The 113703-nt window shown below is 43.7% G+C and overlaps 1 protein-coding gene across 1 annotated transcript; it reads left to right on the forward strand.

Annotated features, from left to right (window-relative positions):
* The first annotated feature begins 2138 nt into the window (after positions 1-2138).
* UBE2R2 (ubiquitin conjugating enzyme E2 R2) lies at positions 2139-112743 on the forward strand. Its single transcript, XM_060761179.2, has 5 exons — positions 2139-2438; positions 98316-98402; positions 104450-104547; positions 105755-105889; positions 108725-112743. The coding sequence occupies exons 1-5, from the start codon at positions 2262-2264 to the stop codon at positions 108945-108947; spliced, it is 720 nt and encodes a 239-aa protein (XP_060617162.1). The 5' UTR covers positions 2139-2261; the 3' UTR covers positions 108948-112743.
* The last annotated feature ends 960 nt before the right edge of the window (positions 112744-113703 follow it).

The raw sequence follows: 113703 nt of genomic DNA on the forward strand, positions 1-113703 counted from the left end.
CCGCAATGCTTTCTGACCTTTGTTCCTTTCGGACTTCAGCTCCCATAATTCCTTATAGCTGGCCGACCTAGCCGGGCCTACTGGGAATTGAAGTTCTCCTTATTGAAAGGCGGAGTTTTAGTAACTTCTGTACCTTTAAGATGGCCAGAACAAGCTGATTGGTCCTCCGTCTTGGATTGAGGCACATAACAACGAATCAGGAGAGAGCTTTTTATTGGAGTGAACCAATAGGAAAACGGCACCGCCTATTCACAAAGTGTGGTGTTTTGAAAGAACAAGTAGCGAAGTAGGACGGTGGGGGGGGTGGTAAACGCCGGAGCACGTGATCCAAACTAACCAATTAGAAGCGAAGTAAGACGCCGGTGCGAATGGAGGCGGGGTTGCTTGTCAAATAAGAGTCATGAAGGGGATCGCAACCAATGGAAAAGTGAGGAGGGGCGGGACGCTTCGTGATACGGACCAATCAGAAGGAGGGAGCTGTGGCGGTGGGCGGGGGTGAGAGAGTGACGAAAGAGTAACGCAGAAAAGGGTGGGTTTGGCGCTTGCGCATTGAGTCGATCAGCGGCCAGAGTTTGGGGGCGTGGCTGGAAGCGTCACGAAGGGTCTGCAACCAATAGGAGGAAGGGAAGAAAGGAGGGGGTGAGACGTCACCAATAGGCGAGCTGGGGCGGGGCTATCAATGTTGCGACCAATAGCGAGGCGAGAGGGGCGTGGCTTCGCCTGTGGGTCAGGAAAATGCGATGACAAGTTGTGAGACGTCACCAATAGGCGAGATTGGGCGGGGTTATCAGTAGTGTGGCCAATAGCGAGGCGAGAGGGGCGTGGCTTCGTATGTGGGTGGGGAAAAGGCGATGACAAGATGTTAGACGTCACCTATAGGCAAGATTGGGCGGGGCTATCAGTAGTATGGCCAATAGCGAGGCGGCAAAGGGGCGTGGCTTCGCGTGAGGGTTGGGCTAAGGCGATGACAAGGAATGAGACGTCAGCAATAGGCAAGATTGGGCGGGGTTATCAGTAATGTGGCCAATAGCGAGGAGGCAGAGGGGCGTGGCTTCGTGTGAGGGTGAGGAAAAGGCGATGAGAAGGGGTAAGACGTCAGCAATAGGCAAGTTGGGGCGGGGTTATGAGTAGAGTGGCCAATAGCGAAGCGAAAGGGGCGTGGTTTTCAGTAGTGTGGCCAATAGCGAGGAGGCAGAGGGGCGTGGCTTCACGTGTGGGTGGGGAAAGTGCGATGACAAGTCGTGAGACGTCACCAATAGGCGAGATGGGGCGGGGTTATCAGTAGTGTGGCCAATAGCGAGGCGCCAAAGGGGCGTGGCTTCCCGTGTTGGGTGGGAAAGGCGAGGAGACGGGATGAGACGTCACCAAGAGGCAAAAATGGGCGGGGTTATGAGTAGTGTGGCCAATAGCGAGGTGTCAGAGGGGCGTGGCTTCGCTCGAGGGTGGGGAAAAGGCGATGACAAGTTGTGAGACGTCACCAATAGGCGAGATGGGGCGGGGTTATCAGTAGTGTGGCCAATAGCGAGGCGCCAAAGGGGCGTGGCTTCGCGTGAGGGTTGGGAAAAGGCTATGAGAGGAGGTGAGACGTCACCAATTGTCAAGATGGGGCGGGGTTAAGAGTAGTGTGGCCAATAGTGAGTCGGCATGGGGGCGTGGCTTCGCGTGTGGGTGGGGAAAGGCGAGGAGAGGAGAATTGCGCGCCTGCGCGTTGACGCTGAGCCTTTCCGGGGGCGTGGCTTCACGTCACGGCGGGGATGTCCACCAATGGGCGCAAGCGGAGAGGCGGAACGTCGAGCGAGCGGACCAATAGGAAGGCGAGAGAGCGTGAGGGGGAGCAAAAGAGGCGAGTTGGCGCCTGCGCGTTGGCGGCAGTGGCCTAGCAGCGTCCCGTCACAAAAGGAAGCGGCCATCGCGGTGAGAGGAGAGAGAGAGAGAGAGAGAGCGCCTGCCGGCGAGGCTGGAGCGCGGCTGAGGGCAGGGAAGAAGGACGACGCCGCCTTCGCCGCCGAGGAGGAGGAGGAGGCGGCGGAAGAGGCGGAGGAGAAGGAGCCGGCCGGCCTCAAGGCTGGCGGGCGGTGGCGGCGGCAGCGGTGGCGGCGGTGGCGCGGGGGCGAGGCCTGTGCTGAGGGCCTGAGGCCTCCCTCGGCTCGCTCCCTTCGCGCCGCCGCCGCCGCCTCTCCCTCCTCCTCCTCCCCGCCTTCCTCATCACCGTCCCCTCATCGCCCCGCTCCTTCCTCTCTTCTCTCTCTCCTTCGCCCGCCATGGCCCAGCAGCAGGTGAGCAGCTCGCAGAAGGCGCTGATGCTGGAGCTGAAGGGGCTGCAGGAGGAGCCCGTCGAGGGGTTCCGCATCACCCTCGTCGACGAGTCCGACCTCTACAACTGGGAGGTGGCCATCTTCGGGCCCCCCAACACGCTCTACGAGGGAGGGTACTTCAAGGTGAGGCACCCCCCAACACCAGCCCCGATAGGCCTCGGGACCTTCCCACCCACCCCCCCTCATGCCTCAGGCCCAGTCCATTTCTCACATCCTCAAACACTCTCTGCTTCACTCCACAAAATGTTCCACTCGCAGAGCTCAGGCCGTGTTGTATTTCGACTCTTGAAAATGCTCCACTCGCAGAGCTCAGGTGGTATTGTATTTCAACACCACAAAATGCTCCACTTGCAGAGCTCAGGCAGTATTGTTTTTCAACTCCAGAAAATGCTCCACTCGCAGAGCTCAGGTGGTGTTGTGTTTCAACTCTAGAAAATGCTCCACGCGCAGAGGTCAGGCAGTATTGTTTTTCGACTCCAGAAAATGCTCCACTCGCATAGGTCAGGTGGTTTTGTATTTTGACTCCACATAATGCTCCATTCGCAGAGCTCAGGCGGTGTTGTGTTTCAATTCCAGAAAATGCACCACTCACAAAGCTCAGGAGGTGTTGTATTTCGATTCCACATAATGCTCCACTTGCAGAGTTAAGACAGTATTGTATTTCGACCCCACTCGCAGAGTTCAGGCAGTATTGTGTTTCGACTCCAGAAAATGCTCCACTCTCAGAGCTCAGGCAGTATTGTATTTTGACTCCAAGAAATGCACCACTCACAGAGCTCAGGCGGTGTTGTATTTCAATTCCAGAAAATGCTCCACTCGCATAGCTCAGGTGGTTTTGTATTTTGATTCCAGAAAATGCTCCTCTCGCAGAGCTCAGGCAGTATTGTATTTTGACTCCAGAAAAATCACCATTCACAGAGCTCAGGCGGTGTTGCATTTCAACTCAAGAAAATGCTCCACTCGCAGAGCTCAGGCAGTGTTGTGTTTCAACTCAAGAAAATTCTCCACTCGCAGAACTCAGGCATTGTATTTTGACACCAGAAAATGCTCCACTTGCAGAGTTAAGACAGTATTGTATTTCGACTCCACTTACACAGTTCAGGCAGTATTGTATTTCGATTCCAGAAAATTCTCCACTCGCAGAGCTCAGGTGGTATCATATTTCTACTCCAGAAAATGCACCACTCGCAGAGTTCAGGCAGTATTGTATTTCGACTCCAGAAGATGCTCCACTTGCAGAGCTCAGGCGGTGTTGTATTTCGACTTCAGAAAATGCACCACTCGCAGAGCTCAGGCAGTATTGTATTTCGATTCCAGAAAATTCTCCACTCACAGAGCTTAGGTAGTATTATATTTCGACTCCACATAATGCTCCACTCGCAGAGCTCAGGTGGTATCATATTTCTACTCCAGAAAATGCACCACTCGCAGAGTTCAGGCAGTATTGTATTTCGACTCCAGAAAATGCACCACTCGCAGAGCTCAGGCAGTATTGTATTTCGATTCCAGAAAATTCTCCACTCACAGAGCTCAGGTAGTATTATATTTCGACTCCACATAATGCTCCACTCGCAGAGCTCAGGTGGTATCATATTTCTACTCCAGGAAATGCACCACTCGCAGAGCTCAGGCGGTATTGTATTTCGACTCCAGAAAATGCTCCACTTGCAGACCTCAGGTGGTGTTGTATTTCGACTCCAGGAAATGCACCACTCGCAGAGCTCAGGCGGTGTTGTATTTCAACTTCAGTAAATGCTCCACTCGCATAGCTCAGGCTGTGTTGTATTTTGATTCCAGAAAATTCACCACTTGCAGAGCTCAGGCGGTATTGTATTTCGACTCCAGGAAATGCTCCACTCGCAGAGCTCAGGCGGTGCCGTATTTTGACTCCAGGAAATTCACCATTTGCAGACCTCAGGCGGTGTTGTATTTTGACTCCAGAAAATGCTCCACTCGCAGAGCTCAGGTGGTGTTGTATTTCGACTCAAGAAAATGCTCCACTTGCAGAGCTCAGGCAGTGTTGTATTTTGACTCCAGAAAGTGCTCCACTCGCAGAGCTCAGGCAGTATTGTATTTCAACTCCAAAAAATATACCACTCACAGAGCTTAGGCGGTGTTGTATTTCGACTCCAAACAATGCACCACTCCCAGATCTCAGGCGATATTGTATTTTGACTCCAGAAAGTGCTCCACTCGCAGAGCTCAGGCAGTATTTTTTTCGACTCCACATAATGCTCCACTCGCAGAGTTAAGGCAGTATTGTATTTCAACTCCGCTTGCAGAGTTTAGGCAGCATTGCTGAACTCGCAGAGTTCAGCAATGCTGCCTGAACTCCAGAAAATGCTCCACTCGCAGAGCTCAGGTGGTGTTGTATTTCGACTCCAGGAAATGCACCACTCGCAGAGCTCAGGCGGTGTTGTGTTTCGACTCCAGAAAATGCTCCACTCGCAGAGCTCAGGCGGTATTGTATTTCGACTCCAGAAAATGCTCCACTTGCAGAGCTCAGGTGGTCTTGCATTTTGGCTCCACAAAATGCTCCACTTGCAGAGCTCAGGCGGTGTTGTGTTTCAACTCAAGAAAATGTTCCACTCGCCGAGCTCAGGCAGTGTTGTATTTCGACACCAGAAAATGCACCACTTGTAGAGCTCAGGCGGTGTTGTATTTTGACTCTAGAAAATGCAGAGCTCAGGCGGTTTTGTATTTCAACTTCAGAAAATGCTTCACTTGCAGAGCTCAGGCGGTGTTCTATTTCAACTCCAAAAAATGATTGTTTTTCGAATCCAGAAAATTCTCCACTCACAGACCTCAGGCAGTATTGTGTTTCGACTCCAGAAAATGCACCACTCACAGAGCTCAGGCAGTATTGTATTTCGGCTCCAGAAAGTGCTCCACTCGCAGAGCTCAGGCAGTATTGTATTTTGACTCCAGAAAGTGCTCTACTCACAGCTCAGGCAGCATTGTATTTTGACTCCAGAAAGTGCTCTACTCGCAGAGCTCAGGTGGTGTTATATTTCAACTCCAGAAAATGCTCCACTTGCAGAGCTCAGGCAGTATTGTATTTCAACTCCAGAAAATGCCCCACTTGCAGAGCTCTGGCTGTGTTGTATTTCAACTCCAGAAAATACTCCACTTGCAGAGCTCAGGCGGTATTGTATTTTGACTCTAGAAAGTGCTCCACTCGCAGAGCTCAGGCAATGTTGTATTTCGACTCCAGAAAATGCACCACTCTCTGAGCTCAGGCAGTATTGTTTTTCAATTCCAGAAAATGCTCCACTCGCAGAGCTCAGGCAGTATTGTATTTTGATGACGGTGATGACTTTTGTGGAGAGGTGGCTGTCAAGGAAGCAGAAATGCTCAACATTTTCTAATGTTACTATTGGAGTCACTATTAAAAATAGGGCTTACTAATACCACATCCCATACAATGTCATGCCCATGAAATTAATAATGGAATACAGTTCATACCCATGAATTCTGTTGAATTGAAATTAATAGTGGAATACAGTTATTAATAGTGCATTAAAAGAAGCAGAGGTAAACTAAACTACATGTAAATGTAAAAATACAGGGTGAAAGGAAAGGGCCTGAGGCTGTTGGGAATGGTGGGAGTTGGAGTCCCAAACCCCTGGTGGGCCAAAATTAGATACCTAGATCTTCCCACCTATATGGAACCCTGGTTATAACGATATATGGCTTTTTATCATCATAATATGAAATTATTTTAGATCACAAGGGATCCACAGTCACCAAATGCACCTTGTTTCACTCCTATCTGTCTACTTGCCAATATGGGACCCAGTTCACCACTATTTATTGATTGATTTAAAACATTTATATTCCGCCCTTCTCACCCCAAAGTGGACTCAGGCAGATCATAGCATATATAATAATAATAATAATAATAATAATAATACTTTATACCCCGCCACCATCTCCCCAAGGGACTCAGAGCGGCTTTCATGAAGCCAAGCCCAACACATCAATAAAAGCAATAAGCAAATAAACAATATATGGCAAACATTCAATGCCAGGACAAGTGTGCTATGAATAACTGTATTCCATGATTAATTTCAAATCAATAGGATTCATGGGTATGATATTGTATGGGATATAGTATTAGCCCTGTTTTTAATAGGAACTCTAATAGTAACATTAGAAAATGTTAACAATTTCTGCCAATTTCCAACATTAGTACCAAACAGTTACGAATCAGTTTTTGGTCAACTTTAAATTTGGTTTGGTTATTTGGGGTGCTAATTCAGAAAATTGCATTGGATAGATCACATCAGCTCTAGTTTCTGATACAGAACATATGCCATGCAGTAGTCGCCATCTGCTCGCCCACAGAAAACCATCTATATAAATAAAAATGTAATGTTCATTTGTGGGATTAACATAACTCAAAAACCACTGGATGAATTGACACCAGATTTGGACACAATACACGTATCAGGCCAACAAGTGACCGTCACTCATAAAAAAACACTGAAAAACACAGCAGGAGAGACTTAAAATTCAAAAAATTAAAATCAAATTATAATTAATATGTATTAAACATAAAAAAAACATTGCATTCCATATTAAAATCACACCATCCATAATCGTAGTCCAAGCCTTTCCATAGTCATTGTACATACTCCAAATCTATTATTTCACTTCACTGTTCTCAGAAAGCACACCTATTTATAATACACACACATATAGTGTCTTCTTGCCAATATGGGATCCAGATTGTCATAATGTACAGATTTTCACATATAGAAAATAAATATAGAAAATCAGATCAATGATTCCCAAACTCTAGTACCTCGGGAGTTTTGGACTTCAGCTCCTAGAAACCTCAGACCCCTTCTACATTGCCATATAATCCAGATTATCAAATCAGATAATCCACATTATTTGCTTTGAACTGGATTATATGAGTCTACACTGCCATATAATCCAGTTCAAACCGGATCATCTGGATTTTTTATGGTCTTGTAGAAGTGCCTTCAATGGCCTTGGCCTATGCTGAGGGATCCTGGCAGTTGAAGTCCAAGACCAAAGTTTGGGAAACATTGTTTTAGATAAAGGCCCCATCCACACAACACAACAATAATTATAAACTTTATTAATGTCCCGCCCTCTCTCCACAAGTACTCAGGGAGGCCCGCAACAGAATCAAGTCACAAAACATACATATATGCATACATACATATATGTTTCCCTGCCAATATGGGACCCAGGTTGTTATGATATTTAGTTTTTCAAAATCATAATAGAAAATACTTTAAATCAGAAGGGACCCTCAGTCACCAAATGCATCTTGTTTCACATCTATCTATCTGTCATCTACTTGCCAATATGGGGCCCAGTTTACCACAATATACTGCAATATATGGCTTCTCATAATCATAATGAGAAATATTTTAGATCAAGGGGGGACCCACAGCCCCCAAAGGTACAATGTTCCCCCTACGCGATACATACATATATATAGTCTTCCCACCAATATTATGATATTTAGCTTTTCATAATCATAATATAAATATATTTTAGATCACAGGGGACCTAGATATTAGGAAAATGTTTTAGATAGTCCCCAAATGCACCTTGTTTCATATATATTGCCTTCCTGCCAATATAGATTTCCACAATATTGCTTTTCATAATCATAACAGAAACTGTTTTCGGTCAAGGGAGGGCCCAGAGTCCCTCAAAGCGCCTTGTCTCTCCCACTCACACACACACTGTCTTCCTGCCAATGTGGGACCCAGATTTCCACAATATCTAGTTTTTTGTGATCATAATGAGAAATGAGAAATATTTTAGGTCAAGTCTTCTCTGCACACAATATATACCCAGTTTACCACAATATTGATTGATTTAAAACATTTTTCATTATCATATTGGGGAAATGTTTTAGATCAAGGGGAGACTCACGGGAGACACAACGTTCCCCCCTCTCCCTCTGGCGATATATACATATGTATAGTCTTCCTACCAGTTTGTGAGAGTCCATGACATGTGAGTGTTGAGAAGAGCAAACCACAGACTACTTACTACAATGCAGTTTGAGCCCTGCCACATGCACAATGGAGGACCTCTTCACAGCAACACCAGAGCACTCCTAGTGACCAGCTTCTGGTCAAAGGAAATCGAGTATAATGCCAAGCTTTTAACTTTGTTTATGTTCTGTTGTGCTCAATAAATTTACTTCTGACACAATAAATTGTTCCAGAAATGGCACCTTATCTACTTTAGTTTTTGAGGATCCAGGGCTGCTTCAGGTGAGAGCTTAGTTCTTGAACGACAAAGGGGGGAAGAACATTTCCAGATAAAGCATCACGAATTCTAGATGCTCAAGTCCCACTATATATACAATGTTGTAGGGTGAGTCACTGTAGAACTATTATATGCAATGTCATAGAGTGCATCTACACTGTAGAACTAATGTAGTTTGACACCACTTTAACTGCCACTTGAGGTTTGTAGCCTTCTCTACAAAGACTGCTGGTGCTTCACCAAGCTACAACTCCCAGTTTTCCATGGCATTCAGCCATGGGGTCCAACTGCATTAATGCTTACTTTAGATGCACCTGTAGTTAAAATAGTATTCTTTGCATAAAACTGGAAAATTATTGGGTTTTTGTTATGATTTTCAAATCTGGCTGCAGTTTCTGTTGAGAATGGAGGGCCAACTGTTTCCCCCTTTGAGTTGTTGCATTAGACAGCTCTGCAAACTATGGGTTGTAAAAACGTGTTTAAAAATGTGTAGTCTGTACATGTGGGATCTGCATCCATAAATTCCACCATCCATGTCTTAATTTTTTTTAGAAATAATAATTTCAGAAGGCAAATTTAGATTTTGCCATTTTCAGGGATGCCATTTCATTACAATGTTGTGTATAGCAAGACTTGAGCATCCATGGATTTTGGTTCCCATGAATGGTCCTGGAACCAAACAGCTGGATGCTGTTTTTATCAGAATTTGGTTCTCTCTGTCAAAAAATAACCTCTGATTTCTTTTGTCATGTCCAGTTTTCCCCTTGCAATTTGCTTGGACCTTTGTATTTTTGTAATGTGGTTGAGTAAACAGTAAAAAAGAAGTGAAGTAAAAAAAAAAAATTCCAAAAAAGTATCCTTGTGACTGATACCCTCATCAAACAAAATATGTCCTCTCTAGGAATCTTCTAAATTCTCCTGATTTTGTGGTAAGTAGGCTTCTGCCTGGAAGTCCCCATAGAATTGCCCTAAAGGAGCGAGCAATTTCCTAGAAAGGATAGTTCTCTAGGAATTTCCTAGTTTCTCCAGCATGTAATTTTTGCTGAAAGTCATTCATTTTAATAGGGTTTCCTGTTTTCATGGTAAGTTAAATCAATATCTCCCCAGTAGATACAGGGATTGTACTATATTTTGATTCACGGACATGGAACACAAAAGCCCATCCAAAAGCACCAAAAGAAATTGCACTGATACACTCGTGTTTGCACCTAATCAAACCTGAGTAACAACTGAATTTAAGATTACAAATTTATGAAAGAACAGTATGCACTTTTATTGTTTTACATAATACATTAAAAAAAGATGCAAGGTTGGTTGAAAGTGTTTTTCATTATGGCAGAATCCTGCAATTAGTCTGAGCTAAAGTAAACCCATTGAAATGGTGGGACTTGCTTATGTGTTTAATCACCATTGCACCATTCATTCAGTTTATTTACTCCATCTGGTAGCCAACAGGATTCAGATTATTTTTACCAGTTCAGTGAGTGAAGGATGCTAATACCTGATGAGGTGTTTGACTTTTGGTTTATGTGTCCATGTACAGCAGTGATTCTATCCTCTGGTCTGTGGACCACCAGTGGTTCAAAAGAACTAAAATATGGTCCATGGCCTCACAATTCCTACACCGTTGCAACAAGAGCAATTGATCTTGTGAAACACTCTTATAGTTCCAAGGCTTGTTAAATATAATTTTCTGTGGGCGAGCAGGTGTTGACTACTGGATGACATATGTTCTGTATCAGAAACTAGAGCTGATGTGATCTGTCCAATTCAGTTTTCTGAATCAGTCCCCCAAATAACCAAACCAAAGCTAAAGTTGACCAAAAACTGATTCGTAACTCTTTTGGTCCTAATATTGGAGAGTGGTCAAAGTGATCCCTGGTCAAGTGGTCCCTTGTCAAAAAAAAGGTTGGGAACCATTGATGTGGAGTCTGGAAAATGTATCACCTGTGGAAATGGGGTTCATATTGTATATTTATTTGAAGCTGACCAGCAACACTTGTGTAAGACTTGATCAATTCCATTCCTTGTCAAGAGGATTTTGCTGTTATTTTTTAAGGCGGTATAATCGTCCTTGTGGATGATCACTTTACCACTCTGCAAGCTTATTTCCCTGCTTCTCTTCCTCCCACTTCCTCTTTGTCTTCCTTTTATGGCTCACAAAATGGCCTCTTTCCAGTTTCCTCTAGTCTTGCCATCTGTGTTTCTGCCATCAGCTGAGTTACCTTTGTAAGAATCTCTTGGCAAGGCCGAGGCATCTGCCTCTCCATCTTATGCCTCCGTGTTCCCCATTGTCTTGATCCTGCGCCTCTAGCCTTGCTCTCGTGGGACTCCTGCAGATATGCAGAACTTCTTGAGATAGGGAGAACATCTGAAATGTCTTCCCATCAGCATCCACAACTTTTGGACTAATAGAATAACTACACATTCATTATTGGTTGTTGTCTCAAGTGCACTTTATTTATCTTGTATATCTCCATCAACATGAAAGAAGAAAAGGGGAGGGAAGGAATCGATGGGCACTTTTTAGTCGGATGAATTTGACTTCTTCACTACCATGAAGTGCAGTTCAGTGCAGTTATTTATTTATTTCTCGTGTCAGGGGCAACCAGACAATTGTATTACATTTCTAACAGAACAAAACAAACAAACAAACAAACAGACAAAACACAAAATTTGCAAGCTTGGTAGTTGATTTAATGACCTTTAACCAGTATCTGGCCGCTTGGAGTGCCTCTGGTGTTGCTGCAAGAAGGTCCTCCATGGTGCATGTGGCAGGGCTCAGGTTGCATTGCAGCAGGTGGTCTGTGGTTTGCTCTTCTCAACACTCGCATGTCGTGGATTCCACTTTGTGGCCCCCTTAAGATTGCCTCTGCATCTCGTGGTGCCAGAGCGCAGTCTGTTCAGCGCCTTCCAAGTCGCCCAGTCTTCTGTGTGCCCAGGAGGGAGTCTCTCATTGGGTATCAGCCATGGGTTGAGGTTCTGGGTTTGAGCCTGCCACTTTTGGACTCTTGCTTACTGAGGTGTTCCAGTGAGTGTCTCTGTAAATCTTAGAAAACGATTTCTTGATTTAAGTCGTTGACGTGCTGGCTGATACCCAAACAAGGGATGAGCTGGAGATGTCTCTGCCTTGGTCCTTTCACTATTGGCTGCTACTTCCCGGCGGATGTCAGGTGGTGCAATACCGGCTAAACAGTGTAATTTCTCCAGTGGTGTCGGGCGCAGACATCCCGTGATAATGCGGCATGTCTCATTAAGAGCTACATCTACTGATTTAGCATGGTGAGATGTGTTCCACACTGGATATGCGTACTCAGCAGCAGAGTAGCATAGCGCAAGGGCAGATGTCTTCACTGTGTCTGTGTTCAGTGCAGTTAACATGCATTATTACACAACTCTGTGCTGATCTTACAATGTGGTTTCAAACTGCATTATATTGCAGTGTAGGTGGGGCCTTTGCTATTAGCGTGAACTTTTGTGCATTTCAGTCCACTTCTGCGGGTACTGTCCAAATGGCATCTGTTGAGAACTGAATTGAAATGCTTAAAAGCTGTGCTAAAATCAGTCAAGTCTTAAAGATACCTGTAGAATCCCTGGTTCCTCTTTTTCCATTTATATACTGAACCATACTAAAATTAATGTGTATTTAAACTTCTTCCTTCAATTAAAACAGTAGTTCTCAACCTGGGGGTCGGGACCCCTGGGGTGGTCACGGGGGGGGGTTTCAGAAGGGTCACCAAAGACCATCCAAAAACGTATTTTCTGTTGGTCATAGGGGTTCCATGTGGGAAGTTTGGCCCAGTTCTATCATTGGAAGGGATCAGAATGATCTTTTATTGTAGGTGAACTATAAATCCCAGCAACTAAAACTCTCAAATGCAAGTTCTGTTTTCCCCAAACTCCACCAGCGTTCATTCACATTGGGCATATTGAGTATTCATGGCAAGTTTGGTCCAGATCCATCATTGTTTGAGTCCACAGTGCTCTCTGGATCCAGGTGAACTACAACTCCAAAACTCAAGGTCAATGCCCACCAAACCCTTCCAGTATTTTCTGTTGATCATCAGAGTTCTGTGTGCCAAGTCTGGTTCAATTCCATTGTTGGTGGAGTTCAGAATGCTCTTTGATTGTAGGTAAACTATCAATCCCAGCAACTACAACTCCCAAATGACAACATCAATCCCCTGCCAACCCCACCAGTATTCAAATTGGGGCATATCACGTATTTGTGCCAAATTTGGTCCAGTGAATGAAAATACATCCTGCATATCAGATATTTAGATTACGATTCATAACAGTAGCAAAATAGTAGTTGTGAAGTAGCAACAAAAATATTATGGTTGGGGGTCACCACAACATGAGGGACTACATTAAGGGGTCACAGCATTAGAAAGGTTGAGAACCACTGAATTAAAAGTTACCTTTATTTTCTCATCATTCTGCCCCCTCTTCTGCTCCCTCTCCCATCTTCACCCTTTCCTTTTCCAAGACTTGGAAGGAAATATATGTCTATGTGTGGCTGTGCAAATAGTGTTCAGAAAAGAGAGAATGGATTTCTCTTCCTTTACGCGCTTTCCATGTCAAAACTTTAGCATGGCAGACCATTGGTGTGACCTCTTTTGCTGGAGAAAGAAAGGCTTGGCCTCTGACCCTTGTGTGCTCCAGTGTTTCTGATGTCCAGACCTTTACCCTCCGTTCCTTCTTTTCCTTTGTTTCTTCTAGACTGCTCTTTATAAGAGCACATTGTACTTAGGTCAACCTCCAGGCAAGAGACAAAAGAGCGTGTCCTGTCTTTGTCTTCCTTAGACTACTGTCAACTGTGAAATTGTGACTAGAGTTGAATCTTAACAGAGTCTTGGCTGGTGTTTTTCAGAACCAGGGAGCAATTTAAAAGTGTTAATAAAGTAAAATCCACTTTTGCCTATTTTGTTGGAAGTAGCTCTGTGTATATTTGGTAGAATTAACCTTGTGGGAGATCAGACAGGCAGGTATTGCCTACAGCTATTTCATGTTGCTCTTCAGCATTTTTGATCATATTATTCAGCAGACTGCTTTTCAAAGATCGCTCCATTTGGTTCCATTTGAGTTGTGCAATAATCCATGTATCAGATGTTCATGAGCATGTCGGTGACCTGAGATCACCTTTGGGGGAGCGTTTGAACATCCTGCTTCTTTAGCCAATCGAATGCATTTGTGTGTTGTGAATGCAGCTGTTTAGTTGGAAGGACTATATTTTGTACTATTCTCTTTCGAACATGAGTTTTAAAAGATATTTATTAAAATCTGTATTTTGAAATGTATGGATAACTTGCATTCGACTTAAGTCTAGAAGAATACGGAACAGATCAGATGCAGCATCTGCAGTTAAACTACTGAAAATGTGTTTTCACACTTTGGTCACAAATGCTGAAACTGAAATACCATTATTCCACTGAGCATGTACTGGTTTCTGTTTGGCATTCATACTTTGAAGTAGTACAGCTGTTAAATATTTGACAAAAGTAATTTCACTAGGGCACCAAAAATGCAAACTATTAATAGTACCACCTCTTACCAGATTGCTGCAGAGTGTGAAAACAATTCAGTTACTGCCATTGTGTGTAGTGAGCCATTATACGCAAGATATTAATATTCTGGTCAAGGACTAGTCATACTTTTCTAACTTACATTTTGAAACTCAGAATTCCCTTTTGCAACTGGGGCTGTTCTCATGTGTAGTATGAACACATGCTTGTTTACCCAGAAACAATTCTTATTGAGGTGAATAGGATTTAATCTTACTAAATATGTTTCTGACTGAGACAAAACTGTACCGTTCAATTATTTTATTTAATTAAATCCCTTTTCTCCATTTTGATGATGTCTCTTGCACTGAACTACCTGCACTATCTGTGTTACCAATGAACATTTTGTTCTTTTAGCTGAAGCAGAATATGAAAACAAGCACAAGGAATATTTTGTTCTTCAGGCATTGCGGCCTCCGGAGTTTATAATCCCTAACCTTTGTTCATGGGAGGCATAGGCCAAAATATCTAGTAGGCCAAAGGCCTCCACACACCCCATTGAAGAGGCACACTTTTCTAAATCTTAGTGGCATGTTTGTATAATGTGATTGCATAATAATGGCAATGACGAAGTGGATCATGGAAGGCTGTAGAACCTGTTGACAAATTTGTGGCTTTGTAATTGGCCCCTGTACCTTGTCAGTACTGTAGGCCCTCCTTATCCACAGTTTCATTTCCTGCAGTTCCATTTACCTATGGTTAGTCATGGAAAATACCAAAAACAAATAATTCCTTAGTTGTAGATTGATGCCATTCCAAGTAGTATGATGAAATCTTGTGCCACTTTGCCCCTCTTTATCCAGTGTTTATATGTTACCCATCTGTTAGTCGCTAAGGTCACAGGTATGCATGGAAGTATGGGATTTATTTTATTTATTTGTTGTGTCAGGGCAACCAGTCAATTTTATTACATTTCTAACAGAACAAACAGACAAAATACAAAATTTGCGAGTTTGGTAGTTGATTAAATGTCCTTTGACCAGTATCTGGCCACTTGGAGGGCTTCTGGTGTTGCTGCAAGAAAGTCCTCCATTGTGCATGTAGCAGGGCTCAGGGTGCATTGCAGCAGGTGGTCAGTGGTTTGCTCTTCTCCACACTCACATGTCGTGGATTCCACTTTGTGGCCCCATTTCTGAAGGTTGGCTCTGCATCTCGTGGTGCCAGAGCGCAGTCTGTTCAGCGCCTTCCAAGTCGCCCAGTCTTCTGTGTGCCCAGGGGGGAGTCTCTCATTGGGTATCAGCCATTGGTTGAGGTTCTGGGTTTGAGCCTGCCACTTTTGGACTCTCGCTTGCTGAGGTGTTCCAGCGAGTGTCTCTGTAGATCTTAGAAAACTATTTCTAGATTTAAGTTGTTGACGTGCTGGCTGATACCCAAACAGGGGATGAGCTGGAGATGTCTCTGCCTTGGTCTTTTCACTATTGGTTGCTACTTCCCAGCGGACGTCAGGTGGTGCAGTGTAACACACATACACACACACACACACATACATAGAGAGAGAGAGAGAGAGAGAGAGAGATCAGTATCATCCGCAGTTTCGGGCATCCATAATAGTAAAAAAAATAGTAAATGTCAATAGCTTGTTTTAAAAAACATAGTTTCTGGAAAAGTGAAGATGAGACTACGTCCTTTGCGTCTTAGATTCTGGATATGAGCAAACATTTGGAAACCAAGACCTCTCACCAAATATAATAGCTTGTGTAAGTTATTCCACCATACTTACCGTATATGCTTGAGCATAAGCTGATCTGAATATAAGCCAAGGCACCTAATTTTACCACAAACAACTGGGGAAACATATATTGACTTGAGTATAAGCTGAGGGTGGGAAATGCAGCAGCTAGTGGTAAATTTCAAAATAAAAATAGATACCAATAAAATTACATTAATTGTGGCATCAGTAGATTGAGTGTGTTTGAATACTTACATAAAACTGTAATTTAAGATAAGACTACAACTCTGATTAAACCATTATTCTAACCTTCAATATAAATGTGCTTATGTACCCTTCCAATAATAATGAGAGTAAAATAATAAATGTAATAATAATAATAGAGTAAAAGAATGGAAATATCACAATAACAGTAATAATAGAGTAAAATAGTGTAATAATAATAACAATAATAGAGTAAAATGATAAATGTAATAACATTGTCAAAGGCTTTCATGGCCGGTATCACTGGGTTCTTGTAGGTTTTTCAGGCTGTATGGCCATGTTCTAGAAGCATTCTCTCCTGACGTTTTGCCTGCATCTGTAGCAAGCATCCTCAGAGGTTATGAGGTTGCTTGCCACAGATGCAGGCAAAATGTCAGGAGAGAATGCTTCTAGAACATTGCCATACAGCCTGAAAAACCTACAACAACCCAAATGTAATATCAATAATAAAAAAAGAAAAATATTAAAAGTAATAATAGAGTAAAATAATGTAAATGTAATAATAATAAATAATAGAGTAAAATAATAAATGTCATAAATAATAACAGTAAAATAATAAATAACGTTGACTTAAGTATCAGTCTTAAAAGGGGCTGAAAACTCAGCTTATGCTCGAGTATATACGGTACTTGGTTGTATTTCTCACATGTATTAAACAAAATAAGTAAACTATGCTACTTGGCAGCACCAGTAAGAATACCAGAGAGATAAGGAGCAAGTTGTTATGCAGTAAAGAGACAAAGAGACAAGGAGAAAAGAACTCACACGTGATGCTCTGCAAAACTGAGAGCATGGAAAAGAGGAGTCGTTTTTAAAACACTATATTAAAAAAATTAAACCATTAAAACTGTTCAAAGCTACACCTTCTCTGTTGAAGAGCACTTGACCAAGCGGGCCATGTTTTGATTCACAGATGTTATGAAATTATATTGTATATTCATTTGTGGGACCTGCAAATTATTCTCACTTTACAATGTGAAATCATTCCTATTCAGCATGGTCCTTTTTCTGTTATACTCATACCAGATTTCATGTACACAAGTACACAAGATCAATATCATCACATTTGTGGTGTATTGTGTAAATGACATACACTTTGAAGTGTGTCTTCACAGAGCATCCTTTTATCTTCCCTGAATCTTTGCGCTCAGATTTCTCAGTATAACCTAGATTTGTGGGGGAAACCTCTCAAGTCTACACACCTTATATATTTTTGTTACATTATTGATTATAAAGTTGTTGTTGTACCTAATAAACAGGTCAGTGAAACAGGAATTGTGCATAATTTTTGTATCTCTTTCAGGTAAGAGACAAGGCCCATTTCAGCTTAATGGCATCTCTTTCACGAATGTCTATTTCTTTCTTCTATTCTTTAGGAATATAGGAACTCTCATCTCCTGACCTTAAAATTCTTTCAGTAGGCTTTAGTGAAGGGATTGTCCAGAAATGTTTTTTGAACTCCAGATGCATTGCAACAATTCTAGGATATTACACAGAATTGTTGGTTTGTGATAACAGCAAGCTTAACCTCACATGGCTTCTATTTTTGGATCAAGTTAAGCTTGTTTTGCCCCAGACGTGACACACTGTCTTAACTGTGGTTGATGGGAGAAAGGGGGCATAGCTAAAATTCATGATTGTATACGTTTAGGTCGCTTGGTAGACTGCTGTTGACCTAAATCAGAAGGAGAATGTAAACTATATTCCTCACAGTGCATGCTTGTCTTTCTTTTTTGGCAAATTTTGTACTTACTTACTTACTTAGGCCATCCCTCTAGCCCAAGGGCGATGGTCCTCCAAATGTAGTATCTTAGTGGTGGGTCTGTAGGTGGTTGTGGAGACCTGTTCTTGATCTGCATGTTCTTCTGCAGTGAGGACATTGGTTTCCAAATGAAAGACAATCCTGGTCAGGGTTGGCTTGATGCGCCCTTCATAGCCCAAGGGTGATGGTCCTCAAAGTGTAGTACCTTAGTGGTGGGTCTGTAGGTGGTTGTGGAGACCTGTTCTTGATCTGCATGTTCTTTCACAGTGAGGACATCAGTTTCCAGTCAAAAGGCAGTCCCGGTCAGGGTTTATTTATTTACAGTATTTGTATACCGCTTTTCTCACCCCAAGGGGGACTCATGATTGGCTTGATGCACCTCCCCCTTGACCCATTTCTCCCTTTTGCCCTCCATCCGCGCCTCTTCAAATTATTCAGCACTGCTGGTCACAGCTGACCTCCAGTTAGAGCACTGAAGGGCCAGGGCTTCCCAGTTCTCAGTGTCTATGCCATAGTTTTCAAGGTTGGCTTTAAGCCCATCTTTAAATCTCTTTTTCCTGTCCACCGACATTACGTTTTTTGTTCTTGAGTTGAGAGTATAGCAACTGCTTTGGGAGATGTTAATCAGACATTCAGACAACATGGCCAGCCCAACAGGGTTGATGGCATAGGAGTTGAGTGTGACATCTGTAGGCAGTCCATGTTTTGCAGGTGTATAGCAGGGTTGGGAGGACAATCTATACAAATAAAAATGTAATGTTCGTTTGTGGGATTAACATAACGCAAAAACCACTGGACGAATTGACACCAAATTTGGACACAATACACCTATGAGGCCAAGGAGTGACCATCACTCCTAAAAATACTAAAAAACACAATAGAAGAGACTTTAAAAGCCAAAAAAAATAAAAAAAAATATTACAACGCATGCTCAAAACCACATATACACACAAACACACATATATACACATATACACAAATATATATATGCATATATATATATATACACGCAAAACACATATACTCAGAAAGGGGGAAGGAAGGAGAGAAAGAGGGAAAGAGGGAAGAAGGAAGAAAAGAGAGAAGGAAGGAAAGAAAGGTAGAGAAGGAAGGAAGGAGAGAAGGAAATAAAAAGGTGAAATAAGGAAGGAAAGAGAGAGGGAGAGAAGGAAGGAAGGAAGGAAGGAAGGAGAGAAGAAACGAAAGAGACAAGGAAGGATGGAACCAAAGAGCAAAGAAAGGGAGGAAAGAAACAGGTAGAGAAGGAAGAAAGTAGAAGGGAAAGAAGAAGAAGGAACGAAGGAAAAAGGGAGGGAAGGAAGGAGAGAAAGAGGGAGGAAAGTTTGGCCACAGCAACGCGTGGCGGGTACAGCTAGTGGCTTTATAAACAAGCACCTTAATATTCCTATGATGTCCCAGTCCTCAAACACTCTCTGCTTCGTTTGGAAAAATGCTGCACTCGCAGAGCTCAGGCGGTGTTGTATTTCAGTGTCAATGTTAACTTTTGTGGAGAGGTGGCTGCCAAGGGAGCGGAAATAGTCAACAATTTCTAATGTTACACCATTAAGCAGTATTTTTGGCATTGCTTTTCTTTTTTGGCAAGTTTTGTATGTATTTGCAGAAATACCTTTTCCCAATTCCTGTTTGTTATTCGTTGAAGATGCCCATGATTTTGATTGGCAAGTATAAAGAAAACGGCTCCTCTTTATTCAGTCATGAAAAGCAATTTTCCTTGGTGAGTGGGTTGGTAAATTTAACATTCTAAAAGTCAGAGCATTTCTTGCAGAAATAGAAAATCCAGATTCTTATTTCCCTGGGACAATGTGGTGGTGAAGACAGAAGAGATCCATAAACCCTTGTTTGGATAATCTCATTCTTCTCTTTTTATATCTGTGTGACCTTCTCTGTCAGAAGCCATCCTCTTACTTTTGGAACTAGATCTATCCTCCAAGTCAGAAATAATAATAATAATAATAATAATAATAATTATTATTATTATTATTATTATTATGCATTTTAGAGTATTCATATCAGGCCCAACATGAAGGCTGTTCTCCAGTATGGACCCTTACAGAAATTGTTCTGAAGTCCCTGAATTAATCAATAATGGAGGTTTTTAATCAACAGTTTTGAACTGATGTACCTTTTAAACAAATGGCAGGTCTCAGCGGTGTCATGTCAGAGCCTGAATCTTCCTTAAATCCTTCCAGTTATTCGCAGAAGTACTTGGAATGGGTGTGTATGTGTTCTGAAAGGGCTTGGGAAATAATTTGGTAATGACTGAACTCTTCCAGGAGAATGTGTTGTGCAAGCTGGAGGACTTTGTTCTAGGGATCAGCTTGCCAAGAGGCCTTAATAGAGCCTCATTCTTGTTGGGCCTACCCAGGTTACAATGAGCCAGTTTTTAAAAGATATTCAGAATTTTGCCTTGCTGCTAAATGAGGCCTCTGCCAGCTGGTTTGAGAAATTGTAATCCATTTGGTGCCTTACCATCTGTGGTTGCCATTTCCATTTGGTTTTGTCATCACCCCCCCCCCCCAATTTATTGCGTCCCCATTTGTTGGTTGGCTATGACTGTAATGTCTTTGGTCCATCAAATTACCACATTCTTCCAGTAAGCAGATTTATTGCTTTTGCACATCAACATTAACTTTTAGTCCACTGTAATGCACTAAAAGACCTGTATCATCTAACCCAGCCCTTTGAAAATTTAGGGCACAGGACATGATTTGCACCTTTCTGGAAACAATTATACCGGGGGTCCTCAAACTAAGGCCGAATATGCCCCCCCCCCCCAAGGTCATTATCCAGCCCTTGCTTAGGGTCAACCTAAGTCTAAAACTACTTAAAAGCACACAACAACAACAACAACCATATCTCATCAGCCAAAAGCAGGCCCACAATTCCCATTGAAATACTGATACGTTTATATTTGTTAAAATTGTTTTTCATTTTAATTATCGTATTGTTTTTAAGTGCTTTTTGAACTACAAATAAGATGTGCAGTGCGCATAGGAATTAATTCAATTTTTTTTCAAATTATAATTTGGCCCTCCAACAGTTTGAGGGACTGTGACCTGGCTCTCTGTTTAAAAAGTTTGAGGACCCCTGAATTATACACTCTTCCTCTCCCACAACCATATACCGTATACACTCGAGTATAAGCCGACCTGAATATAAGCTGAGGCATCTAATTTTACCACAAAAAACTGGGAAAACGGATTGACTCGAGTATAAGCCGAGGGGGGGAAATGCAGCAGCTACTGGTCAATTTCAAAATATAAATAGATACCAATAAAATGACATTCATTGAGGCATCAGAAGGTTAAATGTTTTTGAATATTTATGTAAAACTGTAATTTAAGATAAGACTGTCCAACTCTGATTAAACGATTATTCTAACCTTCTTCAGTGGAAATGTGCTTATGTATTCTTCCAATAATAATAAAGAGAGAGAAATAATAAATGTAATAATAAGAATAATAAAGTCAAATAATAAATGTAATAATAATAAGAGTAAAATGATAATATAATAATATTAATAATAACAACAACAGAATTCAATAATAAATAATCTTGACTCAAGTATAAGCCGAGAGGGATTTTTTCAGCCTAAAAAAGAGGCTGAAAAACTAGGCTTATACTTGTTTTATACAGGAGTCCTTTATATCACTATACTGCATAAGGAGTGGGATTATAACCACAAATTTTCATGCTAAAATAAAAACCTGTTAGTCCTAATTTGCAGCCACATTTCCTTTGTTTACGCCTCCATTTTTTCTCTACTGTCCCTCAGTCTTTGGAACAGAGTCCTGTTCCTCTTCCTTCTGAAGAGCCTTGGAGCAAGGGATGCAAATCCAAGCTGGTATCATTAGCATGAGATACTGTAAACAAATCCCTGCCTTTGAATTGGTGAGATTTCCTAATGGTGTTGGAAACATTTACATTTCCAAAAGATCTTCATGCAAATATAGTTTTAGCCATTATCCATGGTTTCACTTTCTTAGTTCAAAATATGATTTTTACCACCCATGTATTTGTGTGCCTCTATGTCTTCCATTGTGATTCTATGGTATTCTTCCTGGCCAAATATAATCAAAACATAGGGTTTACTATTATCCATCGTTTCAGGTATCCACAAAGGGTGTCTTGGAGATTATACCCTGTGGATACAATGGCCATAGTGCAGTTACTGACATTGCATGGCTTCTAAAAATCAAGAGCATGAGATGGTGGTGTGCATCTTTGGGTCAATCGGCCATTTCTCCTGTCCCTGTTGTGTGCATAACAACAGAAAATTCCAGTTTTGTTCTGAGAGATTTTGGAGAAATTGTGGAAGCATTGATGTGAAAAGTTGTTGGTCTTATTCTCACGTTGGAAACAAGTAAGCCTGATACAGCAATCCAAAATGCAGGCTACGAAGATATATTAATTAGGCCAGCCAATAAACTCTAAAATTGCATTAAATATGTTGATGCAATTTTAGCCAACAAGGCTATCCCTGGATGTATATATGTCTTGTATTTGAAGATACTGAAATTGGCTCCAATAGAACAGTCCCGGAGGGAGCAATTGCAGTGGGGACACACATCTCTCAGAGATCTGCATCCCCACTTAAGATAATTTGAATTAGGCTGTCATTGACACATTTTACCTTTTAGAATACCTAAACTGATTTCCAGGTATGTTAGTACATGAGCTCCAAGTGGCGCAGTGGGTTAAACCCCTGTGCTGGCAGGTCGCAGGTTCGAATCCGGGGAGAGGCAGATGAGCTCCCTCTATCAGCTCCGGCTCCTCATGCGGGGACATGAGAGAAGCCTCCCACAAGGATGATGTTGTTGTTCATTCGTTCAGTCGTCTCCAACTCTTCGTGACCTCATGGACCAGCCCACGCCAGAGCTCCCTGTCGGCCGTCACCACTCCCAGCTCCTTCAAGCTCAGTCCAGTCACTTCAAGGATGCCATCCATCCATCTTACCCTTGGTCGGCCCCTCTTCCTTTTGCCTTCCACTTTCCCCAGTATAATTGTCTTCTCTAGGCTTTGCTGTCTCCTCATGATGTGGCCAAAGTACTTCAACTTTGTCTCTAGTATCCTTCCCTCCAATGAGCAGCCGGGCTTTCTTTCCTGGAGGATGGACTGGTTGGATCTTCTCGCAGTCCAAGGCACTCTCAGCACGTTCCTCCAGCCCCACAGTTCAAAAGCATCTCTCTTCCTTCACTCAGCCTTCCCTAAGGTCCAGCTCTCGCATCCGTAGGTGACTACGGGGAATACCATGGCTTTGACTAGGCGGATCTTTGTTGCCAGTGTGATGTCTCTACTCTTTACTATTTTATCGAGACTGGACATTGCTCTCCTCCCAAGAAGTAAGCGTCTTCTGATTTCCTGGCCATCCGGGCGTCCCCTGGGCAACGCCCTTGCAGACGGCCAATTCTCTCACACGACCTCCTGACACGACCAAAAGTACATGGGTTTCTTGAGAAACTCACTCTGTTCTGTCTGCAGAGTGGCTTTTAGCCTCAAACACGGCAAATGTGGCCACGATCCCAAAACAAATCTTTCTTTCTACCTACTAATGAGAATTTTTTATTAATATTTTTAGCTATTTGTGTTCCTAGCTGCTATTTAACTGGCAAGGTGCTTGCCTTCTCCTGGCATACAAGATAATTCTAAACAAGATGATCCTAAACAACAACTTTTAACATCTCAGGGAAAGTGCAGCAGTTACGTTTTCCCTCTGATATGATTTTAACATTATTGCTGACAAAGAAGCCTATGTGGTTCTTGTGTAAAGAGTATTATACCGTTCATTGGGGTAATAAAAACATCACCATAAAATGTATTTTGAATTTTGTGGTTTGGCAAACCCTGCTTATTGTTACGTGCCTTGAAGTCATTCCTGACTTATAGCGACACTAATGTCAATCTATTACAGGGTTTTCTTGGCAAGATTTGTTCAAGGAGGGGTGGAAGTTGCCATCGCTTTCCTCTGAGGTTGAAAGAATGTGACTTGCCCAAAGAAACCCATGGGATTCCATGACTAAGAGAGGATTTGAGGTTTCGCCTGAGTCTCGCCTGAGTTTTTAATCTGTTTCTACCCAATTTTCTTTTATCCATTACATGTAGCTCGCCCATGTTACCGTGATTGTGTTTATTGTAATTTTATATTGCTATGTTGTCTTTTGTTTTATGTAATTGCATTATTATTGTTTATTATTTGCGTTTCCGGTTTTGTTTTATTTCATGTAATTGTTGTTTTGGGCTTGGCCTCATGTAAGCCGCACCGAGTTCCCATTATTATTATTTGAATCCTCATCTCCAGAGTTATACTCCAACATTCAAACCACTGCACTATGCTGGCTCCAAACCCAGCAACTTCTGGAAATCTTCTACAATACATTTTGCCCTTGCTTCCAATGTCGGGGAAGAATACATGTGGGATTTTCAGAGTGGCAAAACTGCTTGCACCCTTGCCTCTCCCCAGACTGTTACCAATTAGTCCATGTGCAGATCAGATCTTTCTTTTGACACTACCTTACACTTTATCAGAATAGCATTTCATGCCGTTCTGTATTGTTTACTCTTCTAGCAACTGAGGTCTTTAAAGGGCCGAGCCACAGAGCTCTCTCGGCTCTGCTGCCTTTTTCAGTCTCCTTTCAATTGAAAATACTGCCTGGATCTCACGTCTTCTACATAGAGAGCATGCACTCTTTTTCTGAGCTTCCAGATAGCTCATGCTTTGCTTCCTCAATGTGAAGTGCTTGGTTAGCGAAATTGGGTCTGTACCATGGCAGCTGTTGGGCAAATACAGCAGGGAATAGAAGTCCCTCTTCTGATGGCGGCAGAGCTAAATTGGGGCTCTGGCAGGTAGAATCCTCACGGTCGATCCTGCCACGTTTAGCCAGGAAATTAGTTGGGGGAGGCGGAAAAGAGCTGCCTCTTTCCTAGAAGCCGTTCCTGGTCGCCACAGGAGATTAGGTTGTTGGGCAGCCTGCCAGGTTGCTCCTGCTGTAGTCTGTCATCAACCATGGCTTGAATAGGCTTCCCCATTTCTGACCTTGGCAAATTAGAGAAAGAGCATTAAGGGCCCCTGTACCATCAATACTGTCTCCTAAAACCCTTAATCCTGGCTAGTGTGTTTGTTTTTGAAGAGGACCCAGAGTTCTCTTTAGGCATATACAGTTCTTGACCCAGATAGTATCTTGCACAAGGGGACAAAGCGATGGTGTTCCAAGTTGCTAAATATGCAGAGTATAGCAGTGAGCAGTCCTTGGAAAGGATCAGAATCTTGCAGCATGTTAAAATCCTGCATTTCTCTTCTTAGTTTTGTGAATTATGATACCATTAAGTGTGTGTTTATAGAGGCGTCTGTTTCATAGCAATCGGCAGTCTCTCCAAACATTCTGTGTCTATATCACACAAAACAACTGCGTGGATTTCCACCAAATTTGGAAAGTATATTTGGGATTGTTGTAGGTTTTTTCGAGCTATATGGCCATGTTCTAGAGGCATTCTCTCCTGACGTTCCGCCTGCATCTATGGCAGGCATCCTCAGAGGTACGGGCGATATGGCCATGTTCTAGAGGCATTCTCTCCTGACGTTTTGCCTGCATCTATGGCAAACATCTTCAGAGGCACAAGCTATATGGCCATGTTCTAAAGGCATTCTCTCCTGACATTTCGCCTGCATCTATGGCAAGCATCCTCAGAGGTACTACCTCTGAGGATGCTTGCCATAGATGCAGGCAAAACGTCAGGAAAGAATGCCTCTAGAACATGGCCATATAGCCCGAAAAAGCCTACAACAACCCAGTAATTCCGGCCATGAAATATATTTGGGATGTTCTAACTTACAGGAGAGTCCATATGGAGGAACACGTAGAACAGTTTTAGGGTAAAGCTGGACCTTTTTCTTCCTTCAAAACTATAGAGTCCTCAAAGCATTGGTACCTATCCCTTTTGGGTGAAGCAAATGGATAGGACACTACCCGTCGGAGAGTTTTGGGAAATACTACTTCTGTTGTTGTACTTTTATCTTGCTCTTCTTCCTTTTCATCAGTGTAGTGGCAGCATGTTTTATTCATAATATTTCTCTCCCACCCCAAATCATAAGACCTCTGAGTGGATCACAATAAAATCAGTTGAATAATTCAAAATATAGAACAGTAGAGCAATAGAATTTCTTAGGCAGGGTTAGGCATTTCCACAAGACTAAGGGTCTGTTTCACTTCCCAGAAGACTGGAGGGCTGTACTCCCTGTATCTGCTCCTGCAAATAATTTTCTTCCTTTTTTTCCCCTTTCTACTTGGAGGCCACAGAAATTTATTTCATTTATCATATCAGAAGCAAACCAAGGGTATAATCGTAATGTATTTTTTTAAAAAACACAAAGTCTAAAACTTGGCATTATATTAAATATCCTTTGACCAGTGTTTGACCACTTTGAATGCCTCTGGCGTTGCTATAAGGAGGTCCTCCATTGTGCATGTGTCAAGTCTCAGGTTGCACTGTTGATAGGTGGTCTATTTGCTCTTCACACTCACATGTTTGTGGCCTGTTTCTTAAGGTTTGATCTGCATCTCGTGGTGCCAGAACTCAGTCTGTTCAGGGCCTTCCAAGTCGCCCAGCCTTCTGTGTGCCCAAGAGGGAATCTCTCTTTTGGTATCAGTCATGGCTTGAGTTCCGGGTTTTAACTTGCCACTTTTGGACTCTCACTTGCTGAGATGTTCCTGTGAGTATCTCTGTAGATCTTAGAAAACTATTTCTTGATTTAACGCAATGGCGTGCTGGCTGATATCCAAATTGGAGAGGTCACTGCCTTGGTCCTTTCATTATTGGTTGCTACTTCCCGGCAGATGTCAAGGTGGTTGCCCAGCACCTGATCTAAGACATTTGCCTTAGAAGTCCCAATTCTCCATTGTTTCTGAGAGCAACCCTACTTAAAGCATATTTTCTCTGTGATAGTGGGGCCACTTACCTCCTTCAGAAAAGGCAAGGTATAAAAATAATAATGAATAATAAACTTTATTTATATCTCGCCACCATCTTCCTGAAGAGACTCGGGGTGGCTTACAAGGCATTCCAGGATGCACATATAACATACAACAGGTAAAAATGATATAGAAGTATAAAACAAGTCACATAAAATAACAACCCCCATCAACACAACTATATAGATAAAAATGTAATGCCAGTTTGTGGGATTAACATAACTCAAAAACCACTGGATTAATTGACACCAAATTTGGATACAATACACCTATCAGGCCAATGAATGACCATCACTCATAAAAACACTGAAAAACACAGCAGAAGGGACTTAAAATGCCAAAAAAGCAAAAAGATGCTACAGCACATGTGCAAAAACAACTCCCCTGACAAAAAAAACACACAATGGCATATCCACACTCACTTCCAGACTACAGCTCGCAGCATCCCCTAGATCAGGCCCTTTAGGAGAGGAGGATGATCCAAATGCACTGCTTCCAAGATTCAAACTTTCTTCTCCTTGGATTTCTTTGAGAGCATCCCAATTTTGTCATATTTACAATATCCTATTCCTGGACTGCAACTCCCAGCAATCCTCCAGATAGATAGATTAGATATAGATAGGTAGATAGATGGATATATCAGGAGGACTGCTGGGAGTTGCAGTCCAATAATAGGTAAAGAAGGAAGAACGGGGAGAAAAGAGGAAGGGAAAGAAAAGGGAGGAAGGAAGGGAAGAGAAGAAAGGAAGGTGGGAAGGAAGGAGAGAGAAAAAGAAAGGAGAGAAAGAGGGAAGGAAGGTTGGCCACAGCAATGCGTGGTGGGTACTGTAGCTTAAAATCAAACTTCGGCCCTCCAGGTGTTTTGGACTCCAACTCCCACAATTTCTAACAGCCTATCGGCTCTTAGGAATTATGGAAGTTGAAGTCCAAAATACCTGGAGGGTTTGCCCATGCCTGCTCTAGAACTATTCCTTTTACTTGTAGTAAACTAGAAAATAAGTGGCTGTTTTGAGTAGCCTGGCACTTTGTCACAGGCACTGTATTGCTGAAGGGATTGTAAACTTGGACTGTGGTTTCTTTCAAGTGATAGGACTAGTGTCACATAATTGGGATACATTTCGCTTCCTTCCTGAGTGCAGTCAAGTGATGTGCATACCTTTTGGCATGTTGGAGTGTGGCTAAGGAAAGGCACTATATGTTTATGGGGAGAGTATATTTTAAGGTCATTTCCAAAAACCTAAACAGGAAACCATTTTGTTTTATCCTGTTTAGACTATTTCAAGAGCACTCACTGGCTTATTTATGAAATTTTGTAGTTGCCTTTCCAGCCACTTCTTAGTACTCAGGGCAGTGGATAGCAATTTGGCTGTCTGGGAAGAGTACAACTTACTGATGAGACAAAATACTTCTATCTTACTGTGGAAATAGCGGCTGTACAGGCAGTCTGAATTTGGGAGCTTTTAAAAATAGGGTTGTCCATTGCTGTTGCATCCGAGTGTAATTACAACTACCTTTCAACAGAACCTAGTGTTCCACGCTTTATGGCCTACCCATTAAAGCTATTTATACAGGGAAGTCAGGAGCACTATTCTCATTTTCTTTTCTAGCCTTGGAGCTATTGCCTGTCTAAGGTCAACACAGAATACAGGAGAAATTCACCCATAAGACATTATCTCATTTCTCAATGGGGGAGAGAACTAGGAAAGCTGAGTGAACCTGATTTTGCACTTCTATTTATTTATTTATTTATTTATTTATTTCGGTCACTTATACCCTGCCCTTCTCACCCCCGAGGGGGGACTCAGGGCGGCTTACAAACAACGGCACAATTCGATGCCTGAATCAATAACAAACAATACCTAAAAACGATTTAGACAGTTAACAAATTAAAAACATTAGTACACAATAAAATAACAAGACAGTCTCATGCTCAGTGTTCAGAGTTCCGTATATCCATTCCAATTCCATTCGCCCATGTTTATCGTCAGATCTTCCCTTAGCTACCAGCATGTCCAAAAGCTTGGTCCCATATCCAGGTCTTCAGTTTTTTCCTGAACATTAAAAGGGAAGTCGCTGATCTAATCTCCCCGGGGAGTGAGTTCCACAGGTGAGGGGCCACCACTGAGAAGGCCCTGCTTCTCGTCCCCGCCAGCCTCACTTGTGATAGTGGCGGAGTCGAGAGCAGGGCCTCCCCAGACGATCTTAAATTTCGAGATGGGATGTAGAGGGAGATCCGTTCGGACAAATACACTGGGCCGGAACCGTATAAGGTTTTGTAGGTTAAAACCAGCACTTTGAATTGTGCTCGGAATTGGATCGGCAGCCAGTGGAGCTGGCATAACAGGGGGGTGGTATGCTCCCTGTACGTCGCTCCGGTGAGCAATCTGGCTGCTTCTCGCTGGACTAGTTGAAGTATCCGAGCAGTCTTCAAAGGCAACCCCACGTAGAGTGCGTTGCAGTAATCCAACCGGGATGGGTGCCCATCAATATCAATGTAGAGCAGCAGTTATTTATTTTATTTATCGTGTCAGGAGCAAACCAAACAGTTATATTGCATTTTTTAACAAACAAACAAAACACAAAGTTTGCAAGCTTGGTAGTTGATTAAATGTCCTTTGACCAGTATCTGGCCACTTGGAGTGCCTCTGGTGTTGCCGCAAGAAGGTCCTCCATTGTGCATGTAGCAGGGCTCAGGTTGCATTGCAGCAGATGGTCAGTGGTTTGCTCTTCTCCACACTCGCATGTTGTGGATTCCACTTTGTAACCCATTTCTTGAGGTTGGCTCTGCATCTCGTGGTACTAGAGTTTTCTGTGTGCCCAGGGGGGAGCAGCAGTGAGCACCATGCAGTCTTGTCAGTTGGACCCCACCTGGAATCACATTATGTCCCATTCCGGGCACCACAATTCAAGAAAGGTATTGACAAGCTGGAAGGTGTCCAGAGAAGGGCCACCATAATGGTCAAAGGTCTGGAATCCATGAATCCCTCTGAGGAGAGGTTTAAGAAGTTAAGTGTGTTATCTTGGAGAAGAAAAGGTTGAGAGGCCAGACCAGAGCCAAGTTTGAATATATGAAAGGATTTCACATTGAGGAGGAGGGCAAGTTTGCTTTCTGCTGCTCTAGAGACTAGGATGCAGAACAATGGATTCAAACTGCAGGAAAAGAGATCACACCAAAACAGTAAGAACTTCCTGATATTGTCGAAGGCTTTCATGGCCAGAATCACTGGGTTGTTGTAGGTTTTTTCAGGCTATATGGCCATGTTCGAGAGGCATTCTCTCGTGACGTTTCGCTTGCATCTATGGCAAGCATCCTCAGAGGTAGTGAGGTCCTCAGTACCTCTGAGGATGCTTGCCATAGATGCAGGTGAAACGTCAGAAGAGAATGCCTCTAGAACATGTGATATAGTCAGAAAAAACCTACAACAACCCAACTTCCTGATAGTTGGATTTGTTTGACAGTGGAATATACTGCTTGGGAGTCCAATGGAGACTTTCTCTGAAGGTTTTTAAGTAGAGTCTGGGTGGCCATCTGTTAGGAATGCTTTGATTGTGTCTTTCTGCCTGGCAGGATACCGTTGAGATGGATGGCTCTTGTGGTCTCTTCCAGCTCTATGATTTATGAGTTTGGACTGCAACCACCAGCATTCCCTATCATTGGCTCTGTTGTGTTGGGGCTGTTAGGATTTGGAAGGACCATGTGATGGTCATCCCATCAAAGAGTACAGGTGAATCACGAGCAAATCCCCACCATATTTTGGAAGGCTTTTGACAGGTATGTGAGAAGCTGACATTGTGTCGTGCTTTGACTGTTGGACAAAGACTTTGGGAAACCAGCTTGGCCATGGAAACCCACTGGGTAGCATTGAGCATATTTTGCTCATTTAGCCTCATAGAAGGAAGGAAACACCCTCTGAAAAAAATCTTGCAAAAGCGAACCCTGTGATAGGTTCACATTAGAGTCACTGTGAATTGGATATGACGTGATGGCACTCAACAAAATTCACAGATAGCATACAGCATCCAACAACTTTTCAGAAAGTTGTACTTTTCACCCTGCTATGGAAGGTTTGACTACCCTGAAAGGTTAGCTGAATGTAATACAGATTGTTTCGGGGCTGCTGTTTATTCTCTTCTTGAAATTAGGACTGTGTATTATTTGAATCGTTGTTGGAGGCACCTTTTGTGTAGAATTTTCCTTTCTTTAAAAACCAAGTTTCTATATCTGATGCTGGCAAAAACAGCTTTGATAGAATGTGTGATATTGTCAAAAAAAAGTGGTGGCAGACAGGATCCCCGTTTACCCATCTCCTGGACACATCCTTGTGCTATTTTAAACAGGCTGAAGATGGTATATAAAAGAGACAGCAACCCACTCTGATGTTTTGAGAGGAAAGCAAAGAAGGCCTATGGAAAATAAAGGTTTTTGGTGGTTCGGACCAAGGATTCGTTTAGGGATGTGAAGTCTTGTGCCAAAAAACCAGAAAATTAGGGAAAATTCCCCCTCCCCATTCTTTTCCAGTGGCTTTTTCTTGGAAAAAAAACTGTGGAAAAAAAGGATAATGGAATGTTTCTATCATGAATGTTGACTAAACTATTTACAAGATGCTTATATATTTATTCCATTTACATTATTATATGACAGTTATACTTTTATATAAAGCTACTTGCAACATCTCACATAATTCCTGGTTTTGCTTTCTTTTTCTCAATTTTTTAATAGAAGTGAGCATTTAATGTGGAGAATTTAATGTGGAGCACTGTGGAGAATTAGAAGAAGCAAAATAATTTATGAATGTTGATGTCCTCACTGTGGTTTTTTGTTTGTTTGTTTATTTTTTGCTTGATAAACTAGCCAAACCCAAGAGTTTCCTAAGCTTCGCATGTTCCTTACAGTTCAGGACCTTGTAGACATGTGTGTAAGGAAAACTAAAACCCTATCTTCTATATAAATAAAAATGTAATGTTCGTTTGTGGGATTAACAGAACTCAAAAAACACTGGGTGAATTGACACCAAATTTGGACACAAGACACCTAACAACCCAATGTATGTCCTTCACTAAAAAAAAATAATTTTGTCATTTGGGAGTTGTAGTTGCTGGGATTTATAGTTCACCTACAATCAAAGAGCATTCTGAACCCCACCAACGATGGAATTGAACCAAACTGGGCACACAGTTCTCCCATGACCAACAGAAAATACTGGAAGGGTTTGGTGGACGGTGTCCTTTGGTTTTGGAGTTGTAGTATATCTACATCCAGAGATCACTGCGGACTCAAACAATGATGGATTTGGATCAAACTCTACACGAATACTCAATATGCCCAAATGTGGAGTTTGGGGAAAATAGAATCTTGACATTCGGGAGTAGTAGTCGCTGGGATTTATAGTTCACCTACAATCACAGAGCATTCTGAACCCCATCAACGATAGAATTGGGCCAGACCTCCCACACAGAACCCCCATGTGGGCCGCAGCAACGTGTGGCAGGGGACAGCTAGTGTGTGTATATGTGTGTGTATGAATATATATATATAGATAGATAGATAGATAAATAGATAGATAGATATTCTCTCTTAATATACCTAGCATGAAAATATTGTTCCAAACTGATCTAGACATAATACATTTCCCCTTCATGGAACCAAATGGACTTCAACCTGAAAAAGATGCTGTTGCATTATTTCAACATTTCTGAAGGATTTTTTCCCCCTCATTCATTCTAAGTTTCAGGAAATGTTACTTGTTCTGATTCATGTCATTTGGCATTTTGTTGGTTTGTTTAAATGTGCATCCTGCTTTTTCACTAAAAATATTGCTCACCATGACTCATGAAATAACAAAAGTTATAGCTAAACATTAAAAGGTACTGAGTAAAAACACTCATCATGTTTCTTAAAAAGGACAGCACCTATCATGTTAAGGTGATTTTGTACCCTTTTTTTTCTTTTCTTTTTTGCTGGAGAAGGGATTTGACGCTGGAAGCTTAGTATAGATATCTTCCTCTACCAGCAGAGGTGCATCCAACCTGGCTGCCTTTTTAGGATAGTATAAAGCCAAGGATCAGCCACCAAGAAGGCTTCCAATGTCATGTTTCCAATGTCTCTGTTTCTGGAAATGACAGGACAAAAAAGCATCTCCCAAGAAGAATCCAATTCTCTCCCAAGAGGATTTTGACTTTACAATACTGTCACCTCTTTCAAGTCACATAGGATTTCATTGACCAAACTCATCAGCAATCAGCTGAATGTCTCCTGGACGTCAGCAGATAGTGCTGCAGCTGTGAACTGCAGCAAACTTATTGCACTGTTAAAATCCCTGACCTTAATTTGACCATCATGGAAGAGAGATCCTTAATTCTGCTGTCCAGATCTTTGACTGCTACAGCAAAGGGAAGCAATATATTCCAGCAATATCGCAAGAGCACCAGATGAACCAGCCTGGACACAGCATATTATTTGAGAACACAGAAATGCTGGACCACTCTCACAACCACCATGTCAGGCTACACAGAGAAGCCATTGAAATCCACAAGAAGGAGGAAACCATGAAAATGAACAAAATCTGGCAACCAGTATTAAAAAAACTCTAAAATTACAACAGCAAAACAGCAGAGAGGAAACAACCAGGCACATCTTAACACCTCTCAACAAAATATTCCCCCAGGCTCAGCCAGGCCTTCAAATGCTAATGAAGGTGGTCAGTTGAAACATTCACACCTAGCTCCAGCAGAGAAGAGCTCTTTGCCCCACCCCTGTCATTCCACAGATATATAAACCCATTTTCCTAATTCCAACAGACCTCACTACCTCTGAGGATGCTTGCCATAGATGCAGGAGAAACGTCAGGAGAAAATGCCCTGAGAACATGGCCATATAGCCCAAAAAAACCCCACAAGAACCTAGTGGTTCTAGCCATGAAAGCCTTCGACAATACAATATCGCAAGAGTTATACTTTCCCCATACAGTAGTAATTCCTTAGTTCAAATCTGCACCATGTCTGTGAAAATATTTTGTCTGAAAGTTTTTGGGTCAGTGCGTACTTTTAAGAGACAAGATTGCAAACACAGATTGAAGGGATACAAGCCCTTTCACAGGCAGGCTTTCCAAGTCCTTGTTTGTAGTAACACTATTGAACAATGATGAATCTAGGACAGTGGTTCTCAACCTTCCTAATACAGTTCCTCATGTTGTGGTGACCCCAACCATACCCCTAACATTATGAATCGCCATGTAAATAATGATCTGCAGGATGTATTTTCATTCACTGGAGCAAATTTGGCACAAATACCCGGTATGCCCAAATTTAAATATTGGTAGGGTTGGCAGGGGGATTGATTTTGTCATTTGTGAGTTGTAATTGCTGGGATTTACAGTTAACCTGCAAACAAAGAGCATTCAGAGCCCCACCAACAATGGAATTGAACCAAAGTTGGCACACAGAACTCCCATGACTAACAGAAAATACTGGAAGGGTTTGGTGGGCATTGACCTTGAGTTTGGGAGTTGTAGTTCGCCGAAATCCAGAGAGCACTGTGGGCTCAAACAATGATGGATCTGAACCAAACTTGGCACGGATACTCAATATGCCCAAATGTGAACACTGATGGGATTTGGGGAAAATAAACTTTAACATTTGGGAGTTGTACTTGCTGGGATTTATAGTTCACCTACAATCAAGGAACGTTTTGAACCCCAACAATGAATTGGGCCAAACTTCCCACACAGAACCCCCATGACCAACAGAAAATACTGTCGAAGGCTTTCATGGCTGGAATCACTAGGTTCTTGTGGGTTTTTTCGGGCTATAGAGCCATGTTCTAGAGGCATTCTCTCCTGATGTTTCGCCTGCATCTATGGCAAGCATCCTCACTACCTCTGAGGATGCTTGCCATAGATGCAGGCAAAACGTCAGGAGAAATGCCTCTAGAACATGGCTCTATAGCTCAAAAAACCCCACAAGAACCTAGAAAATACTGTGTTTTCTGATGGTCTTTGGTAACCCCTCTGACACCCCTTCACTACCCCTCCAGGGGTCCCGACCCCCAGGTTGAGAAACACTGATCTAGGAGATAGCAGAGTGCATTTCTCTGGATCTTGCAGAGATCTGAATTACAAGTTGCTGGAATTGCAAGCTATGGGGAAAATGTATTGCAGCAAGGAGGAGCAAGCAGTGCTGTAGAGTCTGCACAATCCAGATTCAAGAGCAAAAAAAATGTAAATCAGTCTGTATTCTGCCAAGAAGGTTTCCTGTAGTCCTGCTAATATTTAGTTTGTTCCCATCTTGTAGGAGGCCTTGGTTATGCATCATAAAGAATCATAGTTTCAGAAGAGATCCCAAGAGTCATCCAATCCAACCCAACCATGCAGGAATATATAATCAAATCACTCTTGACAGGTGGCCATCCAGTCTCTATTTAAAACCTTCAAAGGCACGAGACTCCACCACACTTGGAAACAACAATATATTCTGTTGTTGAACGGTTCTTGCCATCAGGAAGTTCTTCCTAATATTCAGGTGGAATCTCCCTTTCCTGTCATTTCAATCCATTGTTCTGTGCCTTAGTTTCTGGAACAGAAGATAACAAGCCTGCTCTCTCTCCTCAAGTTGATGTCCTTTCATACATATAAGCATGGCTGTCATGCCCATCTTCTCCAAGCTAAACAGGCCCAGCTCCCTAAGCCAAGCTGCTTCAAGTCCCCTTGGGGATATGGTAGTGGGGTATAAAGAAGGTTTTATTATTATTATTCCCCAAAGGTCTTGGCTTCCAGACTTTTAATCTTTTGGTCACCCTCCTCTGGACACAAATCTGGACACAAAGTGGGCATATCTTTCTTGAACTACTGTATAATTTTGTCAATGCCATTGTAGGATTGTTTGAGGCTTTATCTATATAAATAAAATGTAATGTTCGTCTGTGGGATTAACATAGCTGAAAAACCACTGGATGAATTGACAGCAAATTTGGATACAATACACCTATCAGGCCAATGAGTAACCATCACTCATAAAAACACTGAAAAACACTGCAGAAAGGACTTAAAAAGACAAAAAACAAAAAAATTCATTACAATGCATGCGCAGAACCACATATATACACAAACACATATATATACACATATACACAGCAGAAGAGACTTAAAATCCAAAAAAGCAAAAAGACGCTACAGCGCCTGCACAAAAACAACTCTCCCTGGCAACCAAAATACAAAATAGTCTATCCACGCTCTCTTTTGACTACAGCTCCCAGCATCCCCTAGACCAGGCCCTTTAAGAGAGGAGGATGATTGAAATGCACTGCTTCCAAGCAGCAAACGTTCTTCTCCTTGGATTTCTTTGAGAGCATCCCATCCCTGCATATTTCCAATTTTCTATTCCTGGACTGCAACTCCCAGCCAATCCTCTAGATAGATAGATAGATAGATAGATAGACAGATAGATAGATAGAGAGGTAGGTAGGTAGGTAGGTAGGTAGATTGATCAGGAGAACTGCTGGGAGTTGCAGTCCAAGAATAGATAGGGAAGGGAGGAAGAGGAAGGGAAAGAAAAGCAAAGGAAGGGACGAGGAAGAGAAGGAAGGAGAGAATGAAAGAAAAAAGGGAAGGAAGGAAAGAGAAAAAGGAGGAGAGAAAGATGGAGGGAAGGATGGCTACAGCAACGTGTGGCGGGCAAAGCTAGTATTCATATAAAATATTGCAGTGTCATAAAGATCTTGCAGAAAGATCAGAGTTATTCATTACCAAATCATTCCGCTTTTGCAGAGGTGTCACAGACTGTGTTCTTCTTTTTATTGTGGGAAAGTTAATGTGTGTCAAGCCCTCCCTGTCATTTTCATTCATGGGATTGCATACTAGACCTTCTACTCCAAACTTTTTCTACTGTCTGCTTCTTTCATAAATGGCACAAGTATATTAATTAGCTATAACATATTTACTGCAATAAATTGGTAACTCAAGGCATTTTATTGCAACCACATGAATCATCAGTCTGTCTGACTCCACAGCCCTGGCTGCAGAACATCCTTCATGGCACCTCATGTCTGGTGCACGAGCCCGTAAACAGGATGCGCTTCACTCCTTCTCATGTGAATGCATTCTGTTGGTCTTTTTATAGACCCATATCTGCTTCCCATTGATTTCCCTATAATGGTTTTGTTGCTATCTGACTTGCTTAACATCACCTCTAGACATAAGCTGGCATGGATGTTTTTGCACCTAGCATTATGTGAACCATTTAAAGTCTCAGTCTTATGCAACATTCATCGAATTAATAGACTCAAAGAGTTGGAAGAGACCTTATGGGCCATCCAGTCCAACCCCCTGCCAAGAAGCAGACATTCACAGAAATGTCTGAAGATTACCAGGGTTTGGGATCTGCTTGCATTCCCAATTGTAACAAGTGGGGTGTAACTGTGGTGTTTGCATACGTGACCTGTTTAAGGCATAGGGTACTGCAGACAACTGGGGGTCAGTCTGTGGCATATATGAATTGTAATTTGAAAGTACAGTACAGTCTTGCTTATTCGACAGAAATGAGCCTGCAGAACGTCGGATAAATGAAAATGTCGGATAATACGGAGTCTTGCCTTTTTCACGTATTGGGAATAGAGGGAGAGTTGGGGAGCACTCTTCTAATTGGAGGGGACATGCTGGAGGAAAAGGGGGTGTCAAATAAGAGCGTCAGATATGACAGAAGGTCAGATAAACAAGATTCTACTGTATGGTGTATTGAAACTCTGAGGCTACAAAGAAGAGCCATATTAAGCCAAAAGATTGAGATCAATAATCGAGAGAAATGTTGCTGCAGACTATACACTGGTGATTGCCCTTTCCCTTTTGTGGAAGTACATACTGTTAACATGAAGTGCTATGTGTAGATTATCAGCGGCACAATCGGAGCAAGAGATAACCATCCCAGGGTGTCATGTCCACAGCAATGAGGGAGACCTGCTTTGCAAGTCTCTCTAAAGAGTTTGGACAAAACAGTTGGCTGTGATATTTGCTTTCTTCCAGCAATTGACCTGAAAGTTAAATTATGTTCAGTGTCTCGGGCACACAGCAGCACCAAATAAACCCTTCTGCAGACCAAGAGAAGCATGGATTTGCTCCTTGGTGTAATTAGTATTTACTTTCATTCATGTAGCTCACACTTTTGTTCCCTCAGGAATCAGCTGAGATGTGTATAATATATTTTAAACTTTTGCACTGCACAGCAATCCCAATCTAAGTCAACAGTGGTCAACAGTAGGTAGCCTTTTGGATGTTGATGTGGTGAAACTCCCGGCATTCCACATGGTTGGCTGTGCTGTGCAATGCTGGTGGAATTTATTTATTTATTTATTTGTTTAAAACGTTTATATCCCATTTTCTAACCTCCATGGAGGGACTCAGAATGGCTCACAGCAAAGATTCAATGCTAACAATAAAAACCATTTAAAATATAATACATAACAATAGGTTAAATTCAAATAAGATAAAATACATATAAAACCAACTTGCCAAGATAAAACAACGTCCAACTCAGTTCGCACATTGTGGTCAATACTTTAGTCATTTACCGGTCTCAGCCATCACTCTGCAAATGCCTTGTTCCATAGCCAAGATTTCACTTGCTTCCTAAAGGTCAGGAGGGAGGGGGCAGATCTAACTTCATTTGGGACAGAGTTCCATAGCTGGGGGGCCACCATAGAGAAGGCCCTGTCTCTCGTCCCCACCAGCCGCAACAGCGAAGGTGGCGGGACCAAGAGCAGGACCTCTCTGGAAGATCTTAACGCCCTTGATAGTTTGTAGGGGAGAATACGTTCGGACAGGTAAACTGGGCCAGAACCGTAAAGGGTTTTGTATGTTATAACCAGCACTTTGAATTGTGCTCGGAAGCTAATTGGCAGCCAGTGGAACTGGCACAGCAAGGGAGTTGTGTGCTCCTTGTACCCAGCTCCCGTGAGCTACCTGACTGCCAAGAGTTGGACTAATTGCAGCTTCCAGGCAGTCTTCAGAGGCAACCCCACGTAGAGTGCATTGCAGTAGTCTATACGGGATGTAACCAGAGTGTGGACTACCTGAGAGGCCATGCTGTGCCCTCTTCTGACTGAATAGCAAAAGGTCTAAGACTTCAGAATGGTACTGTAAGGTCATAGAGTGCTGTAAATAATAGTGGGATAATATGTTTGTGATCAGAATTCAGGGCAATGGATGTTAAACTAGTGTCTCTGGGCTGGCATTTAGCTAACCCCAAGGGCATTTAGGGAAATAATATCTGAGAATCTGGAAAGAGAAACTTGCTTCTGGGGTTTGTTGTCTTCTATAGCAAGACTGAAAGAGGTTTTAGTTCAGTCTGATAGGAACAGATCACTTGCTTGTTCTGCTTGGAGATACTAAAGCTAGAGCTGGGCTTGGTTGAAGAGAATTTTAATGTGTGTATAAGGCTGTCTTGGGCTTATGTAGTGCTGGAGGCCTCCTTGCCAGAACTTATTTGATCATTCTTCCTTGAAATGGCAGTCTGTATGTATTTATTTTTATTTGCCATCATTATAACCTCGACCTAGGACAGCCCCATGAATGGGAGATTTCCAGAAACCTTGATCGTCCACTGCTCTGCTCAGGCCTGCAAACTCAAACCATGGTTTCCTTGATTGAGTCAATCCATTTGCAGTATGATATAGTTATATGTCAAGATCATTGGGGCTAGGTCAAGAGAAGGCAGAGGTGTGTTGTCGTTTATCTTCCAGATAAATAGCTGCTGCACTTTCCTGCTGCAAGCTCCAATTTCATGCCCTTGCTCGCAGTGCCCAAAAGCATTCTGCTATTCGTGACCGGCAAAGTGGATTTTGTACCTCACTTTATGTATTCTGGAAGGTCAGGCTACATCTCTCCAAGGCTGTGCTCCTAATCTGCAACGATAGCTCTAAGTTTCCTGACTTAATTTCAGCATACTGCGATATGCATTAACTTTGGGAGTAATTGATCTCCAGCTTGGGGGACAAAGATTGGATGGCAAAAGAACAGCCCAGAGGTTTGTTTAATTCTTGGCCAACATGAAAACAATGCTTGTGCTTGTATGTGTCATAACTCACTTTCTAAACTGGCAGACTGCCAGGAATATATGTTTCTTGACATATCTCCAAGTCCAAAGAGATGTGGGTTTAGATCAAGGAGGGTGTCCTACTCCCCCAGCAAAGGTTGCAACCTCTAAAGACCCATAGCTGGACAGACTTTGGACAGCCACTCGGCTGCTTCTCCGTTTGTCTTGTCGGACACCCTGTGATTGGTGTGAATTGAAGTAATTGCATGCTATCTACACTCAGACCACTTGGTCCCTGGATCCCCTGCTCACTGGCCCAAAGGCCAGTCTGGTTAGCCTTGATGAGTCTCCTTAAACTCGTGAAGAGTGCAGCAATCATGTCTTTAAATGAAGTGTAGCTCTCACTGAGGGGCATGAAATATATACTCCTTCCCATTGTAATTTTCAGTGTAGGCATGTGTTGAGAATAATATGCAGATTTTGTTAAGGTTGCAGGTGTGCAGTGTATTGATCAGTTGCAGCATTTTTGTTTCTAATCAGTTGTGCTCAATAATTAGTTCATATTGGTTCATTGCTGTGTGCTTTCGGGTAGTTTCCAATCCATGTTGATGACGCTAAAGCAAACCTATCACTGGGGTTTGCTTTAGTGTCACTGCGTGTCAGAAACCCCTTTGCAGGGTTTTCTTGGCAATATTTGTTCAAAAGGAGTTGTGCTTTGCCTTCCTCTCAGACTGAGAGAGTGTTACTTGTCAGTGGGTTTCCTTCCATAGCTAATTGGGGAATTGAACACTGGTCTGCAGAGTCCTGGTACAAAGTTCAGACCACTGTACCAGGCTTGCTTTCATGTTTTTGGTTCATTTTGTTAATTTAAAGCACACGAAGCAGGGAAGTATCCCAATGTTTCACCACAATAGTTTACAGGTGCCTTCAAACAAGCCATATTCTGGGCTGTAGATGTCACTGATTTCTCTCTTGTGAATTATCATCTCCTGGATCTTGCTTATAAATCAGTCATGTCTCATTGTGTCAGCGTGTTCCTTTCCCAGTTACTCAATCATGGCTGTTTAAGCTTCACAGCAACATGATGAGAGAGATATTGCCAGGAGATCCTTTTTGAGCTCTTTAAATGTAAACCGCCCCATGCTCCTGAAATGTCGCGTTCCACAAAACCTTCATTCATAAATAGGTTACCACAAAATGTTCCCAGTGTGTTCCTAAAGAGTGTGTTATTCATTCTATAGCATTCTGTTAAGGAGCTCAGGCATATGTGGTAGGAGGCACTCTCATTTTGTTTTCAATCACCACTGCCTCAAAGACATGTGCAAATAAAATCCTTTGCAGGAAAATGGGATGTCAGGGGTATATACGAACCCACACGACCTCTTCAATCTTCCGGAGAGGCTCCTCTCTCGCTTGCGCCTGCATCGCAAGTGCGACTTGTGGTGATGAGAGAAAGGGCCTTCTCTGTAGTGGCCCCCTGGCTTTGGAATTCACTCCCCAAAGACATTAGGCAAGCCCCCATGCTGGCAATCTTCAGGAGGAATCTGAAAACCTGATTATTCCAATATACTTTCAATGATTGGATGTAAGATATTCCCTCCCAAATTTCGCACAATTGACCTCAGAAGCACTTTATGTTATGGTTCGTTCAATTAATTCCTTCCTCAATCCAGATCTCCCTCCCCAACAATTTCCATTGCCCAATCTCCCAGTGTTTTAAATTTTTTAATTTTTATTCTAAAATTTGGCCTTGCCCCGTGCAATTTCTGTGTGTTTACTGTCCGATTTTATACTGCTGTCTCGTTTATTATTTATGTTTTGCATTTTATGTTTTTTAGTTCTGTTATGCCTTGTGTACTATTGTGTTATGCTTTTGTGTAATATTGTGTTTACTGTATTGATGGGCGTGGCCTCATGTAAGCCGCCCCGAGTCCCCCTGGGGGAGATGGAGCGGGGTATAAATAAAGTATTATTATGGGTTGTTGTAGGGTTTTTCGGGCTATATGGCCATGGTCTAGAGCAGTGATGGGCAACCTTTTGAGCTTGGTGTGTCAAAATTTGCCAAAAACCTGAGCATAACTTGGGTGGGGTGTCAACTTCGAGAGAAAAACAACATAATTTTGCAATATTTATAGTTTAAATAAGAAATATGTATGTTCCATGCTGAGTTATGGAGTGAACAATGCTCAAAGGTGCAGATGTTAAATTTATAGAGCCTTTTACAAATTTAAGGATGGAATTAGATTGGCTCTTATAAGATGTACTTCTCTGTATGTGGCCACATGTGGCCGCGTGTCATCAAAGATAGCCATGCGTGTCAGTGCTCACACGCGTGCCATAGATTCACCATCACGGGTCTAGAGGCATTCTCTCCTGATGTTTCGCCTGCATCTATGGCAAGCATCCTCAGAGGTAGTGAGGTCTGTTGGAACTAGGGAAAAGGGTTATATATCTGTGGAATTACAACAGACCTCACTACCTCTGAGGATGCTTGCCATAGATGCGGGTGAAACGTCAGGAGAGAATGCCTCTAGACCATGGCCATATAGCCCGAAAAACCCTACAACAACCCATTGATTCCGGCCATGAAAGCCTTTAACAATACAAAGTATTATTATTATTATTATTATTATTATTATTATTATTATATGTGTGCCTTTAGCATTAAATAACTTTCAGAAGTCCCAGACATTAGTTTCATCTTGTTCTTGCGGTGACTCCATACTGGAACTGGAGGGCCCTGGAATCTCTTCCTTTGTGTCCTGGAGTCAAGGGATGTTACTTACCAGGAATTTAAAATGACAAATGGGCCCCTATTTACCTCCTATGGATTGGACACAACACAGTTGTGGCGAGCTTCCAAGCGGTGACCATTTGTTCGGTGATTGCCAGTAGGTGGAACAGATTGTTTCAGGGATTGCGAAGGGGGAGAGAGTGCTGTCTCAAGCTGTAGTTTTGCTTAAAAAATAATAATCACAGGCTTGTGAGTCATGGAGTAGGTGGCAGTTTTCTTTCCTTTTAAAAGTCATGTCAGGAAATCAAAGCAGACAAACTCCTGACTGGTGACAGGCCTTTCTAAATGGTATATATATCAAATGGGAGCACTTTCCCTAGAGACATGTAGATGTAATGTTGCTTTTACACAAGTCAATGGCCCATTTACCAAAGAAGGCTCTCAGCTCCATTGAGCCTTTTTTTTCCCCCCCAGCACACAGGTGACAGGCTGAAAATACCTTTCTAACTCTTGCAGAGTTATGGAGTTGTAGCGGAATGAGTGGTGATATTTGGTGTTCCTGAGTAAGCACCATTTGCAAATACTCTTCATAATCTCAGTTCTTGTGGGTTTTTTCGGGCTATATGGCCATGTTCTAGAAGCATTTCTCCTGACGTTTCGCCTGCATCTATGGCAAGCTTCCTCAGAGGTGAGGTCTGACCTCACCTCTGAGGAAGCTTGCCATAGATGCAGGTGAAATGTCAGGAGAAATGCTTCTAGAACATGGCCATATAGCCCGAAAAAACCCACAAGAACTGAGTGATTCCAGCCATGAAAGCCTTCGACAATACACTCTTCATAATCTCTTGTGTCCCTCATCATCAAACTGTCACCTTTGGCTTTCATGGGAATTAAAGATTGGGGCTGCCCTCTTGCATCCCTTGTTGTATCATGGGAAGATTTTGATTTCCTTCTCTGAAATAGCCAGGGGTGATGTAGCTTCCAATATTGTATGCGGATCTCGATTTATATGCATTTATCTATGAATCTAAATTAGAGAAAATTAGGTGCCTTTCTCAAACTTGTATGTTTCTTCGAATAGGCCAAAGTGTGTTGCTAATCAAAAATGGACAGTTCCTTGGGTTGTTGTAGGTTTTTTTGGGCTATATGGCCATGTTCTAGAGGCATCCTCTCCTGACGTTCCGCCTGCATCTATGGCAAGCATCCTCAGAGGTAGTAAGGTCTGTTGGAACTAGGAAAATGGGTTTATATATTTGTGGAAAAACCAGGGTGGGACAAAGGACTCTTGTCTGCTGGAGCTAGGTGTGAATGTTTCAACTGACCACAACTACCTTGTCTTTATCTCTCTCCATGTACCAACCCAGGCCCTTCCATCCTCGGTGGAGGTTCTCCTTTCACCCCTACCAATCTCACAAGCTCGTCTTGTGGGCACAAGGGAGAGAGCCTTCTCCTCTGTGGCTCCCCGACTCTGGAGCTCATTACCAGGAGAGATCAGGAAAGCCCCTTCTCTAGAAATGTTCAAAAAGAACCTTAAAACCTGGCTCTTCCGCTGCGCCTTTGGCGAGTAGATGCACAACATGACACTATTTCTCCCCTGAATGCTTCTGCCACTGGAGTACACACCCTCCAAATGGGAAGTTTAGTTCCACAACCCTGTGTGATTTTATGAGCTCCTTGCAAATAACCTGCTCCTATTTTTATCTCATTAGAGGGTTTTTTAAATCATTTTATCCTGTACATGTGGCCCACCCACTGTTATCGTGATTGTGTTTATTGGAATATTATTTTGTTACTGTGTTTATACTTTTTTTTCTATGTAATTTTGATGATGTTGCTTGTTGTTTATGTTCTGTAACATAATTTATATGCTGTAACATGTTGTCCGGCTTGGCCCCATGTAAGCCACTCCGAGTCCCCATTGGGGAGATGGTGGTGGGGTATAAATAAAGTTTATTATTGAGTTGTTGTAGATTTTTTTGGGCTATATGGCCATGTTCTAGAGGCATTCTCTCCTGACGTTTCGCCTGCATCTATGGCAAGCATCCTCAGAGGTAGTGAGATGTGTTGGAACTAGGAAAAAGGGGTTCATATATCCGTGGAAAGACCAGGGTGGGACAAAGGACTCTTGTCTGTTGGAGCTAGGTGTGAATATTTCAACTGACCACCTTGATTAGCATACAATGGGATGACTGTGCCTGGAGCAAACTTTTGTTGAGAGGTGATTAAATGTCCTTGTTTGTTTCCTCTCTGTTGTTTATTATTATTTATTATTATTATTTATAAGGATAGATCAGTTTTATCCACCACTTGTATCCCTTTTCCTTGCCAGTGACTACAGGCCCATAGAAGTTGGATGTCATTGGGTGACAGGGCAGGTTGAGCTAGAGAAAAAACTACCGTATTAGCGTATATTATGGAAGAATAATGGCAGAATAGTAAACTCACCTGCTCCACAAATGCAGACATCGAGGACAGAAATAAAAGATAAAAGACTTCTCATCTGGTTTCCCTGGTTTACTTTGAAGAACAAGAGTCACAGCGTAGTGGGAGTCTGACCTCTTGTCGAACCATGTGCCATGGTTTCTGAATGAGTTCAGCTCTGTAGAATGAGTGTTCTTGAACCCTTTCTGATCCATGATATCAACAGCAGATGTCTGAAATGTTCTTTTAACTAGAACAAGGTCTCTCCAAGGCAGAGCTATTGGACAAAAAAAATGTAAACATTCAGCTGCAAGTGTTTTCTTATAGACTTCTTGAATAACTTGCTTTTTGGGGGGAATTCTTTCCATGAAGATGGTTATTCCTGACACTTAAAAACAGGCGTTCTTCTGGGTTGTTGTAGTTTTTTCTGGGCTATATGGCCATGTTCTGGAGGCAATTTTTCTCCTGACGTTTCGCCTGCATCTATGGCAAGCATCCTCAGAGGTAGTGAGGTCTGTTGGAACTAGGAAAAATGGGTTTATATATCTGTGGAATGACCAGGGTGAGACAAAGGACTTTTGTCTGCTGGGGCTAGGTGTGAATGTTTCAGCTGAGCACCTTGATTAGCATTCAATGGCTTGGAGGTGCCTGGGGGGAATCTTTTGTTGAGAGTGATTTTATGTGCGTGTTTGTTTCCCCTCTGTTGTTTTGCTGTTGTAATTTTTGAGTTTTTTAAAGAGGCGTTCTTCTCTTTGTGCTTCAGGCCGGAATGAAAATGGAAAGAAGCTGTTGTGTTGTGCTACATAGGGACTCCTTTTTTGCAAAGGTGGAAGTAGGAGGTGTGCTGGATTTTTAATTTAATTCAGCAAATGAATTTTCCTCTTCTATGTTTATACTCGAAAGCCTTTGCACAGTTTATGTTCCCACTTTAAATACCATCAGGGGCCCTCTTAGTGGCTGCCTTTTCTGTGAGAGGCCAGAATGGCCCTCTCCCTTCTCTTCTTCCATTGCCTTTTTATTCTAGCAGGCTTTTAAAGTGGAAAGCATTTCAAGAATGAGAAGAGCGAGTTGCATTGCTTTAGATTGAACTGTTTTAATAGCATTTTATCTTTTAATTGTATTTAATCATTTAAAGCAGGGGTCCTCAAACTAAGGCCCAGGGGCCGGATACAACCCTCCAAGGTCATTTACTCGGCCCTCGCTCAGGGTCAACCTGAGTCTGAAACAACTTGAAAGCACACAACAACAACAACAACAACAACAATCTTATCTCATCAACCAAAAGCAGGCCCACGCTTCCCATTGAAATACTAATACGTTTATATTTGTTAAAATTGTTCTACATTTTAATTATTGTATTGTTTTAAAGTGTTTTTTGCACTACAAATAAGATTGGTTAGACCACACCTGGAATATTCTGTCCAGTTCTGGGCACCACAATTCAAGAGAGATATTGACAAGCTGGAATGTGTCCAGAGGAGGGCGACTAAAATGATCAAGGGTCTGGAGAACAAGCCCTATGAGGAGTGGCTTAAGAAGCTGGGCATGTTTAGCCTGAAGAAGAGAAGGCTGAGAGGAGATATGATAGCCATGTATAAATATGTGAGAGGAAGCCACAGGGAGGAGGAGGGAGCAAGCTTGTTTTCTGCTTCCTTGCAGACTAGGACGCAATGGAACAATGGCTTCAAACTACAAGAGAGGAGATTCCATCTGAACATAAGGAAGAACTTCCTGACTGTTCAGCAGTGGAACTCTCTGCCCCGGAGTGTGGTGGAGGGTCCTTCTTTGGAAGCTTTTAAACAGAGGCTGGATGGCCATCTGTCAGGGGTGATTTAAATGCAATATTCCTGCTTCTTGGCAGGGGGTTGGACTGGATGGCCCATGAGGTCTCTTCCTACTCTTTGATTCTATGATTCTATGTGCAGTGTGCATAGGAATTCATTCATGTTTTTTTTTTTTCCAAATTATAATCCAGCCCTCCAACAGTTTGAGGAACTGTAACCTGGCCCTCTGTTTAAAAAGTTTGAGGACCCCTGATTTAAAGAGTAGTTTTAAATATTGTAATATTGTCAAGAGTTGAATCCTATTTGAATACTCACTGTTTTGTGTGTTTCGAACTGTAAAGTGGATGACCCTTGGTACCTGCTGGCATTTGGTTCCAGGAACCCCCATGAAATATGATATCCCTGATTATATTGACATGAGAAATGACATGAGCCAACAATGTGATGTGGCGGCAAAAAAGGCCAATGGGATTTTGGCCTGCATCAATAGGAGCATAGTGTCTAGGTCCAGGGAAGTCATGCTCCCCATGCTCTATTCCCCTTTGGTTAGACCACACCTGGAATATTGTGTCCAATTCTGGGCACCACAATTCAAGAGAGATCTTGACAAGCTGGAATGTGTCCAGAGGAGGGCGACTAAAATGATCAAGGGTCTGGAGAACAAGCCCTATGAGGAGCGGCTTAAGGAGCTGGGCATGTTTAGCCTGAAGAAGAGAAGGCTGAGAGGAGATATGATAGCCATGTATAAATATGTGAGAGGAAGCCACAGGGAGGAGGGAGCAAGCTTGTTTTCTGCTTCCCTGGAGACTAGGACGCAATGGAATAATGGCTTCAAACTACAAGAGAGGAGATTCCATCTGAACATGAGGAAGAACTTCCTGACTGTGAGAGCCGTTCAGCAGTGGAACTCTCTGCCTTCCCCGGAGTGTGGTGGAGGCTCCTTCTTTGGAAGCTTTTAAACAGAGTCTCGATGGCCATCTGTTGGGGGTGATTTGAATGCAATATTCCTGCTTCTTGGCAGAATGGGGTTGGACTGGATGGCCCAGGAGGTCTCTTCCAACTCTTTGATTCTATGATTCTATGAACAGTTAACTGGATATTTTTGATTACAAAAGTGTGAGTCAAACACTGAAAGTGTTAGTAGGTCGAAACCTGTTAGAGTCAGTGGTCCAAAGCTAGTGTCATCCTGAGGAGTGTGAGGTAAACCTCTGTGTGAGAGGAGCCTCATGTGAGAAAGCTACAGTGTGAAGGCTGCTGTGTTTAAAGCTACTGTGTATTTGTTCATTTGTGTTATGGAAACCTTGTTGTTGTAAACAGTGCAACCATATTATTTTACTACAAAGAAAAGCCTCCTGTGAAAGAGATAACGTTGGTCTGTGTGTTTTTGTTCTTTTTTTCACTTTGGGCTACTGGTGCTGGGTCACACTGCTGCTAATAAGTTACTCGGCTCTACATTTATGAGGAGGGTCTTTTGATATAAAGCCCACTCGCCCAACAATTAAATAGCAAGATCAAAACTTGGTTTTGGATTAAGTTTAAAAATATTTTCAAGGCATAGATAGTTGAATCAATGGATGCAGAATCTGTGGATATGGAAGGTCATCTGTATTATGTTTTTAAATTGCAAGCTGTCCGATTCCCTGTTTTAGGAGAAAGGCACAACAATTTATTAATAACTAGCCGTCCCCTGCCACACATTGCTGTGGCCCAGTTTGTGTATGTGTTTTGTGTGTGTATATATGTGTATATGTGTGTGTATATTTCTGTATATATGTGTGTTTATTTATATATGTGTGTTTGTGTATATATGTGGTTTTGCGTATGCGTTGTAATTTTTTTTTTTGGCTTTTTAAGTCTCTTCTGTATTTTTCAGACTTTTTATGAGTGATGGTCACTTGTTGGCCAGATAGGTGTATTGTGTCCAAATTTGGTGCCAATTTGTCCAGTGGTTTTTGAGTTATGTTAATCCCACAAACGAACATTACATTTTTATTTATATAGACTAGCTGTCCCCTGCCACACGTTGCTGTGGCCTAGTCTGGCGATCTGGAAAATAAAGTAATGAGAAAGTGTTGGTTTCTAATATATGCAATTTCTTTATGCTTACTGTTTTTTTGTCAGTATTGATGTGGAGAGTGTCTGGTTTGCCTACTCTGGAACATGCAATATATCATTGTCCTTCTTTAGGGGTCCCTTTCAAATCTATGATACTATGTCTCCATGTACGTGAATCATATCGATCAATCTATATCTATGGTTGGATGGCTCTTTGTCAGGAGGGCTTTAATTACATTTTCTTGCCCTGGTGAAGGGAGTTGGAATGGATGGCCTTAAGTATGGGGATTCTGTGTGGGATGTTTGCCCCAATTCTGTCGTTGGTGGGGGTTCAGAATGCTCTTTGATTGTTGGCGAACTATAAATCCCAGTAAGTACAACTCCCAAACGTCAAGGTCTATTTCCCCCCAAACTCTATCTGTGTTCATATTTGGGCATATTGAGTATTTCTGCCAAGTTTGGTCCCGATCCACCCTTGTTTGAGTCCACAGTGCTCCCTGGATGTAGGTGAACTACAAGACCCAAACTCAAGGTCAATGCCCACCAAACACTTTTAGTGTTTTCTGTTGGTCATGGGAGTCCTGTATGCCACGTTTGGTTCAATTCCATCATTGGTGAAGTTCAGAATGCTCTTTGTTTGTAGGTGAACTATAAATCCCAGGAACTACAACTCCCAAATGACAAAATCATTTTTTTTGAGTGAAGGACATACATTGGGTTGTTAAGTATATGCTGTCCAAATTTGGTACCAATTTGTCCAGTGGTTTTTGAGTTATGTTAATCCCACAAACGAACATTACATTTTTATTTATATAGATAATAACAATAATAGCTGCCTTTATTGTTTCTGAAGGAAGACACTCTGTTAGTAAGATGATTGCAAATATAATCCTAAAATTCAAATGTTGTGTTGTAAAAATGTTATCGGCAGTACCAGCTCTGTCCAAGTCGTAGGTGAATTGAGTGTAAGACGTATGCCTGTGAAGTAACCTTTTAAGCGAATGCACCACGATAATGGCAGAATTTGTGAATCCATCTTATCACATTAGGACGGGTTAATGTTCTGGTTTCCTTCTGCCTCTAATGTGATGTTTTAACATTACTCCTCTACTAATTCAGTTACTTTGCTATTAGAGGGCCACGTGCCGTTAGCTCATGGTCGTCTCTCTGCTCAGAGCTTCATCACACTGCTCTTAGTGTTTCGGTCTAAAAGCAGGAGCCTTCTCTCATATGGTGAGTAGGGCCGCATGTACGTGTTAACAAGTTGTCATTCTCCAGAATGGCAAAGGAGTCCACGAGTGAATTCAGCAGATGCTCACTGGTATGGTGTATTCACACCCAAATTAGGAAGACTACGGAAGAATCGAAAAGTTCCATACAATTTATCAGTTTGTGTTTTCACCATCTCTCTCTCTCTAATAGCACATTATTTAGCTCCTAAAGCAAAATTCATTGGAGAGATTAGTGAATATAGCGATTTGTTAGAATGGTTTTTCTTGTCATGCAGTACATGGCAAAGGATTTTTGACTGTGATGCATAAACCTGAAAGTGCCGTTTCCTTGGCTGTAATTCCTTTGGCATTTTTGGAGCTTTCAAATTGCACTGAAGTCCTGCTGTTGGTCTAGGAAACAAAAATTAAAACATGACTTGTCCAAATAGAGACTGAAAGATCAAGCGGCAGCGTCTCTGCAAATGTTGAGCAGATCACACTGCAATACCCCTGAGGTCATTTCCCAGGCATTTGATGACTCGGCCGTCCCCATATTAGGAAAATAAAGGCTTCTGGGAGCCTGGAGTCCTGTCAAGTTTGTGTAGGGCTTGCAGTGTACACTGCAGATGGCAGCTCCACTCTGTTGTTGACATGCCTCAGAGAGACTGTGCCAAAACAAAGCAAACGGCACAGCTAATTATTTGAGTTCCTGTCCCAGCAACCCTGAGCATTCATGCATTTTGAAATTTCCACATTATGTGCAATATCACCACACAGTAACAAACCACAATCTGACCTCACTACCTCTGAGGATGCTTGCCATAGATGCAGGTGAAACGTCAGGAGAGAATGCCTCTAGAACATGGCCATTTAGCCCGAAAAAACCTACAACAACCCAGTGATTCCGGCCATGAAAGGGTTGATGAATTTTTCCCCATGCTTTTACTTTCTTCACCCCTTGCAGCATATCCTAGAAATGCTATAAGGTTTGGTAGATTCCCATTTTTATTTTCAAACTAGTCATCCACTGCCAATGTTGCTGTGGCCCAGTCTGTGTATATGTATTTTGTGTGTGTGTGTGTATGTGTGTATGTGTACACATGTGTTTTGGTGCTTGCGTTGTAATGTAATTTTATTTATTTAGCTCTTTAAGTCTCTTCTATTGCGTTTTTCAGTGTTTTTATGTGTGATGGTCACTTGTTGGCCTGAAAGGAGTATTGTGTCCAAATTTGATGTCAATTCGTCCAGAGGTTTTTGAGTTATCTTAATCCCACAAACGAACATTACATTTTTATTTATATAGATACTAGCTGTCCCCTGCCACGCATTGCTGTGGCCCAGTCTGTTCATCTGGAAAATAAAATAATGAGAAAGTGTTGGTTCCTAATATATGTAATATCTTTATGTTTGTGGGTAAACAGTATTTCTTGCTGTTTCTTTGTCAGTGTTGATGTGGAGAGTGTCTGGTTTGCCCACTCTGGAACATGCAACATATCATTGTCCTTCTTTAAGAGTCCCTTTCAAATCTATGGTACTATATCTGTGTGTGAATTCTATCTATCTGTCTGTCTGTCTGTCTATCTATCTATCTAATCTATGGCTAATCTTTTCAGGAGGGCTTTGATGATGTTTTCTTGCCCTGATGAAGGGAGTTGGATTGGATGGCCTTAAGTATTTTCTGTTGGTCATGGGGGTTCTGTGTGGGAAGTTTGCCTCGATTCTGTCATTTGTGGGGTTCAGAATGCTCTTTGCTTGTAGGTGAACTGTGAATCCCAGTGACTACAACTCCCAAATGTCAATGTCTATTTCCCCCAAACTCCATCTGTGTTCATATTTGGGCATATGGAATATTTGTGCCAAGTTTGGTCCAGATCCATCATTGTTTGAGTCCATAGTGCTCTCTGGATGTAGGTGAACTACAACTCCCAAACTCAAGGTCAATGCCCACCAAACCCTTCCAATATTTTCTGTTGGTCATGGGAGTTCTGTGTGCCAAGTTTGGTTCAATTCCATCATTGATGGAGTTCAGAGTGCTCTTTGATGGTAGGTGAACTATAAATCCCAGTAACTACAACTCCCAAATGACAAAATCATATTTTTTTGAGTGATGGTCACTCCTTGTGTTGTGAGACGTTTCGTTGCCAAATTTGGTGTGATTTCATTCATTAGTTCTTTTGTTTTTAAGGTACTCATTATGCACATAATGAGTACCTTAAAATGCTCTGTGCATAATGAGTACCTTAAAAACAAAAGAACCAATGAACGAAATCACACCAAATTTGACAACATTTCTATATAATCCTTCTATATATATATAGAAGGAGATAAGCAGTCATACCCCCCCTAAAATGGACTTTTTCTTCTTTAATTCAGCATATCCAGGTCAAAACCTTTTCTCAAACTGTAGTATCTTTAGATATGACAGACATATATGGAAAGTTCATTCATTGAATGCCCTAGTTGAGTTTTCTAAGCTTCCCAATTGGGAGAAAAGCCTGAAACTGGAGGTGAAAGTGTTGGGAGTTTCAGTTAGCAAAGAGCTAAGGTCTAGCCATACCTGCCTGTAAATATTGTGTTTCCTCCTGATTATTTCATGGATTATTTTATGTGAATCTGGAGCTGAATCAGGCTGGTGTGACAATAACAACCTTTTCCTGCTGGAAGAGCAGATTATGTTCACCCCCTGAAGACTGACTCAGGCGGGGTACATACCTCAGCATTGCTGTTTGTAGGCATAAGTGTTATATTAAGCCTTTCATGGCTTTCTGCAGACTAAAATAACAACTACTTCAGTCTAATCTAGAAAGTGTTCACAAAAGCTGTTCTTGTCTCTTTCCGGGGCACTTCTCAAACAAGGCTCCATGCCAGGCAGCGAAAGCTGGTGTCTCTGGTAGACTGTTTCACGCCCTACGTCTCAAACTGTAAAACCTCAGGAATTTCAAATGCCAACAAGAGTTGAAACTTTTTGAGAGCCCTGCAAAAATTAATGGAATTGCGTTGTTACAGGTTGTGTGTGTTTTGTCAGGACTTGCACTGGAAGAATTGGAGTGATGATTGAGTTCTCTTTAGTTTCCACTATGCTATCATTGTTAACTCCACAGATTTTATGCATTCGCGGTTTCTGAAATTTCTTCTTGTCAGTATTGTAAATTGAGAATTCCTTTTTGTTTAGATTCTGAAACGTTAAATATGAGGCTGTTCTCTAAGTGTACAAATTAATCCTGTATATTTTAGTTAATAGTTCCTCAAATACCAGATATTCTCGGGTTGTTTTCCTTGTTCTCCCACCCCCTTTTTTAAGGCTGCATTCTTCTTTCTCATTTATATTCCATTCCCTATCTGTACTTGTATGGATGTAGACATTTTTAGATCAGGAATGCAATGTACACACACATCAATAGTAACCCTGCATATAAACAGATCCTCTCCTTTACTTTAGCTCTTCCTATGTATGTTCCCTCTATTATTTTTTTAACTGGAGGAAAACATTTATTTATTAGATTCCCCTAAGTTTTACCTTCCGCTTTTCCATAAATTGACTTATAGTCAGGCATAAATGATACCTGTCGTAATGAAGTCATGGCCACTTTTTATATGAATATTGATTCTGGTTTTCTGGCCACTACCTGCTAACTTGCAGGTACATTCTACACTTGTGTGTACATGACATTGCAATTCTGTTGTCTGTGTCATTGCTTCTTAAGCTATCCAATTTGACGTACTGGCAGTTATATCCCATAGGGATGGGACTAGTAGCATATTTATGATTACTAATGCATTTACTTTCTGGAAACTTGCTTTGGACCAGCAGCTTATGGCTTTCATACGGATACTAGTCTGTAACCACCACCTTGTATAGTACTGATCTACCTGATTTTTTTTACTTTTGGGTCAAAATAATAAGTTTGCAAACCCTGGGATTTGTCTTAGGAATCATTAACTTTCAAGGAATAACCCTGGTAAACTTCATTATGGCTTCTGACTTAGAAGGGAGCTAATTTTGTAAATAGGTCCACTATTAACTGAACTGGTCCATTTAGTTTTCTTGGCAAGGATACTGGGGTGGTTTGCCAGTCGGAGACGACTGAACGAATGAACAACAACAACAATTAACTGAACTTTTATTTATTATTATTTATTTATTTAAAACTTTTATATCCCGATTTTCTCACCTCCGTAGAGGGACTCAGACCGGCTTACAGCAAGGATTCAATGCTACTAATACAAGTTAAAACATCATACAACAATACAATAATAAAATACATATGGGTAAAATACATATATACCAAATCGCCAAGGTAAAATCATGTTCAACTCAGTCCACATATGTGGTCACTCACTTTGGTCTGTAACCAGTCTCAGCCATTATTCTGGGAATGCTTTGTTCCATAACCAGGATTTCATTAGCCTCCTGAAGGACAAGACGGAGGGGGCAGATCTAATCTCGCTCGGGAGAGAGTTCCATAGCCGAGGGGCCACCATAGAGAAGGCCCTGTCTCTTGTTCCCACCAAACTCGCTTGCAAAGGTGGTGGGACCGAGAGCAGGGCCTCTTCGGAAGATCTTAACGTCCTTGATGGGTCATAGGGGAGAATACTTTTCAGCAAGGTGTATTCTCCAGCACTTAGAATACTCCAGGTACTACCAAAATACATTCCCAGCACTCTCAGTCAGCTTGTCCACCACATTTGAAGGCAGCCAAGTCGGATAAAGCTCATCTAGTCGTTGTCTGGAGACTTATCGTGCCAGTAGATCAGAGATGCACAGGCTTTTAGATTTTTTGTTCTATCCAGTTAAGGTGGTGGACTGTCCACACATCTTTAGATCTCAGAAACATAGGTGAATCCTTGCATCCTCTTACTACTGTGATGTAGAGAAAACACAGATCTCAGATATCAGGGAACAACAGCTCAGGTCTGGAGGAAAATAGATGAAGTCCCTCTGCATTTGTGACCTGAGTGTGGTGCACACCTGCTCTAAATCACAATCAGTTTCCCGTCCTTTAATGCACCTTTTTTCTGGTTCCAAGTTTCCCTTAGCAACCACCATGCTGCAGTAGGAACAGCTCGTGCATGAGAGACATGTACAAGAGGCGTACTTGCTCCACTGGCTGTAACTCACGCGACAAAAAGTGTTATTTGCACAATGAAGAACCCAGGACACTGCAGATGAAAAGTGGCAGATGTTAATATGCATGACAGTAAAATATTCTGGCCAGTTTCCTTTGTCTGCAAAATGGTACATGGGGAGAATCTGAGCATTAGTTTTCATGACAGTTTAGTCTTGAAAGCGGCTATGTTTCCCATTTTGCCCAGCTATAGATATATAAAAATACTAGTGGTCCCCTGCCAGGCGTTGCTGTGGCCCAGTCTGGTGATCTGGAAAATAAAGTAATGAGAAAGTGTTGGTTTCTAATATATGTAATATCTTTATACTTGTTGGGTAAACAGTATTTCTTGCTCAGTTCTTGTGGGTTTTTTCGGGCTATATGGCCATGTTCTAGAGGCATTTCTCCTGACGTTTCGCCTGCATCTATGGCAGGCATCCTCAGAGGTGAGGTCTGCAGAGATGCAGGCGAAACGTCAGGAGAAATGCCTCTAGAACATGGCCATATAGCCCGAAAAAAACCCACAAGAACTGAGTGATTCCAGCCATGAAAGCCTTCGACAATACATTGAGTATTTCTTGCTGTTTCTTTGCCAATGTTGATGTGGAGAGTGTCTGGTTTGCCCACTCTGGAACATGCAACACATCATAGTCCTTCTTTAGGGGTCACTTTCAAATATTTGATACTGCATCTTTCGTGTGTGTGTGTGTGTGTGTGTGTGAATGGCTGGATGGCCCTTTTCAGGAGGGCTTTGATTATGTTTTCATGCCCTAGTGAAGGGAGTTGGACTGGATGGCCTTAAGGCAGCATTTCTGAACCTGGAAAGTCAACACCAGGGGGTTGTCAGAAGGGTCACCCAAGACCACCAGAAAACACAGTATTTTCTGTTGGTCATGGGGGTTCCGTGTGGGATGTTTGGCCCAATCATTGGTGGGGTTCAGAATGCTCTTTTATTGTTGGTGAACTATACATCCTAGTAACTACAACTCCTAAATGTCAAGGTCTATTTCCCCCAAACTCCATCTGTGTTCACATTTGGCCATATTGAGTATTCGTGCCAAGTTTGGTCCAGATCCATCGTTGTTTGAGTCCACACTGTTCTCTGGATGGAGGTGAACTACAATTCGAAAACTCAAGGTCAATGCCCACCAAACCCTTTCAATATTTTCTGTTGGTCATGGGAGTTCTGTGTGCCAAGTTTGGTTCAATTCCATTGTTAGTGGAGTTTAGAATGCTCTTTGATTATAGGTGAACTATAAATCCCAGCAACTACAACTCCCAAATGACAAAATCATAATTTTTGAGTGATGGTCACTCCTTGTGTTGTGAGACGTTTTGTTGCCAAATTTGGTGTTATTTCGTTCATTGGTTCTTTTGTTTTTAAGGTACTCATTATGCACAGAGCATTTTTATAGATAGATAGATAGATAGATAGATAGATAGATGGATGGATGGATGGATAGATATGGGAATTCTGAGATGGACATTAAAACAGTGTATACCACCTCTGGAAGTCAGGAATGACGTGTTAGATAGGAATTTCGAATTGTGTTCCTTGATTGGAAGTACACAGGCTTTGGGTGCAAGATTTAGCCGACTTGGCTATTTTGATTAAAGGTGGACTTGGGTGAACAGTAAAGACAAATATCACTTAAGTAGAATAAACATTAAATATTAAATAACCAGAAAAAAATTCTAAACTTATATATGAGTATATAGCTGGCAAGGGTCAATTTTGGCCCTCTCTCCAGGTGTTTTGGCTGTTAGGAATTGTGGGAGTTGAAGTCCAAAACACCTGGAGGGAGGGCCAAAGTTGGCCCATGCTTGCTATATAGGGTAGTTGTGCAGTTGACAGGATGCTGTGGAAGTAGAATCATGCATGACTTGCACTGACGTTTGGCAGATACCCGTCAAAGTACATCACACCCCTTGGGTTATGGGTCCTTTGTAAATATTTCCAATCTCTAAGGGGTCCAACATCCCTGATCTGAGAAGAGGTTTGCAGCCAGTTGTGTCTGTGTGTAAGAGCCTGCACACCAATGAGGTAATGTTTGGTTTGAGAGAAGTGTTCATAATATACAGCTTGCTGTTTTTGTTGGTGGAGTGGTTGAGTCTATCATGTCAGCACAGAACTATATTCAGGCTAAAAGCAGAGTGTTGAGAGTTTATTGCGCATGTCTGGAAACTGGTTGCTTCATCGCCAAAGGAGACGTGTGTTTAGATGTCCTTATTTCACACCAGGCGCCTAGTTGTTGATCTTCCTGAAGGATCTGTGTTAGGAGAAGGCTTTCTGGGTCCCAAGTGGGCTCATCTTCACACAGACTCGTGCGTGCTCTCCCACTCGCTCCCTTTTAGAGGAACCTTGGCAACTAGAATTGGAAGGTTTCCTCCATGGTGTTCACGAGCTGACCCAGCGGCTACATCTGGTTTCCTGGGATACTGTGAGCAAGAGAGTTCACGGTCTGCCTATTGTGGAATATTCCAAGCAGACTTGCTGACACACGGCATTTTATTCAAACAGTTGCCCAATCAGCTGGCGGGTTGCCCTCTGCACACCCCCTTTTCAAGGGCCCTCGTGTTTCGGGTGGGGATTAGTCACCAGAAGTACAATGTGAAATCCATCACCGCTCAAATGCATCACTTCCCAGGAGTGATGGCAATGAGCCAGGATGTCCTTCAGTGAAGCTGACGTTTTAAAGTGTGTATGGAGTTTGCCATAGAAAAGTGAATACGGATAACAGAAATAATAGGTTCAATGACTTGCCTTGCTGGATCACTTCTTGTGCACACGTACATGAACATAAGGGCATGGCACAGAAGTGATATCTCTGCTGTTCAGAAATTGCGTGTGCACAATGCTCTTCTAGTAGCGTTGTGCATTCGGTCCACAGTTTTCTCCTTTGAAAATGGTCTGATGTAGGATGGAAAGAGCACCCATTCCTCCTGTGCTAGTTTCTTTTTCTAGATTGTAGAAAAGCTACTTACTTAGACGATCCCTCGTAGTCTGAGGATGATGGTCCTCCAAGTTCAGTGTCCTGGCGGTGGGTCCATAGGTGACTGTGGAGCCTTATTCTTGATCTGTATATTCTTCCGCAGTGAGGGCATTGGTTTCCAGGTCGAAGGTGGTCTCGGTTGGGGTTAGCTTGATGCACCTTCCTCTTGGCACGTTTCTCTCTTTCGCCCTTCATTGATGCCTCTTCAAATTCTGCAGCACTGCTGGTCACAGCTGACCTCCAGCTGGAGCACTCAAGGGTCAGGGCTTCCCAGTTCTCAGTGTCTATGCCAGAGTTTTTAAGGCTGGCTTTGAGCCCATCTTTAAATCTCTTTTCCTGCCCACCAAGATTCCGTTTTCCATTCTTGAGTTTGGAGTAGAGCAACTGCTTTGGGAGACGGTGGTCGGGAATCTGGACAACGTGGCCGGTCCAGCAGAGTTGATGGCGGCGGACCATTGCTTCAATACTGGTGGTCTTTGCTTCTTCCAGCACGCTGACATTTGTCCGCTTGTCTTCCGAAGAAATTTTCAGGATTTTTCGGAGGCAGCGCTGATGGAATTGTTCCAGGAGTTGCATGTGACATCTGTAGGCAGTCCATGTCTCGCAGGCATATAGCAGAGTTGGGAGGACAATAGCCTTATAAACAAGCACTTTGGTCTCCCTACTGATGTCCTGGTCCTCAAACACACTCTGCTTCATTCGGAAAAATGCTGCATTCGCAGAGCTCAGGCGGTGTTGTATTTCAGTGTCGATGTTGACTTTGGTGGAGAGGTGGTTGCCAAGGTAGCGGAAATGATCAACATTTTCTAATGTTACACCATTAAGCTGTATCTCTGGCATTGGAGAGGGGTTGGCTGGTGACTGCTGGAACAGCACTTTGGTTTTCTTGATGTTCAATGACAGGCCGAGCTTCTCGTATGCTTCTGTGAAGGTGTTTAGAATGGCTTGTAGATCTTCTTCTGAATGTGCACAGACGACGTTGTCATCAGCATACTGGAGTTCTATAACACATGTTGTAACCTTTTTTTGGCTTTCAGTCTGCTGAGGTTAAAGAGCTTGCCATCTGTCCGATAGATGATTTCCACTCCAGTGGGAAGCTTCTCATCAACAAGATGAAGTAGCATAGCTATGAAGATGGAGAATAAAGTTGGGGTGATAACACATCCCTGTTTGACACCTGATTCCACCTTAAATGGGTCACTTTGGGAGCCATTGCTGTCCAAAACTGTTGCCATCATGTAAAAGCTAGTAGAAAGTCAGAGGTGTGGAGGGATTTAGCTGCCCACTTGCTTGCTCTCTATGCTGGGCATACAGGAAAGACTTCCCCTGAATATCCAGTTTAGAGAGAGATTGAACGGGCACAGGAGCAATGCATCATACTGTCCTTTCTGCAAACACAGAGGGGCTTTATTTTCCTCATGGTCTGCATGGGAATCGGTTGGACTGGCAGAACAGAGTTGGACATGAGCTGTGCCTCGATGTCAGCCTGTTCATTCTCCTGGATAGGATTCCAGGCATTCATTTGCCTGGAAATCCTGGCTGGCCACAGTGACCAGATGAATAATTAAATCCAAGGCTGGATGGGGAGGGGAGCATTAACACTGGTAGGAGTGACCCTTGGTAGGAACCTATTTCCCTAACCATGAATGAGGAGGCATTTTATCTCCTTGCCCCCTCTCTAAAACTAATGTAAGACGGGGCAGTAGTTTATCTGCACTAGCCCCTAATAATGGTGTGTATGCCTCTGCACTGAAATTTAAGAAATATATGGCAGCTGATGGGAAGATGCATGAGCTAGAAAATGTGCGCACTGTGAAAATGGGGAGCTTCAGAATGACTAATCCTAAAGTTGGCTGATATCTGCCTGAGCCACCTTGTGCTTGCAGTATCTTTGAAGAGCAGGGCTATCAAGGTAGCTCAGCAAAAACATCCCTCTTGCAAGCAATCTTCCCATTTCCATTCGACAGAGTGAAAATTTGCACACAAAGCTTCCCGGTGTTTGGCTTGTTTGCCTAGATTATTAGCTGTAGTGCAGTAAGTTAAATCTGCTCCACTCAAGAATGAAATGCATTTTGAAATTGGTGTGAGCAGAGCATTCTTTCAGGAGGCATTGTATGAAAATGTAGTTTATCACTGAGTAACTTGTCAGTCTGGGTCCACAGAGTGATCTGAGTGTTGGACTAGGACTTGGAGAAATGTGTGGGAATATTTGGTCGCCATTGCAGTGCAACCTTGCCACTGCTATATATCAGCTTGTGGTAGGAGACAGGAGAGAAATCAGTAAGGTGTGCTGGTAAGGTTTTATTGTTGCAGATAATATATCTATATAAATAAAAATGTAATGTTCATTTGTGGGATTAACAGAACTCAGAAACCACTAGAGGAATTGACACGAAATTTGGACACAATACACCTAACAGTCCAACGAGAGTTCATCACCCCTAAAAATACAAAAAACCCTCAGCAGAACAGACTTTAAAACCCCCAAAATACACACACACTCATATACATATACACATGCATGCACACATACATGCACATACATATATATATACCCAAGCACACACAAATATACACACACATACATCTACATACACACATATATACATATACACATGCACACACAAATATACACATGCACACATACATACACAAATATGCATAAAGACAAGCACACACACATACACAATATAATATGCACTTATAAACAATCAAATATATACACATCTACGCACACACATATATACACGCACACATACTCCCCCCCACACACACATATCTATCTATATATCTATCTACACATACACACACATAAACACACATATATAATAAATAATAATAATAATAATAATAATAATAATAATAATAAAACTTTATTTGTACCCTGCTACCATCTCCCCAAGGGACTCAGTGTGGCTTACATGAGGCAGAGCCCACAATACAACAATAAACAATAGCAACAGTAATACAAAAACAATAAATAAACTCATAAGCAGAAAATAAGCAATAAACAATAACAATAACATGACGCATTTTAAAAACCTATGGCTGAGCCAAATGTAATAATTTTTTTTAAAAAATAGACAGATACACAAATATATACACACGTATAAACACATATATACATACAAACAAAACACATATATACAGACTTGGGCCACAGCAACGTGTGGCAGGGGACGGCTAGTCTCAGATAAAAGAATTGATAGACAAAAGAAAGGTATCTAACTTTGCTAGAAGAGTCCTGAATGCTGTCTCTTAGGTCTCTGTGTCAGGCATCTTACTCCCTTCTCAAACTATAAAGTACTAAAACAAGAAAGGTTTCTGGGAAGACAGGGGAATGTCATCCCCATGCAGCAAGGAAGCAAACACATTGGCTTACATAGATCTAGGAAACACAGGTGAAAACACAGCAGTAGGCATGCACCACAGGGTTCCCTCTGTCCTTAATCGCTCTAAATACAGTAGAGTCTCGCTTATCCAACATAAACGGGCCAGCAAAACATTGGATAAGCAAAAATGTTAGATAATAGGAAGGAGATTCCATCTGAACATGAGGAAGAGCTTCCTGACTGTGAGAGCCGTTCAGCAGTGGAACTCTCTGCCTCGAAATGTGATGGAGGCTCCTTCTTTGGGAGCTTTTAAACAGAGGCTGGATGGCCCTCTGTCAGGGGTGATTTGAATGCAATATTCCTGCTTCTTGGCAGGAGGTTGGACTTGATGGCCCATGAGGTCTCTTCCAACACTTTGATTCTATGATTCTATATAGAGGGATTAAGGAAAAGCCTATCAAACATCTAATTACATTATGATTTTACAAATTAAGCACCAAAACATCATGTTTTACAACAAATCGACAGAAAAAAGCAATTCAATGCTTGATAACGTTATGTAGTAATTACTGTATTTACGAATTTAGCACCAAAACATCGCAATGTATTAAAACAGCGGTGGATCCGGGTGGCACGCAGACTGCGTCGGATAATACAGAACTTTGGATGAGCGAAGGTTGGATAAGCAGGTAATCGTGGATAACCTGTGATAGGTTCCCCTTAGGGTTACCATAAGCCAGAAACAACTTCAAGACACACAACTACAATGAGTGGAGCCATGAATGGTTCACCAATTGAACTTTTATCCATGATTGGATAAAAACTGTGAAAAAGATCTTCGAGTACTTGTGGACAACAAGTTAAACATGAGCCAACACTGATGCGGCAGCAAAAAAAGCCAATGGGATTTTGGCCTGCATCAATAGGAGCATAGTGTCTAGATCCAGCATGCTCCCCATGCTGTATTCTGCCTTGGTTAGACCACACCTGGAATATTGTGTCCAATTCTGGGCACCATAATTGAAGGGAGTTATTCATAAGCTGGAATGTGTCCAGAGGAGGGCGACTAAAATGATCAAGGGTCTGGAGAACAAGCCCTATGAGGATTGGCTTAAAGAGTTGGGCATGTTTAGCCTGAAGAAGAGAAGGCTGAGAGGAGACATGATAGCCATGTATAAATATGTGAGAGGAAGTCATAGGAAGGAGGGAGCAAGCTTGTTTTCTGCTTCCTTGGAGACTAGGACGCGGAACAATGGCTTCAAAGTACAAGAAAGAAGAATCCATCTGAACATTAGGAAGAACTTCCTGACTGTGAGAGCTGTTCAGCAGTGGAACTCTCTGCCCTGGAGTGTGGTGGAGGCTCCTTCTTTGGAAGCTTTTAAACAGAGGCTGAATGGCCATCTGTCAGGGGTGCTTTGAATGCAATTTCCCTGCTTCTTGGCAGGGGGTTAGACTGGATGGCCCATGGGGCCTCTTCCAACTCTATGATTCTATGACTGCTAGCAAGTAGACAGCATTATCACTGGATGCCACAAGTGAAAGTCACGGACATACATATTGAAGCCACCCAGACAAAATGACTTTGTTCCAGCATATATATATAGGTTTACCGTTTATGCCAGCAACACACAGATCTGACAGCATACCCTTTTTGCCTGACAGCATTCAACTGACTCACTTGCGTTCATTGAAAACCTCCTCTCTCCCCATCTCTGTTGCTGTTCTGCTGCCTACTCTGTTTTCTTTCTGGAAGCTCATCAAACATGCATAACATCATTGTAAATGGATAGCAGTGTGTGCTTTTGTTTGACCCACGTAGCAAGCAGACTTTACTCTGATTCTTTTTTGTTATGCTGCATTCTTTTAAGGACTTTTGGGGGTGGGGGAGAGCCTAGAATCAGGGAGTTTATTTTTCAGGACACATTTTCCCCTTCGATCCACTTATGCCTTATTGCAAGGGGAGAGAGGGGGATTCCTAAAATCCCACATGCCCCAAAATATTGTTATTGGAGAGACTAATCAGACCTCGATGAAGAACTGTGAATTTTCACTTCAATTTCAAGCAGAATGAATCAAGAAAATCCCTAAAATTAGGACGTCAGTCTGTCTCAGAACCTGCCCTGGGTTGGGCTCTATCCCTCCAGAAGAACAACCTGGCATGAAGTGTTGTTGAGACTGTTCTTGTGTGTTTCCCATGCAAGGGAGGATTCCAGTGAGTAAAGATGGCCAATGGATGGAGAAGAAATGGGAGCAAATGGTGGGGGTGGGAAGGGGAAAGACAGGGCTCATTTATTGGAAGAAAGGTGTTCTGTCGCGCGCTGGGCCTGTAAAGAATTTCCTTTAGAACAGGACGTGCAACCTTTACCCTGCGGGAAGCCAGGGGGCCCAAGGAGAAGTTCTCAGAGGTTTTCCACCACAAATGACCTTTAGATGGCTTGTGAAGTATAACAAAGTCTTTTATTAATGAACAATCAAACAGAAACTTCTCTTGTCTTCAATAAAGCTAAACAAATGCTCCCAAGCGTTATGCAACTGGTGGCTTCCTAATCTTGCCCACAAAGGACATGCAACTGTCTTCAATTACTTCTTCTTGACTTTAAATGGAAAATCTCCTTTTAAACTTCTCCCAGGCTGACTGTAATCTAACTCTTATTGATGTGGGCTCCGCTACCGGGTCGAACTGCGTCTCGAAGCACCGAGTGGACCTACCAGTAAAGGCTTAGATATTCTCCAGCTAGAGTTCTTTGGTCTTTAGGGCTGTTTTCCTGGAAATCTTTGGAGACTCTTAAGACTGTTTCCCTCCGGAAAGTCTTAAGGGTTGAAGCTTTTGTACAGGTGACGCTTGCACACATCCTGTACATTAGCTTTCCTTGCTGAGACTAACTAAAAAATGGCTCCCTTCCCAATTGCCCTGAGCAAGGGGTGGAACCAAAACTTAATGATGTTGGACAGGAGACTTGCCCTATGACTGCAACCAAAGGAAGCCACCCTTCTACAGACTCCTTGAAACCTTGGACTGCAAGCAAACATTTAATACAAAGCAAATAAAATTGGAGCTCCTGGTACAGCTGTACCAGAACGGAAGGGATCATAGAGGGCCTTGAGGAAAGAGATAAAAGCTTAATATTACCTACAAAGCCCTGAATGGTTTGGGACCCGCCTACCTGCATGACCGCATTTCTGTGTACGAACCCACACAATCTCTTAGATCATCTGGAGGGGCCTTGCTCGCACTCCTGCCTCCTTTGCAGGCGCGATTGGTGGGGATGAGGGAGAGGGCCTTCTCGGTGGTGGCCCCCCAACTCTGGAACTCACTTTCCAAGGACATCAGGCATGCCCCAACTCTGGCAGTCTTTAGGAGGAGCCTGAAAACATGGCTGTTCCAGTGTGCCTTCCCAGAATAAGGAAAATTCTTAGCAATATGCCCTCAGAATGCACTTTACCACTGGTTTAGGATTGACTGCATTCTCTCATCTCTCTTTGAAAACCCTATACCAGTTATATCCTACCTTGTTCATGCCCAGCGTTTATTTTTTAATTTTTAAACTATTACATTTGGCCCGGCCATAGGTTCTTAAATCCTTGTGTGTTACTGTTATTGTTTATTGTTTATATGTGATTTATATTAATTCATCTGGGCGTCCCCTGGGCAACGTCCTTGCAGACAGCCAATTCTTTCACACCAGAAGTGACTTGCAGTTTCTCAAGTTGCTCCTGACACGACAAAAAAAATTATATATTAATTGTATTGTATTTGTTGTTTTTGTTCATTGCTTTTTTCGAATCATAGAATCAAAGAGTTGGAAGAGACCTCCAGGGCCATCCAGTCCAACCCCATTCTGCCAAGAAGCAGGAATATTGCATTCAAATCACCCCTGACAGATGGCCATCCAGCCTCTGTTTAAAAGCTTCCAAAGAAGGAGCCTCCACCACACTCCGGGGCAGAGAGTTCCACTGCTGAACGGCTCTCGTAGGCTTGGGCAATCCATGGTTCTAAATGGTTCTAAAGTACTTACAAAACTAAAGTTTTGGTGGTGAAAATTTCAGAACTCTAACAAAACTTTCAAAATTTAATTATTATTTCATTATTGGTGATTTTAATGACAGAACCAATTAGGAACTGCCATTTATTATGAAATTTTGAGAGTTTTGTTAGAGTTCTGAAATTTTCACCACCAGAACTTTAGTTTTGTAAGTACTTTAGAACCATTTAGAACCATGGATTGCCCAAGCCTAGGCTCTCACAGTCAGGAAGTTCTTCCTCATGTTCAGATGGAAGTTCCTCTCTTGTAGTTTGAAGCCATTGTTCCGTGTCCTAGTCTCCATGGAAGCAGTAAACAAGCTTTCTCCCCCCTCCCTGTGGCTTCCTCTCACATATTTATACATGGCTATCATATCTCCTCTCAGCCTTCTCTTCTTCAGGCTAAGCATGCCCAGCTCCTTAAGCCGCTCCTCATAGGGCTTGTTTATTGATGTACTGTTGGGCTTGGCTTCTTGTAAGCTGCTCCAAGTCCCTTGGGGAGATGGTGTCGGGGTATTATTATTATTATTATTATTATTAGGAACACGTTGCCATTGTTGTGCGCCTGCCTACAGGTTGCTCCTGACTTTAGCAATCCAGGTGAACCTTTAACAGGGTTTTTTTTGATAATATTTATTCAGCAGTTTGCCATGGCCTTCCTCTTAAGGTTGAGAGAGTGGGGCTCATCCAAGGCCCCCCATTTGGTTTCCATGGCCAAGGAGAAATTGGAACTCAACTCTCCAACACTCAAACCATTGTAGGACATGACAGTAATATTAAATGTCCTCCTCTGAGCGTGGAGGAAGAGTGTTGTGTGTTTAAATATGCGCCTGTACCTGCATGTGGATCTTACGTAGCCGCATAACCGGTGCCGGATATAGCCCCTGGGACAGAAAAGATGGTTCAACGCTGTCTGAAAGATCAGCCCATTCTGCCTGAAATTGGGAGGCTGAGTCACACTCCCTCCTGCCCTGAGCGGGATTCCTTTCCACAAAGGCAATGGCTGTGGAAAAGAATTTAATAGATTACAGAGAGGGATTACACATAAATAGAAAACTATATAGTAAACTAGCCATCCCCTGCCATGCATTGCTGTGGCCCATATGTGTGGGAGGTTTGGCCCAATTCTATCGTTGGTGCAGTTCAGAATGCTCTGTGATTGTAGGTAAACTATAAATCCCAGCAACTACAACTCCCAAATGTCAAGATTCTATTTTCCCCAAACTTCACCAGTGTTCACATTTGGACATATTGAGTATTCATGTAGAGTTTGGTCCAGATCCATCATTGTTTGAGTGCACAGTGATCTCTGGATGTAGGTGAACTACAACTCCAAAACCAAAGGACACTGCCCACCAAACCCTTCCAGTATTTTCTGTTGGTCATTGAACCAAACTGTGTGCCAAGTTTGGTTCAATTCCATCGTTGGTGGGGTTCATAATGCTCTTTGATTGTAGGAGAACTATAAATCCCAGCATCTACAACTCCCAAATGACAAAATCATATTTTTTTGAGTGAAGGACATACATTGGGTTGTTAGGTGTCTTGTGTCAAAATTTGGTGTCAATTCGCCCAGTGTTTTTTGAGTTCTGTTAATCCCACAAACGAACATTACATTTCTATTTATATAGAGGACAACTCTGTGCCGAGCTCTGCCTTCATCTGTAACTTGCGGGCCTTACGAACTTTCAGGTTTCAAGAGATCTGGTCTCTATAAACTGTAATGCCTTCAGGTGTGAACTTGGAAATAGGAACTCCTATTCAGGTTGTAAAACAGACACAAATTCATCAGGTTGTTTCTTTGAAATTAATTATTACTGAGAAGGATCCCCCAGTGGTGCAGTGGGTTGAACCGCTGAGCTGCTGAACTTGCTGACCGAAAGGTCGCCGGTTTGAATCCAGGGAGCAGTCTGAGCTCCCTCTATAGGCCCAGCTTCTGCCAACCAAGCAGTTCGAAAACATGCAAATGTGAGTACATCGATCGGTACTGCTTCTGCGGGAAGGTAACAGTACTCAATGAAGTCATGCCGGCCACATCACCTTGGAGGTGTCTACGGACAACGCCAGTTCTTCATCTTAGAAATGGAGATTAAGAGCAACCCACAGAGTTGAACACGACTAGACTTAATGTCAGGGGAAAACCTTTACCTATTACCGAGAACCTTTTAAAATTATTGTCGAAGGCTTTCATGGCCAGAATCACAGGGTTGTTGTAGGTTTTTTCGGGCTATATGGCCATGTTCTAGAGGCATTCTCTCCTGATGTTTCGCCTGCATCTAGGGCAAGCATCCTCAGAGGTAGTGAGGTCTGTTGGAACTAGGAAAATGGGTTTATATATCTGTGGAATGACCCGGTTGGGACAAAGAACTCTTGTCTGTTGGAGGCAGGTGTGAATGTTTCAACTGACCACCTTGATTAGTATTTGATGGCCTGGCAGTTGTTTGGTGTGGCTTGTTAGTGCCTGGAGCAATCTTTTGTTGAGAGGTGATTAGAAGTCAAATGCTAATCAAGGTGGTCAGTTGAACCATTCACACCTAGCTCCAACAGACAAGAGTCCTTTGTCCCACCCTGGTCATTCCATAGATATATAGACCCATTTTCTTAGTTCCAGTAGACCTCACTACCTCTGAGGATGCTTGCCATAGATGCAGGCGAAATGTCAGGAGGGAATGGCTCTAGACCATGGTCATATAGCCCCCCCCCAAAAAAAAACCTACAACAAGCCAGTTTATCAGTCATTGTTCTATTGCACAACAAAATTACATGCCTTCCCCTGCACACGCTGCAAAACAACACATCCAACACAAAACAATACACTTGTTTTAAGGGAAATTTCTTCCAATGTATAGCTTGGAAATTGGGCTGACAGACCATGAAAAGCCACAGGTGACGACCCCCAGTTTAAGAGGAAGGCTGTGGCAAATTACTCAGGACTAATATTGCCAAGGAGACCCAATAATAGGCTGATAAAAGTTTATTTGCATTTTGTTTAGGGGTGTTTTTTCTGATTAAGCACTGTTTAATTAATATCTGAATTTTACTCAGCTAATTAGTTCTGGATTTACATATTGGATACCCACAGAGCTTTTTCTTTTTTTCCTGATCTTGTGAGAAGCAGACATATTCCAAGTGTGATCTTGCAACTGAATAAACAATATATATGAACATATATATCCTTTCTGTTCAAATATTCACCTAGACTGAACAGTCCCTGTATTTGGCTGCTGAAACTGAAAATAGCTGTGGCATATCCAGCTCAGAAGTATTTTTGAATTACTTGGCAGTGATGGCTTTCCTAAAAACCAGTTGTACCAAAGGATGATGTGTGTGAGTCTTTCCATACATGGCATTAAAAACTCCTGATTTATGCTGACCTAATTGATGCTGCTGGTGCCAAAGGCAGCTATTAATGCTGCTTATCTGCTTTGAAGATGGAGTGAATGATGGAAATGGGTTACAGGATCTCTTGGGAAACCTTCATGGCTGCGTTTTCACCCTGGAGTGTGAAACCCAGCAGAAACCCAGGGATGTTGTTTTTTTTTTTTAATGACTGAAAAGAGCTTCTAGCCCTCATGATGAAAGAAAAGCCTCAGAGAGTGTGTAGTTTTCTGTTAAAGGCCAAGGAAAATACACTGTTGAGTTGGCATTCCAGAGATACCTCGTCTTCTCCCACCTCACAAATAGTTTTCCAGGTATCTTATCATATATTCCAAAAGCTGCACATCACAAGTGCTGAACCTGACTCAGCACATAGAAGATGGCTTCGAAAGGCAGCAGATCACTCGCTGGAATACCTCAGCAAGCGAGAATCCAAAAGTGGCAGGCTCAAACCCAAAACCTCAATCAATGGCTGATACCAAATGAGAGCCCCCCCCCCCCCCTCCCGGGCACACAGAAAACTGGGTGACTTGGAAGGCGCTGAACAGACTGCGCTCTGGCACCACGAGATACAGAGCCAGCCTTCAGAAAAGGGGCCACAAAGTGGAATCTACAACATGCGAGTGTGGAGAAGAGCAAACCATTGACCACCTGCTGCAATGCAGCCTGAACCCTGCTACATGCACAGTGGAGGACCTTCTTGCGGCAACACCAGAAGCACTCCAAGTGGCCAGCTACTGGTCAAAAGACATTTAATCAACTACCAAGCTTGCAAACTTTGTGCTTTGTTTGTTTGTTTGTTTGTTAAAAAATGCAATACAACTGTTTGGTTCGCTCCTCACACGATTAAAATATTCCATTGCATTTTGACCAGCTGAAGAGACCACCCAGCCATTTCCAGTCATCTCTACTCCTAAAAGAGTCAGGGGAAGAATTACAACTCTCCACAACGTCTGAGGGGCCCATGACACTTTATTTCTGCTTAGATTTGAACTAAAGTGATATCACTAAAGTAAAGTAAAGTAAAAATAAAATAGTATCACAAACGAGGGAGTGCCTAGTTGGTGCCAGCACTGAGTGTCTGGATTGAGCCCTCAATGGTAGGGATGTGAATCTGGTTCAGTTAGCGGCCACTGGACGGCCCCTCCAAAAAAATTTCGGGGGTGCTTTGCATGCAATTTTCCTGCTTCCTGGTAGGGAGTTGGACTGGGTGGCCCATGAAGTCTCTTCCAACTCTATGAATCTATGATAAGTATAGTTGTTATAAACATTTCTAATACAATCACCCCAGTTATGGAAACACTGAGCATTGGTTTGATTGCTGCTTTTTCTACAGCCCACTCTGAATATATGGATGTTCATGGTGGCATTGAGTTTGTTGTTGGGATTTGGCCGGGGAGTCTGATCCAGCTGAAGGACAGCACAAAAGTACAAAACAGAATTGCGTGACATGACACAAGCAAAGTCACTATGCCCCAGGTATAATTCAAAAACCAACCCCAGACAAAAAGGATTGCTTGTAGTCCTCATCCTAGGTATGAAACCATCAAAGGGCTTCCTGCCCAAGCAATATTTCCACACCTGGCAGTAGGGTTTGAGTTATTTATTTATTTCTCGTGTCAGGGCAGTCAGTCAATTATATTACATTTCTAACAGAACAAAGCAAACAAACAGAGAAAATACAAAATGTGTGAGTTTGGTAGTTGGTTAAATGTCCTTTGACCAGTATCTGGCCCCTTGGAGTGCCTCTGGTGTTGCCGCAAGAAGGTCCTCCCTTGTGCATGTGGCAGGGCTCAGGTTGCATTGCAGCAGGTGGTCAGTGGTTTGCTCTTCTCCACACTCGCATGTCGTGGATTCCACTTTGTAGCCCCATTTCTGAAGGTTGGGTTTGAGTTAACAGACACAGAAAGGCATAAGCTCTGGAATCTTTTTTTCCATGTCAGGAACGACATGAGAAACTGAGAGAATTGGCCGTCTGCAAGGACATTGCCCAGTGGGCGCCTGGATGTTTTGATGTTTTACCATCCTTGTGGGAGGCTTCTCTCATGTCCCTGCATGGGGAGCAGGAGCTGATATTGGGAGCTCATCCGCCCTCTCCCCGGATTCAAACCTCCATTGTGCCACCGGGGGCTCTATGGCCCTGGATGATATTCATAGTTTCTCAACCCGGGTGTCGGGACCCCTGGGGGAGTCACAAGGGGGTGCCTGATGGGTTGCCAAAGATCATCAGAAAACACAGTATATTCTGTTGGTTGTGGGGGTTCTGTGTGGGAAGTTTGGCCCAATTCTATCGTTAGTGGCGTTCAGAATGTTCTTTGGTTGTGGGTGAACTATAAATCCCAGCAACTACAATTCCAAAATGTCAAGGTTTATTTTCCCCAAACACCAGTGTTCATATTTGGGCATATTGAGTATTCATGCCAAGTTTGGTCCATCATTGTTTGAGTCCATAGTGCTCTCTGGATGTAAGTGAACTACAACTCCAAAGCTCAAGGTCTGCTGGTTGGACCTCATAACCAAAAGGTTTCCCCAGGTTTTCAGCTGCCTGTCTTTAGAAAAGTTAGAGGAGTCTTCCTTCGAACCATTGCTATCTTAATTCAGGGTTTCAAGACTTAAATATAGCCTAAGCCCTTGTTGCAGTACAATACTTTTATGAAGGGATTTCACAGTTGGAGAAAGGAACTGAGGGCAGAAAAACCATGTGAATTTTTTTCCGTCAAAATTAACAAAATACTTTTTTGAAGATGAGATTTTCCTGGCTCAGTGGATATGCAGCATGAAGCTTTTGTGTTAAGACTCTGCACAGCGTTAGATAACAGGGATCCCTGTGTGTATTGTAAGCTTAGATAGAAGGCGAAAGAACAAAACAAGGCAAGATTAATACTCAGGGACATCTACTCCAAGATAGAACAAAATGACAGAAGATCCCCGCATACAGTTCCCAGCTGAGACCACTCAAACCAATCTGACATTGGAAATGCTAACACCCCAAAACCAGTTGCAGAATCAACTGTCCTGGACATGCAGTAGCGGATTTACAGGCCACAGTTCTTGAACAAGGAAATTACAAAGGAAGACTAGAAAGAGACACAGCTGAATTGAATTATGGTATCAAATTCCAGTCCATTAGCAAATTTTATTCTTATTTATTTATTTCTCGCACTTGTACCCCGCCCTTCTCAACCCCCGAGGGGGGACTCAGGGCAGCTTAAAAAAAGGCACAATTCGATGCCGGCACAATGACAACGTAAATATAAACAGTAATTAAAACAATTAAAACAATCCATTATACATCACAATCCCTAAAACCATCTAGCGCTCAACGTTTATCAGCTCAGAGTCTGTAAATTCAAATTCCACATTGTCCAATCCATCAATTCTAGTCGTCGCTTGTCCTTTGTCTATCCGCCAGATTACCCGAAGCCTGGTCCCAAATCCATGTTTTTAATTTCCTTCTAAAAGAGAAGGAGGGATGTCGATGACCTAATTTCCCCGGGGAGTGAATTCCACAGGTGAGGGGCCACCACCGAGAAGGCCCTGCTCCTCGTCCCCACCAATCTCACTTGTGATAGAGGTGGGGCCGAGAGCAGTGCCTCCCCAGAAGATCTTAAACTCCGAGGCGGGACGTAGAAGGAGATGCGTTCGGACAGATACAAAGGCAATGTCTTCATGTCATACTAGATATACGAAGACAAGAGTCCTTGCTACTTCATGCATCTGAAATACTTATATCACCTCATCCAGCCCTTTTAACTAGGAGATGCGAATGATTTATGTCTTATTGATCTTGTTATGTTTTTATATTATATGTTAATGTTTTTAAATGTTTAAAATGTTTTTATGGTGTTGTTGGGCATTGAATTCTTGCCTCTGTAAACCGCCTTGAGTCGCCTGCAGGCTGAGAAGGGCAGTATACAAACATAGTAAATAAATCTATATAAATAAAAATGTAATGTTCGTTTGTGGGGAAAACATAACTCAAAAACCACTGGACAAATTGACATCGAATTTGGACACAATACACCTATCAGGCCAACAAGTGTCTGTCACTCATAAAAACAGGGGAAAACACAGCAGAAGAGGCTTAAAAAGCCAAAAAAAACCAAAAATGCATTACAATGCATAAGCAAAACCACATATATATACACACACATATACACAAACAAAACACACACATATATAGACTGGGCCACAGCAAACGTGGCAGGGGACAGCTAGTAAATAAATAAATTTAAAACTTTAGGACAAGGGTCATGATTTTCATCTTTCTGGATCCTATTGCATTCTACCTCATTTCCACAGCTGTATAAATACGGGGTATACCTTAAGCTTTAATATCACTCTACAGCATCTGAATGGTTTAGGTCCTCATCCCCATATATTTTGAAGATAAGGACAATATTTCCCCTCCAGTGTATAACAAACTATTAGAACATGAGGTTCTTGTGGGTTTTTTCGGGCTATAGAGCCATGTTCTAGAGGCATTTCTCCTGACGTTTCGCCTGCATCTATGGCAAGCATCCTCAGAGGTAGAGGTCTAGGATGCTTGCCATAGATGCAGGCGAAACGTCAGGAGAAATGCCTCTAGAACATGGCTCTATAGCCCGAAAAAACCCACAAGAACCTAGTGATTCCAGCCATGAAAGCCTTCGACAATATATTAGAACATGGTCACCCCACCTAAGGAACACACTACATCCACCCAGGGATGTAAGCATTTGCAGTATAGTTGATTTTGCCCACTCTTGAGGTGTTCTTGGGGGAAAATAGACCTTGACATATGCAAGTTGTAGTTACTGGGATGTGTAGTTCACCTACAATCAAAGAGCATTCTGAACTCCACCAATGATGGAATTGAACCAAATATGGTGATTGGTTGCGGGGTGGTGGATGACAAAATACTGTTTGCTTACCGTTGAAAATTACCTAGGGCCACCTCTGCATCCACCTCATTTATGAGGTGGTCTTGTTTGGTTAGGATCAGATCTAAAATAACTGATTCCTTTGTTGTCTTATGGGCCATAAGATTCCCTGCAAGGCAAGTGAGGAGTTTATTGGACATGATATTCTTGGCAGAGTTTGACTTCCAGCAAATATCAGAATGATGTTTTGATCCGGAAAACTCTGTTGCACGAACAAATGAACTTGATACTACAAACTGTCATCTAGGAAGTGAACAGAGTGTGACTTCTGCTCAGTTCAAGTTTTTTTTTTTTTTTTGGGGGGGGGGGGGCTGCTTAAAATGGCCCACACATTTAAAAACATGATAATCATTCTCCAACTGTGTTTGGTGTTGGCGCAGACCAGCCATGCAGGGTATATCATTGCATGGGGTGGAGTAGGGTACACACTCCAAGATCTCCAACCCTTTATCCTTCCACAGTTGCACATCTTTACCATTGATAATCTGCTCTATCCTTATCTAGCAACACAATCTATGCACGTTCCTGACTAGCCTTTTTTCTAACCTGTTTGCACTCCAGCCTGCTTCCTGCAATGAGACTTGAAGTATGTCCTTGGTTGTTACTTATGATGATTGTTTATTGTTTTATTATTGGTATAATGTTGTTTTTATGTTGTTTTATATTACTGTTATATTTTATACTAGCAGTCCCCTGCCACACGTTGCTGTGGCCCAGTCTGTGTATATGTGTATATGTGTGTGTATATATTAGTGTGTATGTGTGTTTGTGTGTATATATGTGGTTTTGTGCATGCATTGTAATGTATTTTTGGTTTTTTAGCTTTTTAAGTCTCTTCTGCTGTGTTTTTTCAGTGTTTTTATGAGTGATGGTCACTTGTTGGCCTGGTAGGGTTCTTGTGTCCAAATTTGGTGTCAATTCATCCAGTAGTTTTTGAGTTCTGTTAATTCCAGAAACACATCATAGAATCAAAGAGTTGGAAGAGACCTCATGGGCCATCCAGTCCAACCCCATTCTGCCAAGAAGCAGGAATATTGCATTCAAATCACCCCTGACAGATGGCCATCCAACCTCTGTTTAAAAGCTTCTAAAGACCACACTCCGGGGCAGAGAGTTCCACTGCTCCGGGGCAGAGAGTTCCACTGCTCCGGGGCAGAGAGTTCCACTGCTGAACGGCTCTCACAGTCAGGAAGTTCTTCCTCATGTTCAGATGGAATCTCCTTTCTTGTAGTTTGAAGCCATTGTTCCGCGTCCTAGTCTCCAAGGAAGCAGTAAACAAGCTTGCTCCCTCCTCCCTGTGGCTTCCTCTCACATATTTATACATGGCTATCATATCTCCTCTCAGCCTTCTCTTCTTCAGGCTAAACATGCCGAGCTCCTTAAGCCACTCCTCATAGGGCTTGTTCTCCAGACCCTTGATCATTTTAGTCGCCCTCCTCTGGACACATTCCAGCTTGTCAATATCTCTCTAGAATTGTGGTGCCCAGAATTGGACACAATATTCCAGGGGCGGTCTAACCAGAGCAGAATAGAGGGGTAGCATGACTTCCCTGGACCTAGACACTAAAAAGGTAAAGGTAGTCCCCTGACATTAAGTCCAGTCATGTCTGACTCTGGGGTGTGGTGCTCATCTCCATTTCTAAGCCGAAGAGCCAGCATTGTCCGTAGAGACCTCCAAGGTCATGTGGCCGGCATGACTGCATGGAGAGCCGTTACCTTCCCGCCGGAGCGGTACCTATTGATCTACTCACATTTGCATGTTTTCGAACTGCTAGGTTGGCAGAAGCTAGGGCTGACAGCGGAAGCTCACGTCGCTCCCTGGAATCGAACCTGCGACCTTTCGATCAACAAGCTCAGCAGCCCAGTGCGTTAACCCACTGCGCCACCTGGGGCTCCTAGACACTAGGCTCCTATTGATGCAGGCCAAAATCCCATTGGCTTTTTTTGCCGCCACATCACATTGTTGGCTCATGTTTAACTTGTCCACGCGGACTCCAAGATCTTTTTCACACGTACTGCTCTCGAGCCAGGCATCCCCCATTCTGTATCTTTGCATTTCGTTTTTCCTGCCAAAGTGGAGCATCTTGCATTTGTCACTGTTAAACTTCATTTTGTTAGTTTTGGCCCATCATCTCTCTAATCTGTCAAGATCGTTTTGAATCCTGCTCCTGTCCTCTGGAGTGTTGGCTCTCCCTTCCAATTTGGTGTCATCTGCAAACTTGATGATCTTGCCTTCTAACCCTTCATCTAAGTCATCAAACATCTACTTTGAACTGGGTTATCCGAGTCCACACTCAGATAATGTGGGATTTTCTGCCTTGATATTCTGGGATATAGGGCTGTGTAGAAGGGCCCTAAGTCCACACTGCCATATAACCCAGTTCAAAGCAGATAATGTGGGATGTTATACAGCTATGTGGAAGGGGCCAGGGAATCCTTGGTCTTAAAGCCTATATCCAGACGTGACGGCACTGCCCAGTAGGAACTCTTCTGTTAACCTTTGCCCAGAAGTCATGGAGCAGGGCTTAGCTGTTTCTACATCTATCTTAATAGCTCTTCTGCTTCTACATCTGTGTTATAGCTCTTCTGGAACTGCCCCCATACTTACGCATTAGTAGCACTTCTATTCTTAACTCTCACATTAAGTAACTTCTGCTTTGCTCTTTTAAGCTGGCTGCAAAATGTCCTAAACCAGACCTTTCCCTGGGGTCGTGGAGGGCTTTTCTAGATTTGTTGCATCAAGTAAGTTTGTTTGTGCAACAGAGTCCTCTCACAATGGAGCTGGTGTTCAGTGTGCTAGACTGGATCTTGGACTTTAAACTTGGTAGGGCTGCCACGAACCGGGTAGGATTGCTTTGGGGCCGGTCTGACCCAGAGCTAACTCAGCTTTTGGCTCTCCTTTTTTACTTCCTTGGCAGTGGGATGAAAAATCATCTGCAAGTAAACAGCACTTTGGTTCTCACATAACATGGAGGGAGGTGGCAGCTCACTTGGCAGAGGAATGCATTGTAAATAAGGAGTTGCATTGGTGAAGAGTTCATTTTGGAAGCAGATGAAGAAATCATTTTGGAGACAGTTGTGTTCTTTCCTTGCCTGAACATCCACAGTTTGGTGGAAAAAGCGCTCCTCTCCTCCCGCAGTGCTGCCAAGTTCAGAGTCAACCTGAGTATAATATGGTGCTTTCTTGCCACTGCTTGATGCTTGTAATTTCTTGGAATTTGCTGAATTTAGCAAGATTGGAAAAGTAACCTTTCGGCATAGGGGAGTGTAGGTGACTTGCTAAACACAAGTGCCTGCAGGGCAATAGCAGGTAATCTTGTCCTTCCTTAAAGGATGTTGCATATGCTGTGACTGCCAATGACTACCAGCTGCTGTAAGCTCTATTTCAGAGGACTTGAGCTATATATTGTAGAGGAATTGAACTATGTAGGGCTTTAGGTCATAACCAACATTTTGAGCTGGAAATGTACCAGTTGCTTCTGAAACCGTTTTAGCAACCAAATTGCATGTTCACTTTAGCATGAGCATTCTGGCCATAGCATGTTGGACCCAGTGAGGTTTCTAACAATTTCCAATTTTTATAGTATGTTTTTTCTATTGGATGCTGAGCATAGACTCACACTGAACTTACCTGTCCGAATGTATCTCCTCCTATGAGCCTGCTAGTATGGTTTTTCTATTGGATGCTGAGCATAAACTCACACTGAACTTACCTGTCCAAATGTATCTCCTCCTATGAGCCTGCTAGTATGTTTTTTCTATTGGATGCTGAGCATAGACTCACACTGAACTTACCTGTCCGAATGTATCTCCTCCTATGAGCCTGCTAGTATGTTTTCTCTATTGGATGCTGAGCATAGACTCACACTGAACTTACCTGTCCGAATGTATCTCCTCCTATGAGCCTGCTAGTATGGTTTTTCTATTGGATGCTGAGCATAGACTCACACTGAACTTACCTGTCCGAACGTATCTCCTCCTATGAGCCCGCTAGGATGTTGGGATCGTCTGAGGAGGCCCTGCTCTCGGTCCCGCCTGCGTCACAAATGCGTTTGGCGGCGATGAGGGGCGGGGCCTTCTCAGTGGTGGCCCCTTGGCTATGGAATGCCCTTCCCAGAGACATTAGATCAGCCCCTTCTTTGTTAGCATTTTGTAGGAAAATTAAGACATGGTTGTTCAAGCAGGTGTTTGAAAAGGCAGTGTAACAAATATTGGAACATGGAACAACTGGATGATGAGATTGGATCTTGATTTTAACTATGCGACGCTATGAGTTATGTAGTATTGACTTAGCAATGAATTGTATATTGATGCCATGGTTTTTAATTGTTTTATGATGTTTAAGCATTGAATTTTTGCTACCATAAACCGCTTTGAGTTTGCCCGAGGGCTGAGAAAAGTGGTATATAAGTGGAGTAAGTAAGTAAGTAAAGGCATTCCCATATTTTCTGCATTACAGAGGTAGAAACAGGATATATAATCAACGTATATATCCCCATAGCCAGATGGAACTTCTCTCAGAACAAATAGATAGCATGACTTCACTGGTTTTCCTTATGTACATGCACTTTGAGCAATGTTGCATTCACAAAGGCATCCAGCCTCAGACCTTGAGTTTTCACAGGGAGCATAAATCCATCCACCACCAGCCAAGTCCCCATTTTCCGATCTGCTTTTTTGCCTGACTGGAAGTACCGCTGTTTCCTTAATAGTGAGAAATAGAATGCTTGAGCTGTTCAAAGCTGGTGTATGTTACACAGGAGAGGTGACCTATCTAAACTCAAAGTCCAAGGTATTCTTCGCCATTGGCTGTGCTGGCCAGGGATGTCGGGATTTGCAAATTAACATCTAGAGCAGGGGTCCTCAAACTTTTTAAACGGAGGGCCTGGTCACAGTCCCTCAAACTGTTGAGGGTTGGATTATATATTTTTTTAAAAATGAATGAATTCCAATGCACACTGCACATATCTTATTTGTAGTGCAAAAAAACACTTTAAAACAGTACAAATACTAATATAACAAATATAACGTTATTCGTATTTTGATGGAAAGTGTGGATCTGCTTTTGGCTGATGAGATAGGATTGCTGTTTTTGTTGTGTGCTTTCAAGTAGTTTCAGACTTAGGTTGACCATGAGTGAGGGCCGGGTAAATGACTTTGGAGGGCCATATCCAGCCTTAGTTTGAGGACCCCTGATCCAGAGGGTGGTATAACCCACACCCATTCTGTTTGTTGTATGTCTTCAGGACATAGAATCATACAATCAAAGAGTTGGAAGAGACCTCATGGGCCATCCAGTCCAACCCCCTGCCAAGGAGCAGGAATATTGCATTCAAATCACCCCTGACAGATGGCCATCCAGCCTCTGTTTAAAAGCTTCCAAAGAAGGAGCCTCCACCACACTCCATCTGGGGCAGAGAGTTCCACTGCTGAACGGCTCTCACAGTCAGGAAGTTCTTCCTCATGTTCAGATGGAATCTCCTCTCTTGTAGTTTTCTGACCTAAAGCAGGGCTCCTCAAACTATGGCTTTCAAGTAGTTTCAGACTTAGGTTGACCATGAGTGAGGGCCGGGTAAATGACTTTGGAGGGCCGTATCCAGCCTTAGTTTGAGGACCCCTGATCCAGAGGGTGGTATAACCCACACCCATTCTGTTTGTTGTATGTCTTCAGGACATAGAATCATAGAATCAAAGAGTTGGAAGAGACCTCATGGGCCATCCAGTCCAACCCCCTGCCAAGGAGCAGGAATATTGCATTAAATTCACCCCTGACAGATGGCCATCCAGCCTCTGTTTAAAAGCTTCCAAAGAAGGAGCCTCCACCACACTCTGGGGCAGAGAGTTCCACTGCTGAATGGCTCTCACAGTCAGGAAGTTCTTCCTCATGTTCAGATGGAATCTCCTCTCTTGTAGTTTTCTGACCTAAAGCATGGGTCCTCAAACTATGGCCCGGGAACCGGATATGGCCCAGGGCTCAATTCAAAGTGCTGGCGTTGGCCTATAAAGCCCTAAACGGTTCTGGCCCAAGCTACCTATCCGAACGTATCTCTATGAACCCACCAGGACTCTAAGATCTTCTGGGGAGGCCCTGCTCTCGATCCCGCCTGCGTCACAAGCACGGCTGGTGGGGACGAGGGACAGGGTCTTCTCTGTGGTGGCCCCTTGGCTGTGGAACGCCCTTCCCATGGACGTTAGATCAGCCCCCTCGTTAATGGTAGTAGAAAACTAAAAACCTGGCTATTTGAACAGGCGTTCGGATAAACAGTGCAATGTACACGATGAATATAGGAATATAGGAACGGAACTATGGATGACGAATTTGGATCACGATTTGTTAATGTGTTGGTATTGATGTGTTATTACCATGTATACTATGTTGTTAATGGTTTATTAAATTTTGTGTGTTGTTGGATTGACTTTTTGCTCTTGTTGTGAACCGCGTTGAGTCGCCTACGGGCTGAGAAACTGCGGTATACAAGCAAAGTAAATAAATAAATATTAAATATGGCCCTCCAAGGTCATTTACCCGGCCCTTGCTCATGGTCAATCTAAGTCTGAAACGACTTGAAAGCACACAACTACTACTACTACTACTACTACTACTACTACAATCCTATCTCATCAGCCAAAAACAGGCCCACACTTCCAATTGAAATATTAATAAATTTATATTTGTTAAAATTGTTCTTCATTTTAATTATTGTATTGTTTTTAAGTGTCTTTTGCACTACAAATAAGATATGTGCTGTGTGCATAGGAATTCCTTCATGTTTTTTCCAAATTATAATCCAGCCCTCCAACACTTTGAGGGTCTGTGACCTGGCCCTCTGTTTAAAAAGTTTGAGGACCCCTGACCTAAAGTGTCCATTTCATGGAGTTTTCCTGGCAGAATTTGTTCAGAGGGGTTTGACCTTGGCTTTGTCTTAGGCCAGTGGTTCTCAACTTGTGGGTCCCCAGATTTTTTGGCCTTCAACTCCTAGGATCCTAACAGCTGGCAAACTGGCTGGGACTTCTGTGAGTTGTAGGCCAACACACCTGGGGACCCACAGGTTGAGATCCACTGTCTTAGGCTGAGGGAGTGTGCCTTTCCTAAGGTCACTCAGTGGAATGACATTCGAATCCTTGTCTTCCAGTGTCCTTGTCCAGCACTCAAACCACTGCACCTTGCTAAAATTATGCTTACTTGCACTTGCAAGTCATCAATGACTGTTTTCATGAATGGTACATCTTCTCGCTACCTTCTCTTCCGCAGCTGAAGGAGAAATTTGGAAATTAGACATTCTTTAAGAGCAGAGCAAGTCTCTTTGACGCTTCAGGCAGCAAAGTGGAAAGTCCTGCCTGCATTGTCCTGATAAATCCTAGAAGAGACTCTAGCTTCAGGCAACTATTTATCATCTCTTAGCCAGATTGCTGCTCCTAAATTGGTATTTCTTTAAGAAACAGTTTATTCTTTTCCCGACGTATTGTGATGTCTTGAAACCGTTCTGTTTCTCATTTGTGGTATTTGTACCAGTTTTGTTTTTAAGTAGCTGCAGTTTTCCCCTGGAACGCTATTTCAGATCTGACGTGCAGAATGGAGAAACAAATGTGCCAGGTCGTGGGACTCGCTTCAATAAATTGTAAAAAATATATATTCTATGATAAACAAGCTGCTGTCACTCTTTCTGTGGCTGCTGCTCACGGCAACACGATAAATACTTCCCAAGAGCAAGGTGGCAGGGCCTTGCCTTTCTCAGAGAAACAGTAAACATGCAGGAGATGATAGAATCATAGATTTGGATGAGACCCCAAGGGCCATCCAGTCCAACCTCTTGTCAGGCAGGAACTGTGGTGCAAAAACACACCAAAAAAATCAGAATTATTGAGGGCGTATCGGGATTTTGGTGCGGGGAAGGATGAAAACAATCAGGTATAGATGTATTGTCAAAGGCTTTCATGGCCGGAATAACTGGGTTGTTGTAGGTTTTTCCAGGCTATGTGGCCATGTTCTAGAGGCATTTTCTCCTGACGTTTCGCCTGCATCTATGGCAAGCATCCTCAGAGGTAGTGAGGTCTGTTGGAAGTAGGAAAATGGGTTTATATGTCTGTGGAATGACCAGGGTGGGACAAAGGACTTTTGTCTGCTGGAGCTAGGTGTGAATGTTTCAACTGAACACCTTGATTAGCATTTAATGGCTTGGAAGTGCCTGGGGGAATCTTTCTTTGAGAGGTGATTTGATGTGCCTGATTGTTTACTCTCTGTTGTTTTGCTGTTGTAATTTTTGAGTTTTTTAATACTGGTAGCCAGATTTTGTTCATTTTCATGGTTTCTTCCTTTCTGTTGAAATTGTCCACATGCTTCTTGTGGATTTCAGTGGCTTCTCTGTGTAATCTGACATGGTGTTTGTGAGAGTGGTCCAGCATTTCTGTGTTCTCAGATAATATGCTGTGTCCAGGTTGGTTCACCAGGTGCTCTGCTATGGCTGACTTCTCTGGTTGAAGTAGTTTGCAGGGCCTTTCATGTTCCTTGATTCGTGTCTGGGCAATGCTGCTGTGTTTGGTGGTCCCTCTGTAGACTTGTCCACAGCTGCATGGTATACGGTAGACTCCTGCAGAGGTGAGAGGATCCCTCTTGTCCTTTGCTGAACGTAGCATTTGTTGGATTTCCTTGGTGGGTCTGTAGATTGTATGTTGTGTTTCCTCATCAGCTTCCCTCTGCGGTCAGTGTTTTCCTTGATGTATGGCAAGAACACTTTTCCTCTGGGTAGGTCTTTGTCTTGACTCTCGTGGCTTGTTCTCGGTTGTCTTGCAGCTCTTCTGATGTCTGAGGTGGAGTATCTATTGGCCTGTAGAGCCCAGTTTAGGTGGTTCAGTTCATCTTGGAGAAGGTGGGGTTCACAGATTCAGTTTCCCTTTGCGGTCTGTGGTTCCCTTGATGTATGGCAAGAACACTTTTCCTCTGGGTAGGTCTTTGTCTTGACTCTCGTGGCTTGTTCTCGGTTGTCTTGCAGCTCTTCTGATGTCTGAGGTGGAGTGTCCATTGGCCTGTAGAGCCCAGTTTAGGTGGTTCAGTTCATCTTGGAGAAGGTGGGGTTCGCAGATTCAGTTTCCCTCTGCAGTCTGTGGTTCCCTTGATGTATGGCAAGAACACTTCTCCTCTGGGTAGGTCTTTGTCTTGACTCTCGTGGCTTGTTCTCGGTTGTCTTGCAGCTCTTCTGATGCCTGAGGTGGAGTATCTATTGGCCTGTAGAGCCCAGTTTAGGTGGTTCAGTTCATCTTGGAGAAGGTGGGGTTCGCAGATTCAGTTTCCCTCTGCAGTCTGTGGTTCCCTTGATGTATGGCAAGAACACTTCTCCTCTAGGTAGGTCTTTGTCTTGACTCTCGTGGCTTGTTCTCGGTTGTCTTGCAGCTCTTCTGATGTCTGAGGTGGAGTATCTATTGGCCTGTAGAGCCCAGTTTAGGTGGTTCAGTTCATCTTGGAGAACGTGGGGTTCGCAGATTCAGTTTCCCTCTGCGGTCTGTGGTTCCCTTGATGTATGGCAAGAACACTTCTCCTCTGGGTAGGTCTTTGTCTTGACTCTCGTGGCTTGTTCTCAGTTGTCTTGCAGCTCTTCTGATGTCTGAGGTGTATACATTTATGGAAGCAAAATGAAGGCTCGTGGGCTCTTACATGCTCCTATAGAGCTGCAACTGGCTTATTCAAATGCATTGTTTACATCTGGGCGTGGGAAGATGCTGCGTCTTGGAACAACAAATAGCAGGCTCTGCATGTTGAAAACTAGAATGCTGTAGGAGAACTCTTCACATTACTTTCTCCCTGAACTAGAACTGAATTTCTTTCTTAAATGTGTGAGATAGGGGAATATTTCCCAACGGAAGGGATGCAAAGTCCCAATTATATTGCCATGCACTTCTGAACCTTTTTTTAGTTGTCAGTTGGAAGTAGTCAGCCAAGGCTCAGGGACAGAAGAACGGAGAGGCAAACTGTTGCTCTGTACCTTGGAAGCAACTTAAAATAGACCGTCCACCGTGGCTTAATCTTTTTAAAAAGGAACTTGAGGACAGAATGTCAGCAATTTATTCTTCTGATGCAGAGGGAGATTCACCCATAACTGACATCTTACAGTTGAAGCGCTGACTTAGCTGCAGTTGGGAGCAGCCCAGTTTTCAAGAGACGCCAGCACAATTCTGTTGGAAAACAGAGAGCTGCCTTTTGCATTTCAGAGCCTCCAAATAGGGATGAGAGACCAAAACCCCGTACAGATGGCGGGCGCTTGGTTGGAGTGAAGAGGCCAGACAGCTCCTTAATCCCAGTTAAGCCAGAATTGCAAGGCTTTTATTCAGAAAAAGCTTTTATCCATAGTCATATGTTGCTTTTATCACACATTTGTTCAGTGGTGCAGTATAGCTTCTTGTTTTTTGTAGGATTTGGCAGTGCTCTTGAAGCTGTCCGGAGTAAATGTGTTTTTGTATGTGGTAAGAAAATCCAGCAGCTTACTTAGGGTCCATATAGTGTTCTAAGCGTACTTACTTAGGTGATCCCTCGTTGGACGAGTAGGATAGTCTTCCATGATCTGTATTCTTGTGGATCCGTAGGTGGCTGTGGAGCCCTATTCTTGACCTGCATCTTCTCCCACAGTGAGCGCATTGGTTTCCAGGTGGAAGGCGGTCAAGGTCGGGGTTGGCTTGATGCGCCTTCCACTTGGAAGTTTCTCTCTTTCACCTTCCATTCGTGCCTCTTCAAATTCTGCAGCACTGCTGGTCACAGCTGACCTCCAGCTGGAGCGCTCAAGGGCCAGGGCTTCCCAGTTCTCAGTGTCTATGCCAGAGTTTTTAAGGTTGGCTTTGAGCCCATCTTTAAATCTCTTTTCCTGCCCTACAACATTCCGTTCTTGGGTTCAGAGTAGAGCAACTGCTTTGGGAGACAGTGGTCGGGCATCCGGACAACGTAATCGGTCCAGTGGAGTTGATGGTGGAGAACCATCGCTTCAATGCTGGTGGTTTGTCCGCCTGTCTTCCCAAGAGATTTGCAGGATTTTCCGGAGGCAGAGCTGATGGAATCGTTCCAGGAGTTGCATATGACATCTGTAGACAGTCCATGTTTCGTAGGCATATAGCAGGGTTGGGAAGACAATAGCTTTATAGACAAGCACCTTGGTATCCCTACGGATGTCCCATGTATAAATATGTGAGAGGAAGCCACAGGGAGGAGGGAGCAAGCTTGTTTTCTGCTTCCTTGGAGACTAGGACGCAGAACAATGGCTTCAAACTACAAGAGAGGAGATTCCATCTGAACATGAGGAAGAACTTCCTGACTGTGAGAGCCGTTCAGCAGTGGAACTCTCTGCCCTGGAGTGTGGTGGAGGCTCCTTCCTTGGAAGCTTTTAAACAGAGGCTGGATGGCCATCTGTCAGGGGTGATTTGAATGCAATATTCCTGCTTCTTGGCAGAATAGGGTTGGACTGGATGGCCCATGAGGTCTCTTCAAACTCTTTGAGTCTATGATTCTATGAGGGGCCTTTAAACTGCTCAGCCAGACAGTCCTGGGCCTTATTAAACTACACACCCCAGAATTCTTCAGGAGGCAGAAATTGGATTTAAAGTAGTTCCATGCTCTAGTGCAGTGGTTCCCAGGCTGTGGCCCATGGACCACCAGTAGTCCACAAGAATTAAAATATGGTCCACAGCCTCACCATTACTGCACCATTGCAATGAGAGTAACTGTTTTATAGTGCCGAAGCTTATTAATATGGTTTTCTGTGGGCGAGCAGATGGCAACTACTGAATGGCATATGTTCTGTATCAGAAACTAGAGCTGATGTGGTCTATCCAATGCAATTTTCCGAATCAGCACCCCAAATAACCAAACCGAATCTGAAGTTGACCCAAAACCGATGCATAACCCTTTTAGTACTAATGTTGGAGAGTGGTCCTGTCAGGTTCCTGTCAAAATGGTCCCTGGTCAAGCGGTCCGTGGTCAAAACAATGTTGGGAACCAGTGCTGCAGTGTGATGAGGCTGTAGGATTCCATGATGCTGTGATTCTGTCCCCGGTGCAAAGGCAGAGAGCTGCCGCATTGTCCCAAAGAGCTTGCAGTGTCTGTTCAGGTTGCTAAGCTGTATCTGGCTATGCATAATTTAAATACTTCTTAATTATAAAAGGTATTTCTTCCCTGCACATAGAAGGCTAACATTTCATGGGAGGAAGAGTTTGATGGATCTTTCCCTGATATATTTCTTCGAGGTAGAGGAAATGTACCATTTCTCCGAGTAGAAACATCTACCTTTTGGAGGTGATACGAATTTACTATTTGCTGCTGTTTCTCTGAGAAATAGGCTTCACTTTTGAAAGGGAAGGAGCCCCCGGTGGCGCAGTGGGTTAAAGCACTGAGCTGCTGAGCTTGTTGATTGAAAGGTCGCAGGTTGGATTCCGGGGAGCGGCGTGAGCTTCCGCTGTCAGCCCTAGCTTCTGCCAACCTAGCAGTTCGAAAACATGCAAATGTGAGTAGATCAATAGGTACTGCTCCGGCGGGAAGGTAACGGCGCTCCATGCAGTCATGCCGGCCACATGACCTTGGAGGTGTCTACGGACAGCGCTGGCTCTTCGGCTTAGAAATGGAGATGAGCACCACACCCCAGAGTCAGACATGACTGGACTTAATGTCAGGGGACTACCTTACCTTACCTTTGAAAGGGAGGTGGGCATGCAACTCGTGATCCCATGCAACTGGGCTGGAGACACTGGTCCTGTTACCAAAACCAGTCTTTTGGTTCACCAGTGGAATGCTCTTGTTTTTGGAAAGCCTTGGGATCCTGGATCCCTGTCCTTTGGGGAGGAGAGCTGCTGAGATGGATGGCGAGAACGCAGAGTTGTGTAACATTGCAGCAGTGGCTGGGTTTACACTTCCCCGGTCTATAAATAATTCCCTTCGCCTTTACAGCTTCCAGCAGGGAGATGGCTGCTTGTGATAGAGGTGACTGCCATGTGTTTTCAGCAAAACATGTGACTGTCGGGGGCGGAGGGAAGGAGGAAGGAGCAGAGGATCCGAGTGGCCACTGAGGACCCAGAACCGCAGCGGAGGAGGAGGCACTGAATCAAGGTGGATCTGTCAGCCGGTGACTCATGAGCTCTCCCCCTTGGCTGGCGTTACCGCTGTTCTAGTTTAAAGCGCTGCCTAAAATATTTAAGAGGAGCAACGGAGGAAGAGTGTGGATTGCAAGCGCTCCTTTCTTCACAGGCTGCCTTTTGTTTGCCGATGCCTAAATAGCTCCATCCATCCGCTCTGCTTTCCTACAAAGCAGGAGGGGGAAGCAAACTCCTTCAGCCTTTGAAGGGGATCCTTGCACAACTCAGTTGCGGCTTCATCAGTCCGTAAAACGTAGGCTGCGTTGAGTCTGGTAGCAGCCCAAACTCTGTCTTCACCATCAGCTTCCTATTGTTGTTGTTGTTTACTAAGATAAAGATTTCCCCTGACATGAAGTCTATTCGTGTCCAACTCTAGGGGATGGTGCTCATCTCCCTTTCTAAGCCAAAGAGCGGGCATTGTCCTTAGACGCCTCCAAGGTCATGTGGCCAGCATGACTGCATGGAGTGCTGTTACCTTCCCACCAAAGCAATACCTATTGATCTATTCACATTTGTGTGTTTTCGAACTGCTAGGATGGCAGAAGCTGGGGCTAACAGTGGGAGCTCAGACTGCTCCCCAGATTCGAACCACCAACCTTTCAGTCAGCAAGTTCAGCAGCTCAGCAGTTTAATCTGCTGTGCCACCAGGGGGGCTTGTTTACAATTATTATTATTATTATTATTATTATTATTATTATTATTATTTGAAACACAACAAGATGAGTCCACAACAGACACTCTGCTGGCTGTTGAATTGGATCACATGTCGGACACTTCCCAAGTGTCTAGGACTGTGTGATGTATTGGCAAATAATGTGTGCAGATCCCAGTAAGGTGGCCTTTTGCAACTGGCAGATGGTCATTTTGTCAGTGCCGATTGTGTTTAAGTGCAGGCCCAGGTCTTTAGGCACTGCACCCAGTGTGCCGATCACCACTGGAACCACCTTGACTACTTTGTGCCAGAGTCTTTGCAGTTCGACCTTCAAATCCTCATAAAGTGTCAGCTTTTCCAGTCGTTTCTCTTCAATACTGCTGTCACCTGGGATGATGATGATGATGATTATTATTATTATTATTTATTCATACCTCACTTTATCAAAGTGGATATATATATATATATATATATATATATATATAGTAAGTGGCTTTATCTGTGAACTCCTCCTTTATTTGTGAAGCTTATGTGGTCCCTTTTGGAGCAAGGCAAAGGCCTCCGATTTCTCTTAGGCTTGTCATAGTACCATTTAGTCTTGTGGGACACTTGTACCCGTTTCAGTTTTGTGAATGCGTACACAAAATATACTCATTATATTAGACATACAGTTGTAGGATAGGCTTAAATGACACAATAGATATATTCCATTTCCTAAACCTGCATACTTTTTGTTGTCTAATTGCAATTTATTGATATGAATGCCTTGATGCTTATGTAGTTGCACATAATGTTCTCTGAACTGAATACAAGGAAAGTGGGTTTTCATCAACAAATGAAAACACATGCTCAGATCTCCCTTGAAGGGAATCAAATAGAAAAGGAAATCAGGGTCTCAGAGAGAGAGGAAAAAGGCGTCAGTGTAGGTCTGGGATTTATAATTCACCTACAATCAAAGAGCACTCTGAACTCCACCAAAAATGGAATGGAATCAAACTTGGCACACCGGACTCCCATGACCAACAGAAAATACTGGAAGGGTTTTCTGGGCATTGATCTTGGGTTCTGGAGTTGTAGTTCACCTATATCCACAGACCACTGTGGACTCAATGATGGATCTGGACCAAACTTGGCAAGAATACCCAATATGCCCAAATGCAAACACTGGTAGAGTTTGGATAAAATAGACTTTGACATTTGGGAGTTGTAGTTGCTGGGATTTATAGTTCACCTACCATCAAAGAGCACTCTGAACTCTACCAATGATGGAATTGAACCAAACTTGGCATACGGAACTCCCATGACCAACAGAAATACTGGAAGGGTTTGGTGGGCATTGACCTTGAGTTAGGAAGCTGTAGTTCACCTACATCCAGAGAGCACTGTGGACACACTACCCCATGACCAACAGAAAATACTGAGTTTTCTGATGGTCACGAGGGGGTGTCAGAAGGGTTGCCAAAGACCATCAGAAAACTCAGTCCCGACCCCCAGGTTGAGAAACGCTGAGTTAGAAGATAGGACAGGCAGTCAAGACTGAAGCGAAAGGGGGATGTCAAAGAATCATGGGATCATGGAACCATCTGCTTGGAAGAGACCTCAAAGGCCACCCACTCCAACCCCTTCTGTTGTGCAGGAAGACACCATCTAAGCACTCCCAACATATGGCCATAAGGTCTCAGTGTTGAAACCTCTGAAGATGTTTAAGGTCAGCGGGTGTCAGTATGTGCAAGGAAGGAGGAGGCAAGTAGGGTGAGCTGAGGACATTGGCAGCAGGTCTGGAGGAGAGGAATGTGCAATTCATCAGTGACCAGGCGTTGAACTTCCACTCCCAGAAGCCCCAGCCAGCTTAGCTGTAGCAGGAAATTCTGGGAATTAAAAGCTGAAACATGTGGATGGGAGGCCAATGTTTGGGAAATATGGAGACAAAGAGTAACGTTGAAGCTGCATACCGCCAAACTGGTTTGGAGTCAGTGGATTGGTCACTCTGCTCCAAGTCAAAACATCACTCTATTTGGCTTTGTTCAGACCTCTTTGCCTGGAATAACCCTGTGTCCAGTTCTGGGCAAAGCGATTCAAGAATGATATTGAGAACTTGGAAGTTTTCCAAAGCAGGGCACTAAAATGATCAAAGGTATGAGAGCCATTGATCCCTTTGAGGAGCAGCTTAGGACGGTGGTGTGTTGAGCTTGGAGAAGAGAGGGTGGAGAGAAGGGACATAAGAGCCATGTGTTGAAAGGATGTCCCATTGCAGAGATGCTCTAGATTAGAAGACAATTGAGCTCTAGATTCAGATTGCAGGAAAAGATTAGGAAGAACATCCTGACGATTAGAGTTGTTTGACAGTGGAATCCTCTGCTTCCTGGCAGTCTGGTGGAGTGAGTCTCCTTCTCTGAAGGTTTATTAATCAGAGACTGGATGGCCATCTATCAGGAGGGCTTGGGTTGTGTGTTCCTGTTTGGGAGGAGTTGGACTGGATGGCCCTTCCAACTCTTTGATTCTGTGATTCTTCCGTAGGAAGTAATGCTACCCCTCTATTCTGCTTTGGTTAGACCACACCTGAATATTGTGTCCAATTCTGGGCACCATAATTCAAGAGAGATATTGACAAGCTGGAATGTGTCCAGAGGAGGGCGACTAAAATGATCAAGGGTCTGGAGAACAAGCCCTATGAGGAGCGGCTTAAGGAGCTGGGCATGTTTAGCCTGAAGAAGAGAAGGCTGAGAGAAGACATGATAGCCATGTATAAATATGTGAGAGGAAGCCACAGGGAGGAGGGAACAAGCTTGTTTTCTGCTTCCCTGGAGACTAGGACATAATGGAACAATGGCTTCAAGCTACAAGAAAGGAGATTCCATCTGAACATGAGGAAGAACTTCCTGACTGTGAGAGCCGTTCAGCAGTGGAACTCTCTGCCCTGGAGTGTAATGGAGGCTCCTTTGGGAGCTTTTAAACAGAGGCTGGATGGTCATCTGTCAGGGGTGATTTGAATGCAATATTCCTGCTTCTTGGCAGAATGGGGTTGGACTGGATGGCCCAAGAGGTCTCTTTTAACTCTAGGATTCTATGATTCTATGATCGTGGAGCCCTCTTCCTGATCTGCATCTTTTCCCGCAGTGAGGGCATTGGTTTCCAAGTGGAAGACAATCCCAGTCGCGGTTGGCTTGACCCACCTTCCTCTTGGCATGTTTCTCTCTTTCGCCCTCCATTCGTGCCTCTTCAAATTCTGCAGCACTGCTGGTCACAGCTAACCTCCAGCTGGAGCTCTCAAGGGCCAGGGCTTCCAAGTTCTCAGTGTCTATGCCAGAGTTTTTAAGGTTGGCTTTGAGCCCATCTTTCAATCTCTTTTCCTGCCCACCAACATTCCATTTTCCGTTCTTGAGTTCGGAGTAGAGCAACTGTGTTGGGAGACGGTGGTCGGGCATCTGATTCTCAAAGCCCAAGAAAGGAAGCCTGCTGGTTGCAGTGCCTGCTGCCCATAGTTCTACTGGCGTTGGGCCTGTAGGTGACCATGGAGCCCTATTCTTGGTGTGCATCTTCTCCTGCAGTGAGGACATTGGTTTCCAGGTGGAAGGCGGTCCCGGTCTGAACTTCACCACGCGGTGCCTCTGCCGAGGCATTTCCTGTTGGCAGGGTTGGTGCCCAGCTTTGACCGCCTCTGGATTTTGTGGCCTGCAGAAGTAGTTCTGCTCCTAAAAATAGCGCTTTAATGGCAAGCTTGCGGTGGCCAGTTCCTCAGCAGCAAGAAGCGGGCTGCTATTCTTTGCTGGGCGAAGAAGGGCGGGAGGAGGCTTTGCTTGCTTTGGGTTCCACTTGGCTGCAGTGGAGCAGCTCCTGCTAATTGCTCTGGGAGGCAGCCCTGCGGCTCTTGCTAATTGCCAGGCCGAGAGAAGGGCCAGCGCCAAGCTGCAGCCTTCCTGCTTTGTGCTGCAGGCTCACATCGCAGGGCTCCTGGCTGCCAGAAGTAGCTGCCTCTCAAGAAGACCCAAGTGAGCATTCAGCAGAAGGACCAGGGCTTTGTCCCTTTGGCACAGAAACTCCAAGGCTTTGGAGCCGGTGACCGTGTGTCCTCTAGGGATTTTTTTGAGAGTCATTGCTGCCTGTCAGAACACCTGTCTGTAATCTCTGTGGCTGGTCAGTGAGTGAGCCTAGTTGATCCCATTATTGCCTTCAATGGAACAGAATTACACAGGGTTTCAATAGGATTTGAGCACACCAATCCTTGCATCAATAAAGGTCTTTGTTATGTAGCTTATTCATAGAATCAAAGAGTTGGAAGAGACCTCATGGGCCATCCAGTCCAACCCCCTGCCAAGAAGCAGGAATATTGCATTCAAAGCACCCCTGACAAATGGCCATCCAGCCTCTGCTTAAAAGCTTCCAAAGAAGGAGCCTCCACCACACTCCAGGGCAGAGAGTTCCACTGCTGAACGGCTCTCACAGTCAGGAAGTTCTTCCTCATGTTCAGATGGAATCTCCTTTATTAATGAAGACCATACTGCTAGACAGCTTGAATATGCCATATCACCTCCGTTCGAGGGACTCAGGCCGGTTTCCGACATCAATACTACAGACAGTCATAGAATCAAAGAGTTGGAAGAGACCTCGTGAACCATCCAGTCCAACCCCATTCTGCCAAGAAGCAGGAATATTGCGTTCAAAGCACCCCTGACAGATGGCCACCCAGCCTCTTTACTAATGAAGATCTTACTGCTGGACAGCTTGAATATGCCATATCACCTCCGTTCGAGGGACTCAGGCCGGTTTCCAACATCAATACTACAGACAGTCATAGAATCAAAGAGTTGGAAGAGACCTCCTGGGCCACCCAGTCCAACCCCATTCTGCCAAGAAGCAGGAATTGCATTCCAAGCACCCCTGACAGACGGCCATCCAGCCTCTGTTTAAAAGCTTCCAGAGAAGGAGCCTCCACCACACTCCGGGGCAGAGAGTTCCACTGCTGAACGGCTCTCACAGTCAGGAAGTTCTTCCTAATGTTCAGATGGAATTTCCTTTCTTGTAGTTTGAAGCCTATTGAACTTCTTTAAAATTTTATGTATATGAACATAATGAGATATCTTGAATCATAGAATCCTAGAATCCTAGAGTTGGAAGAGACCTCATGGGCCATCCAGTCCAACTCCATTCTGCCAAGAAGCAGGAATATTGCATTCAAAGCACCCCTGACAGATGGCCATCCAGCCTCTGTTTAAAAGCTTCCAAAGAAGGAGCCTCCACCACACTCCGGCGCAGAGAGTTCCACTGCTGAACGTCTCTCACAGTCAGTTCTTCCTCATGTTCAGATGGAAACTCCTCTCTTGTAGTATGAAGCCATTGTTCCGCGTCCTAGTCTCCAAGGAAACAGAAAACAAGCTTGCTCCCTCCTCCCTGTGGCTTCCTCTCACATATTTATACACGGCTATCATGTCTCTTCTCAGCCTTCTCTTCTTCAGGCTAAACATGCCCAGCTCCTTAAGCCGCTCCTCATAGGGCTTGTTCTCCAGACCCTTGATCATTTTAGTAATTAAAACATCATATTCTAAATCACACTAGGAAGAACTTGAAGACCTGGCTATTCCGATGTGCCTTTCCAGAATAGGATAACCCCAGTACTACATCCCAGAAGCACTTTATTAGAGTTTAAGACTCTCTGCACATTGCACTTGCCCAGAATCCCAACATATCACTTCCCACACCCAGCACTTTTTTAACCTGTACCCTTCATTGGCCCAGTGTAATGTTTTGTTTCTGTTATTGCTTATGTTTTTAATTTGCTTTGCATTGTATTGTTATTGTCTGTTGTTGTTGTGTTGAGGCCTTGGCCTTTGTAAGCCGCATCGAGTCCTTCGGGAGATGCTAGCGGGGTACAAATAAAGTTTAATAATAATAATAATAATAATAATAATAATAACAACAACAACAACAATACAACAACCCATTGATTCCAGCCATGAAAGCCTTCGACAATACAAGCTATACACATACACACCACTTCTTGACATAACACTTATTTTGTTGTCCTCCTGAAAGTAATTGCAACCGCGTATGTCTGCTGAGGACGGATGTCTGTTCAGCAAGCAATTCCAAAGTCCAGCTTTGCCTTGAATCGGAGATAGATGAGCAGAGCGCTTTGGCTGCCTCTTGGGAAGGTGGCTGCTTTTCCTCCTCCTCCTCCTCCGTTCTGCAGACACTCTTTGGCAACCTGTGCTGACAACGCAGCGGAAAGGAACCTGCCGGGCGAGGGGGGAAAGCGTTGCTTCAGAACACACGGGCTGTGCCAGTTGCCAAGGGAGGAGCAGCATTCTGCTTTGTCACGTCCCAGCCGTTCACAAAGAAGCTCTGGCTGCAAGACTCCACTTGTGGCTCCTGAGCCTCTGCCAAAGACCTCCTGGTTTGCAGCAGTGATGCATGACTTTGGGGAATGACTTCTAAAGGGACAAGCCTGTTAGTCTTTTGCAACTAAAGCAACAAAGTTCTGTATTGCATCTAAGGTCCACCAAAACTCATGCTGTAAGATACACGGCGGTCTTTAAGGTGTCACAAGACTTTCGTTGTTTTTGATGTGAATGAATCTCTTGTCAAGTCTGACAGATCTCTCTCTCTCTGTGGAAGCAGATATGATATGGAAATGCCCCTGTCCCTCATCACTCACTTATTTCCAGAAATAGTGGCAGAAGTCATGATTGTATTCTCGAGGGCTATCATAGAATCAAAGAGTTGGAAGAGACCTCATAGGCCATCCAGTCCAACCCCATTCTGCCAAGAAGCAGAATATTGCATTCAAATCACCCCTGACAGATGGCCATCCAGCCTCTGTTTAAAAGCTTCCAAAGAAGGAGCCTCCACCACACTCCGGGGCAGAGAGTTCCACCGCTGAACGGCTCTCACAGTCAGGAAGTTCTTCCTCATGTTCAGATGGAATCTCCTCTCTTGGAATTTGAAGCCATTGTTCCGCGTCCTAGTCTCCAAGGAAGCAGAAAACAAGCTTTCTCCCCCCTCCCTGTGGCTTCCTCTCACATATTTATACATGGCTATCATATCTCCTCTCAACCTTCTCTTCTTCAAGCTAAACATGCCCACCTCCTTAAGCCGCTCCTCATAGGGCTTGTTCTCCAGACTCTTGATCATTTTAATCACCCTCCTCTGGACACATTCCAGCTTGTCAATATCTCTCTTGAATTGTGGTGCCCCAAATTGGACACAATGGCCGGAATCACTGGGTTGTTGTAGGTTTTTTCAGGTTATATGGCCATGGTCTAGAGGCATTCTCTCCTGACGTTTCGCCTGCATCTATGGGAAGCATCCTCAGAGGTAGTGAGAAGTCATGATTGTTTTTTTCCTGTGGATGAGGAGCATTTGTAACTTTCGTTGTCCAGGAAGTGTTGCCTTTCAAATGGCTGTTGAACTATGTGGGAGATCCCTACCCATCCCATTAAAATCCATCCCAGCAAAGAATTGGGCGCCCTTTTCCTCTCCTGAAAGAAAATCTCATCTATCTGTTGAAATCCCCCAGTATCTTGCATGGACTTAAGTGGTTAAGTGGTTGCATCTCTTAGACTAGAAACCTACTGCTCTCAGCTGTTGCCATGGAAACAACAACACTGGGAATGTCCTTTATTTATTAATGGGGAAATTTCCCTGGTAAATAAAAGGAAATTCCCAAATGTAGATGCTGCCAAGCTGCATAGCACCAGTGGACCCCCACTGCTGCAAATTGTGGGGAATGGAAGTGTTGGTATGGCTGAAGACACACTCCCAAGGTAATATTTTGGTCAGAGGTAGGACAATGCATATCCTGGTGTGACCCAGCAGTTTGGGAGAGCTTACTCAGTGTTGGAGGTGAACCTCATCAGGTTCTACACATCCTGAGTTGCATCCTGTCTGGTTCTTGGAGCCACTGGTGGAAAGAGAAGCTGAGGTCCTGTTGGCTGATCCCAAATAGAGAAGACTAATTTGAACTGTGGTGTTGGAGGAAAGTCCTGAGAGTGCCTTGGACTGCGAGAAGATCCAACCAGTCCATCCTCCAGGAAATAAAGCCCGACTGCTCATTGGAGGGAAGGAGACTAGAGACAAAGTTGAAGTCCTTTGAATGCCACATCATGAGGAGACAGCAAAGCCTAGAGAAGACAATGATGCTGGGGAAAGTGGAAGGCAAAAGGAAGAGGGGCCAACCAAGGGCAAGATGGATGGATGGCATCCTTGAAGTGACTGGACTGACCTTGAAGGAGCTGGGAGTGGTGACGGCCGACAGGGAGCTCTGGCGTGGGCTGGTCCATGAGGTCACGAAGAGTCGGAGACGACTGAACAAATGAACAACAACTCTAGTCATGACTAAAATAGGATTTAGCCCTAAGAATGCCGGGCATTCCAGAAAGAACAAAAGGGCTGCTTTTGAAACAGGACAACTTAATTTCATGAAAGGTCGACCAGCTCGTCCAAGCTGCTGAGGGCTGCCCTGGTGATAAAAAAAATGTGTTCAGCTCCACTGGCTGCCGGTTTGCTACTGGGCCCAATTCAAAGTGCTGGCTTTGGCCTATAAAGCCCTAAACGGTTCTGGCCCAACTTACCTGTCCGAACGTATCTCCACTTACGAACCACTGAGGACTTTAAGATCATCTGGGGAGGCCCTGCTCTTGGTCCCGCCTTTGTCACAAGCACGTTTGGCGGGGACGAGAGACAGGGCCTTCTCAGTGGTGCCCCCTCGGCTATGGAATGCCCTCCCTAGAGAGATCAGATCTGCTCCCTCCCTCTTGACGTTTCGAAGGCAAGTTATAACGTAGCTATTTGAGCAAGCGTTTACAAATACAGAGTAGTTAATATAGGAAGTTGAATGACCTGACAATGGAATTGGACAATGCTTGAGAATAATGAGACGCTGGTGATGTTACTTTTGTTGCTTCTGGGATGTCTTATACTGTTTAATGTTTTTTATCTATTATGTTTTATGTATACTGATTTGTTGGAAATCGCCTTGAGTCGCCAAATTGGCTGAGAAAGGCGGTATACAAATACAGTAAATAAATAAATTCATCGTTCGTTGTGTACCTTCAAGTCATTGTCAACTTACAGTAACTCTGAGGAAAGTCTTATCTTGGCAATATATTTTCAGAGGGAGGTTGCCTTTCCTTCTTTTGAGGCTGAGAGTGACTTGCTTAAAGTCATCCACCGGGTCTCCATAATCCAATCCTTAAACCACTACACCAAACACTGTGACCGCTCTATCTGTCTGTCTTCCAGAGGTTTGTGTGGTTAATGTGAAACCATAAATAATGGCAAGCACTATTATTTTCAGTGGGATGAACGGCAAAAGGACTGAGAAGAGGGTGTCACTTGTATAGGAGGTCCTAAGTTGAATGGTGGAAAAGTGAAACCACGCATATCCACTCTGCAAATATGAGGATTATACTGTACTGGCTCTCTGGTGATAAAATACTTTCCAGGAATTGAAACAGTCTGTAGCTTCGATATCTGAGAAAAGTTATGGTGGCCTCTGCATCTGTCAGAAAATTTATCAACAAAACATTTCTCATACTTGAGTGGCTGAGGGTGCTTGCTGTTTTGACCGTGAACATCAGATATGGTTTGAATCCACTGGTGTCTTCAGTTCATTTAGTATACAAATACTCCTCCCTTCCCTCTCCCCACTTCTTCTGTTGTTAATAATGGATGTTTCCTATGTTCTTTGATTTCTGGTTGCTTTGGTTGTTTTGGTTTCTGTCTGCACTTTATGGCATTGAATGTTTGCCACTGTTGGTTGTAAACCGCCCAGAGTCCCTACAAGGAGATAGGGCGGGATAGAAATAAAGTTTATTATTATTATTATTATTATTATTATTATTATTATTATTATTATTTTACAAGTGGCCAGATACTGGTCAAAGGACATTTAACGAACTACCAAATTTGCAAAATCTGTGTGTTTTTTTGTTTTTGTTTTTGTTTTCTTTCTTTTTCTTTCTTTTTCTTTCTTTTTCTTTTTAATCTGTGTGTTTGTTTTGCTCTGTTAGAATTGTAATATAATGGTATGGTTGCTGATGACACGATAAATAAATAAATTATTTTACTGACACAAAAGCATAGTATGTCACAGCAAACGAGTTCTATATGCTGGATTTCGTATCACAAAATCAAAAGTCGAACACATTCCTGGGGTTTGATTCATTTATAGCTTGTGTTTTATCCTGATTGGCGACCGAAAATGGCTTACAACAAAGATTTACCATAAAGTTATTTCATGCTGCCTTGAGATTCTGACATGTGGTCTGGGACATAAATATTTTAATGATTAAAACAAATAAAATGTTACTAAAACCTGATGATAAAAACGTTAAGAAATTAAACTAGATACTATATTAAAACACGCATATTTTAAAGCATTGTAAACTAATTTTAAAAGCCAAGAAAATAACAATTAAAAGGCTGCACATGCACCTCACAAAATACCTTTCTTCCATAATTTCTTGATGCATTGTTTGGGTGTTTTGGGAAGCCTTGTTTCCTGTGTTTGGATGGCCAAAAGCTCCCTAGTGCCTTCTTACCAAATTTCACCCCATGGCAGATTTAGGGCAGATTTAGCCCTCAGGGTCACAGTCCAGAAGACATGACAAAAGAAAAAGTGATTTGGAGGAAGGAGGCAAAAGGGAGGAAGATTTGCAAAAGGAGGAAGGGGGCAAAAAGGAAGCTCAGGCAGTGAAATTGAAATTGTTGTTCAGAATGTGTATCTGAATCAGACATTTTTTCTTTGTTTTTCTATTTCAGGCTCATATTAAATTTCCTATGGACTACCCATATTCACCTCCTACCTTCAGATTCCTGACCAAAATGTGGCATCCCAACATTTATGAGGTACGCATGTATGAGCTGCTTATTTCCCCCTGTCTCTTCATTTATCTTCACCACCATGAAAGCTGAAAACATACTCCTGAGTTATGCCGATGCAGGAAAACAAGGCTACAGGTCAATGGCAGTCTCTTCTGCTCTACTTTTCCTTGTTGACAAATGTAGGTGATAACAGCTGCCTGGGTGGTTTTTTCCCCATCTCTCCCATATGGTAAAAGGAAGTTCAGGGTGTTTCTGTCTTCTGCTTGCTGTCAAGGTCTTATTTACTTTCTTGCCCCACTCCTGGTGAAGAGACAGGAAAGACTGCTGTGTTGTGCTAAAAAGGAAAGCAAGCAAAAGGTGATAGGCTGTCAAAACAGTTCTTACAGGAGAGAAGCAGAGAAGTTTGCCAACGTCTAGGTGGATTCTCTAGCAATTTGAATGGTCTACGCTCTGGAACAGCAAAAGGCAAGCTTCCCCTATCGTCTGTATGATGTCCATTCAGATATATACAGTAGAATCTCACTTATCCAACCTTCACTCATCCAACGCAGTCTGTGTCCTTCCCAGATCCATGGTTGTTTCAATACATTGCGATGTTTTGGTGCTAAATAAGTAATTGCTACATAACGTTACCGTGTATTGACCTGTTTTTCTGTCGTTTTGTTGTCAAACATGATGTTTTGGTGCTTAATTTGTAAAATCATAACATAATTTGACATTTAATAGGCTTTTCCTTAGAATCATAGAATCAAAGAGTTGGAAGAGACCTCATGGGCCATCCAGTCCAACCCCATCCTGCCAAGAAGCAGGAAAATTGCATTCAAATCACCCCTGAGTGATGACCATCCAGCCTCTGTTTAAAAGCTTCCAAAGAAGGAGCCTTCACCACACTCCAGGGCAGAGAGTTCCACTGCTGAACGGCTCTCACAGTCAGGAAGTTCTTCCTCATGTTCAGATGGAATCTCCTCTCCTGTAGTTTGAAGCCATTAATCCCTCCTTATTATTTATTTATTTATTTATTTATTTACGGCATTTATATGCCGCCCTTCTCACCCCGAAGGGACTCAGAGCAGTTTACAAGATATATTTCCATACAATATATTATATTATTAGCATAGTACAGTATCAGTATTATATATTACTATATTGCACGGTACCATTATATTGTAATATTATTAGTAATATAATATAATTATAATAATGTATTATTATTACTAGTATTATATTGTATTACATTATAATATTATAAATATTATATGTATATACAATATACTATATTGTATTATTATTAAAGATAAGATAGAACTGTCTTCTGCTCCCCTCCGTCTTCACTCTGGCCAGAGCAGCAGTTGGTTATCCAACATTTTCACTTATCCAACATTCTGCCTTCCTGTTTATGTCGGATAAGCGAGACTAGTGCAGGGGTCCTCAAACTAAGGCCTGAGGGCTGGAAGCGGCCCTCCAAGGTCATTTACCCGGCCCTCACTCAGGGTCAACTTAAATCTGAAATGTGAAAAAGATCTTGGAGTCCTTGATGTGGCGGCAAAAAAAGCCAATGGGATTTTGGCCTGCATCAATAGGAGCCTAGTGTCTAGATCTAGGGAAGTCATGCTCCCCATGCTCTATTCCACTTTGGTTAGACCACACCTGGAATATTGTGTCCAATTCTGGGCATCACAATTCAAGAAAGATATTGACATGCTGGAATGTGTCCAGAGGAGGGCGACTAAAATGATCAAGGGTCTGGAGAACAAGCCCTATGAGGAGCGGCTTAAAGAGCTGGGCATGTTTAGCCTGAAGAAGAGAAGCCTGAGAGGAGATACGATAGCCATGTATAAATATGTGAGAGGAAGCCACAAAGAGGAGGGAGCAAGCTTGTTTTCTGCTTCCTTGGAGACTAGGACGCGAAACAATGGCTTTAAACAACAAGAAAGGAGATTCCATCTGAACATGAGGAAGAACTTCCTGACTGTGAGAGCCGTTCAGCAGTGGAACTCTCTGCCCCGGAGTGTGGTGGAGGCTCCTTCTTTGGAGGCTTTTAAACAGAGGCTGGATGGCCATCTGTCAGGGGTGATTTGAATGCAATATTCCTGCTTCTTGGCAGAATGGGGTTGGACTGGATGTCCCAGGAGGTCTCTTCCAACTCTTGGATTCTATGATTCTATGAATCAGTGTAATCATGTTGGATTATAACCTAGGAATCATAGAACCAATGAGTTGGAAGAGACCGCAAGGGACATTTTAAGCCAAGGTTCGAATTCCTGCTTGGCCAAGTAGTCTTGGGAAAGTCACACTGTCTCGGCCTCAAAGGAAGGCAGTGGCAAACTTACATTAAAAAGATCTTCCAGATAAACAAACCCTCACGATAGTATCACGTTAGGACTGCCATGAGTCAGAATCAGCTTGAAGGCACACAATAACAACAACAAACAAACAACGCCAGACATAAGTATAATTTGGGAAAGTTAAATCTTGGAGTATAAATTGTGGGCAACCCAGTGGATCATGAAATTGAAAACAAAAAGTAGAAACAGATTATGAAATATCAAGACCTTTGGGGTCCCTGGGAAAAGAAACCTATTGTGGTCGCAATGGTGAGAGTAATTCAGAATGGACTCCTCATATCTGACTAAATCACAATTATAAAAAGTGACGCTGCTTGAAATCTGCCACATTAACAATGTCTCGCGGATTCCTAAATTTCGGGGTAGAAACCTAATCATTCTGATCTGACCACAATAGTTCCAAAATAGAGGCATGCACAATAATAGATTGTGTTGATGCCCACCGCCCATACACTCCTGCACGTTTGTTTTTGCAAAAGGGATAATAATCTGTGCTCTGCAGGGGTCCAGAGTGATGGAAAACAGAGAAGCCATTGGCTCCGTAAGATGTGGTTTCCTTTGTGTTTCACGATGCTGTTTTCCATACTAGGGGAATTGCGGTATCCTGAGCGCAAAGTGTTTGGGAGAAGGCTAGACAAAGGGAAGAGTGTGCTCCAAGTCGGCAGGTTGCATTGACAAGGCAGGCTGATCCGGGAGGCTGATCCGCAGAGCGTGCAAGTTGCCCCTCTCCTTCTGCGCCTCCCTCTTTGTTGTCCCAGCCTCACTTCACTTCAGGCATGGAAGACCAGGCAGGGCCAGATCTCCCTGGAGCAGAAGGGCTTTTGTTTGGCAGCCTGTAGCTCCCAGGAAGCAGGAGAAGGTGCCTTCTGCCAAGAGCTCTGGCTCCCCCAGCTGGAGAGTCTTCAGCTGGGAATGCTTTCCAAATGAGCCCAGAACACAAACACAGCCATAGTTACGGGTTATGCATCCATGGGGCCAACCAGAAAACAGAGATTTCTTTGAATTCCACAATTTTTGCCATTTTACTATGCCGTTGTATATAATGGGACTTCGTCATCTGCAGATTTTGGTAGCCTCAAAGCATCCTAGAACTAAACCTCAGCAGATGATTTGGGCTCATTGTATACATTACAAGGAGGAGGGTTGGCATCTCAAAGCATCGCTTTTTTAATTGAAATTTTAAAATATAATTACAATGGATGTGAGGGAAGAGAAATGAAGGCAGAACACAGAGGATATGAAAGAACCAATGTAGTGTGGTGGTTTGAGCATTGCTCTGTGGCACTGGAGAGCAGGGTTCAAATACTTACATTGCTCTGGGCACTCACTAGTGACCTTGGGTGTGTCACACTCTCTCAGCCTCAAATGAAGTTGGAAACAACTTGAAGGCGCATAGCAACATTTTATTAATTTATTTATTATTCAAACTTATATGCCGCCGCTCCCCTGGGGCTCGGAGCGGCTTACAAGAACAGGCTAAAATCTAACACAATTTAAAAACAATTAAAAACAATTTAAAAACAGCAATATCAAAGCTCAAAGGCCTGTCGAAACAGATATGTCTGACATGCCCTGCGGAAAGCTGATAGGTCCCGCAAGGCACGGACTTCAGGTGGCAGAGTGTTCCAGAGTGATGGTGCCACTGCTGTAAAGGCTCTGCGCCTGGTTGCTGTTAGGCGCAAGGTCTTGACACTGGGAATTTCCAATAGATCTTGGTCCTCAGAATGGAGGGATCTCTGGGGTTGGCAGGGGGTGAGGCGGTCCCTCAGGTACATCAGCCCCAGACCATGCAAGGTAAGTACCATCACCGGTGCTCAATTGGTAACCAATGCAGCTGCAGTAAGATTGGTGTGATGTGGCATCTCATTGGAATTCCCGCAAGAAGCCAAGCAGCTGCATTTTGTACCAGCTTGAGCTTCCAGATCACCGACAGAGGAAAGCCAATGTAGAGGGCATTACAGTAGTAGCCTGGATCACCGTAGCTAGGTTGTCCCTGGACAGGGAGGGGGCCAGCCGTCTAGCCCGCCACAGATGAAAGAAGGCGGTCCTGCTCACGGCAGAGACCTGGGCCTCCATCCTCAGCAGAGGGTCCAAAGGGACTCCCAGACTCTTTACCAATGATGACGGGCGTAGCGCCTCGCCATCCAGGGTAGGCAGCTGGATATCCCCACTGCCCGGTTGACCCAGCCATAGGATCTCCATCTTTGCTGGATTCACCCTCAACCTGCTGGCACACAGCCATCCAGTCACGGCCTCGAGGCACTGATGGAAATAATCGTGTACGGAGTCCGGTCTGCCCTCCATCCTCAGCACCAGCTGAGTGTCATCAGCGTACTGGTAACACTCAAGCCCAAAACCTCGAACCAGCTGAGGTATCATGGAACATTAAGACCATTTTAAAGACCGGCCAGTCATACTGTAAGAAACATGGGTTAGGCATATACATCTGAAGGGATCACTTTGGTTGTGTTTACTCTTATGTTTTCTTTCATGATGCTCTTAACAAGGGTGGAAGTGGTAGTTGGTCGTTAGTGTGTGTGTGTTTCCATCCCTATGACTTAAGAATGAGGTTTAGATCAGTAAATAGTGCAATAACTGGGCCTTGGTTTTTGGTGTAGTGTGTGTCCATACTTCTTTTACTTTAGGAAATAGTGACGTCCATGTGCCTTGAGGAGGTAAGGTAGGCAGGGAAGAAATAATATCGATGAGATGGCCAAGTCTGTATTTTATATACAACACAATAGCCCACTTGTACACAGAAAGAAAAATACATCAATTCAGCCAATAATGTGACTGGTGAAACTTATTATACAGTTCCAAATCATAGCATTCACAAAACAATATTATATGCATTTTGTACAGTCACTCAAACCTGTATTTCCAAGGGGAACAAGTACCAAGTTTATAATCTTGTGAGTATCTTTAAACATGTTGAAATATATGATGCTGAATGAATGTATTTACAACAAACATTGATGTATATGATAAATATCAAGTTCATAACTGTTACTATTCTTACATGTATCTTTATATGTGTTTATGTACATGCTTGTCTATTAATTTATTTGTAGTAAGTATTGATATATATATAATTTTAGTCCACCAGAGGAAGGCCTGGAGTGAGGCCGAAACCGGTCGTGGACTACGGATTTAAGTTCAATTCGACGCAAGAACATACAGCGTTGATACTTTTTTGAGTGATTGTACCAAACGCATATAATATTGCATTGTCGAAGGCTTTCATGGACGGAATCCATGGGTTGTTGTAGGTTTTTCCGGGCTATATGGCCATGTTCTGGAGGCAATTTTTCTCCTGACGTTTCGCCTGCATCTATGGCAAGCACCCTCAGAGGTAATGAGGTCATCATTACCTCTGAGGATGCTTGCCATAGATGCAGGTGAAACGTCAGGAGAAAAATTGCCTCCAGAACATGGCCATATAGCCCAGAAAAACCTACAACAACCCACGCATATAATATTGTTTTGTGAATGCTATGATTTGGAACTCTTTCACCAGTCACATTATTGGCTGAACTGATTTATTTTTCTTTCTGCGTACAAGTGGGCTATTGTGTTGTATGTATTAATTCAGGAACCCATTCATATTGTACAAGTCTGTATTTTCTTATGGCCCTTTAATCTCCAGATTGACACTGAGGGCCTTAAAATTGTAAGGATGCCTCTGTCCGTCCTTGACTTCATCTCTCTTCTTCTCTCTTTTGCTAGAATGGAGATGTATGTATTTCAATCCTTCACCCACCTGTAGATGACCCTCAGAGCGGGGAGCTGCCATCGGAAAGGTGGAACCCGACCCAGAATGTCAGGTAAGGCCACACAGGGATCAGCCTTGGCGTGGCCAGGTCCCCTAATGTTCTTCAGGCAAACTTCCCTCCATTTCAGCCCTTTCTGTGTTACCCGGCACTGAAGAAGAAAACATCTCCACTAAGTGAGCTTTGATTCTCTCTAGCTTGTGTCTTGAGCCTGTGACAATTCATTTGGGGTCTGCTTTGAAGTTTAGGATCTCTGTTTCATGGGAAATGGATAAAGCTGAGACTTCTGTGAGTTTGAAGATGACCCAAAGAGCCCCCTTGTTTGCAGAGGTCATGAATGCCAGGAAATACAAGGAATATCCTTGTTACAAGGTTTTTTTAAAATAAAAGAATGAATATATTTTAATAAAACTTAACATGGATTATAGCATAGATATTTCTATTTTGTTCCCCACATAATCACCATTCAGTTCAATACATTTTGTCATCCATGGGACAAGTTTTTGATGCCTGTGTCATAGAAGTTTCTCTCCGCCTTTTTTCAGCCAGTTCATCACTTTGATTTTCACCTCATCAGCATCGGAAACATGGATTCGAAAGTTCCATTATTATTATTATTATTATTATTATTATTATTATTATTATTGGGTTGTTGTAGGTTTTTCCGGGCTATATGGCCATGTTCTAGAGGCATTTTCTTCTGACGTTTCTCCTGCATCTATGGCAAGCATCCTCAGAGGTAGTGAGGTCGTGAGGATGCTTGCCATAGATGCAGGCGAAACATCAGGAGAAAATGCCTCTAGAACATGGCCATATAGCCCGGAAAAACCTACAACAACCCAGTGATTCCGGCCATGAAAGCCTTCGACAATTATTATTATTATTATTATTATTATTATTGTTGTTGTTGTTATTATAAATGTAGTGGGCATTCCTCCTTCAAAGCCCTTGTAGGCCAAGCAAAGGTCCTCAGAAGTCCCCAAACATGGTGAAATCAGCTCCCGTACTCTCTGTAGAGGGCAGCTTGGGGTTAAATGGGGGGCCTTTAGAGACTAGTGGGAAGAATGTTTTGGAGAAAGGAAGGGATGGATGGATGTTTGGAAATCTGCACTCCTGGCTCTGTCACCATACGCTGCCTTGTACGCATCCATGCATCTCCCTCCCACCTTATGGCATGTTCTCCTTCCTGTATGAGACTTTGGGGGCACAGTGGTCCTGACTCTCTTCTTCTCCTTCTTACCCCAATCCTCACTTTCTCCAGGACTATCCTACTGAGCGTAATCTCCTTGCTGAATGAGCCCAACACCTTCTCTCCGGCAAACGTGGATGCTTCGGTCATGTTCAGGAAATGGAGGGACAGCAAAGGAAAAGACAAAGAATATGCGGAAATCATTCGGTAAGCCAGAGGAAAGCGGGGATGTTGTCCGACCACTTGCGGCTTCCCCTTCCCAGCCCTGGGGACCCAAAGGCCTCCTTTGCCTCCTGGGCTGCTGCTAGGTAGCAGAGAGAGTGGGTTGGGGGCCTACATCACTTCAACAGGGAGTAAATATCCACTGGAGGGGGAGTGACATGGCACAACCCCTGTACTGATTGCCGATGTAGAGCAACTTGTATGGGTTAGTGATCCATAAACATTGCTGGCAACCCATTCTGCAATTGTATATGTAGTGGACAAAGGCAACGCACACCCACATGCTGCTTTGTGTACTTTGATGGGCTACCCTTTCTGCAACTCGTAATAATGACTGTTATGCACTATTTAAAAAAATTCCTTCTGCACATTTATTTATTTACCGCATTTGTCTACCGCCTTTCTCAGCCAGAGGCGACTCAAGGCGGTTCGCAGTCGGCAGTGATTCGATGCCATAACAAATTATAAAGATACAGTTAAAACAATTATAAAAGCAATTAAAACATTTAAAATGGGATATAAAAACAATACAGCCTGTAAAAACAAAATCCTCGGTGTCTCTTTACTAAAATCATTGTCCAATTGCATCATCGTTCGTTCCATATATTCATATTTGTCTAATTATGCTCCAGTAGTAAAAGCTTGCTCGAAGAGCCAGGTCTTAACCTTTTTGCAGAATGTTAGAAGGGAGGGAGCCAAGGGTGTTCCATAGCCGAGGGGCTACCACTGAGAAGGCCCTGTCTCTCATCCCCACCAAACGTGTCTGTGAGGAAGGCGAGATCGAGAGCAGCGCCTCCCCAAATGATCTTAAGGTCCTAGATGGTTCATAAGGGGAGATACGTTAGGATAGGTAAGCTGGACCTGAACCATTTTGGGCTTTATAGGCTGAAGCCAGCACTTTGAATTGTGCCTGGTAGCAGACTGGCAGCCAGTGGAGCTGGCACAACAGAGGAGTCATGTGCTCCCTGAGCGCCGCTCCCATTAGCAACCTGGCTGCTGCTCATTGGACCATTTGGAGCTTCTGGACAGTCTTCAAAGGCAATCCCATGTAGAGAGTGTTGCAGTAGTCTATACGGGACGTAACCAAAGCATGGACTACCGTGGCCAAGTCAGAATTCCCAGTACAGGCGCAGCTGGTGCACATGTAGAAAAACATATGTCACCACCAGGATGCCCACCTGTATGTGTTTCCTTTCATGGAGTAAACCCAAGGGTCCTCACACAGCCTTTTCCAAACATCCAGGTGTGACCTGCAAAGAATCAGGGAAGTGGACCTAAAATCTCCCCTTAAATCCCCACTGTGACTCCCATATCCACAGGGCATGCACTCCAGGTTTTGGGTGTGGATGGGTGAAACTGTGAGTCATAGCAAACCCTACTGAACAACAGCTTCTGCTGGAAGCATCCAATAGTATCATGTTAGAGGACCAAAGAAAGCCTGCAACACTAGACTCTCCATTGTGACTCTTTGTTAAACTCCTGGCAGACGCATACTGTAGAATTGTCTGGAGGGGCTGGAAAATGCCTAGGGACGAGAAATAGGAAGTTTATACTGAAAACAAGTTTCCCTGAAACAGTTTATTTATTTACAGTATTTATATTCCTCCCTTCTCACCCCGAAGGGAACTCAGAGCGGATCACAACACACACATACACAGCAAACATTCAATGCCATTTTATAGACATACAGGACAGACAAATAGATAGAGGTATATCGGCATTTTCCAGCTTCGGCGCCTGGAGGTTATGCTCAATTCTGGCCACAAAGGGGTGCTGTTGCTCCATCCGCTATGACAACAAGCTCTTTGATCGCAGACCATTTTTCCTCCTTGTTCTTTGATTGCCGGCATTTTATGGTCCCATCGAATACCACCTCACTTAAGCGATGCCTAATTTCTGTACTCACTGCTGAGCTGTTTTCGAAGTGCTTAGGTGGATAGTGAGCTGAGCTGACAGTTGGGTGCTCACTCCGACTTGAACTCCGAACTGCTTCTGGCTTCTGGCTAGCAATGATCTATTGATGCTGGTGATTAACTAGCTGTGCTAAAGCTGGTGTCCACCCCCCTTATTTGTCATGTCAGGACAACCAGTCAATTATATTACATTTCTAACAGAACAAAGCAAACAAACAGACAGAATACAAAATTTGTGAGTTTGGTAGTTGATTGAATGTCCTTTGAGCAGTATCTGGCCACTTGGAGTGCTTCTGGTGTTGCTGCAAGAAGGTCCTCCCTTGTGCATGTGGCAGGGCTCAGGTTGCATCGCAGCAGGTGGTCAGTGGTTTGCTCCTCTCCACACTCGCATGTCATGGATTCCACTTTGTGGCCCCATTTCTTGAGGTTGGCTCTGCATCTCGTGGTCCCAGAGCGCAGTCTGTTCAGCGCCTTCCAAGTCGCCCAGTCTTCTGTATGCCCAGGGGGGAGTCTCTCATCTGGTATCAGCCATTGGTTGAGGTTCTGGGTTTGAGCCTGCCACTTTTGGACTCTTGCTTGCTGAGGTGTTCCAGCAAGTGTTTCTGTAGATCTTAGAAAACTATTTCTAAATTTAAGTCGTTGACGTGCTGGCTGATACCCAAACAAGGGATGAGCTGGAGATGTCTCTGCCTTGGTCCTTTCACTCTTGGCTGCTACTTCCCGGCGGATGTCAGGTGACATCCACCCCCTTGAGAGGAACAGAGTAGTTCTGTCCATAAAGCAAGACTAGGCCCAGGCTAAGCCTATCCAGAATGGGTAGGGAAATGGATACATGATAATTGTTGGGCTGTGCGAATGTGGACTCGGTGTCACTTCCTAACCCCGCTTCCTGCCCCTCTTCCTCCAGGAAACAAGTCCAGGCAACCAAGGCAGAAGCCGAAAAGGACGGCGTGAAGGTCCCCACCACCTTGGCGGAGTACTGCATCAAAACTAAAGTGCCTTCCAATGACAACAGCTCGGATTTGCTTTACGACGACTTGTACGACGACGACATTGACGACGAAGACGAGGAGGAGGAGGAGGACGCCGATTGTTACGACGACGACGATTCCGGGAACGAGGAGTCCTGACCTGGCCCCTCCGCTCCCCGGCCCCGGCCCCCCGTACTGTCCCGCCTGTTTTGCCAGAGGGGGGCTGCGGCGGCGGCCTCCAAGTGACCGTTCAGCAAAAAATATATCTACACCACACCTACACCTACACACGCATACATACACACACCGACCGGGGTGGGGAAGAAGACACCGACCGAACCCGCGCGACCCGCTTCCTTCCTCCTGCCGCACGGGCCTCGATCTCTCCCCCACACCCTGGTCTTTGGGCCTCCCCACCAGGAAGCCCTCTTCTGCAGAATGTCTCAGAGTTCTTGCATCCTTGCCTCTCCCATCACTGTATTCTGAATTTTGCCCCCCTTTTCTTTTTTCTCTCCCCCCCCCTTCCCTTTTTTAAAACTAGCGGCGCTCCTGGCTCCCCCCCCCCCCCCCCCCCCGCATCACTCTGCTCCCCTCCCGCCCGCCTTTCAGGGGCGTTTCCGCAAGACGAGGAGAAATAGGTTTTGCTCTGTGTTTAGCTTCTTGAATTAAACACAGTTTTTCATCGAGATGTTTAATGTATTCAAACGCCGCCGGAGACTGTGGGGGACGCTCCCTGCCAGCTGGGCTTCCATACAGGGGCGGCGGCGGAGGCGGCAGCACCGGCCAACGAGGCTGCCCCACTGACAGTGATTGTGTGCGCAACTTGTTTTGCCTTGTGGTGGTGCTGGTGCTGGTGGTGGTTTCCCCCTTCCTTCCTCCTTCCCTTTGTTTCTTTCCCCCCTTTTTTTTTTCAGGCGTTGGGCAGAGCGTGGGCTCTTGCATTCTGACCTTGGCAAGACCTTGTGGGGCTGAAAGGCCCAGTGTTGCATTTCAGTCCTGCTTGAGGGCCAGGAGGGGGGAGGGCTGATGTTGAGGTTGTTGGGGAGGGGGAGGTTTACAGGAGGGGCAGACGACGCTTCGGGGAGCCGGAGAGGTGAGCGTACGCCGCGAAAATCTGCAGCAGCGCCTCTCAATCTCTGCATTTCCACAGACGTTTTGGACATCGACTCCCAGAATCCCTCATCATCAGCCAATGCAGCTGAGGCTCCTGAGAGTTGAAATCCAAAACACCCGAAGGACTAGAATCTGGGAATCTACAATCTGCAGCAGCGCCTCTCAATCTCTGCACTTCACAGATGTTTTGGACATCGACTCCCAGAATCCCTCATCATCAGCCAAAGCAGCTGAGGCTCCTGAGAGCTGAAATCCAAAACACTTGAAGGACTAGAATCTGGGAATCTACAAGATAAGCAAGAGATTTCTGGGTGGGGAAGGACTAGAATCTGGGAATCTACAAGATAAGCAAGAGATTTCTGGGTGGGGAAGGACTAGAATCTGGGAATCTACAAGATAAGCAAGAGATTTCTGGGTGGGGAAGGACTAGAATCTGGGAATCTACAAGATAAGCAAGAGATTTCTGGGTGGGGAAGGACTAGAATCTGGGAATCTACAAGATAAGCAAGAGATTTCTGGGTTGTCTCGTGGTGATGATGAACCTTCCCATAAATCCATCAAAACATGCTGCATTCTGCCCCATGGAACCCTTTTGGTGGTCCTCTTTCTCCAGCAGACGAGTGTCTTTGGCCTCCTAGAGTAGCAGCCTCTCCATTCCAGCACGTTTCCTGGAGACTCTTCCAGGTGTGTTGGAAGGATGCATTGAAGACAATGCTTTGCCACAAGTCGCTCTCTCTATGGATGGCTGCTGCTTCCTGCACTTGAATTTGTTGTGCCCTGCAGAGTGGATTCAGCCCCTCGTTCCTGTGGCAGAAGGAGACATGGTTTGACCATTGTTTCCTGCAGGATGGAGACCTCTCCCTTAGTAAGAGGCTTCTTGCCAGCTGGGCTCTGGCATTTTGGCACACGGGGGCAAAAGATGCCTCTTGGATGGCGCCAGGACTCCCGAAGTGTTTGAGCTCCCCTATTCCCACCCGAAAGCCTGTGTTTCCTTGGGAAATGGAAGGCTGCCGCTACTGAGGTGCGCACCTCTGCTCTATGTTGTACATGGAGTCGAGAGTGTGATGTGGCGGCATCTGTGGCTGGCTTTCAGAGATGGAAAGGGCAGGGACTAGAAGGAACACTCATGGGGAGACAAAGGAAAGAGCTCCTGCCTTGGGAAATCAGGTGCTTGTGGCCTTCAAAATGGTCCTGTGAGCTTCAGTTCCACTTTCTTTAGTCGTAAATTGTATGAAGCCTCATTTTTTCTTTCTAATGGAAGAGAGACTGTGATGATGGGAAATCAGGCAGAGCTGGGTCTGTAGCAGTACGTAGTCCTGATGCTTTGGCTTCTAGTCTGGGTTGTGGCCTTCTGGCCCTATTGTCACCTGGGTCTGTTTGCTCTTTGGGACGTGCCCAACGCAGCAAGTGAGTTGACTGATCAACCCAAGTCCAGGGATGCTCAAAGAGGTCACGTATGCAGCACAGAACCCCATAGGCTCTTTCTCCATGCCTCTGGGGCACTTGCCAACTGGCCATCGCTCTGCCTTTTTCCAAGGGCCCATCACACCTTTGGTGCCAAGTGCAAGGCTCAGGTCCCCTCAGACTTCTGATGCAACCGTGGAGACCACGTGTCTTCACCTGCCCACTCAAGGATCCCCAGGAACGAGTGAAGAAAGCATATGTAAAAGAAAGGAAGGAAGTGGTGGCAAATTGGCTTAGTTAGTCTGTAGAGCAGTGGTTCTCAACCTGTGGGTCCCCAGGTGTTTTGGCCTACAACTCCCAGCCAGTCTAGCCACTGTTAGGATTTCTGGGAGTTGAAGGCCAAAACATCTGGGGACCCCAGGTTGAGAACCACTGCTGTAGAGCATTGGTTCTCAACCTGTGGGTCTCCAGGTGTTTTGGCCTACAACTCCCAAAAATCCCAGTCTACCCACTGTTAGGATTTCTGGGAGTTGAAGGCCAAAACATCTGGGGACCCACTGCTGTAGAGAAAAGGCCCTCCTTTCCAGCTAGCCCCACACTGCATGTTGAGCTGTTCATTTCTGAGAAGACGGGGAGGCCGTGTGGGGCAGAATGTGGGACCCCCATCCTTCGGTCGGTCACTCCTCGGATAGAGAGGGATCCGCCTGCCCTGGAAACGAGAGGCGAAAGGGGGTGCGGAGGGCGCTCTTGGGCCGGCCTGAAATGCGGATGCTGCATCTCTCGGCCCCTTTTCCCCTTGTACTTTGACCGTGTTCACTGTATACTCTCCGGTGACTTGTATTCTCCAGTTGGTGGTGTGAGATGCATTATGATGATGATGATGATGATACCTCTGTCCTCCCTTGTGGTCACTCTTCTTTTGGGGAGGGGGGGGACGACGGGAGGGTCCGCACTCTCCGCTGAGCCAAGGCCGACTTCGAACACCGACTTCGATCCCGTCTCCTCTTCTCCTCGCGATCCAACCCAGCGACCGAAATGCGACTATCCAGCGACTCAAGAGATTGAGGACACACGTTTACTCTGCGAGCTCTTCTGCGGCCTGGTCCTCTCTCCTGCCCCACCCACCTCTGCGTTTACATTTCTGACCGAAGAAACAAACCAACCAGTTCAGATGCAGTTCCTAACATTTTGAAACCAACAGGGAGCACTCGGATTCTATTGCTGTTTTTCTCTTTTCAGCGCTGAAATCTTGGATGTTTTCTCTCCCCTCTCCTTCTCTTTCTCTCTCTCTCTCTCCTTTTCCCCAGTTGATGCAACTTACCAGACCAGGTTAAACTAATGCATTTTTTTTTCTTTTGTGTTGTCTCCTTCTCCTTTGGTAATTTAGTTTTGGTTTTTTTCTGCACATCTGTCTACTAATAAAATGTAGAATAAAGTACACCTCTATTCTTAGTTCCCTGTGCAAAGGGCACCTCTGGAGGAGTCTCAAAGGCTCCCGGGCTGAGCAAGAGCAGCTCCTCATGCCCAACGTGGCCTTTCCCTCACTTCTCTTCATTCCGCCATTATCATAAAACAAAAGGACTTAGGAAAATAACCCAGAAATACCTGCTCATAAGGTGTGCCCAACTCTGTTATAGAAAAAGTATTTCTCTTGTCCTTGAGTCTCTAATTCTTCTATGGCCGTGATGTTTCACGGGTGTTAGATGCATGCCTTTCCAGATTATGAATGAGGAGATGTGCTTTAGAATCATAGAATTGGAAGAGACCTCATGGGCCGTCCAGTCCATGAATGCAGGAATATTGCATTCAAATCACCCCTGACAGATGGCCATCCAGCCTCTGCTTAAAAGCTTCCAAAGAAGGAGCCTCCACCACACTCCGGGGCAGAGAGTTCCACTGCTGAATGGCTCTCACAGTCAGGATGTTCTTCCTCATGTTTCTGCCCTCGAAGTCATGGATATACATCTGGCACATGTAAGAATGCCATGGCTCCTGCTGTTTCACTCACAGCACCTTCTCCAAGCCCACTTCCACGCACAGGCATTTGTTGCTGGTGTTGATACTCAATGAGATTGGGAGTGGTGCATTTTCAAGTAGCTTCACCTAGAATATTGGGTATCTTTTGGAATGGACACCAGTGGAAATGTTGTGTCCAGAGAAGGGCCACCAAAATGGTCAAAGGTCTAGAAACTACAAATCCCTCTAAGGCAGGGGTTCCCAATTTATGGTATGAGGACCATCAATGGTTCACAAGAACTAACATACGGTCCACAGCCTCACTGTTACTACGCTGTTGCAACAAGAGTCTCACAAAACCCTCAAGGCTTATTAAATATAGTTTTCTGTGGATGAGCAGATAGTGACTACTGGATGGCATATGTTTTGTATCAGAAAATGG

Source organism: Anolis sagrei, chromosome 2 (assembly GCF_037176765.1).
Source record: "Anolis sagrei isolate rAnoSag1 chromosome 2, rAnoSag1.mat, whole genome shotgun sequence".
Classification (NCBI taxonomy): Eukaryota; Metazoa; Chordata; class Lepidosauria; order Squamata; family Dactyloidae; genus Anolis; species Anolis sagrei.

What these genes read in the sequence shown, in the direction of transcription:
- UBE2R2 (XM_060761179.2), top strand. Translation starts at nt 2,262, where the DNA reads ATGGCCCAGCAGCAGGTGAGCAGCTCGCAGAAGGCGCTGATGCTGGAG. An exon ending in ACGAGGGAGGGTACTTCAAG is followed by an intron (nt 2,439 to 98,315) that starts GTGAGGCACCCC and finishes TTTCTATTTCAG; the next exon opens with GCTCATATTAAATTTCCTAT. An exon ending in GGCATCCCAACATTTATGAG is followed by an intron (nt 98,403 to 104,449) that starts GTACGCATGTAT and finishes CTCTTTTGCTAG; the next exon opens with AATGGAGATGTATGTATTTC.